This window comes from Crocodylus siamensis, chromosome 2, assembly GCF_052110815.1.
Source record: "Crocodylus siamensis isolate JL-2025a chromosome 2, ASM5211081v1, whole genome shotgun sequence".
Taxonomy (NCBI): Eukaryota; Metazoa; Chordata; order Crocodylia; family Crocodylidae; genus Crocodylus; species Crocodylus siamensis.
In genome coordinates this window covers 107590626-107734804 of record NC_143396.1, presented here as the reverse complement: position 1 = coordinate 107734804, position 144179 = coordinate 107590626, and the positions used below count along the sequence as shown (strand labels likewise).

General features: G+C 41.8%; 1 long non-coding RNA gene across 2 annotated transcripts; it reads left to right on the top strand.

Moving 5' to 3' along the window:
- The first annotated feature begins 42744 nt into the window (after positions 1-42744).
- Positions 42745-132549, top strand: LOC149870592 (uncharacterized). 2 transcript variants are annotated; one of them, XR_016440470.1, is made up of 7 exons: positions 42745-42915; positions 43952-44042; positions 44461-44555; positions 63654-63730; positions 71971-72081; positions 123277-123640; positions 130975-132549. It is a non-coding gene; the product is annotated as an uncharacterized LOC149870592 (long non-coding RNA). The 2 variants fall into 2 exon arrangements; XR_016440469.1 differs by lacking the exon at positions 44461-44555.
- The last annotated feature ends 11630 nt before the right edge of the window (positions 132550-144179 follow it).

Sequence of the window (144179 nt, the reverse complement as noted above, 5' to 3'; positions counted from 1 at the left end):
CTTGGTATGGAATTGGAATATTCCTGAAGTGGTTTAGATGCACTGAACAGCATGATTGTAAAAATAAGACCTGTTTTCAAATGACAGAGACAGCATCTGTAGATCTGATTATCTGAATGAACCTAGGCTGTTATGTGGTGGTACTAAGATATGTAAAAGATAGCAGATGTACTTGACTTATTAAGGTTGATTGTGGTCAAGTACAGCCCAGGGCTAAGGCTGACATATGGCAGGAGGGAGGGCTAGGGAGAAGGCTCAGGTCTGGGAAAGCCAGGGCCAGATTTATGAATCTGTGTAAGACTGGAGGGATTTTCTTGGGCTCAATGTCAGATGTCTGTGTACACTGTGAGGTGTTTCATGACAGGGTACAGGGCTACAGTTTAGGGACACAAGTCTCAGGTCCCAGGGCATGTGCAGAGAATGCAGAAGCCTCTGCCGCACCCGCCCGCCCCCCATCCCCTCTGCCCCATCCTGCCTGGATGTGGCTGACAAATGGCAGGAGGCAGGGCTGGGAAAAGGGGCTGTGCTGGCTCAGGTCTGGGAGACCTGCAGGGCAGGACCCCCTGGATGCTCAGCTGAAGCAGCCAAGTGCTAGCATACCTCCCTGTGAGGGGGGACATTAGGGACCTGCAAAGGCACCTGGGATGCCAGTGGACAACAACAAAACTCAAATCGATAGGGGAATTGGTACTGAAGTTGGATACGCTGGTTTAATCTAAAATGATTAAGTTTGAGTGCACAGTCATCCAGTTCTATCTTAGACTGGGTTCTGCCATTTTTAGACCAGACTTCTGTTCTGTTATGGGTTTAGGCCAGTTTCTGGTTACTTAGAAGGGCACTTACATATGTGGTAATTGGCACACATCAGAACAGACTCAATAGAATGTGATAATTAGCATGCTCCAGCAACCTTGGCATCGTATGTGTTCAGTGTCCCTATTCTTCAAAATGGTGGTGGGGGTGCTTTAAGTAAAACTTGTCAAATGAGCTTTAGTTAATGTGTCCCTGTTGCCATTTTGAAGCATGGTACATTGAATATATGAGACACTTCAGGCGCTTTAATTGGATTGGTTCCCCAGAGCAGCTCTTATTGAAGTGCCTCTCCCACCCCCATCCCGGAACATGTACAAAGATACCCTTAGACTGGTAAAACTGTAATGTCTGTACCTGGCCTATATGTTACATGCATGTATTTAAATAATATTTTTACATTTTTGTTAAGTATTACAATACAAAAAACTCCATGATCTAGACATCTCAATTCCTCACTCCACGTACCAATCTCTTGTTTGGTTTGAATACGACCATATTTGGAACCTGTTCTGTGGGAAACACACTGGGCTACTGTGTTGCACATTCTCCCCAGAACAAAATTGTCGGTGCGATTCACCATGTGATGTACATGGATTTTGTTGTATATTAGATTTACTCCTGTGGTGTTTAGTCTCTGTTTGGTTAGAGTGAAACTGAGTTCAGTTTTTGTATTTTAATATTTATATGTCTTACAGTATTTGATATAAATGTAATTTTGACATAACTTTGTCATAACTTTGTATTATAGACAGGGCAGTTCTGTGAGGTGTTGATTAACTTAAGTGGCTGTCACCTATTCACTCTCAGAAGAGGTAATTGCTGAGAATTACTATTTGGCTTGAGTTATTTACCTACTTCCTTGGATTTTATATTAAAAAAAATAGTTTGACACCTGCCTAGTCAAACTACTGAGGAGAGAGACAATATGTTGGATTAGTGAATCCCCATGTGTGAAAGGATGCACATATCTGTGTCTTATTAAGATCAGTAAAATCTTGTAGACTGGTAAATATGTATCTTTGGGGGCCAGGAAGTTATGAGTATAGTACGAGTCTCCACCCTAGAATTGAAGTACAGTAGCTATATAGGCAACTGTACTTAAGGCTGCATTAAGAGCATGGCTTTGTTTTCAGTCTTCCCAAGTACAAGGAGAACTGTGGTCCCTCAGCCAAAACGGGCTGGGAAAAGCAAGCTGATCGGTAAACTTGCGGTAGGTCCTGACAGAAAGATCAGAGGCTGAGTCTGCTTTTTAACCTGCATCCCTAGATTTAAGGTGAAAGATAAAACCAGATTATTGTTCTGATACTTTTTGTTTTTTTATGCTTATTTCTGTCTATAGCTCAACATATGGCTGTTGGTTTTTTATTCTGTTTCTTGTTTTTTATAATAAATCCTTTTTGTTATATTTTTACAAACCGCCTGTTGTCAATGATATTTGAGATTCTAGAGTATCTGATGGTACAGGCTTGCCTATTTCACAGAAAGGGGGATCTATCTTTTGAGTGCATGACCAGATGAAGTTATGATCCTTCTAGCTGGCAAAATCCCTTGGCAAGATGTGAGCAAGACAGGTAGGGCTGAGGCACCACAGGCCAAGGAGCTGACTTCTGCACATCTCAGCTGCATGGTTGAACTACCTCCCACAGGGCAACACCCTTCTGCCCCAAACCACCTTCTCTGAGAGATGAACCACCTTCTCTGAGAAGACCCATCTCACTTCTGCACATCTCAGCTGCTTCTGTTTGGGGCAGAAGGGTGTTGCTCTGTGAGGTCAGGCCAACCCTCAGGATCTCAATATTGCACTGTTAGACAGGAGGGCATAGTGTACAATTGCACATGCACACAATTAAAATCAATTAGGTGCATACGCACACACTCAAAGTGCGTGCACCTCCACCAGGCATGACAAAAATTACTAGCCTAGGCAAATACATGCCTATCATCAATTCAAGTACCTACACACACTATACAGACCAAAAGAAATTAGACCAGAATTAATTACCAATACCTGCACACCCAATACACATACGCAATCCCTAATTCAGGCCAACTGCACCTTGTCATTCATCCACAGATGCATCTCAAGCAGGTCCAAGGAGGTGATCCTCCCTCTCTATGCGGCACTGGTTAGGCTGCAGCTGAAGTTCTGTGTCTAGTTCTGGGTGCCACACTTCAAGAGGGATGTGGACAACATGGAGAGGGTCTAGAGGAGGGCCACTCGCATGATCAGGGGGCAGCAGGGCAGGGCCTATGAGGACAGGCTACAGGACCTGAATTTGTTCAGTCTCCACAAGAGAAGGCTGAGGGGGGATCTAGTGGCCTGTTACAAACTAGTCAGAGGGGACCAGCAGGCATTGGGGGAGTCCCTGTTCCCCCGAGCACTGCCAGGAGTGACTAGAAACAATGGTCACAAGCTGGCAGAGGGTAGATTCAGACTAAACATCAAGAGGTACTACTTCACTGTCAGGGCGGCTAGGATCTGGAACCAACTTCCAAGAGAAGTGGTGCAGGCTCCTACCCTCGGGGTCTTTAAGAAGAGGCTAGCTGTACACCTTGCTGGGGTTGTTTGATCCCAGTACTCTTTCCTGCCATGGTAGGGGGTCGGACTCGATGATCAGCTCAGGTCCCTTCCAACCCTACAAACTATGAAACTATAATTCATATATCATACACACCATGACATACATGTATAGCAGTTCACACACCACTCACTTACACAGGCGAGTTCCTAATTTGTGGTGTATATGTATGTGCTTAGTGTACTTGGGACACCTGGGGGAAGGTTAAGGTAAGAGAGAGAGAGAGAGTGAAAGTGTAGGGGGTGAAAGTTGCTGGTACCGAGATTAGAATCAGTAGACTTAAAGATAGCTGGGGAGCTGAGGCTTGGGGTTACTTCAGGTTACTGCTGGTGGAGACTGACATGAAAGTTGCCAGTGCTGGGATTAGAACTGATAGACTGGAGGGAAGTTGGGGTAACTTTAGGTTAATTCATGTTAATTGAAAGCAGAAAGCTGGTAGAGCAAAGGAGTGCTGCTGGGGAGAAGCCCAGAGGCTGGAGCCAGAGCAAGGAGACTACAGGAGATCTGAGAGGTATGTGGGGAGAGGAAAACTGGGAGTAGGACTGAGAGCTTGCAGACAAGGGGCAAAGAGGAGGCAAAAAGTGGCAGAGGAGGCAAAAAGTGTTGGGAGCGGGGCTGAGAGTTTGCAGAAAGTGACAGGGCTTTGCAGAAAGTGGTGGGAGTGGGGCTGAGAGCTTGCAGAAAGAGGACAAAACGTATCTGAGAGGTGGCAGAATTGAGAGATCAGGAAAATGACAGGGGTGGGGGGGAAACTGGAGCTCAGAGAGAGACGGAGACCGGAATTTAAGATAGAGAAGGGACCGGGGCTCAGTAAAATGCAACCCAACTCAGGATTACAAGTGATAGAGGTTTTATTGAACAGGGGAGATGGTGACACGGTATTTTATTGGTTCCTTTGCACACATACACACACAGAGGCTTGGTGCAGGGGCTGAAGTCTGGGAGGAGAGAGAAAGAGAGTCCAAATTGGAGGAGGAAATATGCAGGTGATATCTACTGATCCAAGGCTGAAAGTGGGTCCTCGATGGCCAGCTAGGGTCTTCTTCAACTCGGTGTTGTCCAGAGGGGGTCACCAGCAGGGCCTCTGGGGTGGATAGGATGTGTAACATGGAGCTGGTCTGGTCCAGATGGAAATGGCGTTCCCAAGGAGTCAGTCTTCACTACCCCTTTTTATGGGGCAGACTACCTCTGATCTCCTATGGGGAGGGCCTGTTCAGGCAATGCCAGTCACGTTCCAGAGGGCTCCAGGTGTTCTTAGTGAGCATGTGCAGCCTGGCACAATGGTGGGTTGCCTCATCTTTTGTTTCTTGAATACTGAAGGTGGTTCCAAGGGCTGGATCATTGGTTCAGGTATTGGTGTTTGATGGTTTGGTCATTCAGAGGAAGCTATTTTTAGACATACTGCCAATGTCTCTCAAGCATCCTCATTCATCCCCATTCATTTAGGAACTGGGGGGTTATATTACAAGGGTGCCCTAAGGTGTGGAAGAACCCTGAAAGTCCATCTCAAAGTGCATCTCAAAAACACACCTAGGATGCATCTAGAGCATGTCACAGCCACAAATTGGACTTCAGTTCTGTTTGCCAGGCCAGTTTTGCCGGTGGCTCGCATACACACCAAAAATCTTCTCACACATCAGTTTTTATGTTTCTATAACTCCGTTGACTTTGCTTTGAATATTCCTGATATACATTGTGTAAATGAAAGGAGAATCAATCTCTTCAACTTCAAATTAGATGCAACAAGGCAGTAATCTTAATTGCTGGTACAGTTTGGCCCTTCAAATAGAATTTAGACAAAAGGTCTGCTGATGATGCATAAGTTGGAAAAAGTCCAATTTTCTTCTCCCCTGGTTTCCATGAGTCATAGCGGAATATTAGATGTGTTACTAAAGCAAGCAGATCGTGTATAACGTAGAAAGTGTTTGCTTTATGCGTTCATTAATCACTTTTCCAAGAGGAATATTTTAAAGCTAAGAAAACTTCAGGAGGTCAAAGAGAAACATAAAAGAAATACAGTAGGGAATATGGAAAAAAGGCTATTTTAAAAATATAAGCCATATATAGGTAATGGGCTGCAAATGATTGGTATACATTTTAAAATGTATATTGGCTAACAAACAATAACTATGAAATTTAATATTGTAAATGGAACTTTACCTTTTCTAAAACAACTTCTTACAACCTGGGGTTCTTGGAACAGGTAGTTTAAATGCCAGAGGTGCCCTGAGTTATTTATTTTCTTGGCTATCAAGATGTCAACATGATGATTTAATTGCCCTGTAAGAGTAGTTATTGCTTCCAATAAAATGAAGTCATTTCATTTAATAATGCAGACATATACAAGAACTAACACAACAAGCCCCCAAAGCTTTTTGTTGTTGCAGGGGGATGGGTTTGGTTACACTGTATTAATGTGGAAACAGGCATCACTTTTTTGTCACTATATAATGTTTTTACACTGGCACAAAGGTCAAGCAAGCAGATATGCATATCCTGTCACACTACAAATGTCCAAAATTTGTGGCCATGGCAAAGGTGGTAATAGTTTCTGCTGCTTTATTGTGTCAGATTTGCTTCATGGCTTGAGAGCATCAGCAGCTGCAACAGGGAGCCAGGGGCTGCTGTTACTTTAAGAGAGAAGTACAAGAGGAAAAGACTGGTGTTTGGGACAGGCAGCTGAGCAAAGGACAGCTGTTAGGAAGTAAGTGGTTTAGAGACCAAAGAGATAGTAGCTACCAAATTAAGAGGGACTACCCTGGAGATATCTGCATTGCAACAGGTAGCAAGGGGCAGAAATCCGGGCACCCAGGGGAGTAAAGGCTGCAGATCAACTGGGAGTAAAGGCTGCAACCATTTGCATCTGGGGAAGAACAACCATTTGCAGCAGAAAGAGGGCAGTCTAATCACTGAACAGAGTAGAAAACCCTGGGCCCATTGTCAAAGACTGTTGTCAGGTGACCCAGAAGGGGGGCGTGGCTTAGGTGACTATAAACTCAGTCTCTAAGCAGGGGCAGGCAGTCTAGACCTTCAAGCTGCAGTGACTGGAGCTATGCATAGAGTGGCTGCCACAAAATAAGGAAGGTATCTTGGAGCTTGGGGAACAAGCCAGCTGCTTGGTTCATCTGAGTTGCTTATTCCTACCAGAGCTTTGGGTTGAGGTGGATTGGAGGCCAGGGCTAAGGGAGAAGGGAAAGGGACAGAGAGGCAGCAACCCAGGTTGGGAATGGACTGGGGCAGTGTGGGGAAGGGGGCAGGAGGGTGGTGGGCTCAGGGAAGCGCAGGTCTGGTGGGCTTCTAGTGCCCCATGTACCATCCCCGCCACTTTCTCTGGCTGCCAGCATACGCATCCACCCTCCTTCCACCTCCCCACACTGCCCCGAGAGCAAGCCAGCCTGTTCCTGTGCAGCCCCGGGCAGTGGGAAAGCATCAGGGGAAGCGCACAGGGCACTGGAAGCCTAGGCAGGCTTGGGGAACATTTCAATCCATCTGGGTGCTGCTTCTAATCTGGGGCAGCAACCAGCCTGCTAGCAGCCTGCCCAGGTGGCCCCAGGGGATGCTGCCACCATGGAGGGAAGGACTGGGGTCCTTTACAACTTAGGGATCACTTGGACTGCCAGCAGCTTGTCCCCTAGCCACAGGAGAAATGGGCAATCTCCAGGGGGGAGATGGAGGGGAAGAGGATCAGGCCTTTCGCTGCTTTTACCTTCAGTAGGTGCCTACAGCCTCTCCCATGGCCAGGGGGCAAGCTGCTGGTATGCTGAGAACCCCTGAGCTGTTGCAGGGCCCTAGTCCTTCCCTCTGCGGTGATGGCACTCCCTGCAGCCAGCCAGGTGGGCTGCTAGTGGGTCGGCGCTTTCCCAGCTCAGAGGCAGCACTTAGCATAGTCCAAGTCTACCCCAAACCTACCCAGGGAGCAGTGCCTGGTGGGCATCCAGCGGGTGGGCTCAGGGAACAGTTGGATCAGGTCAGGTGCTGCCTTGGAGCTGGGGCAGCACCCATTCCATTAGCAGCCTGCCCCAGTGGCCCCAGGAAGCACTGCAGCCATGGAGGAAAGTACTGGGGCACCCTGAAGCTTAGGGTGTCGGCCCACTGGCAACTTGCCCCCCAGCCATGGGCAGGCCCTGGCTCAAAAAAAAATGGATTGGGTTCCTTGCCATACTGTGATGGGCCAGAGAAATGTCTTTGAGTAGGGACTTAGGACACAGCTGGTTGTTAGAGCTTTTATTGAACCAACAATGCAAGGGAGCTCATTGATTTAAAAAAAAAAAGAAAAAAAAAGGTTCTGACAAAAGGAGTGGGGGGGAGGGAAGGAGTGGGAAGGGGGGAGGGAGCATTAGGATTCTGGCTGCATACCAGAGTGGCTAGTTTCATCAAGGACTGGGGAGGTAAGAGAAGCAATGGGGGACCAACCAGACCAATGTCAGGGGTCACTTAGGAACAGAGCACACATTCATCTTTTGGTAGACGGGGGGCAAATTTTAGCCTGGGTTCCACTAGTTTTAAGCCTGTGCGTGCCAAACTTCTGTTCTTTTACAAGTATAGACTAATTTCTGATCACGTATACCAGTAAAAATATAATGTCTGTACCAGTCCTTAGCGTCCACATGGGACACTTAACTGATTTACAGTGAACTAATTAAAATAGTATTTGATTTTCCAGGAATACCTTTGAGCTGTTCCAGGCAGCTCTAAACTGGCTTAACATGTTTATATGTCTGTCTGCTTCAGGTTTAAACAGCATTTAAACCATTCTAAATATTATGCATTTCCGTATCCTCTGAGTACAGTACATTAATTTTGTATGTAAAATGTTCCTACGCCATTTGGGCCCCTAAAGCAAGCTAGTTTGCAGTCACTGAGATTGGTTTTATGGCAACTATACATTCCCCTCTGCAGAATTTCCAAGTAATCATTTGGAGCAGATTTCAGATGCATGGCCCAGTAGTAACAGCAATATTAATAATATAATCAATAACTATGAGGACCAATCATTTTTAGTTCTGTTCTATTATGTTTTTAATATGGCCTGTATTATTCAGTCACTATCTCTTCTCTTTTTTTAACCTACATTTTAAATAACTTTTGGTAAATCCAGCATGATTTGGATAGGCAAACTGGTCAGAGTTGTATTCATACCATATCAATTATATTTTAGAACCTGTCCACTTTTTTTTAATCTAGTCAAACTTGGTCCACTGTGTTCAGGTGCTTTTTGAGGCTAAGTAACACACTAAGACTTTGTTTCTAATATACATAAAATAGTGTCTCTTGCCTATTATTAGGGGTGTGTGAAGTGGGCCCTATTTGATTTGGATTTGGATTTGGCCCAAATCAGGGACAGTGATTCAACTACTTGATTCTGATAATTGTCCCTGGTTCAATTCATCCAAATCTGAATCTGAAGATTCGATGCTGATTCAGAGAATCAGTGATTCAGACATAGAAACAACTTTAAAAGTTTTTTCTACATACCTTGGTGTAGCAGGTATGGCTCATGAACAATGCGATGCTGGGGTGCATGGAGCATCCCACAGGAGTGCGGGCAGGGGAGGCCCTCCACATGCTTGGCAGTGAACCCAGAAGTGGACAGAAAGTACTTCTGTTCCACTTCAGAGTCTGCTGGGGAGTGCACTGGGCTCCCCCCAGCTTGGCAATTGGCCACGGGGGGACCCCGGGTGCCCCCCGCCCCAAGACCCAGGAGGCACCAGTCACTGAGTTGTGGGGGTACAGAGGGGAACTGTCTGGTGGACCCAGAAGAGGACCAGAAGTGCTTCTGGTCCACTTCCAGGTCTGGTGCCGAGTGCCCTGGCGAGCCTCCCATGCTTCTGTGAGACGCACTCCATGTACCCCAGCATCACAGCACTCATGAGCCCCTGCTACCTAGAGGTATGTAGAAAAAACATTTAAAGCTGTGCCTGAATCTCCGAATCGATTTGGAAGGTTCTTATTTGATTCGGAGAGATTATAGGGTCCTCTGATTTGATTTGGATTCGGAGATTTCGCCACCCACTTGGGCTGAATTTACACTGAATTGAATCGGGGACCGAAGCTTTGCACAGCCCTACCCAAAATATATATGGGAACTGCACTTGTTACTGTCGTATAGTAAAAGGAGGAAAAAGGATATGAAAAATATAGGAGGAAAGCGCCATGACTGAAGCTAGTGATGAGACATACCTTTCCTTTTCTTTGCTGTTTTCTTAATTCTCTTTTAAATAAACCCATTGCTACGTTCATCTTTTTGATCAGTGTGCTTTTAAATTACAAACTGTTTTAAACAATCCCTTCTTTTAGCTGTTTGTTTCATGTTTTTTTCCCACCAAGGTGTGTATCTTTTTAGGCCAAGTGTCAGTGGGGTTTCTTTAGTAATTGCTTTTTTTGTCATTGAATAATAGCTTAATTAACATAGCAAATCCCCATCCTAACCACACTGTAAACAAATTAGACCTCTCCCTGGACAGATTTTTTTCCAAGTTCTGTCCCTTTTGTCCTGATTCCTCCAGTTTTGAATAATATCATTTTGTGCTATGAACAGGTCAACCCCCTTTTAATTTGACGTTACCCGTTTTTGTGCTGCCTTATTTCTCCAGTGCATAATGAAGTGTTTGTCACTTCTGCACAGGGGAGAGGGCTTTAATGAATTGCACAGGGTATGCTCTAATTGACAGTAATGCATTCTGTACATTTTTTAATTAAGTCTGTAGAACTCCCTCATCTAAGGTGGATAATTGTTTCCTGACTTATGCCCTTCTATTTTTATCAGTTTGCCTAATCTTAAAATTTACATTCATTGTCACTTGTGTGGCAGTGGGTGCATTTACTTTAATCAGAATATAAACTTTACTACTTCAGAAATCACTTGACTGCAAAGAAACATATTTCTGTTTTTATGTTCTTTCAGTATAAATCTAGGAAACATTTTAGAACTCAATAGATTGAGATGATAAATGTAACTGCCAATTGTTGGTTGCTATTTTATTTTTATTTTGTTTGAAGATACATTAGTCTTTTATCTTTTCCCTTGTCTTGTTTAATTTATTCAGTGGAAAGGAAATTCATCCCTGAGCAAGAGGGTCAGTACAAGACCTAAGGGTAAATTAAATCCTACTTAAGCCCTTTGGGCCTGATTCAAAACTCTTTGAAGTCAATGGGATATTTTCATGTGCATTTTGTAAAATAATAATAATCTTGCTCAAAGCAGTTCCAAAATTAAAGAAATAATGGACCAGGGTATAAATGTAGCGTAGTTTGGGCTGGTGATAAGAGGGTTCTTCAAAATGATATCTACCCATCATATAAAGTCAATTCTCACTCATTATGGTGGAGGGGGAGTGGGGAGTACAGCTCTTCAGAGTACAGGGGTCTGAGAAAGTGCACACTGCTATGACATCAAAGGATCTTTAGTCTTATGCCTTACCTGAAAACTGAGCTGTCAGCTCTGGTTTGAGCTGGAAAAGGCTGCTGTCGCATGTAAAACCCACATAAGCATCTAGGGCCAGTGCAAATTTCTAGGATACATCTTCCTTGTGTATATTTCTTATTACTATGTTAATTTGCTCTTTTAAAAAATAGGTATAACAGGAAGAAGGTTGGGGGAAATCCCTTTTGTTGGAGTCAATTATAGAATAAAGCTGAATGAAGCGGGATCAAAAATCAATGGCCAAATTCAGTGTGGTTTTTCATAATTCTGAAAGAAAAGAGGATGACATTTAATACTGTCATGGAACTCCTTTTATAAAATGTCCTTATTGTGAATAAATGCAACATTTTTATATCTATTTGAGCTCTATAAAGAGAAATGCAGTACATTTTTTTTACTTTCAATTTATATAATCTATCACAGCAGTGTCAAATTCTCCTGCACCCTAAGGTTGGATCTAGATGTGCAGGTCAGATCTGGACCACAAAGGGTTTTGCAGGCTGGATCCAGCCCAGCAGGAATGAGTGGAGTGGGCAGCAAAGGGAGGCTGGGGGAGGGGAGGCGGGGGGAGAGCAAGAAGTAGCATAGGGGTTAGCACAAGCATTGCATACTCTTTCACTGCCTGCATGAATGCCCACCAGTGCTTCATAGCAGCAAACTCAATAGCATACCTTGCCTGCCCCTGAATTCTCAGATATAGCAAATAAAAACTTGCATATAGCCTGACATTTGATTACTTTGACTCGAGTCATATGTACAAAAGATTCCTAAGACTTTAGGACTATTTCTGCAATTGTGTATCAAGACAATTATATCAAATGTTATCAATCTTTAGCTAAGCCTGCATTGATCACAAATTTGAAAGTGGGCAAGAATTCTGATTTTATAGGCAATCTGGACATGCAGGGTAGAAACTTGAAATCTTGAAATTTGAACTTCTCTCACTTTTTAGACTAGTTCAGTAACATGGATAACACAGTTGTACAGTTTCGATAGGGTTTAGCAGGCTTATCTCACTGAAATAATTACTTTTATTAATAGAAGTACTCTTGATGATAACACTTTAGAGTGTATGGTCTGATTTGTCTAACCAAAACCTGATCTCCAGCAATGCACTTCAAACAGTTCTACCAGCTGGTTTTTATGCTACGCTGGTGGATTTCTCTAAGCTTCTTCTCATACAACTGTTTCCATAGTAACTAATGCACTTCAAAGGGGAAGTAGCAGATTAAACCAAAATAAAAGAACAAAATAGGTGACATGAACAAAATATGTGATGGTGTACTGATGTGAGTTTGGGAAAACATGCCATTTGTGAGTAATGCAGTGATGCCAAACACAGCACCATGAAATACATAAATATAACAGTGACCAGCTTGGAAAGAAATAGAAACAAAATCTAAACAAGTATAAATATATATCATTCAAAATAGAATTTGAAAAAAAGTTTGTTTTTGTTTGTTTGTTTGTTTGTTTTTTAAATGAAAAAATGCCATTTCTTCAAAACTGTACTGTTTAATAGAAACCTCAGTTTTGACAGATTTCTTAGGGCAGGCTTCTCAGGTTTAGCATGGCTTTTCTGCTGAGAGAGAGGGAGATAAAAGCCTGGCAGATATAAGCACTTGCATGCTATCTAGGATACCTGTGTGACCTGGATTCCAGTGATTTAATTTGGAAAAGTTCTTTGAAATAGTAGCCGCTAGGTTGATCTCTCTCTGATATTTTCACACCAAAAATTGGAAGGTCTCTTTTTCTGTCCTGTATGGAACCAAAACAAATTTTAACAAATTCAGCAGTTTGGGTGTGTGTAGACAAAACGGAGGCCCTAAATTGAAGCGGTGGGTTTTAACAAACATTGCTTCAGTTTAGGGCTGTTAAACCCACGTGTTGTGCACACACCCTACACTTACCTGCCTCTCTGGCAGGGAGGGGAAGGCAAGCTGCCAGAGGGCAGAGCAGTCGCTGGGATGCAGGTGAGGGGCTGGTGCTTCCTTGTGTGGCAGTGGCAGACCCACCCCAGGTGGCACCTGCCCACAGGCACCCAGCTCGTGTAGTCTCGGGGGGGGGGGGGGGGGGTTGCCACAACCGTGGAGGGAAGCACCGGGTCCCTTCCCAGCTCAAGAAGGCTCTGGGAAGGGATGTGGATCAGGCTCTCCACTTTTCTTGGCTGGAGCCTGCTTTTTCAGGCTGCTGCCAGGCTGCTTGCAGAGATTCCTACAGAGCTTGGTGCTTTGCTCTGTGGCTGTAGGGACAGCAAACTAAAACTCCTCACATGAGTTTTAGTTAGTTTAGTTAGTTTGCTGTGCCCCAAGTCACTTAAGGTGCATTACACCTCTGAATTTCCTACAGTGGCTGGAATTAATACACAATATGCCGCCGAGGCTTGCCAACATTGACACTATTAAAGTGGTGCAAAAGCATTTAGCCCACTTTAAAGAGGCATGTGTGCATGACACTTGTTTTGTCTACACATAGGCAAAGGCCAGCCTAACTATTTCCTGGCTAGCCCAATCCAAAACCACAAAGAGAATAATTATTGCATGATCAAAAGGAAGATTTGTTCATCTAAAGGAATTTTTGTTATATTGCTTATTTTACAATGACAATGAAATGTGAGTTTACTCAAAAGATTGATACTTTGTCATACATCGTTGTGCCACATGGGAAGATTTAGTAGTTGACTCTTCCCCACTATGGTTTCAGTGCTAATGGTGTTTGTTTGGGTCAGAAGTCTGGTATTCATTTTTTCATCCTTCAAACTGCTATGGCGGATTTTCCAAAGACATTTCTGATGTCCAGAGTTTTCAAGTGGTTCCACTGTGTCATCCAAGTTTCACACCCAGACAACAGGGGTGGGATGACAACAGCGTGATAGATAAGCACCTTGGTTTCAATGATGTCCAAAGGCAGCTCTGACAGATTTTTATCTGGCGTTGGATATAACTTTCTCTCTTTACTTTTTGGGAAAGGTGGCTACTTAGGTAGGGAAAATGCTTAACTTTCTCCAAGGACTGTCCTCTAGTTGTAATATGTGGAGGAGCAGCTGCTTGGTTTGGAGAGGTTTGTTAAAACTTGGCTTTTGTGAACTGTGAATCCAAGTGCTTCATAAGCTTTACAGAAGCAATCAAGTAATGAAACTCACTTCACTATGGAGGCAGGTAGATGAGCGAGACAAAGGAGACAAAGAGCTGTGATTTGACCTCACTAGAATTTACTCCTTCCTCTCAAACTATTTGCCACATCTGCAGCAGTCATTTGTGGAATCACTGATAACTTCCCTGTTTCCTAGAAGACTGTCATCCTCATATTGAGAGACTACCAGTATTACTATGGAGAATGCTGTGGTATGTGTATATATATATGTATAAAATTTGGGGTTTATGCATGTGTGTGCTAAAGTCTTTATGAACATTTGGGATGGTCCTTTGAAATGTAAAGGAAAAAATCTAATTAATTTCAATGGGATAAGGATTTTGTCTATAGACTTCAGCACTTGAAAAGAGATTTCCAAAAGTATCTGCACCACAGGATATTATGAGGAGTTAAGCAGCTCCTGTACTGGAGATTTTTAGGGTGGCAGCTACAATGTTGCCAACTTTTTTGATGGAGTCCAAGCTGATTGTCTTGAGTGCGTGTGTGCATGTGTGTGTGAAATATAGGATATAGTCCAGTTTAGAGAGCAATGGCACAGACTAATGTTGCTGATATGTCATGCTTCACATGAGTTAATCTAGTCTAATGAATTAATTAAATTAATATGGTTGTAAGGTTCATCTTAATTTCAAGCTGAAATTCAGAAGAATGTGTTCATATTAAACACTTTCAGACTATATTAACTCAACTGCTTTAAATATTTACCATCTCATCAAAATTAAAGTTATTCGATTTCTACTGAAATCTAGTAACATATAAATGTTTTCCTTATAGATTTTGAATTATAGGGTTGTGCTTCTGACTTTAAAAGGCCAGCTTCAACAAAAGGAACAAGTGAATAATATAGTTAATCCTAGATGAACCATTTCTTATTAATGAGTGGTAAGCAGATAAAATCCACTGTGTTTTACTCCTAAACAGCACAATTTTGGATTTTCATTGTAGAGGTTTCTCTTTAAAGTAAACACATAAATTAATATGAATACAGCTTTTGTTTTAGGCAGAGGAAATTCTGTGCAACTCAGAGCAGATGACATGTTCTTCTACCATTAGTCTTACCATGGGTGCCTGTAGGACAATACAAGCCTAGAGCTGACGTTCCTCAATCAAGTGACTTTTTTGTAAGCTAATGTCTGCCTTTAATACAAAACACTTAGGCTGTAAAATATAACATCCCACAGACAACCTCAGGATCCACTTCTCCCCTCAGTTGAGGAGGAATATTTCTTTATCAAAGTTCTCTGCCTTTGCACTAAGATAATAGATCTGGACCTTCAAATCTTAATACATTTTGAAAGAAATAGTATACATTTTAAAGGAAAAGTCTTTCCTTTCATAAATTTAAAGAAAGTCTTGGCAAAAGCAAAAGACTCTTGGATTATATTAAACTAACACATGCAAATCAAACATTCACATTCTAGTTTCACATCAAGTTGATAAAAGTTGGTAACTGATTAATTAGATTGCGTTTTAAGGAGAGGCAGACCTAGGACTCCTCCCTATTTGATTTATGTCCCTTTCTTGCACAAAAAATGATGAAAGTTTATTCTGTACTCAGTGACTACATGGGACTTAAGATATTCAGACTTGTTTCTAAAAAAGAGGTAATCGAAATCTTCATTTCTTGTGTAGCTTTTAATCCAGGGCTGTATTGTATTGAATGTGACAATTTAGAAGGACCAGAAGAAAGTGCCTACATAATATCATACGAGGCAATACAGACTTTTGGATCCTGTTTATACAGGAAAGAGAGTGGGACACTATCATTACTGAAATTTTAGCCCTCCCAGAAGGGAGGGGAAAGGCAGTTTTGATGTACTAAGTGGAATAATATTGGAGTAAGAGATTCATATGGTCAGGAGACTAGTTTTAGGGCTAGTTTTAGACTGGGCAAACATCATGGACCATCAGACACTCGGCCAATCTCTGCACAAATGCAAAGAGAGCTGCTTGAATAAAACATATAGTATCATATACATATTGAAAGACATAGTGAAACCTACCAAAATCATTTATAGTGTACAAAAGATAAGAGAATGAATTATACATAGTAGATATTGGTCACATCTTTTCACACACTAATGCCATACTGGATACTGTAGAGCTGGGGTACATGATACTCCTGGGGGTACTTGGCACCAGGGGGTACATGGCAGCAGCACAGAGAAGGGGCACTTCCGGCTTTGCTGGCAGCACTTCTGGTTTTGCCTCTGACACTTCTGGTTTTGCTGCTATGCCCAGAGGGCCCCCCCTCACCCCACTGCTTGTCATCTAGCCGGGGGACTGCCTGCTTCTTGACCGGCCACTGGGGGTCCACCAACCAAACAAGGTTGAAAACCCCTGGTGTAGAGTCAACCTTATTGAAAAATACTGAATGAAATATTTTCATGCTAGTACTCAGAAATTACAGTTATGAAACGAGTATTAAACATTTCTAGAAGCGTATAAAACCCTACGTAGCCAGTTTTCTGATACTGAAAGAAGTGTTGTGAGTTGTGACTCTCTGATTTGACAAAATATTAATATTCCAGTATGATTATTATTAGGTTGGGTAGGCTAGCCTGCCAAACTCCCCTGTTTCAGTAAAACTAGGGAAAATGAATGCAATTACATAGACATTAATCGTAGTAGTAGCTGCATGTTTACAATTTACCACCTTTCAAGCCATCTAGTGTAAATTTAGAGCCTTTGTTGTTGAAAGGTGCTTTTATATCCTAATGTTTTTAACTATGGTCACTAAATCAAGTCCCTATAAAATCAGTTGTGTGATTTATTTGTTGCACTTTTCTATCCAGAAAGGTATGTTTGGAAGTTCCACGCTGGCATGGGCTCTTTGTAAGAGGATGTATCCTCATCAGGGATCCTCTACAGGACCATTGCCTTCTACCCCACTTCACACAGACTACTGAAAAGATACTCAGGACTACAGGGAAATTGAACAGAAATTGGAATATTAATTGAATCCATGATCTGAATTTTCTGCGGGGCAAAATCAGATAATGAATTTAGCCAATTTTTTATCACGTAAATGATAAATGCTGGAAAAAAGTTATGGTGTGAAACACAGTAAAACAGAAGTTGCCTTGCTCACTGGAATAAGAATATTTCCCTCTATTGCAGTCTAACAGAATTGAAGAGTTAAAAAAACAAAAAACAAATTGTAGCTCATCATATCTGAGCTCAGGGTTAGCTGGATGTTCTGAGACCAATACTTCAGTAGAATATACCGAAACACAAATCACCACGGGGAAAGCACATTGTAGCATCTTGCCTTAATTTATGCAGGTGGTGTTTATTTGAAAGCTGGAATATGGGTATGCTGAACACCTCAATGGTACCTTTCAGGAATATTAAAGAGTATATCTCCAAAGAAAAATTTATTTTTTATAAAATGATGAAATATGATTTGAAGAGGATACTCACTATTGTAACTAACTTGCAGGGTTTCTTCCTGTTGTGCATTCCAGACAGGATGCTTGTGAAAGATCCTTAAAACTCTGTGACCTCTACTCTCTGGAAAATATAAATGGAAAAAATGTCTACCACTTATCAGTAAGGTCAAACATTAAGCCACCTGGACAGCTTTGTTTTCTTTAAATCCCCATAGAACACAACATAATTGCTGTTTAGAAGCTCGGATCACTCTACCTCTTTTGAAAAAATTAAAACAGTCTTTATTTTTTTACATGGTCTGCTGAATTCCCCAAGCCCCTTAGTTATTCATTGAGGCAATCTGCTCATATAGCAGAGGGCCCTATGGAAAGAAGCAAACTGAACAGACTGTCAGTAATTCAAATGCCATTTCTTGCAGCCATATATCTTTATCAGATTGTATTGTTAAGAGATAGTAAGAAGAATTTATATGCCACAACAAAGCTGGAACTGGAGGGAAAGATTGTTTAAACTTCTCAACAAAGATTGAAATAAAGGTTAAAATCAAGGTTAAAATTACCTTTATCTTTTCCTGAATGATCATTAAGTTGAGCGAGTGAAATAATTTATCAATAACGAAGCCAAAAAGCCAGAGCATTTTTAGAAGTAAAAAGTATGTTTATTCTGCTTGCTTAATTTATTTTTAAAGATCCAAGAATTAAACTAATATTTTTCTTTCATGTCAGAATACATTTTTAGGCCATTTCTATTGGCTGAAGAGCATTAAATAACACTCCTGTCAAAAAACTTAATTGCAAATAATTTAATGTTGCATCAGTCATTTTTTACTTAATATCACGTTTGAGGCTGAGGTAAAATTATCTTGCTGTGCATTATTGTGGGTTGCTGACATAAGAGATGAATCAAGAAAATGAAGTTATAGATGTTCTACTTGATTCAACAAAATGCTTTACATCACTTTAGGCTTCTGCCTTTTTTTTTATCATATACCTCATTGAATATTGTTACACATTTGAAAAATCCACAGTCACAGAGGATCTTGTTACACCTTACACTGCAAGACACAGATGCTAAGCAGCTTAGTGGAGCAGTCACACCTTAAGATGAAAACCTGTCTCTGACTATTCTTGACCTGCACACCAAGTACTCCACGACACTGGTGCTTGCTTGGCCCAACAAGTCTGGGGAGGTGGGGGGCAGGGAATGTGCCAAGGCCAGCCCCACATGCCCTGACATTCCCACTCGCTCTGACTTACAGGGCAGGTGGGTGTGGAAGGGGCCACTGCATCCTGGGATACTGAAATACTTCAATTTGGGCAGAGCAGCTGTGGGGAATGGCCACACCTTATTAGAACAGGAGCTCAATAGTGCAAATTAAAAATAATCCAGTCCTGCAGTGGTGTAATTTTAAATTGAATAGCAAGCACATGGGGACACCGTTAAGTGTCTTAAAGCACTTGCTATTCAATTTAAAGTTGTACCACTTGTCACAGAGCACTTGGGTGCCCTGCTCCTTAGAGTAGAATACTGCTAGACAGAGCCCCAGCTGCAGGTTGCCAAGGCAACCCGAGGGAGATAAGGATCCATACCTGCCTGGGCAGCTGAACGGAAGGGGCAGGGCCTGGCTACTATATAAACCCCAGGCTGAGGCAGGCAGGCGGTTCCCTGCTGGCAGCCATGGGGGAAAGATCTCTGCGGGAGTGAGTAATGTGTCAAGGCCAAACTGTAGGCACAGCCTGGGATTGGAGACAGATGGAGTGACTCTGGTGTAGCGAGATGAAGGTTGGAGCCCAATAGCTTAGAGGTATGTTATAGAGTAGGGGCTTGAGTTTTCTGGTTACTGTTAACAACCGGTGGTTTGGGTGAGGCTATTAGGGGTTGGAGGAGGCCTCGTAGGGGATCCATGGTAGCATGGGACCCTGGCCCCAGAGAGGGCGCAGCAGTTTGGGGTGCATTGATTCCAACCCCAGAGAAGGGGGGGTGTGGAGAGTTGGAAGCCAGGTAAAGCCGAGGCTGCCTGAGCCCTGTGGGGGGTTTGAGACCCCGAGGAGGAGAGTTGGGGCCAGGCACAATTACGGTCACCTGAGCCCCAAGGCTGTGGAAATCCTGAGCCCCAGGCAAAGGGGGATAGTGTGAGAAGCCCTGGGTCAGGCTGCAGAAGGCTCTGGCCAAAGGGGGCAGTGATTGATGAGCACCAGAGGGCGCAAAGAGAGACAAGGGTGTGGAAAAGCCAGAGGGCACAGAGAAAGACAAGTGCAGTGGCAAAGACTGAACAACATCTGGTACATCACTGAGGCTTGGGGCATGGTAAAGGGGCGGTTGGAGCCACGCATAGCCCATAAGGCTGGGGCGCGTTGAGACACCCAGTACAGAACAGGGCCAGGGTACAACAGAAAACCGTATCAAAGACGCTGAAAGGCAGCCTCCCTTTAATATTTATAAGACCAAGATGTGGCGGGCAAGATCTGAGGGTACTTTGAGGTGAACCTGGCATGTTAAGTGGGGTGCCAGGGGAGATCATGGCCACCCCTAGGACCCCATGCCATGATCATCACTGAAGGACTGGATTATTTTTAACCTGTACTATTCAGTTCCTGTTCTAATAAGGTGTGGCCGTTCCCCATGCAGTTAACTGCTGGATTGGCTGCATGTTACGAGCTCCAGAAGCTGCCTAAAATTACTGTGTAATGAGACCCATATTTGAGACTTAGAAATCAGGGGGCTTGTATCGTCTGTTGACTGCTTGTAATTTTTAATCAGCTAATCTGTCCATTTTGCCTACTTCCTATAGATTGCTTCCTTTCAATTCCTGTGAGTTTTATTTGACTTTATCCTAGTTAGCTGGTTGAACAAAGGTGTCCAGAATTAATTAATTAGTATTAAATCATTTGGTGTCACCATATAATAAACAAACTATATTTACTGTCTTCCTTTGTGTTTCTTTTTGTTGTGATTATTTAATTTTTACAATACTCAGCATTTAAAAGAACTATTTTTGATTGCTATTTGATATTTTGTATGCTTTGGTTATTGTCTAGCAATTGATAAAGGCCATTCCTTTGGAAAGGTATGGATATCAGTAATAGTAGCTGCATGCACACCATGTTGAGTAGAATGCTTTGGTGCCATTGTTTTAATCAAAGAGAGTAAGCTATAATCTATATATGATCTAATATTTTGTAACATAAATATTCATTGTTTAGGCATGTATGTATGAAGGTTTCTCAGCCTTATAGTAACACTGCTTTTGATTTTACTAAATGTATGAAAACTGGAAGGGATTGACTTTTGGAATGCTTTAAAATACTATGGTATTGGTAAACAGGCAAAACAATGCCTAAGGTAAAGTGAATGAAAATATAGCAATAATTGTATGTTTTCACTCCCTTTGCTTTTAACACTGTGTGGTGAATTCACATAGGCCTAGTTTATTTCTAGTGTTAAAGGAGAACTCACATACCAGATGCTCTTGTTTGGAAGATGGGAGAGTGGGGAGAGTTGCTTACTGCTTCTTCAATATCTGGGGCTGTAGGAAGGCCACCTGGCTCCTGATGCTACCTAGAGCATGTTTAAGATTAGTCCAAGTTGGGGGACAGCCACATGCCACATGTGGCAGAGGCAGCAGCTGAGTGTGGTACCAGGACATCTGGGAGGAAGTCCAAACCACAATGGAGATAGGGCAGGAAGCAGAGCAGGCAGGCAGCACAGATGAGGAAACAGCACATGCAGGAAGCACAAGGAAGAAATGGGAAGTCACATTGTAGGGGATACAAGGCTTAATTTGAACCACATCAGAAAGCTTGGAGCCTAGTAGTCTAACATGTGATGGCCTGGGAACCATTATATTATTGATGTAATACTAGAGGGCAGCATGCTCCCACTTTTATTTCCCCATTTTGCTTTTGCCATATACTTTAGATTAAAGAGCTGCCTGTCATTGTTCACATTGCAAGAAGAATAGTCAAATACAAACACAGATTTTTCCAACATCAAAGATGATATGTACAAATATTTATGGTGCTAGTTCTGCATTAGAATCTGATAGTTTTGGAAATCATTTGGATACTGCCTGTCATAGTCATAGAAAATTAGGGTAGGAAGGTACTTCAGGAAGTCATTTAGTCCAATCCCTGTGCAAAACAGGACCATCCCCAATTAGATCACCCAAGCCAAGGCTTTGTTGATCTGGTCTTAAAGACCTCCAAGGATAGAGATTCTACCACCTCTCTAGGTAACTTGTTGCCGGGCTTCACCATCCTCCTAGTGAGAGTTTTTTCTAATATCTAGCTTAAACTTCCCTTGATGCAAATTGAGACCATTGCTCCTTGTTCTCAGAACCTCAAAAGTATATAGTCATATTATTCCATCCAGTGATTATGCAGTCTGTTGTGATAGAGCAAGAATTTGGGTCCATTGCAAGGCTTGGTGTCTTGGTGAGGATGGGAGTTAGGTACCCTGTTACTTGACAGAATCCATTCTGCCACTGGGGAGCTGCCTGCCATGGCTACCTTGAGATGGTCATCCTTTTCCAGGAGGGGTTGGAGGTCATTAATCCTGTGTATAAAGTGTTCAAGCCGAGGGACAGGTCAGTGACCAAAGGGATTTTGTTTTCTGTGTTCTAGGGTTGATATTGTAGCAGGTGGTGTGAGGCCTGAGTCTGGCTTTGTTTATCAGAGTGCCAAGTTTGAGGAATTGTTGCTCCAAATTCTTAAGATGTGTATCCTCTTAGCTGGATCAGAGCAGATATAATTGTGATCTAGAGCTTGGCTGTAGATGATGGATCCTAGTGGTGTGTTTCAGATGAAAGCTGGCGATGTGAAGGCATGTGTGATGGTCAGTGGGTTCCCGATGTGATGTGAGGATGACGATGTGGACATCATAAATGTTTACAGTCAGGGGTGATGCATAGGGGGTGCACACTGGTGCACATGCACCTCTTACAAGACGGTGCTGCTGACACTGTTGGAGGTGCCTGCAGGCAGTTGCTGCTCACCCCCACAACCCCTGCTGCCAGCTGTGGGAGCACCGTGCTCCGCCACTTTTGCCATGCCCCCCCAACCACCGGGGGCACACAACGTTCATGTTTACAGTAGTGTCTAGGAACTGACTTTTCTGGGTGGATTATTCCAGAGTTAGTTTGATGGAAGGGTAGAAGTTGTTAAAACCCTTGTGAAATTTTTCTAGTGAGTCTTAATATATCAGATGGGTAAAAGGGCAGGTGCAGTGGAAACATACTTCAAAGTCTGTTATGCATATATAATCCTTGCCAGCATGCAAGGCTGGGTGATATGCTGGATTCTGGATCCTCAGGGTGCCTGTAGCCCTGGGAACCCCCTCCGACAAGTTTGCTGACTGAGGTGTCCCTTGGAGAGGTGTGTCCCTCAACCTCGCTGCCCAAGAATTTACTTTAAGTCCAGTAAACAAATGGGTTTCTTTATTATACACAACTATATCCAGAAAAGAAATAATTAATCAAGAGAAGAAATATATATAGATATATAATATCAGTAGTTAATAATAAAACCAACAATTGGAATAGAATTTACAATTGCAACAATAAATGATTAATTCCACCACACTGGATAATAATTGCACCATTCCACTCTTGTATCAAACAACCTCAGTGATTTATATTCACCTGGTTATAAGATTTTAAAACAGTTTTCCCTGCCATAACCCAGGTTGATTTCCCTCAGGTCACACTCCCCTTCCCATAACAGTTAAAGCTGTGTTGTCATTTATTAAGATCCACCACTAGGTGGCAGAGGTGAGGTTGTTGCTGCTTCAGGGAAGATGGATTCTCTGCTCTTTCTTGGTAATGCAACAACCTACCCCCCAACAAGTCTCCAATCAGCCACTGCAGGCAATAGGCTTCTTTTCTTTAGTTTCCTTCTGAAAAATGCACCTTCTGCAAACACTAGAGGTTAAGTGTCCCCTCATACCAATAAAGGTTTGGGATTCTCACCACCCACTCCCTCTGCAGCCAAGTAAGACTTTGCAGCTGTTGCACACATGTTGGCATATTAGGGGGGTCATGTGTATGATCATGGCAGTGCCTTTCATTTGTAGGTATAAGCAGCTTCCAAACCCAAAATAGCTATATGTGAGATGAAAGCAGGAGAATGCAATGAAAACAGAGATGTGACACCCATGGTGGCTAATATGGTAGCTAATACCTGAATTGGAAACTTTATGAAAGCATTCGGTAGGTCAAGCAAAACTAGTGAACTGCATTAGTGACCCTGTCCAGCATTAAAAAGCTATAAATTAGGGTCAGATCTTGTATACACTAGACATTTGCTTAATTTAAATGAATTATTCAGAAGAATAAATCTTGGCACCTGTCCAAGCCTTTGCAGACACCGACTCTGATATGACATTAATGAGGCTACTGGTATTAGTTGTGATCTGCAAGTGGACTGTGCAATCCACTCATGTGGATCAGGATCTATGATTTGGTCCCTTAACAGCAACTTACATTTTGATGAATGTATTGCAATATGAGGTAACAAGATAAACATGCGTAAATTCTTAGGTCTATGTTGGCAGTGCAAGTGGGAGCTATACAAATTTCAGGATGTTTTGCAAATCTTTATACAAGTGCTTTCATAGATTCAGAGATTCATAGATGCTAGGGTCGGAAGGGACCTCAATAGATCATCGAGTCCGACCCCCTGCATAAGCAGGAAAGAGTGCTGGGCCTACATTACCCCAGCTAGATACACATCTAGCCTTCGCTTGAAGACCCCCAGGGTAGGGGAGAGCACCACCTCCCTTGGGAGCCCGTTCCAGACCTTGGCCACTCGAACTGTGAAGAAGTTCCTCCTAATATCCAATCTAAATCTGCTCTCTTCTAGCTTGTGGCCATTATTTCTTGTAACCCCCGGGGGCGCCTTGGTGAATAAATACTCACCAATTCCCTTCTGTGCCCCACTGATGAACTTATAGGCACCCACCAGGTTGCCTCTCAACCTTCTCTTGCAGAGGCTGAAAAGGTCCAGTTTCTCTAGTCTCTCTTCGTAGGGCTTGGCCTGCAGGCCCTTAACCATACGAGTGGCCCTTCTCTGGACCTTCTCCAGATTATCCGCATCCTTCGTGAAGTGCGGCGCCCAGAATTGCACACAGTACTCCAGCTGCGGTCTGACCAGCGCCCGATAGAGGGGAAGTATCACCTCCTTGGACCTATTTGTCATGCATCTGCTGATGCACGATAAAGTGCCATTGGCTTTTCTGATGGTTTCGTCACACTGCCGACTCATGTTCATCTTGGAGTCCACTAGGACTCCAAGATCCCTTTCCACTTTCCTGCCACCCAGCAGGTCATTTCCTAGGCTGTAGGTGTGCTGGACATTTTTCCTCCCTAGATGCAGCACTTTGCATTTCTCCTTGTTGAACTGCATTCTGTTGTTTTCTGCCCACTTGTCTAACCTGTCCAGGTCTGCTTGCAGCTGCTCCCTGCCCTCCGGCATGTCCACTTCGCCCCATAGCTTAGTGTCATCTGCAAACTTGGACAGAGTACATTTCACTCCCTCATCCAAGTTGCTGATGAAGACATTAAAGAGTATCGGTCCAAGCACCGAGCCCTGTGGGACCCCACTGCCCACACCCCTCCAGGTCGAAACCGACCCATCCACCACGACTCTCTGGGTGCGACCCTCCAGCCAATTCTCCGCCCACCGGACTGTGCAGTCATCCAAGTCACAGCCCCTTAACTTGTTCACCAGTATGGGGTGGGATACCGTATCAAAGGCCTTCCTGAAGTCCAAGTATACGACATCCACCCCTCCTCCTGCGTCGAGGCGTTTTGTAACCTGGTCATAAAAAGAGACTAGATTGGTCAGGCACGATCTGCCTGCCACGAACCCATGCTGGTTTCCCCTCAGCATAACTTGCCCTGCCGGGCTCTCACAAATGTGAGCCTTGATAATTTTTTCAAAGACTTTGCCAAGGATGGAGGTGAGACTAACTGGCCTATAGTTGCCCGGGTCCTCCTTCCTCCCCTTCTTGAAAATGGGAACCACATTGGCCCTTTTCCAGTCCTCCGGGACTTGACCCGTGCGCCACGAGCGTTCAAATATTCCCGCCAGTGGCTCTGCAATGATGTCGGCCAGTGCCTTCAGTACCCTCGGATGGAGCTCATCTGGGCCTGCCGACTTAAAGGCATCCAGTTCTTCCAAGTGACCCTGCACCACCTCAGGGTCCACGCATGGAAGTCTGGTGCCTTGCTGCTGCCTCCCTACACTCCCAGTGAGAGACTTGTCATGCCTCTCGCTTAGGAACACTGAGGCGAAGAACTTGTTGAGGAGTTCAGCCTTGTCCCCTCTGTCCGTCACCAATTGTTTCTGCCCATTTAGCAGAGGTCCTATTCCTTCCTGGGCCTTCCTTTTACTCCCTATATATCTAAAAAACAATTTCTTATTGTCTTTTACTTGGGTTGCCATCCTCAGCTCCATGGTAGCTTTGGCCTGTCTAACTGCCTCCCTACAAGCACGAGCAGAAGAGGTATATTCCTCTTTGGTGATCTCTGCCTGTTTCCACTTTTTATGTGCTCCCCTTTTGGCCCTTAGTCTGCCCTGGATTTCTCTGGTCAGCCAGGGAAGCCTCCTGGCCCCTTTCCCTCTTTTACCTCTCACGGGGATCGTCTCACTTTGTGCTCGAAGGATAGTTTCCTTAAGGCACAGCCACCCTTCTTGGGCTCCCATCATTTCAAAACTACTACTCTGTAGTGCGTCCTTCACTAATCGCCTGTGTTCACTGAAATCAGCTTTCCTAAAGTCCATCACGTTCACCCTACTAGTTACCTTACCCACTCGACCCCTTATGTTGAATTGTATTTTTAGGTGATCACTGTCCCCCAGATGGCTACCGATCTGTAGGTCCCCTACTATGTCATCCCTCGTTGCCAATACCAGATCCAGTAAGGCATTCCCCCTAGTGGGACCATGTACCTCCTGCGTCAGGTGGAGGTCCTGTACACAGGTTAGAAACCTGCGTGAGCGGTGGGACTTTGCTGTCTGTGTCTCCCAACAGATGTCCGGGTAGTTTAGGTCCCCCATGACCACCGCCTCTTTAGCTTTTATGGTCTCTGAGAGTTGCCTCAGGAGCCCTAAATCTATTTCTTCCCCTTGATGTGGGGGTCTGTAGCAGACCCCTACCACCAAATCCTTTTCTCCTTGCCCCGCATTTAGCCTAACCCACAGTCCTTCTACTTCCTCATCCTTTGATTCTGTCTTGATGAGGGTTGATGTATATTGCTCCTTAACATAGAGCGCAACCCCTCCCCCCTTTTTCCCCACCCTGTCCTTTCTGTACAATCTATAGCCCTTGATATGTACCGCCCAGTCATGGGATGAATCCCACCAGGTTTCCGTCAGCCCCACCAAGTCATAGGCGTTTAGTGCAACCAGGAGCGCTAGTTCATCCTGCTTGTTCCCCATGCTCCTAGCATTAGTATATAGGCACTTGAGCCCTGCGACTGGTGCCTTTGCTGCCCCCCCACTCCAAGTCCCAAAGGGCTCTTTGTCTCTTACCTTCTCGTTCCTTACCTGTGCCGTATTGCTGTCCACCCCCTGTCTTTCATGTTCCCAAAGCTCTCTTTCTTCAGGCTGGGCTGTCCTTGTTGGTGCCACCTGGTTTGGTGGTCCACAGCTTCCCCCGCCCTCATCTTCCCCTCCCCCCGACGAGCCTAGTTTAAAGCCCGCCGGAGGAGATCCGCCAACCTGTAAGAAAACACACGCTTACCTTTGGGGGACAGGTGAAGCCCATCCCAGCTGAGCATGTCCCTCGTTGTAATGTGTGGGTCATTGTCCAGGAAGCCGAAGCCGCCAGTTGGTCTCTCGGATGCAGTTCTCATGCCATCTGCCGCGTCCGTTCACTGGTAGGATGGAAGAGAATACCACCTGTGCACCGAATTCCCTCAGCACGCCGCCCAGAGCCTGGTAGTCCGCCATCAGGTGATCGGGGGTTCTCCTGGCCGCATCATTAGTACCCACGTGGACAAGGACCATGGGGTAGTAATCGGTGGGCTTGATCCTGGCCTGGATTACCTCCGTCACATCCCGAATCTTAGCTCCAGGCAGGCAGTAGACCTCTCGTGCTGAAGGGTCCTGGTGACAAATGGGCCCTTCCGCACCTCTCAGGATGGAATCGCCTATGACGAGCACGCGTCTCCTCCTCTTCTGGGTCCTCTCGGATCTCTTGATCTGTTTGGAGTGTGAAGAATGTGGCGTTTCTTCCTGCCCAAGGGTTTCCTCCTCCCTTTCCATCTCCTGCAGAGTCGCCAAGGCCTCGTACCTGTTCTCCAGTCAGACTGGAGAAGCTGGTACCTGCTCGCTGCGAACTGCTCCGGTCCTGGCTGTGACCATCTGGCACTCTGCTGTGGAGGTCCTTCCCTGGGCTGCTTCTTCCTTGGGTGCCTGGTCCTGCAGGGAAAGGAAATAACTGTCAATTTCCTCTTCCGCCTCCCTGATCCCCCTCAGCCTACTAACCTCCTCCCGGAGCTCCCTCACCTGTGCCTCCAGAGCCCTAAGCTGGGCACCTGCCGGACAGGTGTGGGGGCTCCCAATCTCTGCCCCCCCCGGCCCTGCTGGGGATCCCCTGCAGGCCAGGAGGTAGGGGGACATCAGCTCCCCCATGGGCTCAGTCTGGGTGGAGGCCTCAGACCAGCCCCGGTTAGCCTTGTCCCCCCGGGCAGAGGCCCTAGCAGCACTCCTCGTAGACACCATTCTAAGCTGCTGTTTGTAGACCTGTGTGGTGTCTACGTCCTACCCGTACAGGAGTCCCACTCCTGGCCCTCCCAGCCCGCCCGCCGGCGCGAACGCCTGCGCAAATGCCGGTGCGCTCTGTTCGCGCTGCGTGGCTCGGGAGCGCGGCTCCCTACCGGCTCAGCTATATGGGACCCGGGGGGCTTCCCCTCCGGATCCGGCTCAGCTGTGCCGAGGCCCTCCGCCCCACTTACCTTTGGGGGATCAGCTGCTGCTGCCCCCGCTGCCGATTCCTCTCCTGCTGCTGCTGCTGCCACCACCGCTGCCTCCGGCCAGAAGTTAGTTATGGGGCACACGTGCGTGCGGGACACACGTGTGCCTGATTCCTCTCCTATGTCATCATCACGTATGTACTTTAGGAACTTTTTTGTTTTTGAAAATTCCTCAAAACTCACACTTTGAAGTAAGTATGTTTATTTAACAAAAAGATTTCCTGTATACTTTTTTGTAGGCATGAAAAATGGTCATTCAACTAGTTTTACTTTCAAGTCAAAAATAAGATTTTTTAAAATACTTTTTCTCTATATTCAAAAGGCAGTTAAAGTCTTCCACTTTTAAATCTTCCACAGTTTTCTTTAGAACTTTTCATACACCTCTACATAAACTAACTCCATGTTATGGAAGAAGAACTCAAGAAACATAAGACATTCATTGTCTGAGAGAAAAGATATTTGACATAATTAATTCTAAAGTTTAACAAAGAAATATTTACAGACATACAAATGGGTGTATATATATTGATACATATATTAATTTGTGTATGTGCATTAATTCACACATACAATCAGTGAAAGGAAAAGAAATTTGCAGAGGAATGATAACTAACAATTAGATTAACTAAGTAGAAAAGTTTAACCCTTTCTAAAAGATGCCTATAGATTTAGCTAGCCTAGAAACATTTAGGATTAGAGCTGCAAGATGTTAAGTACGACAGGTTTTTTTTTAATTTGAAAAATCAGTTTAATTGCAATCACAAAGTTTTGTGAAAAGTGTTAATTTAATTTTAAAAAATGGATAACAGCATCCAAATGCTTTGCTTTCCCTCTTTTTGGTTGTTTCAATGATTTTGAAAGTTGTGTTTTATTTTCTTTTACATTTCTATAATGGGTTTTTACATATTTTCTTCAATTATATATATATCTGTGTTGTTATATTGTGTATCAATATTATTTAAATATGTAGATATATCTCAATTAGTATCTTTTCAGAATTTTTCTTCTATGAAAAATTTCACACTTTTGGCTTCAGTTTGAAAAGAAAACAAATTTCAACTCAATGATTACATCATGCTACTGGTGCCTAGGGGTGATTCTCTCTCAGAATCCAACATGTTCTGTTACAGTTGTCATATTTTGTATAAGCAGAAGGTAGTGTGGGGCAAGACCCTAGTCATCTCTAAAGGGACATATAAGCATTATATTTTGATTACCCTAATCAAGATTAGGTTGATTTTAGTAGCACGGTGTGCAAGCATTCACAGGGATTAAGTAATCCTAAAAATGGTCCACCCAATCTAAAGTTAGTTCATCTCTGTCTTTAGATAGATAACGAGTTAATATTCATTTGGCCAGAGAAAGAGCCTGGTGACTTGGGAGATCTAGCCACTTGCCCATGTTTATAAAGAGAGAGAGAGAGAGATTGATTTTGCAAAGTGGAATGACTCCAATAGTAGATTGAGAGACCTACCTCTGAGTGCCTAATACTCTGCTTTTGACTAAAGCACTACCTTTAAATGTGGAAGAATTGCAGCACTACTGAACATCCCAGATGAGTACTGCTGGGATGTGGGGTAGTCTAAGATTTCTCTTTTTGGCTTTTATGGAAATTTCAAGCTTGTTGAGTTAGTCTTGATTTGCAACATTTTTGAAATCCTGACAGTGGAATAGGAAAGCCTGTTTTTTCTGCCCAGCTCTGATTTTAAAATACATTTAATTGCTTAGAAATTAGGAAGATTCTAATTAGGATTAGTAGTTGAATGTTTCTCCTTGACCTCTGCTGTTGATTTTGTGTAGCCTGTGACAGACTGTTTCCCTCCCCATGTCCCACAAGCCCCCCAGTGTGGTATGGAAAAGGGGCATTAGTTGTGATTTTTTTTTCAGCACTCAACAACATTCTGATTTCTTCTATTGGATCACAGTGGACTTATTTGTATACTCACCAGGCATCGTGTACCACTCATCTTTTAAATTACATGACTTGTGTTCCTAGTTAGCATGCATCTCTCTCTGAAGAAGTTGTTTTTATTCCATTCTCTTTTACTTTTTTATTTCTTATATTACAGTGGAGGGAGTCAGCTGATTCATTTGATGTAATACATGACCTCCTACCCTCTGGGAAGGCAGTGAATTCTTAGTTGCTGATGCTTTTTCAAGAGAGATATCCAGGGCTCATTTTAAATCTAAATTCAGCTCGGTAGTCATCTCTGTATGACAGTTTCATTTACTTCACATGCTAATCTGTCACATAACATGGCATCTTTTACTGCCCCCATATTCACAGCATTCATTTATTAGCTTTACTTTTGCAACAAACGTGAAAATAGATTCACCTTAACACTGAACCCTGCCATTACATTTGAATCTCGTACAACTGCTGATGGTTTGGGGTGATAGTGCTCTTTTACGAGGTCTATAATCTCTGGAAGTAATTATAATTTAGTGACTCGGGAACAATTTGGCTGAACATTTCACTGTCTCAAATGCTTAAAAGGTTTCTTTTTCTTTTTCCTTCCCCCGCTCCACCTCCGCTTGGTCATATTTATAATGGAACATGCAGAAATTATATCATCCAAGTATCTTTGTAAGCTGCTCCTCAGTGCCGACACTTCATTTCACATTTCATCCACATTGTGCCATTGAAATCCATATACACTGAATTTGCAGAATGCACAATAACACCTGTTTAACCACCTTACAACACTTTTAACCTTAGGCACACTTCTATATTCATATCTAGACGTTTCTGCATTGTACTTTTAATATAATTTTGTTTTAAATATTTGTTTTTTTTAAATAGATGTATATGTTGCCCTTCACAACAAACATTAAGGATGACTTATAGTAAGAGAATAGAATCATTTATAAAACAGGAGAGTGACAAGAGTATGAAGCCAACTTTAAAAGGGAAGTAGAATGCAAATAAATATTTTCCCCATTCTATGAAAAGAGAAAATCACAGAAAAATAAGATGACCCTCTTGTATGCAAAATATAAGAAATGGGAATTAAAAATATAGTTCCTAAATTCTTGTCCAGAGCTCTATCCACCATGCTATGCTTTTGCTCATTCAGGCAAGGGATGGACGTTACACGTAAACCAGTTTAAGTCATCAAGAACTAGTTTAAACCTGTAACAGAACAGAAGCTTAGTGCACATAAACCAGTTTCAAAATGGCTGAAACTGGTTGGAGATGAACCTGGTTGAATGTAGTATCATACTTAACTGATTTGGCTCAAACTGGTTTATAACACTTCTGTCCTGGACCCCTGTGTAAGAAAGTTCAATGTAGTCACTTGGGGAGGGGAAAAATTACTTGCCTCCCTGCCACTGTTTCCCTGCTACTGCCCTTGCCATTCTTTTCCCCACTGCTGCAGTAAGGGTGTTATTTTAAATTTAAGGCCACCTTGGATCGGGTAAATACAGTAAAATTAACGGGGGGGGGAGCCCTTCTCCATCCCTCAGGCTAACCAGTAGGCTATACACACCTTTGGGAAATAATACAAAAACAATTACCAGAAGAACACAGACAGCTGAGATGTTATTGAAGTGTTTGTTAGTAATGGGGATTCTGGACATCTTTAAAAAATTAGTATTGTTAAAATTATTTTTTTGTGCATTCAGTTCGTTCTTGTTTGATACGTGCTGACCTCATTTAGTCCTCAAGCAAACACAGGTAAATTTGGTCTCTCTAACGCTTGCTTTTACAGATTAGTAAATGCCATTGTCGCTAAAAGTCAATGAGATGCAACTGTCTCTTGCTCCTGTTTTCACAGTACTAGACCTGGTTCCTCTTGCCTTATTATTATTTTTTAGTTTGATACTTCAAGGAGATTTGATATTGATAGTGATGTTGGTAGAAAGAGAGAAACACATTAAGGACCTAGTCAAAATGCTGACTTTCACCATGGACATCCACTGCTCTTACCTGGCTGAGTAGGACAGGAGAAAAGGCAGAAGTTGTAAAAGGTGTGGTTTCCCTTTTCACTCATCAACACTGGTTGTGCCTGACTCCACGTAATGTAGTCCATTTAGACCTGTGCAAAGAAAACAGAAAACATTACTGCTCTGTTTCCAAGTGCTACTTTCTCATTTACTTTGCATCATGTGAGGTGCAAGGCAGTAAAGAATCAGGTCCTTAGTGATCATAATTTAAAAAGGGATACGTTTTTTTTTCACACCTGGATTGCCTGGAGTGTTTTTCTTTCTCTTGGATATAGAATTATTGTGTCACTTTCAAGATGGACAGTACTTATTCACTTTACCTGAAGCTAAATATATGGGGAAATGTGAATGCATTAACTTGTACATGATGAAGCAGACTGCACTGGAAATGCTTTTTTTTTTTTTGTAACTTATTCCTTCCCTTTCAAGGTCTCTAAAAATGACAGTACAGCAGGTACATTTGCCACTGTGCTGAGAACATTGGAAGCACCTACTTTCTGTGCTATTTGCTGCATACTCGATAGAGGGAGGGGGTGAGGCAGGGAGAGAGCCATCAGTCGCCAGCTGTTAAGCAGAGTAGCAAAGTTTTCTGTAGGTAAAAAAAAAAAAAAAAAAAAAGCACCAGATTCTACAGTGCTGAGAATATACTGCAGGGTTCCTAATAGCATGGGGTCTTATGTGACTTAATAGGCTGCAGAGGCCTAAGGCCAACTCTGTCTGGTGTGTGCTAATAAAGATCACAATTTTTCAAAATAATCACCCTTCCCCTCCCCCCAGATACAGTATCTAATACATTTAGTAGCTAATAAATATACATAGATCCATACCTTGTGAACCATTGGTTCAGCTCACAGACAGATGGGCTCAATGGTACCAAGTCCACCTGTCACTACTGGTGAAAGGATACTAGAAGACTATCAACTAAACAAATATAAATGCACTAAAATATTTTTTTAATTCTTTAGTGGTAAAACTCACAGCATGTGAAAACACACAGGCCTTGTATGGCTTAAAAGTTATATTGAAAAAAAAAATTGTGATTGCTCTTCTATAACTCACCTGTGGCTTCAGCATTTGTAAGTAATGCAATTTTTTTCAGAATCATGACAAAGTCATGTTAGCAAAGCTATGCTGCTGACTTTTAATGGTGTTTATCTACTGCTAAACCTGTTTTGGTAGAGAAAAGCAGTTCTTTGTACTTTACAGAAGAGTTTATAAACAGCTGTTAATTTTCCTGTGCAAATCCTACACCCAGTGGTGAAATGTAGGGTGCGCCCTCTGAGACCACTGGTACACCCCTCGACAGCAGTGTTCCCAACTTAGGTGATGGGCAGGGGGGGCAGGTGACAGCTCCCCCTTCCCCCCCCACTGAGAGCACAACCCAGGGAGTGACGGTGCCAGGAGATGTAATCCCTGTGTTCTCCCCGTGATGGAACATGCTGATGGCGGGGGGCGGGGAGGGACCCCTGTGACTGATTGTGCTGGCCCAGAAGTGCCAGTGGTGTGCCCATGTCTAAACCACTGGTTTTCAACTTGTGGTATATGTATCACTGGGGGACCTCAGACTGTCTAAGGCAGAGGTTGGCAATATTTTTGGGCAGAGTGCCAAAAACATCCACAACATCAATTTGTAAGATACTTGCGTGCCGAGGCAGACAGCAGGGGTGATGTGAGAGACCCAATACTAGCTGTTGCAGCACAGACCTAACTCCTTCCCTGTTGCCTGCCTCAAGGCATGTATGTGCCTACTGCCAGCAATGCACTGGGCCAAGGATCTGTGGACCCCAGTGTAGCTACTTGCAGCCTCCCAGCTGCCTGCCAGAGCTGATCTAGGCTCTTCACAGGCCCCTGCTGCCTGCCACTGAGCCCTGGCTGCTCACAGTAGGTGGTGGAGAGGCTGCAAGCAGCGGGTGCACACGCTCCTTGAGTTGGCCAATGGGGAAAGGGCTGGGGATATACTGCCACAACAAGGATTGCTGTTCCCCTACCGTCTGCCCCAAGGCACGTGTGCCAAGCAAAATACTTTTTGCATGCCATGCTCCTGTACTCATGCCAGGAGTTGTCTACCCCTGGTATAAGGGGTCCACAAAAGATGACTATGATCAATGAAAAGTATGTGAATACTCACACTTACAATTCAAAGGAGTCTGCATCTCCATTCAAAATTAACAAAATGTCTGCATCTCCATTCAAATAAGTTTAGAGGTCCACAAGTGAAAAAATAGTGAAAACCACTGTTCTAGGTGCATGAAATATTTATCTTCTAGTTCCATGAGTTTGAGAATTGAGCCAAAATTAGTCTGAGAGAATAACACCTGGCATAATTCATTGTTTAAATTCCTAAATGAATTTCCTGTCATTGAAAACCTGCTTCTTTGGCAAAAATTCTATTTGGTTTATGGTAAATGAACAAAAAGTATACCACAAGCTATTATGTGAATTCTTATAATGCCAAATTGAATCAGGGTCCTTTTTCTAGGGACTATGCAAATGCATAGTACCAGCATTACACATTTAGTTCTGGTTGGAGAAAACTTAGAGTCCAAATAGACAAAACAGACAAAGAAAGAAAGAAGAAAAGAAGTCAGTGGCAATACCACAAATAGAACTAAGCTGTGACTATAGACATGTAGCAAGACTGCTCTAATGTGCTGTAATTACTGTGTGCTATGCTCCAGCAGACTCCAGCATCAGTGTCCCTGTGCTGAAAATGCTGGGTGGGGCTCTTTAACTAAAGCTTGTTCAGTATGGGGATGCTGATGCATGTGACAGTGTTGCCCTGAGGGGTCAGGCCAAAGCTCAGGATCTCAATATTGCGCTGTTAGACATGAGGATGTGGTGTACACTTGCACATATACAAACACACAAATCAATTAGGTACACACACAACCAGCTCAGGGACATGCATACCTATCACCAATTCAAGCACATACACTATACACCCCAAAAGTTAGACACAAATCACTAATTCATATATCATGCACACAATGCCTTATATATATGGATTATATATACACACACTAGCAACTCAGATACACACACACATACACACCCACACACACACCCATTCAAAATAATCAGTCTAGGTTCATGCACACCTATCACCAATTTAAGCCCATACATGCTACACACACCAAATTTATACAGAATCAGTTACCAACACCTGCACATCCAATACACATATGTGGATTACTAATTCATATACCACACACACACAATTATATCTATATATGTTTATTCACTAATTCACACACATACCATCCACCTACAAATACACACAGGTGAGTTCCTAAATTGGGTGTTGTGATGTGTGTGTATGTATGTATGTGCTTGGTGTACTTGGGATACCTGGTGAAAGGTTAAGGTAAGAGAGTAGAAGTGCAGGGAATGAAAGTTGCTGGGAGTGAAAGTAGCTGAGACTGGGATTAGAACTGGTAGACTATAGGGGCCTGGGCTGAAGAACTGAAACTCCAGGGTAACTTCAGGTTAATTGATCTTAATTGATTAAAAGACAAGGCCCTAAGCCTGCAGAACAGGGGATGCCAGCACAGGCTGGGATAGGAGCCAGAGCTACAGGGGAGCTGAAAAGGTAAGTGAGAAGAGGGAAAATGGGACTAAGGGAAAGTGTGGGTGTTAAAGAGGGGTTCTGGGTGTGAGGAGCCAGAGAATGGCTCCAGCGGAGCTAGAGAAGCTGCAGGGAGCGACAGTAGGTGCTGGGAGTTGGAGGGAAGGAGGGATGACTACAGAAGGTGCAGAGGAAGCCTGAAAACAGAGAGATGGACAGCAGAAAATCACAGGAAAAGCAGCAGGAGAGACTGGAAGGTGGCAGGGCAGCGGCAAAGCAGAGAAAGGGAGCAGAGAGTCACGGGGAAAAAGCAGTAGTAGCGCGGGGGGCTGAAAGGCAGCAGGGACAGCATGAAAGCAAGAAGAGGCTGAGACGTGGCAGAAAAGGGGAGATGGAGTTGGGAGGAGATCTGGAAACTACTGTGGGGGGCTGAAGCTGAGAGAGTGAGAACGAAACTGGAATCTAAGATAGGGAAGGGACTGGGATTCAATAAAACATGACCCAACTCAGGGTTGCAAATGACAGTGGTTTTATTGAACAGGGGAGATGGTGACACAATGCCAAATTGGTTCCCTTGCACCCCACCCATACACACATGCATGCGTACACCATGGTAGCAGGGGTTAGAGAGGCTTGGTGCAGGGGCTGGAGTCCAGGAGGAGAGAGACAGACACAGAGAGTCCAAATTGTAGGAGGAGGTGTGCAGGTAATATCTACCTGTCCCAGGCTGGAAAGGGGTCCTTGTCCAGTAGGTGTTGTCCAGAGGGGGGATCGCCGGCAGGGACTCTGTGTGGATAGGTGGTGTGGCATGGTGCTGGTCCAGATGGAGAGGGCATCCCACTGGGTCTGTCTTCACTGCCTCTTTTTATAGGGGCAGACCTTGTGTGACCCTAGTGACAGAAGGCATGCCCAGAAAAGGGTCAGCCCCTGGAGTACTGAGCACGTGTGCTCCATGCAGGGATGTGCAGTTTCGGGTGTCTGTAATGGTGAGAGTTGCTGGTTCTGCAGGGTCATTTGTCTTTCAAATGCTGGTCTTGTCTGTGTTCCTGGGTGAGGTCCGTGGTTCTTGGATGAATCAATGCAAGGTGATGGCCCGGTCAGTAGAGGCCTGCTACCATTGCATTTCAACCATTTCCAATCATTCTCGTTCGTTCGGGAACCAATTTACTTGGGAGGGGTATGTGACTCATACACTTGCGACATGGGATGCCCAGGCAGAGGACACAAGATGGAGGCATGACATATAAAATGGAAACTTGACATGACTTTGGTTTGCTTACAAACACAGGCCTAAACCATACAATATGCATATGAAACGATAAAAATCACTACAAACCTAATAATAATACAATATAAAACAGTGGATATCCAAAACCAAAAGCTTGCTACCAAAAATAAAAATGTTATAGCTTATCCTACATCTTAGCTTACTTATACTTACCTAGGGAATAGAGAGGAAGAGTAAAAGTCAGAAATGGTTGGGGAAGGGAAGCGAAAGCATTTTAAAAATGAATTTAAAACAAAAAACCTGGGCGTTTTGCTACAACACTTCAGGCTCTGAGAGTTGCTCTAATTAAAGTGCCCCCTCCCACCCCCAAATCCCAGAGCACTTCTTTAAATGCCCAAGGCTTCCAAGTTCCCATCCCAGTGCCTGAATACTTGAATCATATTACCCCTTAAGCAATTTTGTTTTGAATGAAAAAAAAATGTAAATTATATTTGGTCTGTTTGCAAAGCTTTCTGAACAGCTTTAGATGCAAATCATTATAACTATATCATTTTTTATTTTAACAGATAAAACAATAAATAGTATTTATTAAATTTACATTTTAATATACTAAATAATTCTACAGATTACTCAGTTGTTTCACTTTCTATTGGAAGTAGTAGTTTCTTTAGTTTTACCAGAAATGAAGCTCACATCTAAATTCTATTGGTATTATGTTTTCATGGCATTTAAGGGTGGTAATGTGGATATCCTCCTTGTTCTAGCCATTATTGCAAGAGGAAATGCTACTATAATCTGAAAATGTTCCTCTATCAGCAAAATTTCTAATCCAGTATTATTATCATTTATTATGATTAGTGTGATAAAAACCTAATTTGGTATCATAAGGGAGCTGTAATTTAAAATTATCATTCCTGTATTTCTTTAGGCTAACATGGAATACAATAGTATAAAATGAAGGTTGAAAATAATATTGTATGTCACCTTATGAGTTTTGATTATGTTTGTTTGATTTGGTAAGTAGAAAACAGACCTGATTCTGGCCTTTCATCTGTTTCACCTTCATGTAAATATAAGAGTCCTTCTCAGCTTATATGCTATAAATAAGGTCAGAATCCACTGTGCATACTTTGGCTGGTCTAACATAAATGTTTGCCATATTTTTATTTTTATCATGTGCTAGCTGTACCTGTTAACTGGTCACCATAAATCCTTAATGAGATATATCATCATCAATATTTTGGGTTTGTAGAAACTGAAAGTTTATGTAATATGTCTAAAGCTACCTAAAAATTAAGTGTGCAAAACTAGGATTAAAACTCAGTGGTTCCTTTCTTTCATCCCAAACTATATTCACTGATATATGACATCTCTAATAAAACCTAAGAGACTTAGCATGCATCACTTAACAATAGCAGTGATAAAAGTAATGAAACATGGTGAACTTAGTCACTATCCCAAGCCAGCTACCCCGTTCCAGGTATCCTAACGAACTGGATTGCTTATTGCTGTATTATTCTTCCAACTGAGCGCATGTAAATTACTTTGAAACTTAAAATGACAAACTATGTAAATACTAAAAATTGGTTTTCAGTATCTTCCTTTCTCCTGTTAGCCAGTGCACAGTAATCCAATCAATGTCATAAAATGCTTCAATTGCTTACTGCTCCTGGGATTCTGATTGTGGTTTTGAGTCTTGAATTTCCTGTTGAGGTAGCTGTGTATTGCCGTTATACCACTGACTGCTTTTGTCTTTATTGTGTTTCCTAGCTAATGCATTTTATCAAAAAGGACTGAGGGAAAGGATTCACCACATGTACTTGTTTGATATTTTAAAGATAAATTTGATATAGTAATTTGTACTTAAATTTTGCACCGTTGTAATACTTTGTTTCTCCTAGACTGGCCGTGCCATTGATGTATTTTTGGTAATTCATACTTTCATACTCAAATCAAATATCAGAATTGTTCTTATATTTTAGAAAACATAATAGATTATGACATCCATTGCTTTCAAAATTATTTTGAAAACAATGAAAAAATTGAGAATTTTCAATAAATTGAGAATGTTCAATAAAGAATGTTAGGCATTGTGTAGTGTCATTTAAAGTTCCTTTCATTCTCTTCTTATAAATAGAGAAGAAAATATCTTTCTTGGTGACCTTTTCATTGATAGCAAGTTCTCAGTCTCATTAAGGGCCTGAAATACCTCTAATTAATACAGTAAAAGTTGTGTTAACTGGCATTTTAGTAACTGGCAAACTCTACTAACTGGAATTTCTGGCTGGCTGGTGGGGGGCAGAGCTTGGCTGCCACTGCCACCCACCAACCTGTGCTGCTGCCACTCTGCATACAGGCCCTCCACTGAACACCTGCTCTGCATGCGGCCAAAAACTCCTGCCTCGGGTAATGGGCATTTTTAGATTATGGGGCCACGCATCTCCATTCTGCAACCCCTCCGCCCCCCCCCCCCACACATGCCTAGCTTACTTAGACTAGGCTCCCAGAACCAGAAACATCTGTATAATTGGCACCCAACCCATATTTATGGGACTTCATGTAAATGGCATGATTTTAGATTGGATCCTGAATGTCTGTATGTAGCCCTAGGAAATGGCTCATGAATTGTCAGCTTTAAACTGTCTTTAGTCCATCGTACCTTGCTGTTATACCACATATTGTAATTGCAGTGGTTTTCTTTTTCATCTTGGTAACTACTAGGGCTGTGCAAAATTTTACCAGCCATTTCGTTTCAACACTGTTTCAACCTATTTTGAGGTTGAAACAGCAAAATCGGAATGAAACAAAGGCCATAGAAATAGCATCAAAACAAAATGAAGCTAGTCGAAACACTTTGACCATAGGCTGGGGTTGGGAAGTCAGTCCAGCTGGATTGACTCCCCATCCCTGGTGCTAGATTGTGCCAGGGGCAGTGAGGCAGCCCTGCTGGGCTGCTTTCCCATCTCCCATGCTAGATTGCACCAAGGGTAGGAGGCAGCTCAGATGGGCTGCTTCTCAGTCCCCGGCTCTTGGTTGCACCAGAGGTGGCAAGGCAGCCCAGCTGGGCTGCCTCCTGCCCTTGACACGATTTAGCCTGTATGGGCTGACTCCCCAGCAAAACATCGAAACAGCCTTATGTTTCGATGGAGCGGAACAGTTGTTTCAACTCTAAATTAATTCAAAATGGAACACTGTTCCATCAAACCGTCGAAACTCAAGACTAAATGGAACTGCACTGTTTCTCACAGCCCTAGTAACTACATCTAAAATCATGCCTGTGATATAAAAAGGCATCCTTTGTTTTTGTTTTTTTTAAAAAAGAAGTCTAACTTACGTTCTTTTTGCATGACAGAAACAATATAGGTTAATTGCTATGAACAACTTCATAGTTTTCAGGAGACAGAGGTGATGGACTAGCTTGCCAATGAAGTGAATGCAATTGCCCTTATGGCCTTATTAATGCTGTGCAAGGTTAGACCAGACTGGCTGTTGGGTATAATTTAGGAATAGCTGAATTAATAGTGCTATGATGTGGAGTTCAAGAAAGTTTCTCGTTACCCATGCCAGCATATTCTTTGCTGACCCAAGTTATTTTAATATTCATGGCTTTTGAAGTTTTACAGAGATGCAACAGAAGAGAGGACCATGTTTTTACCTGAACAGTTGTGCTCATGCAAAAGAACAAAGCATGCAGAAGAACAGCTACTTGTCTGCGTAGGCTACCCTTTTGATTTGATCTTTAGTGTGCAACTTTGCAGGCCCTCTTTAGGCATAGGGGAAGGAAAAGGAAGATAAAGGAGATGGATGGAGCCTTAGACCTTTTGCCTCTCTCATTTGTAAATTGATATTTCCAGAGAGCAAGAGGATGTAGCAGACAGTTTATCTTCTGGATCACAATTCCCTTGATGCTACGCTCCTGAGGAGTTACAGGAAATGTTTCCCCTTAGTATGAACTATGCCCCGCAAAGACAATGTATCCCTTGAAAATAAACCATTGATTATGCTCATTTAAGTTCAGTCTCTTACTTCAGACTTCAAATTGCTTCTATTGATGTATTTAGTTCCATATCTGCTAACCAAATCTTAAACTACAGAATTTTAAAGTGCATTGGAAAACCTTGCCAATGTATTTGAGAGACAGATGTTGACGAAGAGGAAGGACTGGAAACATTTATAATGTTTCATTTTTTTAATTATTTCCGGAAAACCTTGTTTTCGTTTAATGTACTCTTCTCAAGTATGAGTACCTTCTTCATCCTGGTGATTGCTACACCTAAAATATTACAGCTCTTTTAGGGAGACGAAGGGCAGTAATGGCTGAACAGTTAATACTAAGTGTAAGCAAAAATGTCTTATTTAAATAAGTGCACAGTTTATTTGAAAAAAAAAAGGCTTTGGAATTCAATGACAAGATAATTTATACTCTAGACTTGAAAAGAAATACAGGCTCTGAGTGACTGTATTGCCTAAATTTAGTAGTACAGAGATTTTAATAACAGCTTAAGAATGGGAAAAGATAGCCAGTGCTCTTTGGGACCTGATAACTACCTACAGTTGACCAGATCCTTCATTCCACAAGGTTTTGGTGCGTAAGGACCAGTATCTCCATCCAGACACCTGGGTTCCAGCATCCATAAATGGTGACTTCTGACACCTTTTTTTTTTTTTTTTACAAATATTGACTACGTCCCTTCAACTGACTCTGCAGCTCTTCTGCTGTACCTCTGAAAGGTTCGATTAATGCCAGCACGGAATGTAAAAGGTGAAATAGGTGGAGAGGGAGGAACAGAGTTATTTTGAGAGATGTCTAAAATTTCAAAGATACCATAACCTGTAGGATTCATCCCAACAAGATTCTTTGAAATTGCTAGTCAAAATACCTGAAGGGCCATTTGTGTTCCCTTTTTTTCCCCTCCAGTACTAACAAAACAGGACTTTTTTTGAAGTTCTGGTTATATAATATTATTGGTGATTATAGGTAGAACTGTGGGTGCTATAAGCACCTGTCAAACTCCTTTAAAATATTGCCTCTGTATGAGATCCTGTTGTTGCTCAGGACTACAGAATAACAAGTTGATTATTCAGAGGTGAGCGAGTATGACATAAAGGGAATTTTTAATGTTTTCCTATTAAAAATTGAATCAAAGCCCTGACATTGTGAATCACAGCAGGCCTGAACAGCTCAGAGGATGGGTGTTGGGCTGTTTGGCAAATAGATATTTTATTTATCTAACTCATTGATTTTCAGTTGTGAAATTTGTAAATGGGAATTAGTTATGGATGAACAGCTAGGAGCAGATGTGGTAAAGAACTGCTGCTAGAGATTTTTGGCAAACACTTTTTAATTTCATTTTTATAATCCATTTATGAGATATGAATGTTAATAATGAGCACTGGGGTGAGAGATCTGAAAGGTACTTTATCAATATAGACTCTAAATACTTAAAATTGTCAGCATATTTTTCTTTTTTATACTACACAGACATGATTCTGAGGACTGTTAAATCCAGGGCCAAGGAAGTTACCTTTTTTCCATTGTCTGATTTTTTTTGTCTGCAATTGATTGGGGATGGAACAAGATGGTACATAAATAAGGTCTTAATTTACTTTCCTCACGTAAGTCATGATATACTTTCTCTACCATTCTGATTCCAGGAGCTGCAGAATACACTGCTCAGGAGGTTCAATTGCACAGGCAAGGTCAAGTAGGCCATTGCGGAGAAACCTGCATTAACTTCTCATACAGGGTACATGGGATTCTCTGACTTCTCCCTTTGGCAGGTTGCAGCAGAAATTTCCTAGTCAGCTCAAAGCAGCTAGCAGACCTTACCAAATATGGTGAGTATCATCCACCACAAACTGTAATTAGATTGCTGCTCTTGGTACCATTTATTTCTAAAAACTGACAAAATCAAGTTGTGGATGAGCAAAATAATTGATTGTAGCATGACTCTAGTTTGCCCACAGTAAAGAAGAGTGGAGATATTAAAGTTTATTTTCTGCCTCCAAGGACACTTAAAATAGAGCTCCCAGAGATTCCCTTGCTTAGTTATATTCATTGACTTGGAGGCTTACTACAGAGAATTTTGCTAGAGGCTTAAGGAAGTCTTGCCAACATTCACACAGCTTTAAAAATACGTCTCCAGTGGATGTGACTAAACTTTGAAAGCAAAGTTTGTATTCCGATTCTGAAATTTCTCTTTTGGTAAATTAATTTTTAAAGACATTTTTTTCTGAGTCCTGTATGAAGCATAGTTGTTTTCCTAACTATCGTGCATCATAATATTTTACAATTGTGCCAGCAGAGATGTAGAATCATTTGTACGCTTTGCTGTTGCATAATGCATTTTTGTATATTTTGTTGATGTCTAATTGTTTCTAGAGAAAATTAAATGCAACATGTTGTTCTTAATCTTTCTAATTGTCACAGGTATGGGATAACAATAAAAATATTGCATCTTACATAATTGTACACTCTGCTAGGGCTCTACTGAGATTTAATCTACATGCAACATTTCGGCAGCATGCAAAGGCTTTAATAAGAGAAAGTCAATGAGCCTCGTGTACCTTTTATAAAACATGACATAAGGCAATATAATTAAAACTAAACTTATTTCCTGTGGTGAAATTAACTTACAGAAATGAAGGTGTTTATTTATTAAGTAGGATCTCTGGAGCTCTTGCCTTTTTCTTTCCCCTCCTGGGAAGGTTTTGATTGTTTGCTTCCTTTCTCTTGCCTGCTTGCTGTGTAATTTAAAACTGATACCTTCCTTTGGGAAACAAAATTTGATCGCAGAACAGCCTGCATCACCACCTAAACAAATTATCAACGTTTTACTTACTTTTCTTCTATTCTTTTTTTTTAACCATCAAGGAAAAAAAATGTGTACAGAGACTTACAAGCGTGGTACTACAGCCAGATTGAATTTGCAGTAAGGAGTTCACAATCATCCCTTCCATCCTAGGTAAATATTTGCTGATTGTAAAATAAGAAGGGAGAAAGGTATTGTTTTCTTGGTGTGGTTGAGTCTTATTTTGATTTTGTGTTTCCTTGGTGAACTTACTTGACTTTACCTGGTTTAAATTAGGTAGTATCACTCTGAAAAGGGATGATAGGATGTTTTCTGCAGCATAACCTATTGAATTTATTTTCATGTGATGCTACCGAGATAGGTTTAAGAATTACAAAAGGATCAGACAGTGAAATAAATCTGGTGCCACTAGTTAGAAAGATTAAAATGTCCAACAGTTATCATGCTTCATGATCATTTGATTTCTTTAGGGTATTATGTAATCATTAGTTTTCTTTTGAGGAGGAATTTCTCTCCCAAGATGTAGAAGTATACAAGTAAATTATTTAGTGGAGTTTATTTTTTTTTCCAGTTTCCCAAGCATCTGCAAGTGGCCACTGAAATTTGAAGTAAATGAATTGTTGCCCTGGACATCTGTTTCTGAAGACCTTTTCAATTTAGCAAATGGTATTTATGCAGTGGTTAATATTTCATTTTTAGAAGACATTGGCCTAACAAGAATACCAAAGCAAAAGCTCCTTTAATTTGGAGACAGTATAATAATAGTTGGCAGTTTTCATTTCAGTACATTCCATGGGGTTGGCAACATTTGGAGCTGCTGTCCCAAATCCAAAGCATTCCTGAACTTTGAATAAGTGTGAATTTGGATGCACACCTGGAGCTGATCAACATGTTTTAGGCTCATTACTAGTAATAAAGAACATTCTTATCCTTTTCTATAACTCTGAAGAAGCAGGAAGGTAAAGCATGTTATTGATCTAGCAGTACTTACAGAGGGACGATAAACTGTATGAAAAATATATACGTTTGTTTGTTTATACAGTACTCCCAGAAACACGTCTTATAATTAAAGATTATCTATCTTGTTTGCAAATGTAATATAGATTTCTATGTTAGCTTTCAAATTTGAGAGCTGATTTGAAAGTCTTGCTATAGAGATTTTTTATAAACTCAGAAATTAGTTTTTAGAAGTTCTAAGACAAATAATTTTTCACTACTACTTCTGAGAGGAACTCCTCCCCCACCCTCTTTTTAAACAAAATTCTCAGAGTATAGAACAGCAAATAACATTTTACCATTCAAAGAAGAGAAGGTATTTTATAACGTGAAGGTTTACAGCTGCCTTGATATCAGGCTATTCTTTGCAGACTGTAAAGATAGTCTGTTTTAACTGCAGTAATTTCCTGAGATTGGCATCAAGTATTGCTACATTCCTGTCTGCCACAAGATTGCTCACTTTAGGTTTAGGGACAGTTCTAGCTGTGAAATGGTTATTTAAGGGATTATATCTGTTTCAAGGGAGATTTAAGAAAAATGAGGAAACTGATCCTTGAAGATTACTTCTGGCTTCTCCAAACCTTGACAAGCATTTGGAGTTGGGGTTTAACTGTCTCTTGAGGTTTGTGCTAAGTTGTAGTAGATATTTTCTGATTTCACAGGAAGGGAGACTGTCCATTTCTAAGAAGGTCATAGTTTGATGGACAAGTTAGAGTTGTGGAACTGGGCATAACAATAGGAAGCTTTTTATATAGCACATCCCACTTATACTACACACAGCAAAAATCCAAAGATGTATCTTTAGGCACCTTATGCCCTGCTTAACAGCAGAACATGGAAAAGTCATCTCTGCTGCAGTTCACTGGGCTCTTAATACCACAAAGGTGCTATATCAATAGAAAAATGACCCCCTGGAAAATCTGTAGTTGGAGAAATTAGCTAGCAGGAATCACTCTATAGGTGGCAGACTGAGCAGTGAAAACCTGTAAGAAAGACATCTTGGCCCAATGAATGATACTCCAAGAGTGTGCAAAAAATTTCACTTGCCTTCTCTTTCCTATATGGAAGATAAAGGATCTTTATCTTTCTGGCGAGAACTTCTTGTTCCTCTTTTGCTCCAAGAGCTTACAAAATGGGATAAGCAGCCCAGGTCTTTGGTTGCCAGGCACGATAAAATGGTATAGTTTGGTACGTGTCTTCCTTGGCTGTGCCTAGTTTACCATCTGGGTAACTTTATTGCTTGACACCTGCAAGCTTCAAATCTGGGTTAGGCATATATTCCTAAACATATTAAGCGTGAAAGATGTTGCTATGGTGTTTAAAAAAAAATTTTAAAAGTGATTCCCAGTGTTCTAACCCTGTGGTTTGGATGATGGAAAGATAATAAGAAACAAAGAATACAGGAGAAAATCATTTATCTTTTAAGAGAGTAAGTATTTTAGCTGAAGAAAAAAATGCATCTTATTGCTTAAATGATTTGAGCTCATTAGTTTAGACCTCTATTAAACTAAAACTAAAAATCAAAATGGGTCATCCCCAACATAGTATTCTTATTTACTATGAAGGAGGAACACAGTACTCTTTATTGTTGTCAACAATTAGCAAATTGTAACTTTTCAAACTTTTCCACCTCAGTAGTAAACAGAATACAGATGCTGTTGTCACTTCAAAGGGAGCTGGATTAGATTTTATGTACTAATCTCAGAGAAGCACTGGTATGTGTTAACCAATGAAAAGGATATTTGTTAACTTCATATTTTTTTAGATGAACCACTAGATGAAGAAGTCCAGCTAACTTCTTTCCAGATGACTAGACCTTTTTATAACAAAGTGATTCAGATTTGTCATGGTTGTGACTTGATCAAGAAGTACTTTGCCTTGACCTTTATATGAAGTATCAAGGGGAACTAAAATGACACTAAAAGCTGCCCCAGTGGAAGTTAAAAAGAGTCTTAACCTTTTAAAAAGCATACAAAATACTGGACTTGTTTTCATGGCCCCAGCAGTATTTTCTTTTACTGCTTTTAACTTCATTTTTACTTTACTGTGTAGAACAGCAGGGGAAATTGGCATTAGAAAAGGATTCTTAAACTAAACCAACATCTTCTAGAAAAAAAATGTGCATGAGGGGGCCTAAGGATAAACATATTTTTATATGACAAGTATTCTCTTTGAGTCCAATATAACTGCTAAAACTTCTTCATATGTTATAACTCCTAATACTTGAATGTTTTATGCTAGGCTTAAAAAATGTCTTCTTGAATTTTGTGCTTGTTTGTTGTTTAATTATTTTTCAACTTTGGTAGGTATTTAATTGCTAAATAAGTTAATTTTTTTTTTCAGTGGAGCAGCCTCTTAGTTTCACAGAGGTATTTTCCCTTCTTTTTAAAACATTTACTTATAAGAAATGTAATTGAGTGAAATTAAATGCATCAGGAGGGAAAACATCAGGGAGGAAGAAGAACTGTTTAAACTGAAGGGCAGTGTTAGTACAAAAGCTAATGGGTATAAAATGCCCATGAATAAATTTAGGCTGGAAATTAGAACAAGGCTTCTAACCATTAGAGCAGTAAGGTAATGGAAAATCCTCCCAGTTGGAGTACTGGAAGTAAAAAATAGCCTAAGTACTTTTAAGATGAGAGAGAGAGTTAGCTGAGTTAGTACAAAGTCAGGAAGATGTATATAGTCAGGCAGGATAAAGAGGCACCATATAGACTAACTCAATGGCAACACATCGGGGTGGGGGGAGGCATGTGGGAGCATGCCCTCCCCGCCCCCACCTCCTGATTTTTGCACCAACACTGGAGCATGGGGCTGCAGCTTGGCCAGAGCCCAGCAGCAGTGGAGGTGGTGGTGGCAGTGTGATTTTTGTGCCAAAGGTGGGGCTTGGGTTTGCAGTTTGGCCAGATCCAATGGTTGGCAGCCGTGGGGCTGTGGCAGTGGTGGTTGGGGAGTTGTGCACCCTGTTCCCCCCTCTGTAGTGCTGGTGCGGAACTGTGCCCCACCACTGGCAGTACTTGTTGCCTGTGGACTAACTAAATCTGAGATGAATAAGCTTTTGTGAGCCAGAGGTCACTTAATCTGATGTGGTCAAAATCATGCTCAGAGCAGTCTATCTTTATCTCGAGTGAGGTTTTAATAAAAAGCATGTGTGTGTATGGAGGAAAGGGGCACTGCTATAGAGGCAAACAAGTACTAAGCTATTAAAATGACTTGTCCTGTTTCCAGTGGTGGTCATACTAAAGCTGATTGCATTGACTTGAGGCCTTGTTGCACTTTATGCTGTGAACTGCATGGACTCTGGTTAGTGTTAGTGCTAGCTTGGTGTTTGGACTGGTCACACCCTTAGTTTAGAAACCTTCTCTGACTATCCTCCACTTTCACAGCTGTGACTTGCTGCTAGAGATCTGTCAAACAGGCAGGACTAGGAGTTAGCTATGAGTTGCTACTAGAAGGCTGGTTAGCTAGGACAGGCTTCTATCTCTGTTTTATGGGTGGGGGTGTGAGAAATCCTGGGATACAAGAGGACATCAACATGGATGACACATCTGTGGGAAGTGGACCGACTTAATGGAACAGAAGCAATGTAGTACATATCAATGATTATTCTGCCTGGCGTGTTATAATTCTGAGCTGCATAAAGAGTGGTTAAAGCCACTTTATGGCGTTAATTTGCAGAAAAGAGGGAGGGAAGAGCACGAAGAGCTTGCCCAAAATTACCATGTAACAAAGCCCTTGATGTCCACAGATACTTGTAAACTATTACAGAAATTATACCTCCATTTTGTTTGTTCTTTCAACACCATAAATTATTGCCAGTTTCTCAGCTTGTGTTCCTAGTGTAACTAGCTATTTTTAGTGGTATTTTTCCTCTTTGAATATGACCCTAGGACTTGTTTTCATGTCTGTTTTGCCAGCCAGGGGCACTAAAATGTCATACTGTTATGGATTATCACCAAAAACACCACATCGCTAGCTTTTTGACATTTTTAACTGCACTTCTTTTGTTTTTCTCTATCACTCTTGTTCATATATGTTCACCCTATGCTTAAAGTTGCATAGATTGATGCTATCTTGTCTGAAAATCATACTGTCAACACCAAATCTAATTAATATTTCTTGTTCATCAAAGACTAAGTTCATCTTTCCATGACTATTTGTCAAAAATCATCTATCTGCCCACTACTACTTACAATGGAATGGGTCAATCTATTTTAGTGATGTGAATGCATTTTGAACATACTCAAGTATGTTGAGAATATCTCTGTGCTGATCAAAAGAATTGCTAGCTATAGTAGATATACTGTAGCCATATAAATGGGCTGAATCTTCCTAACTTTGGGTCTTGTTACACAGTGACTTCTGGACAGCTCCTGAGCTCTTAACATCTGGATTGTTCCACAGTGACACCTGAAACTTGTTTCAAGTGCTCTTTTGGCAGCTCAAAGTTATGCCTTCCCAGGGCAGGAGCATCTCTGATCCATGTTACCTAGCTTGTGTCACACTAAGGTTGCAGCCACTCTAGTGTAAACACCCCACTGCCCCTTCCCCTGCATTCCCCCACTGGTCTGGATCGGGACCATTTCCTCCTCCCCACTCACCTCAAGACCCCAGATCCCTGTTCACTGGTGCCTTCCCCTGCCCCTCCATTTACTTGTGCTGTCTGTCCCAGGGGAGCAGGTAAGGAAGAGCTAACCTGCCTTCCTGGCCCCTGCTGCTATTCCCTAGGTGGGCTCAGTTGGGAGAAGAGCAGCAGCACAGTAGTGATGCTGGCAGCTGGGTGGGCAGGCTAACCCATTCCTGCCTGCTCCCCTGCCAGGCCCAAGTAGGTGGGAGGGTGCAGGGGAAGAGACCTGGAGAAGGGCAGGGGCAGGGGCAGGGAGGGGGAGCCCTAAGGGACAGGGGCTTAGGGACGAATCCAGGAATGAGAGGGGAAGAATTCTTCCCTTTCATTCCTCAGGACCCTGCTGCTCCAAATTGGAGCTAACATTAACACCAATTAACATTTGCAGCTCACAGTGTAAGGTGTAACAAAGCCCTTCAACTCTAGGTAAGGTAGCCATCAAATCATGCACATGTAATTAGCTGCAGTTAATATCTGCATCTTTTGATAGTGATACACTTGGTCATCAGTCTATACTCTTAGAGTTTTTGATATTATAATTGTATAATGTTATTATGGTATGATGTTACTATGGTATGATAAAATAGAATTTTAGTAAAAAAAATAAAAGCACTTCTGGTCATTTTTTAGCCCATATAGTGAAGCTGTATCTATGCACTAAATACTAGCTTAGTTAACCCTTCCCCTTCTGTGCAGGATGGGAACATAGAGTGAAGCATCAAAAAGCTTTTCAAGATGAAGTTGAAAGAACCCCTCATGAAGTATATAAAAGGCTGGTCTTATGCTATCCGACAATTGCTTTGATTCTAAGAGGGTGGTTTTTATAATACTAGTTTCATACAGTAATTTATAAAAACATCTATGAGGGCCAAGCATATGAGCATGGTAATAGTCTTTGATGTCCATGTTGTCAATAATTATTTTAGTGGTTCAGCTCGGAGGTAATTTTGTTTACCAACAACAGTGTCTTAATTAAATCATTTTGACTAAATAACATAGTCTGAAGAAGAATGCCTTACCTCCCTTCTGGAAAAATTAAATTTACGAATAGCTTCCATATTCATGTTTTATTTACAATTGTAAATGCACATTTTTCATCAATATTTTCTGACAGGTTTGTATTGGATTCAGGCCCAGAAGGTTTTCTGCAAATGCAAGGTTTCCAAAAGCTATTGTTTTAGTGATTTTTCACAGTGTATTATAAATGGCTTGTTTTCTTTACTGATTTCTCTTCATTTCACTCTATCTGAAGACATGCTCAGCAGATTAATGTATTCCTACTGGGTCCAGCCAGGGTTAGCTTAGCCCTTCGTGAACTGTTCTTGTTTTTGATGTGGTTGGGGACTGTGGCTTTGAGTACTTCATGTTTGGAACTAAAGATTTATAATCTGTATAGCCTTCACCATTCTGGCATAAACACACAGCATGCTTCCTTCTCTCCTGGTGATAGATAACCTTTAGGATAGAACACATCATTTTCAAGCATGTCTTAGTAGTTTACAGTTCTTTAATAGCTGCACTTGAATGTGGGTTTCCTAACTTTTGACTGATGATTATCTTGGGTATCATTTATAAACAAGATGAAAGATAATGATCCGTAAACCTCATGTAACATGCTATGATGATTTTTGTGAGAGATACTGTAACTTAGAACACGGAAAAGATGGAGAAACTTTTGTTGTGTTAAGTGACCTTTTAGCGTTGACTTTTTATTAACATAAGTGAAATGTCCAAATATGTTGGATTCTGTGACCTAAATCTTAGAGAAAATTTGAGAAAATTTGAGGTGATACTTGGACCAGGGAGATTTTCAAAAATCCTTAGAGTTGACCTAACTATATTTCTACTGAAATGAATGATAAAGCTCCTTTGTAGCCAAGCAGAATGTTACCAAGGAGTTGGGTCAGTGCCAAGTATAGTTGCATATTCCACTCTACAGATGCTAGTTGAGTTTAGACTGCTTTATTTAATAACTTTGGGACAAGTCAATTAAAGAAAGAAAGACAAAGAAGTGCTGTGATTAAAGCAATAGACTGAGATTGAGCAGATCTTAGTTCTATGCTCTGCTCTTCATCAACTCCCTGTCCAAACTTTCATGTAAGCTCTGTGTGCTTCATTTCCTATCTTAAAAGGCATGTAGTCATAATTCTTTTTCTTCTGTTATCTCTCAGCTTTTTTATTTATAATGTGAGCAATTTGGGGCATGGCCTGTGTCTCATTTACAGTGCTTGGCATAATAGTTCCATGATCTTAATTGTGGCTCAAAGGCACTAATATCAAATAAATGGGAAGTGGAAACAAGACATTTTAATTAGCCATAATTGTCCCTGTGCTGCAACTCCTGTGGATGGTTAAAACCTGGTTCTTGCTTCCATTTACAATACATGATCCACAATGATGCATTAATTGTCTTTCAACTACTTGTTGAAAAGTGACAGAATTCCTGAGATGCTAATTTAAGACTGCTGGGATTTCTGTTTAGATACTGAAGTGCTTGCACTGTCTCTTGTCTCACCAGAGTTACAGTTGCAACAAAACAAATGGGAAGAACAAGAAGCATCCCTAATTGACAGTAGAGAGAGAATCTGTTCCTTCAGTGCATTGGAGGAGAGAACTTATTTCCTTACATAACTATTTCCCCTAAAATTCTGCCAGGTCAATGTTAGCTTCAGTTATTGGTTATGTAAGAGCAAGTCATGTATGTCAAAGCTGCCGAAGGTACTATAAGAAAAAACTTGTGAATCGGATCTTTTCCCCCAAAGTTTCTCACTCCCCACACACAATTAATTGCTCGCTCTAATGTTTTGCAGACAGGCCACAATGTATTGAATTTCCCACTTGGTCAAGAAGCAGCTCTTTTCTGTGCATCTTTCATAAATCCATAGGTAATAATTAAAGTGTGATTCTTCTAACTGATTTTAATGACATCGGTAACAAAAATTTTAAAAAAAAGGTTTCCCTTATGAACACAAGAAGTTTCAGGGAAGCCTGGAAGAAAATATGGATAAATTATTTTTCTTAGTATTTAAAGGTTTTCCTACATTCTTTCCCTATTCAATTTTTTTTAGAAATGTTGTTAACATTTCTAAGAATAAAAAACTTCAAACATAAAATGGTATTTGTAGTCTGTGCAATTCTGGTCCAATCAAATATGTTCAAGGATTTGTTTCTAGATATATAGATGGGTAATATGAGAACAAATGATATTTCTACTTTTAAAGAGCTTGAGAGGTTAAAGGATGAAACTTCCATTTCCTAATAACTCATTTATGATTTTTCCTTATTCCACTTTGGTATGAAACCAGATGATTTTAAACTGTTTGCAAACTGAAATTGGGTTAAAATAGTTTTTATACTGAAAAGCTCAAGTTTTCATTTTCTTCTCTCTTACTTTCTTAGTGATGAGTGTGACCTACACATCAGAAAATGTCCTTAACCCTGATATGTCTGTGTGACACTTCTGATTTTCATCATAGTTTGATGACTAAGCACTTCAACAAAAAATGTCACCAGCTTTGCTTTGCCGTCTTATATTGTAAACATTATTAACAGTGCTGATCAGATTAGTAGGTGCCTCAAGCTATCTTGCTCAGTTTTTAGTGTTCGTCCATATTCCAACCTTGGTTCACTGAACTGTTAATTCATGTCAAGCACTGCAGCAATGGGGAAACAAAGTTCCCTTTTCCAGAAATTAAAAGCTCCTTAATTTCTTTCCTAAGGGAAGAACGGAATGTACTACAGTACTAAAAGTTTCAAGCACTTCCAGGGCATGTATATACAAGACATTTACTACAGAGTAGACAATTTGCTCCTTGGTAAATGTCTGTAATTTATACGTACGACCCTATTAGGCCACTGGTAACTGATTACCTCTGCTGCAGAGATTTTACTGAAGTGCAGGGGCTGCCTGCTGGCTAGATCAACCTTGTGCCCCAGCCAGCCCCTCTGGAGCATGTTGAGCTGGGTTCGAGCAGCCCTAGACTGACAGGCTGAACCCTGGCCGCCTACCAGCCAGGGTGCTCTGACTGGCTCAACATGTTGTGATCCCAGGTGCATGTGTAGATATGTCACTTCAGGAGCAATAAGCTCTGGTGTGGTGTGCACTGGAGTTTATTGCTGCTTATTAATGTAGTTGTGGCCCCACAGTACTAGAAATGAAAACCAATCCCATTAAGTCCTGAAGGCCTCAGTTGTTGCTTCCCAGCAGTCATAGTATAGGTAATACAGTACCATTTTGTGGTCTCTGCCACATAATTTAGGGCTAAGATGAAGGGTATAACAAGATTTTGACTGTGCTTTTCTTTGAATCTGAGGCTGCAGCCATTTAAAGTGAAAATAGAGTACTACTTAACTCCAAATAAAATAAGGAGTTCTGATGGAGGAGATGAAGATTTTTTTTCTAGGAAACTAGCCACTAGTGTAGCTTCAGCAGCCTGTCTTCCTAACTGTTCATAACAGCATGAGATCTAATTTCACCATGTAGAAGCAGACTTTATCACAGCAGGGATGAGACGACATGCATGTGTAGCCGCAAAAAAAGCTAAACAGAGTCTCAATTCACTCCAGTCTCTACAGGGTCCACCTTTCATGCTTCACTTATTTTTTTATCAGTTAAGATAACTGCATTGAAATAATGAAGGCTTTATATAGTGAAACAGAATCAGAGTTCTACATTTAAGAGCAAATAATAAGAAAATGTGGAGAAAAGGCTGCAGTGGAAAGTTGTGAGTAAATTCCCAAGTCTTCAAATCACATGATGTCCAGTAAACATAGTGGAAACTTGCACTGAACAGATACTGAAATTTGTACAGTAGTACAGTCATTTCAACAATGGAGATTTATCTATGTTAAGGTGGGTACTCTGTAAAAGCAAGGTCCTAATATTAAAAAAAAAAAAAATCAGAGTTTCAAACTCTGCTTGGGTTATGGCTGGGGACGTGCCAAGTGGCAAATTTGATCATTTGTGTTCAACTGTTGCATGTTGGCAATTTGGGCCTCAAAATATTATGAGGCTTAAATGACTTTTTTTAAAAATACATGTGTCCCAGCCACCTGTGGAGGGTTTGGGATTGAGAGTGTAGTCGGGGGTAGAAAGGTAAGAAAGGATTATTGACTTAACAAAAGCATGGCTATATGTAGTTACAAGACAAACAATGACAGACAATAATAATTTGCATCGGCAACTTATTGGCAGTTCCCTCTGCCTGATGTATGACAAGTTCTTCTTCCACAAAGCTCAGCAAAGTCAGGCGTCCCCGATCAGCGCTGTCTGAGGGGTACTGGGAAGGACCCTGGTATTCAGTTCTCAGGCTCCTCAAGATCCACGGGCCTACCGAATCCATGCCAGCAGCTAATCTTAAATTAGTAACCATTTTTTACGGAGCTGCATCTTCCTTCTAAATAGTTTCTGGATGTGCCAGCCAATTTATAACTTCTGAGATATGCTGATAACTTACAGCCATCCAGATTCTTTTATTATAATTATTCTTAGGACTGACCAATAACAGTACAAGCCTTGCGTTCTTCTGATAAGGTTAATTTTAACTACGCCACAGGGCCTACTTCTATTTCTACAAGGCTTTGTTAAATTTACTAGGCCTTATTATACACTAGGCCTCACTACTACATGTTTGACTTTAATTAGGCTCTTAACAAAACGTACAACAACATATAGCTTAATGACAAATGACAGAAAAACACTTGAACAGCCTTCAGCAAGCACTTTTATCACACGGATAATTTTCAGCTGTCACATACATGTTCATTTTTTTTATCTTTGCCATCTGGTTATGGAAACTTTAGTGTTCTCAGGCCACATTTTCTAGCTGTTCTCTCTCCAAAAATTCTGGTAGAAATGTCCTTTAAGAAGAGAAGAAATCTGAGGATCTTAAATATTCACTTAACTTTAGGAGTTGAAGTTTAAGAGACATATCAAATATCATGAGACCTATGACAAAATCATGAGTTGGCAATAGTGGATACTATTTTCTTGACTCTAAGATGATGATTTTTTTCCCCCCATTTAACATGGATGGAAGACCCTCAACTTGGGTTCAAGTACAAGCAGTAGGGGGAGGGGGCAGACTGGAGCTGAAGTTAGAACCACAGTACCAATTTGGGTTTGGGGTTTGAGGCAGATCTGTAGTCAATGCCCCTCCCACCCCACTACCATCTGCCTCTGTACCATTGCTTGCTCTGCTACAACAGCGGGGGAGGGGTAGGCAATGTGGAAAGGGGGGAAATGGGACAAATTGAAGATGACTTTCCAATAATTACCTTATATACATGGAAAATTATAACAAATTTATAACTTACACATAAAAGATAAATTTTATAAAATATAAATTTATAAAATAAGGGTGTGGATTTTCCATGTATAGAATCTAATTATTGGTGGGTCATTTTAAATTCAAAGTCACCTTGGCTTTGGGTAAATATGGTATGTAGAAATAAATTATGTACAGCTGCTTTGTACTCCCCCCCCTCCTTTTTTTGTACAATTAAACTATTTGCTACACTAAAAAAACAAACAAACCCACAACTTTATGATTTTTTTTTTTAATGAAAACATTAACCAAAATCAACCTGAGCTTATTTAAATGAAACCTGTATTGAGGTTTCATTAACAGTGGCTTATTGCTTTCTCAGAGAGGATTTTATGAAGTTGTGCACTAGGCAAATATTTGCAAAGAAAAAAAAATAAGATTATCAGCAGGGATCCGGGTTTTCTTTTCTCCATGGTAAAATTCAGTAAAACAGATTTTTGCATTTTAAGGATAAATATGTGAGAAAAGAGTGTAGAACTGTGCTAGCCTGCAAGGAGGTGGGGGGAGTGGGAGAAGGGCGATCAGGCAGTAGGGCTGTGTGAAGCTTCGGTTCCTGATTCATTTAGGCAGAGATTTGGCCTGATTCAGTGGCTGAATGGACTTGATGATCTCCCGAGGTCCCTTCCAGCCCTAATGTCTATGAAATCTATGAAATCTGAATAGAATCAAGAGACCCTTTAATTTATCCAAATCAAATCCGAACCCTCCAAATCAGTTTGGAAAGATTTAGTGATTCGGACATAGACACAGCTTTAAATGTTTTTCTACATACCTCAGGGTACCAGACAGCTAATGAATGCAGCAGTGATAGGGATGATGGAGTGTCCCACAGGAGTGCAGGGGAGTCCCCAACGCACTCAGCAGCAGACCCGGAAGTGGACCGGAAGCACTTGTGGACCACTTACAGGTCCACTGGGGAGTGCACAGGGTACCTCAATGTATGTAGAAGAAACGTTGATTTTTCTAAATCAGCATTGAATCTTCAGATTTGGATTTGACTGAATCAAATCGGGGGCAGTGATCAAAATCAAATAGTCAAATCAGTCTGAGATTCAGGCTGGATCCAAACCAAATAGGGATGTTTCACAAATCCCTATTAGTCAGAATATCTGGATCGTAAATCTAGAGCCAGCAACTCATCCAGCAGTAGTGGGGGTGGCAGTATAGAGTTGTGCCTCTCACTGCTGTCAGGTGGGTAAGGGGCACCTCACAATGGAAGCATGGGGCTTTTGGAAACAGCACTGAGCCTTCCCACCCCTCTCTCTGCCCTGCTGCTGGGTTGTGGAGTCCACAAGCTTAATTTTTGACATGGAACTATATTGTTCACAAGTAAATCATTCATTGAATATCATGTTAAGGTTTTGACTGTTTCAGGAAGGTGGCTAAAGGGGATATTTGCCTGGTTTTACTTAATCTGGAGACTTTTTTTGTGTTGATCTACAGGGCATGTGACCATTTTATTCGGGTAAGTAAATTCATTTTTCCATCATTCACCTATGTTGAACTGATAAAATACTAGCATCATGTTATACTTTTGAATGCAATTCTCTTGAGTGTTCCAAGTTGAACAAAGCTTCAGACAGTTGTTTGTAGATTCAAATCGTAATAACATCCAAAATGGTAATATAAGTTCTTTCTCTCTGGTCCTGATTTGAAAGAGGCACTTCAATCAAACACATGAAATGTCACCATATACAGTTATCTAGTGGTATCAGAATAGATTTCATTTGTCTAAAACTTATTTTTAAAGAAAAATTCACGGAGGAGAAGGCAACTTTGCATATGCAGTCAGAAATGCACTTTATTTTTCTCTTAGAAAAATGTATCTAAATAAGCTACCACTTGAAATAAATAATACTTCTTAAGATTTGTAGCAAGCATTTGGATAAAGAAAGTGGATTTCTAATGAAGGGGAATGATTTTTTTTTCTTGGTTCGGTACATTTTAAAGAAAACAAAGTTCTTATGCAGTATGGTCTGTGTTAAAACAAATTTTTACCTACAGGAAGTCTAGTAATTCTTAGTCCTCAGAAGGAAAAAAATGACTAGTGTTGTGTCTCAGATAGCATTGTTATTGTAACTACAAGTAAATTTATTAGGGGTGTGACAATGGGCCATATCCGATTCAGATTTGGCCCAGATTGGGGAAAGTGATTCGATTAGTTGATTTGGATCACTGTCTGTGATTCAATTCTGCTGAATCCAAGATTTGATGCTGATCCAATGAATCAGCAATTTGGTCATAGACACAGCTTTAAGTGTTTTTTCTACATACCTCAAAGTACCAGGCATGGTTCATGAATGCTGTGATGCTGAAGCAGATGTAGTGCCCCACAGGAGCGCAGGGGGGTCCTCCCCACTTGCTTGGTGGTGAATCCGGAAGTGGACCGGAAGTACTTCTGGTCCACTTTTGAGTTTGCTGACAAGTGTGCTGGGGGCATTCCTGGGCCCCCCTAGCTTGGAAATTGGGCATGAGGAAACCAGACCCAGAAGGAACTAGTCACCCAGCCCAGGGGGGCATGGGGCCCCCTTGCAGCGCACTTACTGGTGGACAATATTATGTCAATGAGCCAAGTCATAGATTTTAATTGACTTAGTGCACCTCAAAGACGGCCACCCAGATGGAGCCCATAGTTCTGGGCTCCACACAGACAAAGCCCCTGGCTCTCGGCTGCGGGGGCTGTCTGTCCCCTTTTCAGGCTCTGGGGCCCGGGTGCATGGCTATCTCCCCTGGTGGGGCCTGCTCCCTTTTGGGGTCTCTGGTGTGCCAGCGGGAGGAGCTCCAGGCCACAGTCCAGAGACCGTGTGACATCAGAAACTGTGAGCAGGAGATTGACTCCTACTGCCAGGCCCTTCTACCCCAGAAGCCGGAGGGTAGACCCCGGTATCCCTCCAGGACAAGGGAGGACTCTGGGACCTCCCATTCTGTCCAGTCAAGGGGATGGACCAAGGTGGTCAAAGGCCATAAGGCCCACGGCACCAAGGCCTCTGCCCTGCTGCAGCTTAGCAACAAGTACAAACCTCTTGTAGCCTCAGCAGAGACTGCTGAATTGCCAGCTCCCACAGGCAACATAGGCTCAACTGCAGCTGGTGCCCCCACTCTCCCCAAGACAAAATGGAAAGTGTTTATTGTGGGAGACTCCGCTGGGGGAGTAATCTGCCACCCTTAGCCCGGGAAGTCTGTTGCTTTCCAGAGGCCTGCATCTGACACATTGTGGAGAAAGATCCCTAAGCTCCTCCAGCCCACAGACCACTATCTCATGCTCCTTATTCATGTGGGCACCAATGACATGGCTCAGAGTGCTCCCAGATGGGTCATGAGGTGCTACAGGGATTTGGGAGTGGGGCTAAAGGGTCTGGGGGAACAGGTGGTGTTCTCTTAAATCCTCCTAGTCTCAGGGTATGGGCTGAGGAGGGAGAGGAGGATCCAGGTAGTTAACCACAAACTGTGGCACTGGTGTCATCAGAAAAGCTTTGGCTTCCATGACCACAGCCCGCTCTTTGGCAAGAGAGGCAGCAAGCTGCTGGGAAGAGATGGCTTCCACCTCTCTTTGCTGGGGAGGAGGCTCTTCTCAGCCAGACTGGCTGACCTATTCCACTGGGCTTTAAACTAAGCCCGCTGGGAGATGCCTCACTGCTGGCCCTCTGAGGAACCCTTGCAAAGCCAGCAGGCCAAAGCACTTAAGCGAACCCACCCCTGCCAGCCCTGGTACAATCTCTGGGCAGGGCAAGAGCCCCCCCCAGGGAACACTTGCCTGCTTGTACACAAATGCCAGGAGCTTGGGGAATAAGCAGGAAGAACTCATCCTCCTGCTTAACACAAATAATTACAATGCTATAGGGATAATGGAGACCTGGTGGGACTCTAACCATGACTGGACCATGGGTACAGATCGTTATACTCTGTACAGGAGAGACCAAGTACATAAAAGGGGTGGGGGTGTAGCTCTCTATGTTAAGGAAAGCTACATGTCCCTCCTAGCTGATGTTGGTGACTGGGATGGATGACTGGAGACCCTCTGGGTTAAAATCCATGGGATTTTATGGCACAGGGGACACAACGGTGGGAGTCTACTGCAGACCTCCTACCCAAAGTCAAGAGCTTGACCAGGAGATCACCCAGGAACTGGTTGAGGCCGCATGCTCCAGAACCATGGTTGTCATGGGTGACTTCAACTACCCAGACATCTCGTGGGAGGATCGCTCAGCAAAATTCAAGTGTTCGCAAAGCTTCCTATTGTGCATGGATGACCTCTATCTGACTCAAGAAGTCTATGGGCCAACAAGAGGTAAAGCATTGCTTGACCTGGTACTGGCTATTGAGGATGACCTAATCAGTGACCTAGTGATAAAGGGAGCAATCCTCAATGCACAAGCTAATTCTATTCCACCTCGGAGGAAAGGCAGCAAGAGGGCACAGCAGCCCCCCTGGCTGTCCAGGGATCTAAAAAACCTCCTGAGGCTAAAAAGAAAGGCCTACCAAGGATGGAGGATGGGATTCACCTCCAAGGAGGAATTTTCTGCACTGGTTCAGTCCTGCAGAGAGCAAACCAGGAAAGCAAGCCTGCAACTGAACTCCAGCTAGCTTCCAATATTGAGGACAATAAAAAGTCCTTTTCCAGATATGTGGGGATCCAGAGAAGTCAGCTGGCCCTGACAATCTACATCCCAGGGTACTCGAGGAGCTGGTGAGTATCATAGCCCAGCCTCTGGAATGGATCTTTGAAAACTCCTGGTGCTCTGGTGTCGTGCCCGAAGATTGGAAGAAGGTCAATGTGGTGCCTATCTTCAAGAAAGGGAGGAAAGTGGATCCAGCCAACTACAGGCCCATCAGCATGACCTCTATCCCGGGGAAGGTCTTAGAAAAGTTTATTAAAGATGCCATCCTTAATGGACTGGCCGATGGCAACATCCTAAGGGATAGGGTTTGTTGCAGGTAGGTCTTGCTTGACCAATCTCATTTTCTTGTATGACCAGGTGACCTATCACCTGGACAAGGGAGAAGAGATTGACATTATATATCTTGACTTCAAAAAAGCCTTCTGTCTGGTATCCCATGATCACCTCTTGGCAAAACTGGCCAATTGTGGCCTTGGGTCCACCACAGTCCGCTGGCTGGGAAATTGGCTCTGTAGTCGGACCCAGAGGGTGGTAATTGATGGAAGTCAATCATCATGGTGCCCTGTGACCAGTGGGGTCCCCCAAAGCTCTGTCTTTGGACCCAGATGTCTTATTAATGATGTGGACATGGGAGTCAGAAGCAGACTGGCCAAGTTCGCTGATGACACCAAACTTTGGGGCAAAGCATCCACACCAGAAGACAGGAGAGCAATCCAGGCTGACCAGCTCAGCAAATGGGCAGATGAGAACCTGATGGTGTTTAAGACTGAAAAATGCAAGGTTCTCCACTTTGGGAAGAAAAACCTGCAGCATCCTTATTGGTTTGGCAGTGCTACATTGGCTAGTGCTATGGAAGAAAGAGACTTGGGGGTCATCATTGACCACAAGATGAACATGAGCCTGCAATGCGATGCTGTGGCTAGTAAAGTGACCAAAACGCTGGCTTGCATCCGTAGATGCTTCTCAAGCAAATCCCAGGACATCATTCTCCCCTTGTACTCGGCCTTGGTGAGGCTACTGCTGGAGTACTATGTCCAGTTTTGGGCCCCACAATTCAAAAAGGGTGTGTGGAAGCTTGGAAAGTCCAGAGAAGAGCCACGAGCATGATCAGAGGTCAGGAAAACAGAACTTACGATGACAGGCTGAGAGCCATGGGACTCTTTATCCTGGAAAAGCTTAGGCTCAGGGGTGATCTGATGGCCACCTATATGTTTATCAGGGGTGACCACCAGGATCTGGGGGAACATTTGTTCACCAGAGCGCCCCAAGGGATGACAAGGTCGCATGTTTATAAACTACTACAAGATCATTTCAGGCTGGACATAAGGAAGAATTTCTTTACTGTCCAAGCCCCCAAGGTCTGGAACAGCCTGCCATCGGGGTGGTTCAAGGAGCTACATTGAAAACCTTCAAGAGCAAATTGGATGCTTATCTTTCTGGGATTCTATGACTCCAGCTGACTTTCCTGCCCTTCGGGGAGGGGCCTGGACTCAACGATCTTCTGAGGTCCCTTCCAGCCCTAATGTCTATGAAATCTATGAAAGTATACATTAGTGTTAGGTTAGCGGCAGAACATGTCTATTATGTATTGCCGAGAGTAAATAATGGTGAGGATCAACCCATTTTAGTTGAGATGCCTGTCGTATAGAGAGATCAGGCTCACTATTAAAAAGAAAAAAAAAGTGGGGGGGGATATGATGCTTCCTTTTTTGAAGGAAGAAGGAAAATAGCAATTCTTTGATTCTGGAGATGCCGGGGCCATAGTTGTTACAGAAATGCTTTCACAAGCTCATGGAAATTCTCTTTGCTCATAGTCCATACAAACAGATTCCAGATATGTATAATGGGTGACCATCATCTGTTCCAAGAGCGAATTCTGCAATGCGGGAAGGGTCTCAGCTAAGGAACTGTGAATGTCTTTTATTACATGTTTGTATAGAACCTAGTACCATGGAGTCTTTCTGGTTGTGCCCTTTAAAAGCTAGCACAAAGCAAATGTTAAACAGTAATGATGTACATAATATGGATGAGAAAAAAAATGAAGAGAAATTAGGAAAGGTCAGGAGTGGTGGAAAAGTGCAGCTGACCTGAAAATGATAATATGGAAAACAGCTGCTTATTAAAATTAGAGAGACAACCAATTCGGGGGCTAAAATTTTGACCTTTGAGATCATTGCTCATAAAGGTCTTGCTTTCAAAGGTCATTTTGGTACCCTTCTTAACTCTGAGTCTGTGAAAATTTCTCTCTCCAGTCTTGCTCTCATGAAGCTCTTTTGTAGAAGGTCAGCCAAAAAAGCTACTGCTGCACTGTTTTTCTGTAGGTGTGATAGAAACACAGAATGTGATAGTCTGATTACTAAAACATAATGTCTGTGCATGTATTGCTACTCAGAACTGAATGGATCATGAATTTTCATGTCACCAAAGACATGGAATACAGATTTTTGTTGTCTATTAGAGGGCAGGAAGTTTGTTTTGCCTATTTAATAATCTAGTTCTTCCTTTTTAATCTTTTACTTGTTTAGCCTTTACTTGTATTTACTTCGAAGGTTATTAATTTACTGAAAGCAATGAAGTGGAATAGGAAATCATGTATCACCTTTCAGTCCTTATACTCACACCCCAGTATAGAATCTTATAATCATTTTCACATGTGAAAAGCTGAATCTGGCTTTTTAGCCTGCATACTATTTCATTGTCCGATAACTCCTGACTTTTGGTGCAGAGTATTTGACAAGATTAATGATCTAACTAACCTCTTTGTGCTACTCTCATTACCAATACTTATCTTAAAATCCACATGTGAACAGATAAGGTGGACTCTTGAATGAGAAAACTACTGAATATCCTTTTAGCTACTGAACTGAGAGCAATACTGCCATATGGAAAGAGTGCAGCCTTAATTAAGTACACTTCACTGGGTAAATCTAATAAATATCACGCACATTTAAGAGGACTTGAACTTGGAAAAATTACTATGTAAACAGTATCTGAGGAACAGGTATTTGTATGCTTTAGTTAATAATTTTCTCTGACTTACCACTTTTAATACCTGTTCCTTTCTCAATAAACAGAACATTCTCCAAAGATGTCACATGATTTATATGCTGGAAGCTATCATCAACATGATAAATATTTATACCACTGTTGGTATTTTAAGTCTTTGTTTTCTAACTTTATTTTATTGTCTCTATTTCAGATCCACCTTAAACTGTTATTGCAACAAAAGTAGAAGACGAATGTGGGATAGAGCTTTTATGACAAAATGCAAATCTTGTAAGTGACCAAATAAGTCTAAACCTAGGGTCCAGGTATGTTGACATTGAGTGTGAAAAAGACAGAGTTAAGATTTGTCTTTACTGTGTTTGATATCCCTTGGAGTCTTGCCTTTCAGGCATTATCCATATAATAGGAGTTGGGATGTCACTTAATCACAGTGATTAGCTACAAACTTTCTTCTTAAATATATAGACTTAAATTCAAGAAGAAAAACCAAACCAACCACAAAGTGAAAGCAGTAAACACTTTCTCACAGCATGCTCCCTTGTTTTTATTTTTTTTTAAAGGCAACCTTCTACTCTTGTGGAAATAACGTTTTTATATAATTTTTTAAATATCATTATTTTAGTGCCATCCATGGGTGCAATGGAGATTGACATCCCATTGTGCTAAGTACACAGAAGGTAAAACGCCTTGGTCTGAAAAGCTTCTATGCTGAAAAGAGAAAATACCCACGGGGTGGGTGAACATGAATAATATTGTCTATACTGAAGCACAGGGCAAATAAGCAACTGTTCCTGCCACCCTTTGGGACAGGGTGTAACAGGACTAGATATTGAACTCCGATTTCAGAAGTTCCAGCCCGAAGTCCTATCCGCAGATCATAGTTCTTTGCTGTAGTTCATGAAATAGGGTTCTCTTCTACAAGATCCATGTCCATATCTGCTCTTAGGCAAAATAGCTTACGACTATCAACCTTATGTTGATAGAGGGTACCTTAATATAGTGAGAAAAGAGAGTATAAACACTTGGGGATACATCCTTAAGAACCTAAAGTGGTACATAGGAATTTAAGTCCAAAATTTCAAACTTTCAAGTCTCTGCTCGGATGCTGCCTAATCCTGGAGGTGGCTAAGCTCTCTAGGCACCACTCTTTTCAGTGTCATTGTTTTCACATGCCTTAAATTGATCTACAACATGGATGGGCAAAATGCAGCCTGCGGGCTGAATGCAGCCCACCAAGCCATTTTATCTGGCCTGCAAGGGCCCTAAAAAGTTTAGAAAATGTATATTTGTCTGCCCCTGTCATGCAGCCCTTGATGGCTTGCCAAAACTCAGTAAGTTGCCTTCCGCCCAAAATAATTGCCCGCCCTGATCTACAAGGAGCTTTATGATGATCTACAAGGTCTGTTCCAGGCCCTAACAATTTATGAATCTAAGTTCTTCTTCTGTATAGGAGGGCCTTCACTTTTACTGTGCTGCAGTCCCTGATCCAAGTGATTGTCTGGTTTTTTTTCAATGACTATATCATATGTGTATATGGGGACAGGGAGGTGTATGTGTGTGTATTATATGCTGCATTCCCACCATGACTAGAATCATGATCTCTCTGGCTCTATGAATCTTTTTTTTTAATGCAAAATTTTAACTGTTTCAGTAGGAGGGATTAAGAGAGCTCCTTCCCCCCCCCCCCTTGAAATTTCTCGTGTACTCTACTGGTTAGATTTTTGACTCTTAAAATTTTTTTTAAGTTTTCCCTCAGGTGCATTAAGCTTTTGTAGATGGTCATTTACCCAGCTGTTGAGATGCACAAGTTATATTTTTAGGTTTTACAGTTCTTTGTAGAAAAACAAGTATGAAAATGAATTAAGAAAACAGATTTTTTTTTTTCATGCAATTCTGGACCAGGCATTAACCCTGAGCTAAGGAGAGGTATTTTTTACATAAGAACATGTTTGTGCAGACACATGAATAAAATCAATCAATAATCTGATGGTATCTTTTTTCAATAAATACACAAAAGACTAGAAATTGACTAAAATGTGATTGTGAAGCATTTTGAGTTAAAATAAACAAAATCCATTAATCTTAAAAATTTAATTTTGTGAGGCTAGTAGCCAAGGATCAGCATAATGTGATTACTTTTTAAAATGCATTGCACAAAAGAATATTTGGCATACTGAAGTTTGAAGAAACTGTAAAAATATGTTGTAGTAAAAAGCAGTGTATTAAAACACAGGGGAAAGTATATTGAATGAACAAAGTACATATTGGTCACAGTCAGTAAACACAATTAAAATTAAACTACAGGGGAAAGCTAATGGAGTATTTTATCAACAAATCAACATATGCAATAATGTTTAATAAATACAATAAAGTTGAAAAATTAGAAATGGAGCAAAGTTAAACTAATAGGGATTTTTCTGTGCACTTACCTATTCCTGTTCATACCTTTCATGTGTATGTAATTTAACAAGTAGAAAGAAATCTAATATGCACAATAATAAAAGCTAAAATACAACAACTTCCATCTGATTGGAATTGTCATTGTCCTCCTAAATTGAATGAATTCCAGTTCATGTTCAAACTAAACAATGTAAAGACAGGAGAAACATTTCACTTAATGTTATTGCAGTTAGGTCAGTCAAACATTCATTTCAACCAGTCATGATCCATTTATGAATATGCAGATGGCATACTGTCATACGATAACTGAAGTATTTCTTCAGGAAACAGTTATCTTCATAATATAATATGGCTAAAATTTTACCATTGCATCCAAATCTCTTGGATGTATATAACTTTTTTTTTTTTACAACTTGGGTGAAAGGAATTAATTATTTGACTACATAGGCAATGTTCCTCAAAATTTGGTTATGGTCTGGTCTCATTGGCCTTAAAAAGATTGACTGAACTCTGAAAGAATGACGCAGATGATAGGAAAAGCATAAATAAATCTAAAATATCCTTTTTTGTTTCAAATAAATTTTAACATGGGAGTTCAGAACCTGATTGTAAACTGGTGTCTTTATTGAAAGTTGTCGGGGGTGGGGGCAAAGCATAAGATTTAAAGTACAACTTAAAACAGCTATTTTTGAGTAAACAGTGCATACAGCCTGACAGCATATGGCAGATAGGTTTCGGGTGTTATATACCTGCAATAGCTCCTAATCTTGCAATCATTAGGGGGGCACATTTCCTTTATGTGAGGTCTCCTTTTCCTATATAAACCAATTAATTTAACTTCTCATGGTCAACGTGTACATTTTTATATGAGGGCCAATACAAACACCACTGAAATCAATAGAAGACTCTTATCGTCTTCTTGTGGATCATATTTTTAGATTGTAATTTCATTATGGAAGGATCTGTCTCTCATATATGGTGTACATAGCTCTAAGTACTGCCGTAAAAGTCAATACATAATATAAGAACACATGAAATGGTAACATTAGGTCATTTCAGACATGGACTAAATCTTTTAGGTAATATAGAAGTGAAGACTATATATCTTTTTACCCAAACTGCTTTTTTAAAAGTGTGTTGAATTCTGATTACCACAAGCCTGAGAAATTCTGAGAAATTTCAAATGGTAAGAGCCAGCATAATAGATCAAATAAAGAGTTAAGATCCTATGTAATATTAAGGAGTAAATAAAAATTGTTCTATTTACTGGCTATTGTACAGTTATTCAAAATGCACTTTTTAACGTTGAAAATAAATTGTTGTCAAACTTGATGTGAATAACAGTTTTCTCTAGAGTCCTCCATACCAATATCACTATCCATCTAACAGGTAGATGGGTAGTGATATTGCTTTATGTTAAAGTTAAATACTGCTTTATGTTAAAGTTTTAGATACAAGTTAATAAACTTCTTCAGAAATTACTAGAGGCAAGTGCACTCATCCAATAAGAATAAAGATAAATCCTTATTACATGAGCTAAATATATGTATATGCATTGGAGTTGCATTTTAATACGGATATATTGCTGCACAAGGGCTGATCATTTAAAATATTAATGACGAATGGTAGCCAAATGCAGGCAAATTGAACTTAGTATTAACTGTAATGTCTATGTAAAATACTGGATTTTAATTACAAATCAAAGGAATATTGCATAGAGTAAAGGCAAAAGTATATTCAGTGCATTGCATGTAAATCATATTCATCACACCAAGTACTCCTGTGATTTGTTCATGTTGCTTTTGAAACAAGGCAAATTTATCTTTCCTATGGACTCAATCAAGGCATGTTCCAGAAACAGTTTTATATGGCTAAAAAATGAAAATACCACAAAGAAGGACTCTGTACATTTTTCTATCTTATTCTTTCTCACATCTTGTAAGTAGCTTGGTTAGCTTGTGGGTTTCTGTAGGTAGGTTTTGCTTCTTGAGGAGCTCCTTAGCTGGTCCTCCCAAATAATTCAGACTTCTAAGCGGCAGACACATGAACAAATATACAAACAAAACGTGAACGCTTCTTCTTTATTCTAGGCACTAGAAAGGGAGCCCTTTGGCTCTGACTCCAGCACAGCAGCCTAGCCCCTCCTTGGTAACAAGCTTGTTCTACTTGCAGCTTGCCTCTTGCTTGAAAACTGCTCCCTTGTAGTCAGCAGCCTGTCTTCTTTCTCCTCTGGGATTTTAAACTCCTCATTATCTAAATACCCTGCATCTGGGTTTTGTCAACAAGTCTGACTCTTCCCTCTAAAAGGACAGAACACCCTGTTACCAGAAAAAGAAAGGTTTTATTTTTTTATTCTATTGAATTTATGCTTAGGGCTTCATTGCACATTACAATAAGTATGTGTTAAATACACTTAAAACAAGCAGCCACACATTCAAGCAGTAAAATATGTGTTAAATGTGCTTGTCCCAAGGCAAAGTTGCAACATTTTATGCGAGAAGTATCTCCAGATTGTATTAGGTAACATTTATTCAGGTATGGTCAGAATGCTCCACAGAGGTGACCAGGGATCCAGGTTTTCCATCCACCATGGAAAAAAGTGGTAAAACATGGATTTTCTCATTTTAAGGAGAAAAGCATGGAAAACAGTGGCTTTCTCATTGAAGGCTGGTGGAGTTTCAGCCTGCTAGGGGGAGTGGGAGAAGGTCCATCAGGCAGGGGGGCTTCTGCAGCTCTCCCCAAGGTGAGGGAAACCGGGGCCATTTTGTACATGCCATGGGGGTTTCTTCAGTTTAAATCTCCCTAAATTGAAGCAGTGGGTTTTTAAAAACACTGCTTAAATTTAAGGTGAAGTAAACCCCTGTGGTGTCTACACAGGGGTCAGGCCCAATCCTTACCTGCCTCTCCAGTGGTGGGGAGGAGAGGACAAGCTGCCAGTGGGCTGAGTGGTCCCTGATCTGTGGGGAGGGAGGAGCGGAGATCTTGTGCTTCCCACTGCGGCAGCAGCAGTGCCCCCCTGGTAGCACCCGCCCGCAGACACCCAGCCCAGGCAGCCCTGTGGGGGTTGCAGCCATGAAAGCAGGCACCGGTCGGGGCTGCAGCCATGAAGGGAAGCACTGGGCCCCACACAGCTCAGGCAGTCAGGCTCTGGAAAGGGAGCGTGGGGGTGGAAAAAAAAGATCAGGCTCGCCGTTTCTTTTTTTTCCCTTCAGTGGAGCCCATTTGCACAGGCTGCCACCAGGCTGCCTGCACAGCCCCTGAACTGTGTGGGGTTCGGTGCTTCCCTCCATGACTGTAAAGTAGCAAACTAAAATACCTTGGACATGTTTTATTTTGCTGCATCCCAAAGTCATTTCACATACATTACACCGCCAACATGCAAACAGCTGCACCATTAAAGCAGTGGAAAAACCATTAAGCCATTTTAAAGGCAAATTTTAAAGCATGTACAAATAACCCTGTACTCCAAATGCCCAGGCTGGCCATAGCCTTGCAGGCTCCAGTGTGGCTACAGGCCAAGCAGGAAGTGAGAGTCTGAATAGCAGGTCTGCTGAATGTCATGGTAGGGGTGGCCCTTCTCTCCCCAGCAGATATGAGTAACGCTGCTATGCTCCCAGGTGTCTGCACCCCAACAGCTGGGGGGGCAGCATCACCAAAAATACCTCAACTTTAATGAGAAGATGCGAGGATGGCTTGTGGTACTGTGTGCTCCCAGCCAGCTCCCCAGCATGATGGAGTTGGACCTACCCTTGGAGATGTGGCTGTCTAGCTCCTTGGAGCCATCTAGATCAGACTGGAGAGACATCCTCCCATAGCACAGCACTTCTAGGGATATTTCCATGCAGCCGGTAGACAAGGGACTTGGGTGGATCCAAAACCACCCCATAACAGACTTAGAGCAACTTAACTTTTAACACCATATTAAATGTGAAGTTTTAACTGTATTCAGTTCTTTCAAATGCTTATCTTGGGTTTAAAGAAATAAAGTTTGCACAGTTATGAAATTTGTTTTGTGTATGCTTCCAGTCCAATTTTCAACCTGGGCCATTCACGATCCTGATCCACCTAGTGGCTCATGCCTCATCTTCCCACTCCCAGACAGCCTTTTTGAAGTCCTTTGGATTCAGTGCCCCAGTCCTGCAGTACCTCATGCCTCAGTCTCCCAACCGCTCCCCACCCCCCACAATTTCACACAGCTGGGAGTATCAAGCCCAATGGATAGAGTTAAATAATTAATAAGATGTTCTGGAGAAGAGGATAACAGAATGTTAAAGGTACAGTGCAGCAAATGAAAGGTTCACAGTCCTCCAGAGGTCCTCTGCACCATTTCCTTCCAACAAAATCTTAACTCATAAAGTAGTTAGTCAAGGCTTCCCTGATCAGAATGGCTGGCTCATGGTTCTGTTGGGATGTATGCCTGGGAATGATATTTCAGTCTAGGCATCATCTAAAGTGCCAAGGACTTTCCCCAGCATGGAAACATCTGGAGCTAACACTGTTTCCTGGAAAGCTCCCCCGCACCTTGCTTCACATATATTGTGGAGAATGTGGGTGGCGGCCGCAAAGCTGGGAGTGTACCTCATCATGAATTGAAGGCAAACCCCAGGGGGTATCCAGTGTACGTTTAGTTTCCTTAAGGTACATTCCACCACCATTCATGAGCTGTTCAGCTAGTAATGGAAGAATTCCTTCTTGGGGTCCAGCTAGCATGAACCAAGAGACAGCAGGTAGTTTGGGTTCTTGATGATTAAGAGGAAAACAGTTGGCTCACACACATCCATGGTGGAAGCACCAGGGGCAAATTCCCTCCCTTAGGGCCGTATAAATAATGACTGTCTGCTTGGCTGATCAACTGCTTCCAACAGATCTGGAGGGAACTTAACAATGAAAAACATGAGATCTAATACTATGACCGACTATATAGTGGGCTGTCAAGAGAAAGAGAACCCAGGCTGCTATCTGGCCTTTGACTGCTGCAAAATTGAGATGATATTTCACTTAGAACCAAAATAATTTAACTGCCTTCTAAAGTTCTTCAGTTCTTTAATTATGTAGTTATATGCTAGCCCTTAAATTGAGCTCACCTAGGCTTTTTAGTCATCTGTTAAAAACAAAACTAACAAAAAGCAGCAAGAGCTTGATTCCGTTTTTGTGAAAGTTAATGAAATTTATTCTACTGACTTCAGTGGGAATGTACACAGCATCTTGTGAAAACCCTGAGGTGTCAGCAAGACATCTGGCCAGTGAGATTGAAGGAACTAGTGAACGATAAATTAGAAATCACTAGCAAAGAAAAGAACATGAAGGGCTATTTGCATTTGATTTTGAACAAAAATGCCAAGTAAAATGATTATGAGGTCCTGATGATAACACTGATTCTGTTACGATAACACTACCAGCCCAGCCTCTGGCTTCTTTACTTTTCATTCCATCCAGGAAGACCACACACCAACTGCTGAAACTTTCTTATTCTGGTAAAGGGTTTTTAAACCCAAAAGCTTGCTTAAAAATTGTTTTCCAACTATTTAAGTTGGTCTAATAAAAGATATCAGATTTACCTAAAGAACCTAGTCAGTTGAATATGGTGATTCTTCTCTATTCAAATGCCAACAGAGGCTGAAAATCCTTAAACATTTGGTCCAGAAATGTGGACCAGAATGTCTGATGCAATTAAAAGAACACCCAGGGCCCTCACTGCACAGTTCTTTAAAACAACATATTACATTTATGACTGAATTTCAAAGCATGTTAATCTGATATTGGATCATGGATTGAATATATAAGCCTGATGCAGGTCTGATTGATTTGGTTATTTGCTCTTCATGATTTAATCTATATCATTTTGCAGTGTTGGTATGTGAAGGTTTGATTAGACATAGGATTATTCCATAACTATCCAAAATGCCTGGAAGGGATTAACATAACATACAAAATAAAAGAAGGAACCCAATATTTAGATGGAGTCATATATATACATGGATAGATATAATTGGGCTTTAGTGATTTAAATGGCCCAGTATTATGTCCATAAGTGCTAAACTAATGTTACTTTTCATAGTGGTTGGAGATCTGAAAATAAGTTAACCTTGTTTACTCTTCTGTTTCTCTAGACATGGAAAATTGCACCAGGCTGGTAGCCTGAAGTCAATTTCAGAATAGTTGAGGACGCTACCAGCTGGTATGCTTGCAGGGTACACAAACTTCACTACAGAACATACCAGGTAAGACAAACAACTGTGAAGGCAACTTTGTGGGAAGAAGGGCATACAAATGACTGTTCCCCCCCCCCGCCCCCCAAACATTGTTTAAAGAGGTCCAAAATGTGCCTTTATGGACACTGAGAGAAAATCAACCTGACTGGTACCTAAAAATGTTGCAATACCGAGGCAGGAATGTACCATCAATTTATTTATATCTTTATAGCTGTCATCATTGCTGTTTAAGACTATGACATTTGGCTATTAATTAATATAAGTTGTTTTTAGAGAATTGCATTTCTTAATTGGGATCTAGATAAGAATTTTATGTTTCTGTAAAAACAAAATGAACAACCTCCAATTGTGATCACATCATAAAATTAGGGGACAATACCTAGGGAATGGATGGCTGAAATGCTCAGAAGAGTGGAGTCTCCAATTTTGTTTTTTCTCCAGGGCTACTGCATAAGCAAAATCATTCTATACTGGTAGTCTTAGTAAACTGATGGCATTACATTAAATAATCCATTAAAATAGGTGTAATATTTTAGAGAATTATTAGCTAAATGTTAGTGAAAATAGTAACTATTTTTTCGAGTAGACTCTGGTCATAGAAAACATACTATCTTCTTGCAATTCTTTTATCTTATCATCACAGTAGCTAATAGCTGTCACCTTTATACTGCTCTAATCAGTGACAGAGCCTCCTAAAATTAATGAACTCTGGTAGAAAGAAAGGAATACAGAATCTAAAAAAGCAGAAGTAGCATTATTCTTATACTTATATTAATCTGAACAGGTCTCTAAAATTGAGTGGACCTGTATATTTTTTTAGATCTGAGATATTTATATTAGTTATTAAAGATTTAGGTGGGGGATAAATTGGAAAAGGGGTCTGTGTACCCAGAGATTTTTTTTTGATTAAGAAATTATTAATGTGCTACAAGAAACTTAAGTCCATAAGCATGCTTAAGTAACTGATATTAAAAAGTGTCCATCAATCTGAGGTACAAACAACTGAAAATATGATTATTTGAGGTATGTGTGATGTTTTCTTTTCAGGCTGTGCTATTTAATGCGCTCGCCTTCCTTGCCACTCTTTCCAAAATATCTGTACCATGGTTGGAGCTGAAATGGTTTGAGTCCAAAGAGAAAACTTTGCCTTTCCTGTCCATGATAATTTTATCAAAAAATATTTCATTCTAAAAAAAATTGGTGAAAAATTGGGTCATACATTGAAAGCATGATAGCATTGGTATCTAGGAGCTCACTGAACAATCTGAGGTCTTTAGCTGCATGTTGGCTGACATCAACTTAAAAAAGCTTTTTAAGTCTATTTTTTAAAAATAGAAAGGCCATCTTTCTATTTAAGCAAGAGCACATGAACAGCAGAGAATTACTGTCATCAGAAAAGAGCTGGTTATATTGATATTGTTTAAAAGTGTATTAAAAAGAGTAATTTTCAACCAGGGAGGTAACTTGCTTATTACTAACTTACTATTGATTTAGGGATAGAGATTTAAAAATGTTTTTTTATCTTTCTATTGGGAAAAACCTTTATTTACTGTAATTCAGATTCCAGTGATGTCATTAACAGTATTAGGCAAAATAGCAAGATACTGTAATTGACAGTAAGTGAATCCAGGGACCTGTTTCCAGTGACTTTTTCTCATGCATGTAATGCCTATTTGGGATCTTGTTGTATTCAACAATTTCTGACTTACAAAATGTATGGGGTAATACTTATTTCTGTTTGTGATGATCCACTCTTTTCCATAAAGACAAGTTGAAAAGGTTAGATTTTGAAGATCAATGTTTGCATACATTTATTCTTAAACGTCTTGATAAAGTTTAGACATTATCAATTTTCCATTCAAGAAATTATTGACATTTGGAAAGTGCTCTTCTGCTGTTTTCTCAAGATAAAATGTATTTATAATAAGAACCTCAGTGTGAAGCTCGCATACTGGTCAGATGTACTTTCCCTCTGATGACAGCTTTAGGACTCGTAGATATAGAATTGTTTGTTTTCTTATCTGCTATCATTGTGTATCAATAACATTTGCTTATTGAATGGAGAGGCCATGGTCGGTCTGAGGGTTTGGGTCCACCCAGAACAAGGTATTTGGATCATAAATCCAGAGCAAACAACTTAGTTATGCTTATTTTGGTTTGCGAAATAATGCATGTAGAAAAATGAAAGTTTGTTTATATATGGCCCGCATCTCTCTTACTCCACTTGAAGCTGTGCCACTTCACAAAGAAACAGCCCAGAGACAGACATTTTGAAAGTGAGAACTTCACTGTAGCACAGTGAAGAGGGCATATATCTTGAGGGAAAACCTGCCTTCTGATCTCTGTTCTCTGGGATGTTTGTGTATTTTCTGATAAACACAATTGAATCTAGACTATAGTTGTTTTTGCCTCAGTTCTCTATATTCATAACTGAACAATAGGGCTCTGTGAAAAGGCACCGTTCTGTTTCGACTTCCATTTTGATGGAATAACATTTTGTTTCAAATTTTGTTTAGATTCAAAACCACTGTTCTTTTTTCTTTTGTCAAAACAGCTTCACCGTTTCAATGCTGTTTCAATGTTTCGCCCATAGGCTATAATGGGGAAGGTTGAAACAGCCTATAACTTTGTAATTCCTAGCCTGATTTGGATGAAACATACAGGAATAGTAGCCCCTTTGGAGGGCATGAAGCCTACTAAGTTTCAAGGAGAAAGGTGGAGGGGATTTGGGGAAACTCTACCTCAAAGTCTTGAAAGTAAAACTCATGTCACATGTATGTGTTAAGCTACAGCAGGGTCAAACCTGTAGGCCTGCTAGCCCCTGCTGAGGCCACAAAGCCTGACATGTTTCAAGGAGATAGGTGTGGGGGTTTTGGGGAAACTGCACCTCAAGCTGCGGACAAGCAAAATGCGTGACATGGGTGACACTGTGTGTGTTAAGGCCCAGCAGGTGAAAGCTGCAGGGATAGTAGCCCCTGCTGAGGCCATGAAGCCTGTCAGCTGTCAAGGAGCTAAGTGCAGGAAGAGTCTGGGTTCTGGGGTCCTGCACCTCTAGCTGCTGATAGGCAAAACTTGTCATGGGTGTTTGTGGGACTGTGTGTGTGTTAAGGTGTACCCTCAGTGGTGCTGGGGCATCTACACAATATGGTAGTGTACCCCAATGAGGCCTCCTCTTCCCTTACAGCCTCAGTCTGGTCCACCACTGTAAATGGCAACAGGTATAAAATAACTTAGTGAGTGAGCAGCACTAGCACAGTTGCACTAGCAGCATCTCTGGTAGCCTAGCCAAAGTGTCACAGAGCCTTTCTTTTTATAAAGGAATTGCAAGCAAGAAGTAAAGATGTTGTATTAGATATATGTTACTCATGGTGTGCAATAGCTTATCTTGTGTTTTTACATTTACATGTTTATTATGGAAAAAAATGGAATGGCTACAGAAATATATCTTAGGAAGCTTTCAGGTTGAAAAACCTGTTGTTAGGCTCAGGAAGCACTGGCAGTTTGTATGTCTTCTGGTCCTGGATGGAAGGAATAGTAAAGAAGCCAGAGGCTGGCCAGGCATATAATGCAGGCAAGAAAGCCAGTCAGTGAAAATGGAAATGGAGGCATCAGGGAGTGAGGGACAGGCCGGGGTGGAGGGTGGGGAGAAGGAGGATGTTGCAGTACAGGTAGAAGTGCATAGGTGCCTGGGAAGTCAGGTGCCTGGGAGGTTGCAGTGTGTCAGAATTCCACTGTGTATGTTGAGTCCAGGAGTTTCTGTACCTACTACCTAAGAGGCTGAAGAAGTGAAGTTCGTAGGCCCGGCTCTGAAAAGTAGTTTGTAAATTCAAACAAGCACCTAAGCTCAAAAGTGTGGGTGCTTTGTCCCTGTATAAATTCTAGAATGTACGCTGCAAAGCTCTAAATGTATAGAAATAAAACATAAATGTATTTGTCTTCTGAGATAAATTAAATTCTATAGTACTCCTATCCAATATAATTATAGAATTCAAAAGAATAAATCAATGAATATAATAATAAAATAAAAGAACCTTAAAGAAAAAGGTATTCGAAATCTGAAATCCCTCTTGCTAATAAGTAGGGAATCCCTTAGAAGATCAGCGCTGCTAGCTGTAGTTGTCTGATGCTAAGTTGCTGGAACACGCAGTTCACTCAACTGACACTAAGGAAGAAAGCAGGGCAGTTCAAACAATGCTGCCTTTTATGCAGTTTTTCCATCCCTCCCCAAGAGCACTGAGATTGGAAGGGACCTCAGGGAAGGGTGACAGTCACTGGTCAGCTACAAAGTCAATAATGACAGCACTCCTTCCTGCCTTCCCTGCTTTTCCCCCTCCCTCTCCTTAGTTTCTGTTTCCCTGCAGGTAAGCTCTGCTTGAGCTTCAAAACTAATTTTGAAACATTTTGACTTGCCTCATTTTGTTTCAAGGCTGTTTCAAAGCTTTGTGTTTCTTTTAGATTTTGCTGTTTCAAGCTTGAAAGGAGGCAAAATAGTATTGAAAAGAAACTGTTGGTAAAATTTCACACAGCCCTACTGAAAAAGTAGTACTTTCTTCCTCTGGGGTATTATGAGGATAAACTTGTTAGAAGGGAGGCATTCAATTACTACAGTAAATGATACTATTAGGCAGCAGAAGTAAAAGACTGCCAGTATAAGATGTTCTTGTTTTGGAATAGTTTTATCCACACTCATTTAAAAACAAAAACATACCGTGCAAAAAATATGTGCATATATATATATATAAAAACTGAAATATTTTTTAAAATTCATTTAACTATGTTTCTTGATAATTTTGCAGCTTTCTGAAAATAAATCATGCCATTTTTTTCTGAAGAAAAACCTCATTTACCCATTCAGATTGCGTTTTTTTTGTTTTTCAATACTAACAAACCTTGAATTCACCAAAATGCAATTTACAAATGACTGAATAAATCCATTTGTTCAGACTATATTAATGTAATGTACTGTGGACAAATACACAGATATAATTAAAATGATCAAAAGGTTGGTATTGTATGCAATCTACAGTGTTATTTTGCATAAAAAGGGCAAGTAGGAAAAAATTTCCATACATTAGGCATTTAATTGGCAGTTTCTGGTTATTTGAATAGAGGGTTATTTTCATTCCTAATGTACTTAATGTGAATTTAGTATTTTGGAAAGGTTGATAGGTGAAAGATTAGGTGAAAGGTTAACTTGTGAAAGGTTTAGAGCTGCTGGATTGACAGCTCTGAGAAACTGATGTTCTTTATCCACAGACCTACACATGGCACAGACAGTGCTGATGCAAGCTCCTTTACATAGTTTCACTAATATGTGTTGTCTCTAATTTGGAAACGCTGTCCTGTAGCGACGAGTGTTTTGTTGCCAATCAGTCCTGATTTCTTTGAGTCTGTGGACATGGTGATGAAATCTATAATAGTTTCTGTGGCTGTACTGGCAACATCTGTCTACCAAAAACTGTTGGCTTTATCTGTTCACATAGACTACAGTGCGGCCATTTATTGAGAACTGCTCTGTATCAGTCTGAGCCAACTTCACAGTGATGGCAGTGAAACTTGCTAGCCCTACCACAATTTGTTGGGTTGGTAGCATCATCCCTTTATGATGTCATAAAAGTCTCATACAAAGATAAACATTCTGGTTTCCAGCCTCAATTAACATCCTTTAAAAAATGTCCGTGAACAGGGTTTGATTCCCACTGAGATTTTTTTTTTTTTACCTTTCTCTCTTTTTCTGTGCCACTATCCTGTAAGAGTTGCTTAAGAATCACAGAAAACGAGGATTGGAAAGGACCTCAGAAGGTCATGTAGCTTGGTGCCATCTACAAACTTCCTGAGGGTGCACTCCATCCATTCCTCCAGGTCATGGATGAAGGTATTGAACAAAACTGACCCCAGGACTGACCTCTGGGGCACTCCACTTGATACCAGCTTCCAGCTAGACCTCGAGCCATTGATTGCTACCCTCTGAGTCCAACAATCCAGCCAGTTTTTTACAGTCCATTACCCAACCCATACTTCCGTAGCTTGATTGCAAGAATGCTGTGGGAGACTGTATCAAAAGCCTTGCTAAAGTCAAGGCATATCACATCCACTGCTCTCCCTCCATTCACAGAGCCAGCCTTCTTGTCATAGAAGGCAGTCAGGTTGGTCAGGCATGACTTGCCCTTGGTGAATCTATGCTTACTGTTCCTAATCACCACCTTCTCCTCTAAGTGCTTAGAAATGTATTCCTTGAGGACCTGTTCCATGATTTTTCTGGGGAGTGAGGTGAGACTGACTAGTCTACAGTTCCCTAGTACCTCCTTCTTCTCTTTCTTAAAGATGGGTACCATTTTGCCCTTTTCCAATCATCTGGGACCTCTCCCAGTTTCCATGAATTTTCAAAGGTAATGGCCAGTGACTCTGCAGTCACTTTGGCCAGCTCCCTCAGCACCCTCGGGTGCATTGTTAGGCCCCATGGACTTGTACACATCCAGCTTTTCTAAATAACCTGGGACCCCTCTTTCCTTTAGGGGGCTCTTCCCAGCTGTTTGCCACTGAGTAGGAGGGCCCTCCTCCCCTGTCAGAATCCCTTTCCCTGGCAACTCACAACTCTCCAGGATCTGATGAAGCTCCATTTGTTTCCCCTGGCAAGACATCTCCTCCCTCAGCAGGGGGTTCCTCAGCTGCTCAAGGCTGTTCCACCCTTTGGCTCTTTTTGGCCCCGTGCACCATCCCATGCACTGGTAGCCCCTGCCTTGTGCAAGGGGGAAAGGAGTTGGAGACCTGCATTGCTTAGCACAGCACCTGGGTTCTAGATCCACTCATGGATCCTCTGTGCATCCTGCCTCATGCAGGGGTTGGGGGCCCCCAGCTGCCACATGCAGATCTGGGGTCTTGGTCCGCTCCCAGACCCTCCACGTACTGACCTGTACACCACATGTCCAGCCTCATGCTGGGGTTGGAGACCCGAATTGCTGTGTGCAGCTCTGGGGTTTCAGTCCACTCCCAGACCCTCTGTACACTGATCCATGCACTGTCGCCGTGCTCCCTCACAGTGGGGCTGGGGATGCAACCTATTGTCATTCCCCATCTGGTGAGGCATCTTCTGGGCTCTTGTGGGGCAACCACTCTGCCCCGCTGGCCATCTCTGCCACCTTTTCTTAGCTCTCTTCTATGTTCCTCCTCACAGTCACTGGTGTGCCAGGCACACTGCCTTTTTAACCTCTTTGGAGGCTCCAGTCCTGCATTGGGAACAGACCAAAGAGAGAGAGGGGCTGTTAGTCTCCCACGTAAGGGTGGGGCAAGTATCCCCCTGCCATCACCTGATTGGTGGGGAAGGGGAAACTGCCCCACCAATCACCTTGAGCCTCCTTGAAGGTGGCATGCTGGGCTGCTGCCAGCAAGCCCACCACATATATTTATAAATATGTTTCACTTTATGGAGAAAAAGATCGTTATAAAACATCAGAGAATGTATTTATGATAATTTTGCTCTTAATAAAATGACCTTTAATAATGTTTCCTGGGGCTTATGTCTTCATGCCATCTGAAAGTATAATATAGTAGTTAAAGCCTAATGGCATTTATTTCTCATGAGACCAAGATCTCCTGCTATATGAAGAAAGCCTCTCCTCTGCCATTGTAGAATAGCAAATGCATTTAAATTCTAATGTTTTCTTAAGTTAGAATAAAAGATTCCAAAATTATAAACATTTATGCAAAAGTTTAATGTATGTATTAGAATTTTATTATCTACAATTTTTACTCTTGACATTCAGATTTTATCATTTGTCTTTATTTAATTATGACAAAAAGATTTGATTGTTAATATATTTTAAAATTTAGATAGTTTTAACCAGGGGCATTTTTGATGAGGTGTTCATGAAATACCTTACCTTTTAAAGCAGGATCACTGATTGAGTACTAGTGGGAGGTATTCTAGCTCAGTTTTCATTTGAGGACCCTATTCTAGTACCCCACCTCATAGGGGTCTTATGGATTAAACTTAATTTTTATCATTTATTTCACTGGGAACCAGGGATCCTGTGTTACATCCTTGCTGCTACTAAACTTGGTCTCTCTAGAAATTAAGACATTGTTCACTTTAGGCTAAAGACCACTTTGTTCAATTTACTTTTAAAATGTATGTTCTTTTTTTAAATAACTTGATATACTTGATATTTTAATTTTAATATTATGATCACTAAACATTATTATATGATTGTGATTTAAAGGCACTGTAACACAAGGCACTCATCCTGAAATGCTAGCAACTTCTTGGAAGCAATATAGCTAATATTGATGGGACATTTAAGGCATTTTTACACATGCTTTGAGGGTGGGGAGGAGAGCACTTAAATTAAAACAAGTCCGAGAGTCACTCTAATTAAAGTGTCCACAGAATCTTGTGTATCCACATCCCTGTGCTTCAGAGTGGCACCAGGAGCTCTTTAATGCTTTTCAAACAATCTTTAGCTAAAGTGCCCCCACTGCCACTTTGAAACATGCGGATGCTGATACATGATGCGGAGACTGCTGGAGCGCGCTAATTGGCACGCTCCAGCAGACTGTATTAATCAAGTCTGCTCCTACGTGCCATAGTTAGCATCACACATTTACAGGCACCCTTAATGCCTAGTAAGTCTTACACCAATTTTTTGTTGGGCTTTTTTTGGCTTAAGATTTTCCCTTCAGGGGCACATCCACACATGCAAGCATGTGTGCTTGCAGCAGCTCCATTAGAAGCGGTGCAAATTTGAGCCAGGGCTTTTTGCCTTAGCACACATGGTTGGACATGTACTTTGTTGTGGAGCAAATTGTCCCCAGCCTGTCTCTCCCCCGCAAAGCCTCCACTTCCATTTTCACTGGCAGGCTTTCTTGCCCACATTGTGTGCCAGGCCAGCTTCTAGCTTCTTTGCTATTCCTTCCATCCAGAATCACCTGCAGGTACTTCCTCAACCTGACAAAGGGGTTTTTTCAACCCTAAAGCTGACATCCTGGACACCTAAGCTGAGCTCACCAGGAGCCTTACAACTGCAATGCAACCAGCAAGTGTCAGGCCTGTCAAAGACCTGACGGGTCTGGGCATTCCCCAGCCAGGGTTGTGTGCGTGCATGCATTAGCTGGAGGTTATGGTGCCTCCTACTTGCCTTTCACCAAGGTATCATTGGTTCTGGGCTGCCATGCTGCCAGCAGTCCCACCAGGCCTCCCTTCCCTGGTGGGATGCAGTTTTAGTGGTCATGCCCAGGACCTGCAGCTGCCTCCTTCCCCATTGCCCCAATCCCATACCTCCAAGTTCATCCTAGCAGGGGAATGAGCTCAGCAGGTACATGTTCTTCCCCTACTGGCTGGTGATGCAGTTACTGCCCCCTCCAGCTGAGAGTGGGGCATTATTTGGCTTTTCAAAACCTCCAAAAAGGAAATTGGTATAGATGGAGAGAGGAGGGTGGCGTTCAGTCCATCTGGAGGTGGAGCTTGGTGAACCCCAGCAGCGGGAGGTTAATGTTTAAGAACACCAGCTGCTCCACCAAAGCAGGATCCCCAACATCCCCAGCAATGCTGAACACCCTCTCACTTGGAACACTGGTTGGTGGACAGGACAGGTGTAGCTGGGCAACCATGGCCAGGTCCTGCCACATTTGCCTTCAGCTTGCCCAGTAGGCTAAGGGATTACAGTCCAGTGGCTTCACATCCTCAATGAGACAGGTAGCCACTGAAGTCTCAGCACTACACAGCCAAGGCGGGATCTGGTGCGTTTGGACCTCATCATTGAAGCTATGCTCATGGCCCACATTGGCAGTGGCTGGCGTGGAGGAGACTGACTGGTGCTGGAAGTGCTGGCATGGGAAAGTGGATCCCCTTCTTCCACATGCCCTCACCTCTGCACTTCAGCCTCCCTGACTTTGTTGACCAGCACCTGCATCCAGTGATCAAGCGTTTTGGTGCTGCCAGTGCACATGCTCTCCTTCACCCTTGGGTCACACATGCCCACTGTCATGTGGGCTGTACTGGACCGCAAGGGATCCAGCCATCCCCTGATACCCTCCTTCAGCCGTCACCAGTGCTTGCATGTCTGGTGACAGCAGCTGCCCCAGCCAGGAACATTGATCCCCTGGAACTTCTCCATTTGGTTCGCACATTTCCTCACAATGGGGATCACCTGGCTGAGTAGGGTATCACCAGTGCTAAGGGTCTTGGTGGCCTTGAGGAAGAGCTTGAGGACTACCAAGATCTGGGATGGTACCCCATTCAGCTCTGTTCAGGGAGCTGCTGATCCTGATCTCCCCAAGCAAGGCTATCTCATGGATGGCTTTTTGTTGTTCCACCAACCTTTTGAGCATCAGGTAAATGGAGTTCCACTGAGTCTCCACATCCTGTATGATTCTGTGCCATGGGATGCTCAGCTCTGCATGTTTCTCCCACATCATCTTGCCCCCCTTGATGCTGCGGTGGAAGTCGCCTACCAGCTTCCTGCATTTCAAAATCACTTGGCTTGTAACAGTAGTAGTGGTGGCGGCACCATCACCAGCAGCCCTGTCCCTCTCCAAGGCATCCCTCAGTATGAGGTGCAGCCTGTGTGCCACATAACAGATGCCAATGAACAGCCTTCACCATATTGTCCCCATTGTTGGTGACCATGAACCCATGGGTGAACTCGGCCTACTCAACAAGCTACCCCTGCACCATGTGGTTCATGGCCCCCATGATCTCCCTTGCTGTGTGGGACTCATCCAGTACCTTGGCTTGCAGAACAGCCCACTGATGGCCTGACTGAGTGCAAGGTGACCTGCAGCCCTGCCTTAAGCAGCTCCTTCTCAAATACTCCCTGTATGCCTCATACAGGTAGGGCACCACCACCTGCTAAAGGTGATGTGTGCGGGCACTTTGTAAGATAGGGCCAGAAGTGCTATGAGCCATCTGAACCCTGGCCACTCAACTAGGGAGAAGGGCTGGCTCTCCAGAGCAAGCATCTCTCAGTGGTCTGGATGATCTCACTCACCTTTGCAACTCACCCACCTTTCCCTCACTGGTCCAGTAGCTCTCCCCCTACCTCCTCTCCCTCCCCTATCAGAAGACCTGGCACCTGCCTTTCCAGCACGCTTCATATTAATCTTTTCTATGCTGTAGAAGGTGTGTGTGTTTCTGTGCGATGTGTCACTCCTTTTGTGTTGTATGTTTTTTATTCCCTCTGGGTTGTGTGCATGCACTGGACTCTTCTTTGATTGTTTGATTCAGTAATAATAAGTGTTAAGAGCTATGTAAAAAATGTGTGCTGTCTGTCTTCTCTGCTGTGATGTGTTTATTTAGTATGAGTTATGAATGTGAAGTGTAACTATTGTCTGTTTTATTCCGTCTGTGTTATTTCCTCTGTGTTGCATGCATGCACTGGACTCGTCTTTGATTATTAATAACTATATATGGTGTCACCTTCTTTGATGTTCTATTAATGTAAATGTGTGACTACTACTATACTTTTTCTTCTTCTTCTGTGTTATAATGTCTACCTAAAATGATGCATCTCCTTCTTTGAGGACCCTGAGTTCTGTAGTCTCAATCTGAATCTGACTTCTCTGTTGTCTTCAGTCTCTATGTAAATTAGCTATAATAACTATCATATATAACATGACTCTCTTCTATGAATATCTGATTTTTCTTCTTCTATGTGTGTATGTATATTATGTGTGTGTGTCTGTGTGTGCATGCATGCAATCTGTGTGCCTTTCTGCACAGTTCTGGATCACACTGGCAGGTAAAACACAGCTTTCTCTTTTCAAAGTTTGCAAAGACAAAAAGAAAAAAAAAAGACAGCAAATATCTATTGAAATAAATGAATTGAATAGTAGTAAGAGATGCTAAGCTAAGATAAATCCTACCCAATCCTTTATAACAAGAAAAAGGAGCAGGAAAGTTCAACTGCTGACTAAAGAAAGCCAGACAGTGCTGCCACACACTACCTTTCTCGTGCTGTTCCCCAGACAGAACCAGCTTACAAAAGGCACAGCCCACCTGAAAACAGAGGCTTTTATGCTGTTTCCATGTCCCTCCCCACAGACACTGTAATTGGAAAGGCAGCCAGAGAGAAATCCTGCTTGCTGGCCACCTAGACATGTCGGTCTTTCCCCACTTGCTTTCCCTCCCCCCCCCACCACTCCCTCTTCTAAGTTTCTGTTTCCCCATACAGGGGAAATCACCCTGTATCACCAATCCCTCTGAATCACCAATTCTTTTCCAAATCTTTTCCAAATCGATTCCCAAAGCCTAAAGCATCCAGCCCTTCTATTTGGACATGCTGATTTGGCATCTGAATTGTCTGAATCTTTTCCAAATACAAAGCATGGTCCAAAGCTTTGCTCAGCTCTAGCATCTGCCCCTCTGGCCCAGCTGCCAGTAGACTGTGGCTGCAGAGTTGGCCTTTGTGCAGCACTACTGCCATGTGTACCCCCTGCCCAGCCATCTGGGCAGCTATTGCCTGGAAGATGCTCTGGGTGTGGTGGCCTTTTTTGAACTGTCAAAACATGTCCTCCTGGCTCCATTTGGCCAGGAGGTCAGCCACAGCCAGCTGGGTCCAAGATCAGCTCTGAGCAGGCAGGGTTCTGCCACTGGCCTCCCTAGCAGGAATTCTGGTGTCCCCTATTAGAAAATTGAAAAATCCCTGATAAAAAAATCCTAAGTCACTCTGTAAATACCTCCAAATCCATGTTCCTCCACAATTAAAAATAAAGACCACAATAGCGAGAGAGAGAGAGAGGACCACAATAGAGAGTGAGACAGAGACAGTGATCAGCTGGGCAATGTTTTATTGATATATCTACAGGGTTAAAACAATGTGGAAGCCTACCAGTGTTTCTATCATAATAATAAAATGAACACTAAATACATGTTTTGTGGATTCATGAATATATATTTTGCTTCCCTTCAACAGGGGCTACAGCCCCCCATGTGGGGTACAGCAGCTGACACAGAGGCTTTGCCCCCCCCAACGGGCTACAGACCTACAACAGGGGCCAAATGACTCCTACAGGGTCTACCACCCCACATGCAAGGTCCACATCCCCCACCCCAGCCCCCCGATGGCTGACCCATCCCCAACTTTAAACTAAGCCCACTGGGGGATAGGGAGATTACCCCACTGCTGGCTCACTGAGCAACACTTGCAAATCCAGCAGGCTAAGGCACTTAAGGGAGCCCACCCCAGCCCTGGTACAATTTGTGGGCAACACAAGAGTCCCCAAGGGGACATTTGCCTGCCTGTATACAAATGCCAGGAGCTTGGGGAATAACCAGGAGGAGCTCATCCTCCTGTTTAATGCAAGTAATTATGACAGTATAGGGATAATGGAGACCTGATGGGACTTCACCCATGACTGGAGCATGGGTATAGATGGCTATACTCTGTACAGGAGGGATCATATAGATAAAAGGGGCGGGCGTGTAGCTCTCTATGTTAAGCAAAGCTATGCATCCCTGCAAGCTGATGTTGGCGACCAGGGTGGATAACTGGAGACCCTCTGGGTTAAAATCTGTGGGGAACACAGCACAGGCGATGCAATGGTGGGAGTCTACTACAGACCTCCCGCCCATAGTCAAGAGCTTGATCAGGAGTTCACCCAAGAACTGGCTGAGGCCACATGCTCCAGGACTATAGTTGTCATGGGTGACTTCAATTACCTGAACATCTCCTGGGAGCATCACTCAGCAAAATCCGAGCAGTCGCAAAGCTTCCTATTGTGCGTGGATGACCTCTACTTGACTGAAAGCTTGACCTGGTACTGGCTACGGGGATGACCTAATCAGCAACCTAGTGATCGATGGGACGCTGGGTGACAGCGACCACGAGCTGATCACCTTCACCATCTGCCGTAAAGCTGGCAAGTCAGTCTGCAACACGTAAGTCCTTGACTTCAGGAAAGCCAACTTTGACAAGCTCAAGAGGCTTGCCAGTGAGGCCCTAAGGAACCATGACCGCAGAGAGAGGGGAGTTCAAGAAGAGTGGTTGCTCCTCAAGGGTGTAATCCTCAATGCACAAGCTAATTCTATTCCATCTCGGAGGGAAGGCAGCAAGAGAGCACAGCAGCCCCCCTATCTAGCGGACCTCCTGAGGCTAAAAAGAAAGGCCTACAAAGGATGGAGGATGGGATTCACTTCCAAGGAGGATTATTCTGCACTGGTCCAGTCCTGTAGGGAGCAAACCAGGAAAGCCAAGACTGCAACTAAACTCCAACTAGCTTTGAGCATCAAGGACAATAAAAAGTCCTTTTTCAGATATGCAGCAAACCAGAGGAGAAGCAAAGGCAACATTGGACCCTTGCTGAATCAGATGGGACAACTGACGCCCAGGAAAAAGCCAACCTATTAAATGGGTACTTTGCATCGGTCTTTCATCAGTCCCATGGGACGCCGATGCCCACCAAGGGACAGGGCGGTCTGGGTGTGGGAGATCCCCTGCCCTCCATTAATGCTGACCTCGTAAAGGAACACCTTGAGAGGCTGGATACCTTCAAGTCAGCCAGCCCTGACAATCTACACCCCAGGGTATTCAAGGAGCTGGTTAGCATCATAGCCCAGCCTCTGGCACAGATCTTTGAAAACTCCTAGTGCTCTGGTGTAGTGCCTGAAGACTGGAAGAAGGCCAATGTGGTGCCTATCTTCAAGAAGGGAGGAAAATAGATCCAGTTAACTATAGTCCCATCAGCCTGACTTCTATCCCGGGGAAGATCTTAGAAATGTTTATTAAGGAGACCATCCTTAATGGACTGGCCGACACCAACATCCTAAGGGATAGCCAGCACAGGTTTGATGCAGGTAGGTCTTGCTTAACCAATCTCATTTCCTTCTATGACCAGGTAACCTATCATCTGGACAAGGTGTCAGACCCAAATCAGGCCTAACCTGAAAAGGCCTCTGGGAGGAGGCTGACCTGATGCCCCAGAGTGGGGTCAGTGTCGCGGAACCTGGAAGCTGTGACCTAATGCATCTTTTGCAATTGTCGCCACAGAAAAGAGGAACTGCCCTATGCCGACCCTCTAGCCTGGAAAGTCTGGGACTTGGCAGGATGCTAAGATTGCAAAAATTAAGATTGAAAAATAACTGCTTGCAAAATGAAATAACAGGTTGGCTCTAATCCCAGAAAAGGCAGTAAGGCTAAAATTGAGGGGAAACAAGGGGGAGGAAAGGTACTTAAGTTGAAGGAAGTTGGGTCCCAGTTGTAACTGCTTCAGGAAGGACAAGGTTGAGGACCCGATAAAGGAGGCAGTCTCGCTACCCTGGACGCAAGGCAGGGTTCCTGAGACCTATCAGGTAACAACTTGGGGATAGGGTGTGGAGTGCCTTTCCTCCAGCCTGATGCACTTGTAGCTCAGAAGCTTTTTATGATGATTTTTATGTATGTTATTGATTTTCCCTGGTAATAAAGAACGGCACATGAGTTTTACTTGGTGTGTGACTGGTGGGTTACTCACCTATCCCTGTTGGGAAGGGAGGGAGCCCCTAACACAAGGGAAAAGAGATTGATATCATATATCTTGACTTCCAAAAAGCCTTTGATCTGGTATCCCATGCTCACCTTTTGGCAAAACTGGCCAATTGTGGCCTTGGGTCCACCACGATCTGCTGGCTGGGAAATGGGTTCCATGGTCAGACCCAGAGGGTAGTAATTTTATGGAAGTCAATAATCATGATGTCCTGTGACCAGTGGCATCCTCCAAGGCTCTGTCCTTGGACCCATATTGTTCAACATCTTCATTAATAATGTGGACATGAGAGTCAGAAGCAGACAGGCCAAGTTCACTGATGACACCAAACTTTGGGGCAAAGCATCCACACCAGAAGACAGGTGGGTGATCCAGGCTGACCTGGACAGGCTCAGCAAATGGGCGGATGAGACCCTGATGGTGTTTAACACTGATGTCCCGGGGGGATGAACCAAGCCCCAGTGTCATGATGGGCCGGGGTGGCAATTGAACACGAAAACAGGCCGGGTTTTTTGGCGAGGAGAACTGAGGCACAGAAGCATAGCAGTTTCTTGAACAAGGTGAAATTTATTTAACTTACGCTTAGATGCATAGGAAACGATGTCTTCAGTTACAGTAACACCAAATACAACAAAGGGGTCTGTTGGCCCACGAAGTTCACAGTGAGCCCTTGCTTTCTACCCCACAAGGGATAGGTGCAGCTGCCCACTGCTAGTCCCAGGGCTGGTCAACAGCTTATGAATTGGGAAACAAACGAACGAAGCTGTAACATGTAGAACGATGTGACGTGATGCCAGTCCAAGATGATGGACAATCGGGTAGTCGAAGAATAATTCCAAGGTCAGGATGCTGAGATGATGAGGTAAGTCGTAGTGGGATGATCCAAATCGTAGTCGGTAGTCGGTGAAAATCAGTCGGAGACCAGGAAATCAAAACCGCAATCCAATCAAGTAGCACGAAGTGCCAATCGAGGGAGGAGATCAATAGGACCTAAAGTCTGACTGAGAGACAGTCCCTGGAACACCAGCCTCTGTCTCCCACTAGCGCGATCTCCCCCCGAAGGAGGGGCTCATTAGCCTTAAATATGAATTTAATAGCCTATCAAATCATTCTCCAAACAGAAAGTTCTTGCCAGATTACCTCATGCTACAGAAGGACCGAGCGTGTGTCAGATCAAGGTTTGGTTATTACTGCGCATGAGCAACACAGAAAACTGGGTCATGGTTGATTGACAAGCTCAAAGGTCATAGAAAGGGCAGTTCTAATTCTGTATGGAGTTTTCCACTCACAGTCAAACTGAGTTCCAGCATTGGCAGCATCCATATTCAAAGTTTTGTTTCAACAACTGAAAAATGCAAGGTTCTCCATTTTGGGAAGAAAAACCTGCAGCATCCTTATAGGCTCGGCAGTGCTGCACTGGCTAGCACTATCAAAGAGACTTGGGGGTTATCATTGACCACAAGTTGAACATGAGCCTTCAATGCGATGCTGTGGCTAGTAAAGCGACCAAAATGCTGGCCTGTATCCGTAGATGCTTCTCAAGAAACTCCTGGGATGTCATTCTCCCCTTGTACTCGGTCTTAGTGAGGCCGCAGCTGGAGTACTGTGTCCAGTTTTGGGCTTCACAATTCAAGAAGGATGTGGAGAAGCTTGAAAGAGTCCAGAGAAGAGCCACATGCATGATCAGAGGTCAGGAAAACAGACTTTACGATGACAGGCTGAGAGCTGTGGAGCTCTTTAGCCTGGAAAAGCGCAGGCTTAGGGATGATCTGATGGCCACCTGTAAGTTTATCAGGGGTGACCACCAGGGTCTGGGGGAATGTTTGTTCACCAGAGCCCCCCAAGGGATGATGAGGTCAAAAGGTCATAAACTGCTGCAAGACCGTTTCAGGCTGGACCTAAGGAAGAATTTCTTCCAGCCCCCAAGGTCTGGAACAGTCTGCCATCGGAGGCAGTTCAAGCACCTACATTGAACACCTTCAGGAGTAAATTGGATGCTTATCTTGCTGGGATCCTATGGCCCCAGCTGACTTCCTGCCAGGTAGGGGGCTGGTCTCAATCTTCCGAGGTCCCTTCCAGCCCTAATGTCTATGAAATCTATGAAACTTGCATCCCCAGACCCCCATGGCTGTCCCGTCCCCCCATCCTCTGGCACTGGTACTTAGAAAAAAACATGAGAAAAAATCCTCCCAAAAAGCCTCTACTTAGGGAGGATCTGGGGAAACAGGGTCTGTGGGAGCTCTGGGGCCTCCTGGCAGAGCCCCCTCAGCAGTATAGGACAGTGGGAGGCAGGAAGGCCCAGGCTGAGGCTGATGCAGCTCTTCCTCTGTCCCATGCTGTGTGGACAGGACCCCGGGAACACAGACAGCAGGTGGACTGTGGGTAAGTGCCAAGAGTTTTTTTGTTTGTTTTTTATTTTAATGTGGGGAGGCTGGGGGTGGGGCAGAGCTGGGCAGGAAAGGGATCGGGGGCCTCAGGGGTATGGTGGGGATAGGCCCGGGCAGGGTGTAGAGTGGGGTAACCTGGGGGGGCAGGCAGGGGATGGGGCTGGGCAAGGAAAGGGATTGGGGGCCTTTGGGAGGCAGGCTGGGGGTGGAACCAGGCAGGAAAGGGATCGCGGACTTTGGAGCAGGTGGGGAATGGGGCCGGGTAGGGCACGAATGGGGGGGCCAGCAGGGGTCCCCCCATAGTTCCCTCCCTACTCCTCCAGCCCCCCAACCCCTTACTTACTGGCACTGGAGCCCTGGTACTTCAGCACCAGGGCGAAGGCCAACCACAGAAACTTTCTGGCAGCCACAGCATCTGTGTAGAAGACCCAGCCTCCAGTTGCCTGCCCTGATTTTTAACTCTGTTTTTTTTTAGACCTCTGGATAGGGGTCTAGTTGTGCCCCTGTGCTGCAAACTTGCAGTGTGGGGAACATTTTTTTATTCCCATACATGCCTCTTGACCCATCTCACAGGGGTCTGAGACGGGGCAAGAGGCACATGAGGACTTGTCTGGACACGCTCCAGGGAAAAAATAATTAGACTCCTTAAGTGCTGATATTTTATTTTCATTGTGAATCTCATTATTATTTTAAACATCTAGTCTGATGCACATTCGGTTAGGCTTATCACACCATCAAGTAATTAAAGCCAAATCAAAAGCAGTATAGTCATGTGGAAAAGTGGATCCGTTATAAATAGTGTGATGAATGATTGTGGGTCACAAAGAAAGAAGTCTCTCCATTTTAAGACAGACAGACAGAAACTATTTATACCCTTTTAAATGGCAAAAGCCCACAGTGATGTGAACCAAGTTAAGATTTGATCATCTGCAGAGCCTTGCTTTAGCGTGGTCTGGGAGTAATTTAGCTGCATTCCAGGTCTGGCTGACATAGCTATAGTGTTAACTGTGTTCAGTTTTATTTTAAATGAACTATGGATTGTTGTACTGTTGGCATTAAGTTTGATCTTTGCCCTATATGGAAATAAAACATTACATTAAAAGAGGTTGTTCCAAAAAAACAGAAAAAGCAGAGATCAGATTGGAGTCTTATTCCAAATCAAGCTTCCTATTAATTAAACTATGTTGATAACTGAGTAATATTGAGTAAATCCTAAGTGGTTGCTTCAAATAGGAAGTTTACTTGAGCAATGGAATTGGTCTGGTATTCCCTTAAAATATAATTAAGTTGCTTTAAGGTAATAAATCAATTGGCTCCTCACATTCACATTTTTCTCATCAACTCATTAGAAGTGGATCCAAGTTCTGGTTTTACTTTGCACATTTTGAATGTCACCACACTATGTTTTGGAAGCAGTTCAGAGTGCAAGGATCTGTAATGCAGTCTCAACAAGGAAGGGAAGGTTGAGGTTAAAAGTACAAATCTGAAATCCAGCAAGCCTGATCCAACAGATAGCTTCTGTTGTACTTTATCTCTATTTCCCTGTTAAAAGTTCAGTGTTTGTAACCTTCATCAGACAAGTGGCACCTGTTCTATAAAGGTAATGCTGTTAATATTAGATACCAGCAATTAGTGCTATTCCAGCCACATCTGGAATACCATTTGGCATGTGTGCCCGTTGAAAGTCATTGAGTATTGGCTGCCTATCTTCTTTATGACTTCTTGAGAATCCTATCCTAAGAAGCAAACAATGTACAACATCTGAACTAACATTGTGCTATATACCTTGCAGTGAACAACTGGAAGGACAGGGCAGGGGAAGGATGTGCTGGGGACTCTGTATTAGAAGTCAGGGCAGCAGGCAGACTTACAAGTTGCCAGATAGCTCTAATTGCCTGGTTGGGACTGGCTTTTAGCTGCCTTAGTGCCTCCAGGTGGTGCTCGTTCAAATTTAGGGATACAATTGCAGGCATATAAGCAGCAACCGGCACAGTACGTTGTGGGTGCTCAACAAGTTTGGTTTCCTATTTGACTAGTTTCCAGGCTCCTGATACTTGCTCCTGGTTTTCTGGTCCAGGTTCCTGACTAGCATCCTACTTAAACTCTTGCCTAGTTTCTAGTGTCTGGACTTCCTGACTTTGGCTATTGGACTCCGGGCTTGTGCCCTTTTTAGCAATGAACCCTACCAGATCCTGGTCATGTTTCTAACAGTAAAGAGTTATATACAAAGTTCAGATGAAGAATGACAGCCTAACGGTTATTTTGGATATACAATAAAGTTCTTATTGATAAGCATTTGACAATAGGATATACTGTCAAGTACAGGAGACGGATGATACAGTGATAGCTCTGCTTATATAATGCTGTATCTTTCCCTATAAAGGAAATAATTTGAAGCACCACCCCTGCAATGATTAAAGAGATTGTGTAGGATGCAAACAGAAATGATACAGTGATACCTCTGTTAATACTGAAGGTTTAGTAGAGTAACCTATGTGGGGTCTCTTTTGGTCCTGTTATCTACCGTATTCTGGATTTGGCTGGTTTGTTTGGTAATCCTCGAATGTTATTCAGGTAATGTGCATTCACAAGATATTGACTGTTGTTGAGGCAGTCATCAATATTTATTGAATGGAGAAACAGTTATTGACAAATTTAAAGCCAAAGTCAATTTTTATCTTAAATAACTGTAAACCTTAATGTGCACCAAAACACCAACTCAATATACAGTGTTTACCGTTCAGATCTTGACAGTATTGTCTCAGCAGGTAGGTAACATCACTCTGGTATTCTTAAAGCAAGTAGTAAAAACTATATACAAACATTTATGTAACCTTAAATATATATCTATGTGCTTGTTTAAAGAGGTTAGATGATGGCTACAGGATATATCGTTAGAAAAATGAGATTTTTTTTTCTTCATCTTTACATTATGGTCATGCCTTACTTAATAGTAGTAGGCTTTGGAGCCTTAACCCACATGCCAAATAGATTATGAAATTAAGTTAGAGCCTTTTTCTTTTTGAGAGTTTTCTTTAACAGTGTTTGAGATGTGGCTGAAGAGAGAATAGCGATATACTGATCTAGGTACTGTGATGCTAAAATTCTACCTATGTTAGAAGATTTTTAGGAGTCAAAAGATCCTCTTCTTTTTCTTTGTTTGCCAACTCTTCCCTGCCATGGGATAGCTTTTTTTGTGTTAGAGTCAATATTTGCCATCTTCATACAGTTTTGTCTTTTTTTCCCTTCCTTTGTGTTTTCTGGATAAGTGCTCTCTAAAAGAAAAATAATTTCTCGGAAGAAAACCTCCTGCTCACTCTTTCCTCTTCCTCTCTCCCCTCTTCTTCTTCCTGAATTGGCATCTGATACTTGTTTAGTCAGATATCCCATTGATTAAATGAAATGAGATTTGGCTATTTACTAGGGCTGTGTGAAATGTCAGCATTCCATTTCAACCAGTGTTTTGACAGAACAGCATTTCATTTTGTTTAAGTTAGAAACAGCTGTTCTGTTTGGTTTCACTGAAACAGGGTCACAATGGCGAAACTGTTTCCACAATTTGCCCATAGAATGTAATGGGAAAGGACAAAACAGGCTTTTACTTTGTCATGTATGGCTTGATTTGCATTAAACTTTCAGAAATGGGAGCTCCTTCTGAGGACATGAAGTCTACCAAGTTTCAAGGAGACGGGTGCAGGGGGTTTGGGGGAAACTGTACCTCAAGCTGTGGACAAGCTAAACTCATGACATGGATGACACTGTGTGTGTTAAGTTGCAGCAGGGTGAAAGATGCAGGCCTGCTAGCCCCTGCTGAGGCTACAAAGCCTGCCAGCTGTCAAGAAGATAGGTGCAGGGGTTCTGGGCTCTGGGGCCCTGCTCCTCTAGCTGCTGACAGGCAAAACTTGTGTCATGGGTACTTGTGCAATTGACTGCCTCTGACTTGATGCAGAAGCAGTTCCCCACTCTGTATTGATTCTATCCTCTCTTTAGTCTGTGATTGTGTAGATGTTAATGCTTCCTCATTAATTCTTTATCCTAGCTAGCTACTGTATTATGCAATCAATCATGATTCAGTCAGGGACCAGCTCAATACACAGTAGTTAATGAGCAAGGATTAACACCTACAAAACCACAGGCTAAGGAGAGGAAAGAATCAATACCATTCCTGCCAGTTTCATCCAGATCAGGCAAAACATTTTGACTTGCCTCATTTTGTTTCAAAGATGTTTCAGTTGCATCTGTTCCATTTTGATTTTGCTGTTTCGACCTCAAAATGGGTCGAAAGAGTGTTGAAACAATACTGGTGGCAAAATTTTGCACAGCCCTACTATTTACTAAAGAATTTTGATTTTCACTAGGGATGATTCACGCATAGAAAGATCTATGTGCAAATCTCCCACTTTTGTCAGAGTGCCAGCAATCAGGTGGCTCCACCTCTTCACTCCACCCGAATCCTAATATGGAAGAACCTTTGTACATCTTTTCTTGCATATGATCTTTTCCTATAAATAACCCGTGTACCACCCATTAAGAGTCTGGGCTCTTCACATTCAGTTGCACTCTACACACCAATCAAAACAATCAACTCTTCTAAATTGTAGCGATGTCCTCATGCAATGACAGAATTTCAAAATTTGAAATAGGATACTATTACTTATTTCTGAATTCCAGTTTCAAGGCTATTGGGAAAGAAACATAATGCCTGTTTTATACAGAAATGTGCTTCAGAGAAATGGTGCTACTTCCATATAACATTGTCACAGGATAATGGTCTCCTGTTGCTAGACAAATGCAGAAGCAAGATGTCTTGTATTTTGAAAGCAGGAGGTGCTGTCTTTGAAATAATCCTGTAGATATCCTATGATGGAATACTAAATAGAAGACTGATTCAAGATCTTTTGACAATGTTTTATTATAATGACTTTATTCCTATTATATCAAATGATTGATGTAGATGTAATCATTCTGTCTGATGGATGTTAGTGTAGCAGAGTGACATTTGCTTTCTGTTCTGTTTGAATTCTGATTAGCTTGAAGAATAGATTTATTCAAAGTAGCTTAAAAAAAAGTTTACTGTACTTGAGTGAATAAACTGGTGTCTGTCTGACATTTATTTATTTTTATCACTATAGAAGGGCCTGCAATCCTCATTCTTTCAAACCTTAAAGTGCTTATGAAAAATACCAGATTGACAGGAGAAGAGACTGAAGTCCAATCTTTATGTGCACAATAGGCATAGCATAGACAGGATGACTTTTCTAGTTACAGGTACGGATTCTTCATTATATATACACAGTGTAGTGACACCCAAAGCGTATAGTAAGGATCTAGGCATTATTGTTTTACATACTCTATGATCTCATAGGACATGTTATTGTCTTACCTATGTGGTGATGCATGAATATAAAGGTCAGTAAGACCATACCAAAACCTCCCTGATTTTTTGCTGTGCAGAGAAGAAGCATGGGCAACAACCCAGTTGCAATCCTGAAAGCAAGTAGGTGCATGCTTGATGGAAAGAATTGGAGAATGGATAGCCCTTTGGCTACACTCTTCCAGTGTAGCAGCTCTTTCTCAGCTAAACTAGCACAGGGCAGTGGCATTAATTTGTTACAAGTAAGTAGAAGAAGCAGATTTTCTGCGCAGTCCATAACCATTTCCTGTACTGTTTCCTATACAAATAGTGAAGTATTTGTATAAGTATCTAGATATATGCACACTACTACTTTTTATATAATAATATAAAACAATATTTATATCTAGATACAGGGATGGATCCAGGGACTTGCACTCCCCCACCCGCTTTTGATGTATGGTCCACCCAAAATTTAAAATCAACTGCTTGGCAATGGCAATAGCATTTCTAATCAGGTAGTGATGAGAGAGTCAATTGACTTCATGGCTCATTTATAATCCAACGGATTCCTTCTGAGCTCTTCATTCCATAGATATTAATCGCCCTCTCTTCTTTTTAGTGGTCTTGATGTTCCACAAATCAAGCTATCCTTTGTTCCGCAATTCTGCTGTCTGTTATTGGCTCCTGGTGATGAAGCTCTTGTTTTAAAGCCCTGTAGATTGTTTCTAACTCATTCTAGTGAAGTTATAGTTGTCTTTGCTTCAGTCTTAAACCAACATGCAGGCTTTGGCCCCTAGCATGTTAATAAACCTTCTAGTTTGTTTTTAACTGGAGAAAATTTTTTTTATATGTGATGATGCATCTCACTATCTGTACCCCTCTCTATTCAAAAGTCTAGATTCACTCATCTCTGTATATATCTATATGTATTATTTATATATTATAATTCCAGTGTTTTGTGTGCAAGTGATGGTGGCAGCATGGGTCCATTAAAGGTTATTTTTGTGAGCAGATGGTCATTTAAAATGTACTCTCAAACAGCTATGTGGGAGATAGATTGGCCTTAAACACATGTTCAAAAGCTTGCATGCATTCAAATCTTTATACAAGTTACAAGAGTATAATATTTTGATATGGAGTGAGTGGTTATATGCAAAATAGTAGGGGTGTGCGAAGCAGGCCCTATTTGATTCAGATTCAGCCTGAATCGGGGACAGTGATTTGGTTCATTGATCCAAATTTTGTTCATTGATCCAAACTGTCACGGTTTCAATTCAGCTGAATCCGGATCTTGAAGATTCGATGCTGCTTGGAGTATCAACGCTTTTGCCATAGACACAGCTTTAAATGTTTTTTCTGTATACTTAAGGTATCAGCATGGCTTGTGAACACTTCAGTGCTGGGGTGGATGGAGTGTCCCACAGGAGTGCTGGGGGACCCCCGATGTGCTCAGTAGAGAACCTGGAAATGAACCGGAAGTACTTTCGGTCCACTTCTGGGTCTGCCAGGGAGCACATGGGGGGGGAGGGAGGAGCCCACGCCCTGGCTCATTGATTGGCCATGGGGGGGCGGGGGACCCTGGGTGCCCACCCAGATCCAGGAGGCACCAATCACTGAGCTGGGGGGGGCACATGGGGGCCCACCCGTGCACTCCCTGGTGGACCCAGAAGTGGACCGGAAGTGTTTCTGGTCTACTTTCAGGTCTGCTGCCAAGTGCACTGGGGAGTCTCCTGCACTTCTGTGGGACACTCCATGTGCCCCAGCATTGCAGTATTCACGAGCTGCCTGCTACCTAGAGGTATGCAGAGAAAACATTTAAAGCTGTGTCTATGTTCGAATGTCTGAATCTTTCTGAATCTATTTGGAGGGTTCCGATTTGATTTGGAGAGATTAAAGGGTCCTCTGATTCAATTTGGATTCAGAGATTCATCTACCAAATAGGGCTGAAACTCCACCAAATCAAGTCGGGGACTGAAGCTTTGCACAGCCCTACAAAATAGGTGTGTGAAAAAGGGTGTTGTTGCACAAATTATCTGGATCTGGGGCATAGTCTCAAAAGATGTATGTGGTATATATGTTTATATTGTTCAACAGCACTGTTCAAGTAGGTTTCATTTGGGAGGTACAAATGAAGATAAACTGGTCATTTTTCCAAACCCTAATATCAGATGGCTGCCACCATCACTAATATCACCCATGCACGTTTGGGGAAAAAAACCAAAAGGCAATTCAATTCAGTCATTCCTTGCTCATGACAACTTACTCAATGAAATACCCAAATGGGAAATAAATCAATGTCACAAGACATTAGTAATTGGCTGCTGAGGTTTTTTAAAAAATGCATTTTACTCTTTGACCACAGTTTCAAATCTGTATGAAGCTAAAAGATGTATGAAAGTCCCATTTTAAAATAACTTGGAGTTGACACAGAGGGGGAAAAACCTCAGGAGATGTGTATGAAAGTGATTTGACAAGAAATACCCTTTAGCTGCATTAATGAGAAAGTGATTATTAATGTCCATTTGAAAACATATCTGTTCCTTTTTATCTCTAAAATAACAAGATGATTATTAATCAAGAGTTCTTAACCTCAAGATGATGCTTAATATTCAAGAGACTGGCAGTGTTACCCTGTTAGTTAATGTGTAATCCCGTTGAAGCTTCTTAAAATTTTTGGAAAGAGAGATGAGTAAGAGTGGCTGAACTTTGGTGCCACCAAATCAGTTGAGTACAAAGAAAACTAACATTGCAACATAAAGCCCACTTTCAGTGATTCATTTGAGATGAAATTTTCAAGCACTGTTAATAACAACTAAATAAGTATCAGTGTCCACAGAGTTGTTAGGCCTAGTGATTAGATGCAGGGGGTGGCATTACCAGCATCTGTTGTTAAGGGGTAAGCTGAAATGAAACTGGGGTTCACGCACTGAGCCAGCAGAGTTACCAGAATTGGATTTCAGGAAGCAAGCTGGGGTCAAAACTGGGGTTCTGAGGTTCAGGGACTGGGTACATAGGCAGAGATACTGGAGCAGGTGCCAGGAAAGTTATATGGGTAAGAATTACTCACAGACTCAAGCCATATTGTTGTGCAGTAGAGGCCAAATGCTGCATGAGCTCCTTGAAAGCAGCCATAGAACCAACCTTTGGGATGTGCCTCAGCTGGCCCTGACCCAGGGGGTTGAATGTTGCTGACCTATTTACCTGGCTGCCATGCAAGAGGCCTTACAATGAACTTAGTTTGATGGAAATCTGAAATCTTTCTTAAGGTCCACTGATTAAGAAACTCTAGTGGGGGGAGGGGTTGGAGGTGGTGGGGGGTTGTAATTTTTAAAATCTATTCTATAGAAAACAAAAGCACTGAATCTATTATATTCTCTCTTTTTACACTCATGCTTACTTTGCAATTCAAAATGTATATATATATGTGCAATCTGCATGTTGTATTCTTAATACAAGCTCTTTTCTGGTTCACTAGGGACAGTAAACCTTGTATTGTTTCTTTCTTATCACTTTAAATGGCTTCATTTTTTTTCTGTCTGCTCAGAGAGATTTGTTGACAATTTTGAGGATCTTTTAGGATGAAAAAAAGTTTGATTTCATAGATTTCATATACATTCAGGTTGGAAGGGACCGCAAAGGATCAAGTCCAGCTCCCTGCCCCAAAGACAGGAAGTCAGCAGGGATCGTAGGATCCCAGCAAGATAAACATCCAAATGTCCTGAAGGCATTCAAAATGGGTGCTTGAACCACCTCCAGCGGCAATCTGTTCCAAACCTTGGGGGCTTGGACGGTAAAAAAGTTCTTCCTTATGTCCAGTCTGAATCAGTCGTGGCAGAGTTTGTGACCGTTTGATCTTGTCATCCCTTGGGGCGCTATGGTGACAGATGTTCCCTCAGATCCTGGTGATCTTTAAACTGTTAGGAAAGTCGAGACCATTTGATCAGATAGAATAGGGGTATCAAACTGACCTGGGAGCCTAGGTTAGATAAAGACCACAGGGTTTCTTATGGGCTGGATTCAGCCAGGGGCATGAGGACTGGCGCAGGGGCCACCATGGCAATGTTAAGGGGTCCAGCAGAGTCAGTGGTGAGTCCAGGGGCAATGCTGGAGAACAAAGCTCACTGCTGGTGATCACACCCAGGAGGGCCAAAGGGATTCAGATTCTGTGGTAGGACATGTCCCCCAATTTCCAGTGTCTACTGGTAGCCTGGGAGGCTGGATTAAGAGGCTCTGTGGGTCAGGTCCAGCCCATGAGCCATGAGATTGACACCCCTGATTATAGTTTTATCTTATAGATAGCAAAAGTCATAGAATTTCATCTAATTAGCCTTACATGACATAAATAACTTGTCTGAGTAAAGGATAACTTCTAGAAAAGGCATTATTAACTTGAAGACATCAAGAAATGGAGAGTGATTTTATTGTTTGCAATGTTTAATCATCGATACTGTTACATATTTAAACTTTATTTCTAACTTGAAACAGTCTGGCCTTAATGTCCAGGCATTAGTTAATGTTATATGTTTCTTTGCTACATTTAAAGAGCAATTTAGTACTATGACTTTTTTTCCTGTGAAGGTTCTTATATGCTGTAATCAAATCACCTTTCAATCTCTTTGATAAGCACAGATTGATCTTTTTCTGTTTCTCATAGTAAGGTATTTTCTTTAGCATTTGAATAAGATTTCTGGCCTTTTTTCCCCCCTGTTTCCTGTTCAAGTTTTCAACATCTTTTTAAATATGTGGGACCACAAGTAGACATACTTTTTTAGTATCACTTTTAGTACAGTGATGTACGTGGAGGTAAAATTAACTAATACAATCCAAGGATTGTATTAGCACTCCTGCCACAACAGGAGCAGGTCCAGTTTGATCTGCTAAAGGATCACTGTTTCCCTGTGGCCTGAATTCTTTGTTCCCAGATGCGTAGTTTTGTATTTGCCTGAATTACAGTGCATTTTGTTTAAATGGGACCAGTTTACCACATATTGAATGGAATTGGATATGGGCACATGCACTGGGTTCCTTACCCTCCTTTTATGTCAGTGCCATTGTTACACAATATTATTTGTACATATTTATTCATGTAAAAATAACCTTAAAAGGTGATTTGAGGTGACTTATTTGAGCTAGACTGTTCTCAATGGTGACAGATGACAGAACAATAGTCTCAAGTTGCAGCAAAGGGAAGTTTAGGTTGGATATTGGGAAGAAACTTTCTCACTAGGAGGGTGGTGAGGGAACGGAACAAGTTACCTAGAGCAGCAATTCTCAACCTTTTCCATGTTATGTTCCACCAACCATTTTATCAAAAATCTCTGGTCCCACCATGATTAAAAAAAACAAAAATCCCCAGTGTTAGAGATATCTGTTGATTCATCTATTTGAAGTGCAAGCAACTTTGATGTTTTCAGTCAGACAATGAGTTGAAGTCCCACCTATGTGACCTTTGAGTCCCACTGCTTGAGAAACACTGACCTAGAGAGGTTGTGGACTCTCCATTCTTGGAGGGTTTTAAGACCAGGCTAGATAAAGCTCTGGCTGGAATAATTTAATTGGGGATGGTCCTACTTTGAGCAGGGGGTTGGACTAGATGGCCTCCTGAGGTCCCTTCCAACCTAATTTCCTATGATTCTAATTCCTCAGAAATTCTTTTAAATACTTGGCACAATTCCATGTAAATTGTAGGATATTTCAAATGAACAATTTTTTTGGTGCCAAATTCTCATGCATGATTCATGGGTCTTTTTCTAATGAAATAAAAGAAAGGGGAAAGATGGAAGAAATATCTGGGGAAGATGTATATGTTCAACCTTTTGGAGGTGAGGGCAAAGATGACCAGTAGGATAGCAACTCCACCCCCTTTTTGGGGAAAGGAGACAAATCAGCTTTGGAATCCAAGCTGGAAAAGCACTCCATCCATTTACAGGAAAGAGATGAAATACTAAATCTTCCTCAGTCAGAAATCAGTTCCTTCAGTCCCTCTGTTTTATATTACTTGCTTGGTTCAACCTCATTTCATCAACCAGAGGAAGAGAGTTCTTTAGGAGATTAAGGCTTTCCCAAGCCATGAGAAGAAGATCACTTAGTAAAGGACAGGAATTTGTACCACTTCAGAGGTCTCTCTTTTTTTTTAACCTCTGCCTAGATGTAAGTGTTAAAAGAAAGTGATGATATTCATTATATTTGTTGAACACTGAAACTTTTTAATGCTTCTTGAGTTAGGTTCAGCAGTGCTGACCTTTCACTTCTATACTCAGAAGTGTGTGTGTTTTTAATTTAAAGCACACCTTAATTTACATAAAACATAATAAAAATGCCTAGCACTTGCATAGCATGAGGCTCTGCAACTGATATCCATGGGGATGCATGGCACATTAAATCTATTGCATGAGTGCTGCTATGTATAGGAAATTGCATCAGATGAAAAGGTGACAGTCCAGGCCAGTAATTCTTGACATATGACATTTTCCTATGACTGAAGTACTGAAGTAACTGAATGGAAAAACCCCAGCAGTCACAGAAGATTGGTAATTAGAGACAAAGACTTTTCACCCTGGGTCAGTGTTTTAAACCCAGTCCAAGTTTTTAGCAGCCAAACCTCATTATCATTTACAGACTGTGTTATAGTCTTACTGGAAGTGAACTGGTGATATTAGTGCAGTTGAATTGAGCAGATGTCCCTATTATGTTTACTGCTGAAGGGATTATTCTTAGATTATAAATTTCCTAAGAATGAGGTCTGTGTTTTACCTTGGGTTCTGGTCAGCGGCAGAGTTTAACATGTACCTGATGAAAAGGCTTCGGTTAATAGTACAGTAAAGCTGTGTTAACTGGCATTTTAACTGGAATACTCTATTAACCAGAATTTCCAACATCCCCCAATACAAATCCTCACTTTAGCGGCCAGAATCTTTGCCAAGTCTATTCAGCATGCACATTATGGGAGTGTATCTGCTATCCACCTCCTCCTTCCTCAAAGATTTGCCTGCCATAATTAAGAAGATGGAAATAAACCTGATGTTAAACCTTAAGGTGAGTGTAAAGGACACCAAACCACCCAGTGGGAAGCTTTATAGGTGCTGGTTTTATATAACAATGTTGCAAACTATTTGTTCACGCTAATTAACTCATTAGCGTGAAGCGGCTGGATCCCTGCTCAGAGAGATTGCAGCCTCCCAGCTGCTCAGCTGTTTGACGTGGGGTTTCCCACTGCTCCAGTTGTGCCAGTCACCTCTGGCTAGTGCTAGTCCTGGGTGGAGTTCCTTTGCCGCTCTTTTCCCCCTCCGACCACGGCAGTTCTACACTGCTTCTATTGCCCAGTGCCGTCCCAGGAGTTGGAGTGACCAGAAATCACACTTCCCACCTCCCCGAGGTCTTTCTGGCCGATCTCCAGTGGCTTATCCCTGAGGTAGGGGCTTCCTTCACATTTTACAAACCGGGGCTGTCTTTTCGCATATCTGTTGGCGGTCTCCTTCTAATTCCAGGTAACCTTGCCGAGAACCGTGTCTTCTTTCTCTTCTTCCTTCCAGTTCCCCAAGGGCAATGCCTGGTGCCTCACCCTTCTTTTTATGTCTAGCTGTGTTCATTATCCCCTTATCTATCCCTGGTGTATGTGTCTTCCTTCCCCTGTTCCCCTGTGTTCTGATTTCACCCTTAGTTTCACCCATAGTAACAGGAGCTCAGCTTAAGCCCCCTGTTACACGCATCAAGTATTTCTGGTGCTTACGTTAGTTAGCGATGCTGCCAGTACAGGAGCTGCTGGGAGTCTGTGGGGAAGGGGATCCGCATGGGGCAGGGCAGGGTGCTGCTGAGGGCTGGGGCCCATATAACTTGCAGATAACCAGAATTTTTAGATAACTGGCACCCCCCACTTACCCCACTCATGCTGGATAGCAAAGATTTTACTGTAGTAGTAGTAGTGATAGTAATAATAGTATAGTAGTGTAGTAGATAGAAAAATAAATGTCTGAAGAAGAAATGTCAGCACAGAGGTAATGGTGTGAGCAGACCGGGTGAGCAAACTGTGCAGACCAATAAAAGATGGTCCTGCTACCTTGGGTAAAGTGATGCAGCAAACATCATTGTCATCTTTGTTGAAAAAAATAAGCTGCGTCTGCTATGTGGGCAAAAATTAGGTTACCATCTCTGACCGTGTCACCTTCTGTACACTTCCTCAAAAAAATATGGACCACAATGTTATTCATTTTAAGGGTTTGTTTATAGTAATGTTTTGAGCAAAATACACAAAGGAAATTAGCCTACTTCAGACAGAAATATATTGGACTAATGCATTTCTACTGTAGAAAGTGCTATAGAAATAATAATAAAAAATTCTAGGTTTACCTCAGAAAATGAAACTGTTAAACCATGATAAAAGTATCTTTTGCTAGGAACTCCTACATTTTAAGGTAATAATATTATTGTTGAACCTTCAGACTAAAAAATAAATGAATACCATAATGGTTTTCTGATATTTTAGGCAATTTTATAATGAAGTAGACTGTGCAAAAAAGAAAAAAAGAAAATGAAAGCAAAAACAAAGAAGGAATTCCTAACAAATATTCAATCAAGGAACATGACATAAGAAAGGAGGGATGAATAGTCATAATATTGGAAGGGATCTTAAGGGCCATTTAACTGAATTCCCTACATGGTTGCAAGCTTTTCTGTTCCTAACAATCCCAGTTAAATGCCTATTCTGTCTCTTGAAAGCCTCCAATGAAATAGATTTCACAATTTTCCTAGCTACTTTGTTCTACTGTGCTACTGTTCTTACTATTAAGTTTTTCTTGAGATTTGATCTAAGCCTGCTTCACTGTAGTTTAAACCTATAGTCTCCTTTTCTGACCTCTGTGGTGAGAGAGGTTTTTGTGTCCTCCTTCCCCCCGCCCCATTCTTTATGATAGCAGTCTTCAAATATTGAAAAGTTATCATGTCCCATTTGATCTTCTGCAAAATTGAAAATACTTGGTCCCTTCAATCTTTCCTCACATGGCTTGTATTCCAAACCTTTTGTCTTTATTATTGACTTCTGGATCCTTTCCATTTTTTGTTTGCATCCTATTTAAAATGCTTTGCCCAGACCAGATATAGCACTCCACAGAGGCCTAACCAGTGCTGAGGAGAATGCTATTATTACCTCCCATGTTTGGCATACAAACATTTTTAATACAACCTAAAATTGCATTTGCTGTTCTTGCAACAGTATCACATTACTGTGTCAACATGATAAACCATGTTCTTGGCAATACTTCTGCTACATCTGCTCTCCCTTATTCTGTCTTTGAATTTGGTTTGTCTTTTAAGTGTAGCATGCTACATTTGTCCTTGTTGAATTTTCTTCATAGCCCAGTTTTCAACTGACCAAAATCCCTTTGAATTTGAATTTTATCTTCCAAAGTGTTTGTAATTCCTTCCAGTCTTGTATCAAATTTGCATCTGACTCATTAGTAAAATGATAAACCAAGCATGGACCAGAACAGATCCAGGTAGTACCCCTCTTGAGACCTTCAGTACTCTTGCTTATGGTTATTCAATCAATTAGGTATCCATACCTAACCTAAGCTTCTTTAAGTTACTTTTGAGAATGACTTGTGGAACTGCGTGAAAAGCCTTAATAAAGTCCATGTATGTTTACTCTGCTGCATTCCTCTCAACCAATAAACCAATTACTCTCTTGAAGAATGGAATCAAATTGGTTTGGGATGATTTATTAAAAATTCCATGTTGGCTTCTAGAGACCACCTCTTCTCCCTCTAAGTATTTAAAATTTGACTTTCATAATTTGGTTTAATAAATCCCCAGGTATTGAAAACTGGTCTGTAATTCCTTGGGTTCTCCTTTAAAGATAGCTGCTATTAATATGCAGTCTTCTTCATTCCTTTGGGACCACACTTGGCATTCAGAGTTTGCAAAGATTTTGTCCCTGTGTGTTTCTGTTCCTCTCTTGTATATTTCCTCGGTGACATGCCATTCCTTCTATTGTCTGTATATATAATCTATCTCTCTTGATTTTTTCAGAAAGCTATAAAGTCTTGTAGTAGTCTTGCAGTTCTTATCCCTCCTGGGTGCACCTACAGGTGCAATTACGCCAATTCAAAAAAAATCTGGAGCAGTTTGTGCTGAAGTCAGCTGCTGCCAGGCACAGAGTTTACATGTGTGCCCAGGATTACAGCAATCTGAGCTGGGATGGAGCAGCTCCAAGGTTGGGGGTCAGCCCTGGATTCTGGGCAGTGGTGTCAAGTGGTGGAGGGGTTAGTTGGAGCATGAGGGTGCTACAGTATGGGGCTAGCCAACAGGCAGCCCAGCACTGTAGCATCCTCCAGCCCCAGCCAACTCTGGTCACCATCTACATATCCATTGTGGCAGTGTAAATTACTGTCCCGGGCTATCGTATGATGAAGTTAATTAATTTACTGTGTCCTAATACAGGTACATGCATAGATGGTGACACTTTACTGTGGAGCTAATTAGTCAATAGGAGGTGCATGTAGGTGTACCCCCCGTGTTTCAGAATAAAACTACTTAAACTTAGGAATAGCTACTGATGGAGAATGGAAGCTGAATAGTCCACCATAGCCATTTTTTTTTGTTTTTGTTTTTTTTAAGTATTTCTTAGTTTTCCCTAAAATAATATTTAGCTTTGGAAATTTATCCCAAACTTTTGCATAGGCTAAAGAGCACAAAACTGCAGTTTTATGGAGAAGTTGGTGATCTCTAAATGTTTTTTGTTAAATACCCTTTCAACATTACCACCACATGCTCTAGTCTTGGGGGCTGGAGTACATGACCTTGAGGTCCCTTCCAGGTCTACTTTCCTATGGTCCAATTCTGCAGTTGGATCTACACAGAAAGAAACTTTCCACTCGATGGTAACACATTGCTTCCAATGGGATTCTGTGCAGGGATGAGACTCACCCAGGTGTTTGAATTCTCTTTTCATTTACAAAAAATGTTGAAAAAATAAAGCTGATTGTTGTAAGAAACATGCTTTCAGGGTAACATTATTTTAATAATATATTTTATGAAACAAGTATTCTTTGTTTGAACAGAGTAGCTCCAAATAAGAATAAACAAAGTAGTCTAGCTGGGGAAACTAATCAATGGAAGTGAACGGAGACACAAGGTAACTGAACAAAAATCCCAAAGACGCACCATGGAATGTATTTTGCTAAAAACTGTCAGTTTATGGCTAGAATATTTAGTTTTTCTTATACAAAAATCATACCTCTCCATAAATGGTGCTTTTTACCCTTCCTTCTCCTCTCCCCCACCCCCTCCTCACAACCCCCCCCCTAAACTTCTATCTTCCATTGAAAATAATTTCAAAGGTGGGGGGAGGGGAGGATCTTACTGGTCTAATTCATAGTTCCGTAGAAGTTGGGTTAGAAGGGACCTATTAGATCATCAAGCCCGACCCCCAGCCCTGGGCAGGAATGAGTGCTGGGGTCAGATGACTCCAGCCAGGTGTCTGTCCAATCTCCTTTTAAATACCTCCGAGGAAGGGGACAACACCACCTCCCTTGGAACCTTACTCCACATTTTGGCAACTCTCACTGTAAAGAATTTTTTCCTTATGTCCAACCTGAATTTGCTCTCTTCCAGTTTGTGGCTGTTATTTCTAGTTACCCTGGTAAACATTGTGTCCCCTATTTTGTGTTTTCCCCCTGCCCCCGATGAGTTTGTAGGCAGCATAATTCTTGCATAATTGCATTGTATTTAATTAAATTCTCCTCTGGTGACTTTATTGACTTTCTAAATGTGGTAATTAACATGAAAATATTAAGGAATAGGCAAAAATTCTGAAAAAAATGTGCTACTTTAATGAATATTCTTTACTAGGTTTATGGGGAGAAATTAAAGACCTAAATCTGATAAGGCAGCCAAGTTAGCATGAAGTTGTCTGCAGTTAAAGACTTACAGGGCTTGCTAAAAGAGTTGCTAAAACATGATCCTAATGTATTATTTTTATTCTAGTGGAGTATTATACCACAGTCAATTATTATAATCCTTTTTGAAGGACTGCACCAGCTATTTGTAATACAACAACAAGCTGGAGCCACCACACAGGACCTATACAAGTCACTAAAGCTGAACTTGTTTTGAAATACTTGACCTTTTCAGAGGGATTTTCTTTTGCCTTCAACTGCTGGACCTAGTTTTTTTAAACGTTAATCTAGAGGAGAGGGTTTTTTGTGTTTTTTTAACACAGTCAATTCAGGAAGTGCAGTATGGCTGTCCATAGGTAGTTTAAAGGAAGAGCTGAGAGAGGCAATGGAAAAAAGAGCAACTAACTCCAAACTGGTGATAGGGTGCAGAGAAGGACAGAAAGAGACTACAAATTTAAAAAAAAAAGCGGGGGGGATGCAGCACTGGGAAGAAGAAAGACATTAAACCAGGCAAGGAAAAAAATAAAATCTAGTTCATCAGAAATAGAATTGGTTAGGGAGAAGTACCTTTTCAAAGCTCGGTGGCTGGCTTAATCCCCATACATAGCTTTGAGAATATACCTGTTTGATCTATTATCTTGAAAGTTTTTGGAATAAAATGCCACTTGCTCTCCCTTTAAAGATACACGCTGGTAACATTTGCAATGACCAGCATTTTATCTTCCATAGATGGACCTGAAGCCTTGGCCTTTTAGTCTCTGCCAGTTTATTTGCTGAGTTCAGGATTGCTTTTCCCACCTCTAGCATTTGCCTCTGCTTTTTTTTAAATGTTGTTTATTAATTAATATAACTTATAAAATAACAGATCCAAAAATTCAAAGACCCATTTAATCTCTAAAAATCTATGCAGAGACAGATGCCAATCTCCTGTGAACAGAGCTATCACAATCCATATCAACATCCACAGAAACCTTGTACTCCTTTCTTCTCCCCAGTCCCAGAAAGCTTTCTAGCGCCTCCATCAATGTTAATCTTTTGTGTTTCTTCATCTTTATATAATTCACTCCCTCCTCCTGCCCACAGTTCCACACACTATAAATCCTACTATACTGGGCTCATCTCTACCCCCAAACCTCAGCCTCAAAGTAATTCCAAATGCATTCCCAGGTGTTAACTCGTAGAACTTGCACTTCAATATTCAAGAATAGTATCTTAAATTTCTGGTTTGGAGGCAGGAAACATTGGGGGGGGGGATTTTTTTTTAAAGAAAATTCCAAAAATGTCCTCTGGTTTTCCAAGTAAGCACTGTATTGCCTTAACTGGCTTGATGGGACTTTTTAATGAATAAAATTTCACAACCTTTTTCTAAAACCAGGCAGTGATTCTGGGGGTGTTACTTTTCTTCCAGGCCTTTACACCTGCAATTTTTGCAGCCACCAGAAGGTGAGTAGTCAATTCCCTATGATACTTAAGCCCCCTGTACACATTATTATTTAAGTGTGATTTACCAGGTAATCATACCTTAAGTTATGCCCCAGATGCATGTTCAGCCAATTAATGGTTTGATAACATGAGCAATAAGCTATAAAGTCATTCCACAACAAATAACTTTTTACATTTCTCTTATCATGCCTGTGATTGGATGTGTGACCAAGTGCTCCCTTGTGTCTGAGGGGCCAACTGAGGTGGTTCCAGCTATGGGGGTGCATCACCTGCTGCCACCCCGGTAGGTGATAAGGCTTGCAGCAGTGCCAGCAGGGAGGATTCTTCCCCCCCTGCAAGCTCCATAGCTAATGATGCTCACAGTGGAGGTAGTGTCCCTGGTGCTGAAGACCTCATATTGGGGCAGCTCAGGGAACATTGCCCTTGCTGCAAGCCCTGCCAAGCCCCACCAGCTGTAGGCGGCCCCTGCACCATCAGTCATGATCCCAGATTGTCCCTATATCACCAGTCATGATCCCAGGCTTTCCTTGAACCACCAATTAAGGCACAGTGGCAACGAATGCATAATCCCACAGTTGCCCCTATTGCTATGCACATGTGGTATGGCAGACCATTGTGTGGATCATGCATTAGATCCCACTGCACTTTTACCTGTATGTGTAGAGGGGCCCTCAAATTGCAATTATCAGGAAGTTCACCAAGAACACTAAAGGCACATCCAGACAAGCCCGCACATGCCTTTTGTCACGTCTCAAAGCAGTTTGAGATGTGGCAAGAGGCATGCTGGGAACAAAAAAATGTTCCCCATGCTGCATATTTGCAGTGAGGGGATCAAAATTTGATACCTGGATATCCAGGGATCAAAATATAACATGAAGGGGGCAGGGTAGGGGGATGCAGGGCAGGGCACAGTACAGGACCATGCCCTGAGGCAACTGAAGGCTCAGGTCCTCCAAAGAGATGTTCTGGTAGCCATCCAGAGTGTTTGTATGGCTGCCCCTTGCCCCATTGCTGAAGCACGCTGCCTCCACGTGTGGGGCAGCCTGGAGTGATGCAGCCTGCATGGACCTCAGCTCTATCCCAGGTAAGTGGGGTTTGGCGGGGACTGAAGCAGGGAAGCGGTGGGGGGGCTGTGAGGGTATGGGGGCCTTCCCCCCTACAGCAGCAGCCCATCGGGGTGCTCAGGGCCCTCCTGGTGAAGCACCTCTGTGGCACATGGCAGTGTGGCTCAGCCCCAGTCATCTGGCTCCCAGCAGTGCTTGTAGCAAATCATGTGGGCCTGACCCAGCTCAGCATGACACCATGTGCCTTCAGGCAGCTCTGGGCCACTCAGGCTGCCACCCAGGACCCTGTGCCACTTGCAGAAATTGCCTTTTGCACTGGGCCAGGTCCTGCATACATGTGCCCCACACACCACCGGGCCAGGCTGGTTCCATGCATACAGGACCTGGCCTGGCACGACAGCAGCGCAGGGCCCCAGGTGATGGCCTAAGTGGCCCAGGGCTGCCCAAAGGCACTTGGCACAAGGCTAGGCAGAGCCTACGTGATGTGGAGGCAGTGCCAGGGCCAAGCCCTACTGCCCCACACTGCATGGAGGGGCTGTGCCAGGTGGCCCCTTTCACCCTGATGGTCACTGCTGTTGTGGGTGAGCTGTGGGCCCTGCAGTAGGCTCTGGTGGGGGGGGGGCGAGCTGTAGCCCCTGTGGGAAGGGCAGTCAGTGATATGTGTAGGGGGGCTGCACCCTGTGGGGATCAGGGGACCCACCCCTTCTAAGTAGTCCCCCCCATACAGCAGACCCGCAGTCCTACTACAATCTACCCACAAACACCACACCCCAAGCCACACCCACAAACCACTTGCCCACATACCTGGCCCCGTGGGTCAGGAGTGAGGGGCAGGGGCAGGGCACTGACATATCAGTGCTGCTCAGCACTACACATCCTGGTGAGCAAAGGGAGTAGGGTCAGATCTTATTTTTCTAAGACAAAAAACCCAAAAGTCAACACCAAACTGTATATATATTTAGAATTCATTTTATTATGGTAAAGACACTGGTAGGCTTCCAAATTGCTTTAAACTTGTAAAAATATCAATAAAACATTGCCCAACTGATCTCTGTATATATAGTGGCATTTCATTTTAATAGTGAAAGAACACTATTTTGGGTATTTTAATGAGAGATTTTGGTGTTCTTAGAAATACTGCAATTTGTAAACAAGGAACATCAGGATCACTGTTGGCAAGACCCAGCCAGCAATGGGGACCCAGCTGGAGGGCACATGAGTTGGCTGACCTATTGGCCATTTGGGGACAAGAGGACACGTTTGGACAGTTCAAAGCAGGCCACTGCAAGGAGCACATCTTCTGGATTATGGCTGCCCAGATGGCAAAGCGGGTTCTGGTAGGCATGCAGTCATGGGGCTGCAGGTCCAAGGGGGTGGATGCTGTTGCAGGTCACAGCCAGGCAACAGCCCCCACTGCCAGACTGCTGCAGTGGGTAGAGGGTGCAGGGGCCACCCTAGGTCAGGGCTGCTTCAGCAGTCCAGCTGCCGCAAGGTATAGTGTCACCAGATACCAACTGGCTGGGTTTCAGAAGCTCCTGAGGGAAAGTAGCCCTGAGCTGCTCACCAGGGTGCTGGCCCCAGGCTCTAACTTCCCCTGGCTTCAGATCTGGGAGGAGCCAGGCAGGGTTATTTTGCCCCAAGTGCCACAACTTGCCCCATACCAAAGTGCACGTCCAGTCATGTGCCCCGAGGCAAAAATCCCTGACTCAAATTTGTGCCGCTCCTATTTAAGCTCCTGCAAGTGCATGTGCCAGTGTGAGACCTAAGAGGCTATCTAGTAGTTAATTATCCTATTATTTCCCTTGATGTGTTGTCAGACTTCTTCCAGAACAATTTAATGCATGCAAGTATACTATGTAGTATAATTCTCTCAAATGACAGCACTTCTTCCATCATTTCCCTGTTCCTGTATCATAAATATATTTGATTTTAAATGGGCTGAGATACCATTGGTATGTAATTATTTTAAAGTAATTTTCCTTTATTATCAGGAAGATAGATGTGTGAGGACCATTGTTCTAGATGATTTCCCATTCTTCAGCACTAATTTCTGATTTGCTGCCACTAGTCCACTTTGTTGTAAATAATGTTTTTTCTTCTATATGGCTATTTAAAATTGCTTTATATAACACAAAGAATAAGTCTGTACATTTCTTAGGTATAACACATTTTCTCAATATCTGTGAGATTTCAACTGAGGTTTACCTTTCTTTAGGTGTTGTTGAAAAGTGTCTCTGTGTCTCAACTGTAGGTTTGGGAAAAAACAGATTTTAATGTCAGTTGGGGTACATTATATTTCTTCAAAAGATATATACATATTTTCTCTGAATAATTATCCAAAATGTATGATAGCAGTATGTTCCCATATTTTTGTTTTGCCTCACTTTTTTTGAAGGATAACCAATTATCTATGTATGCATGTCTAATTAATAAAAGACTGATGATCCTTGCTTATTTTAGCCTGTACATATTTCTACATATTGCTAGCCAGTGTGCTTCAATTGTGACCTGAAGAATTTTTTTACTACAGTCCTGATTCTATTTAAAGAAGAAAAAAAAAAGATCTCTTAGAGAAATCATGCCATGTCATGCCAGATGTTACTGTGATATCAGTAAGTATCCCTTAGGGGAAAGGCTGAGTTCAGCAAGTTCATTTCAGTTGAAAACTGAACTGAATTAAAAAGTCTGCATGAAAATCAACAGCCTGATCTATTGGTTTTAATTCAAGCAAAACTCCCATAGAAGTCATTAACAAATGATGTTAATATTTCAAAAACTTGCCTAAAGCCATTGAGATCATGACAAGAATTTTCCTTCATGGCAAATGGTAGAGATGGGAGATGATCTTCTGATACCACGTGTAGTAATCTCTAGGCATTCTTGTCAGTGGGAGAGTTCTGAGAAAGGACTGCTGGTTTGGTTCTCGTGGTAGATTGAGAAGAGTATTATTTCTAACATTAGATACAGCTAAGGGTAACAGACAATAACATGGCTGATTACTAAAGGAGAAGATATAAATTGTTTCACATTTCTATGCATTAAAAAGGCTTAGAATTCCTGAATTTTAATATAAAATACAATGAAGTGTATCAAATAAGATCCCCATGTCTTGCTTTGTAATAAAAATTGCAATATGCACATTCAAAGGGCAAAAAATGGCTTTTTAAAGAGCCTTTCCTTCACAAGGTTGAGAAAATATCTTATTTTACCAAAATCTCATTTAATAGTGACGTGGATTTTTTTTCATTTCCTCCTTATTTTTCTAATTATTGTCATCTGGACTGTGAGTTCACTAGAATCTGTTGGACATAAGGAAGCTGATAGGATTACACCAATGATCATTTTGTGCATGGATTATCAGCTATAATGAGGAAGAAAATATGCTAGTAGACTGGGAGGTTATATGGGGACTTATGCATTCATCACTATTTGATTTGAGTGTGTATCAGACTTTCTCCTTCCCATCTCTAGCATTTGCTTCTGCTTTTTATCAAAAAATAGCAGTTATCTATTTAAGATATTGAAATTTGGAATAAAATACTTCAAATGCTTGTTAGAATAAGTGCAACATAGACCGACAACATGTACCACATCCTATTCTGCCTAAATGTGATGCTATTTCATCCTGTTCAAGGCCTTGAAAAATGCTAGCACAAAAAGTCTGTGGGTCCTCCATTTCTCTGATGCTTTTTGTGACTGCATCCTAAGATAAAGGTATATCACATCAGGTTTTCCAAGAATTTGAGCAGAGTGAAATAAAATAGCTCTTGGATTGCTAACAGATAGAACAGACTTTGGTCTTTGTGTATTTCTGCATGCTGCTTTTATGAATGGACTTGAGTTCTGACCCACAGCAACATTTTACTCTAGGTTTTTGAGTCAGTGTATTTTGTAGAGATAATTTTTTGATAGTGTGATATATTGTTAGTTAACCATTATGGGTACAGAAAAAAAGTGACAATTTTCATCTGATCTAGCCACAGAAAGCAGTCTATAACCATGAGGAAACACAAGCTCACAGTTGCAAACAGCTTTAAAAAATGGCTGGTCAGGTGAAAATCTAAACCCTCATTGCATGAGGGGTCAGATGAAGACGTTTCACAACTGAGCATCTTCTGTAACTTGTGTCTTCGCTGCCTGCCAGCCTCACGCTGTTTTCAGAATGGGAGAGGGAAAGGGAGCAGGAAATGTTCATTCTGGGTTTTTTCACTCCCCCACTGGAGGGTGGGGTGGGTATATTGGAGTCCACCCCCCTCCTCTGAGGTAAGGGGGGCTACAGTTCACCCAACTCACCCTCCAACACTGGTGGTAGAACCCCTAGAATGAGCTCCCTCTGCTTCCTTTCTCCCCTCCCATTATGCAAACTTTGCAGCCTGGCAGGAGCAGGGGCACTTGCCAGAGGAAACAGGTTTCAGGCTGCAGCCAGCAGCTAAATCCCCCTCCCCCCTGGAACCAACAGTGAACTTCTGTTTGTTCCAGGGGATCCATGCAACTCAGAATGCTTCCTGCAAAGCGTTCCCGGGGAACTGCACTTCTCTCTGCACCCTATATGTGGTACTGTTTCTTAAAATATTGTAACTACTGTAAATTTCCTCAGGGACCATGTTTGCTTTCAGTTTGGGTCCCTGTTCAGAATCAAAGCCATCAGTCATGTTGCTTTGTCCTGTTCTCTCTTCCCTATGCTGTTCTTACCCCTACCTCTGTGGAGTCACAAAGATATAACAGGTATTATTTTCCACTTCCATCCATTCTGTTGAATATGCCACATCAGATTTTCAAAATCATTCAGTGCCCTCAAGTGGAATGAGATTTTCATGAAATGAAGTGACCAGCTTTTGAAAAAAGGCTTAGTGTCAGGAACTACCATTCAGATTAGGAACTCTTGAAACTCCAGGTCCAAGCTCTTTATATATACCTAAAATATTTCCAAGTAATCTACTTATAAAATGTCAATATAAACTCAATGTCAACCCAGAATCCTTTTCCAATTCAAATTAAAGATCAAACAAAAATCACCATATTTTTAGCCACAATTTGAGATTCAGATTATTGTACTGGCCCTTCTCTAATGTACTGTGATATGCAGTATGAATAATATTTTACCAAACAAACTGTTTGTAATGAAAATAATACTTTTTGGATTTTTTTAGAATTATTTAGCAAATAAGAACAAATGCCTTTTATTTTAAATAATGCTTTAACTTTTATTTCTTTTTCCCAAATCAGATTTTAAAAACTTGTCAGTGTTATGGGGAATGAAGGTATTTTTAGCATATATCCTCCACTATTTGCAAGTGTTCTGGGTGCTCTTTTGCCATATGCTGTTCCTATTCCTATAGACAAAAATGGGACAGGGACCTTTAAAGTTATCAATTTTTTTACAAAATGTTCATTCTCTCTCTCTCTCTCTCCTTCTGTCTTTGCCATAATTAATTTAACACATCCCAGTCCACTTTGTTCAGCTTACAATAGAGGAAACTGCAGCCAGTATCAGGCACTAACCATAGTTCATGGAATTTGTGTATCATGAATAATATTCAATTGTGCCATTTTCTGTGCAGTTTTGCATGAAGATTAATTAATTTAAAAGTACAACTTTGTATTGTTTCCCTGATCATTCAATAACTACCTAGTAAAAACCTTAGCCACAGGCATGTAAATTAACTATGCCAACTACCTGGATGCTTCCTTTTTATTTTCATGCATGCCTTCACTTCATACGTTTATCTGTCTATTTCTTGGGGTCTTACATCAAGTTTCTAGAACTGTACAGATTGTAGAAAATAGAATCTAGTGCCTACTATTTATTAAACACCATATAAATAGTGAAGCAAGTTTGTGCTGGCATAACCTGCTCTAAAAATACAACCAATCAAATCCATAACAAATGATTTGGGTTAATCTTTTATATTTATTTAAAAGATATGTGAACAATGTATACATACATGGTGACTACTAGAACTAGATATAACAAAATTCATTTATTATGATATATTTTCCATGTGATTGCCTCCAATTTGCTGGGTCTTCTCAGGTGTTTATGAGCAGTTGAAGAAGCAATGTAGATTTTATCTTGTATCTTGTACACAAAATAGAATGCTCTTTCCATAGGAAATTTAGCTTTCCTAAACACTTGACATTTAAAATATATTTGCATCACCAATAGATGGCAGCATAGCTCTGCAGGAGAGTACCCTGAGCTTTTAACTACTTAGCATTATTATAAACTGTCTTGATTTAGAGTTATTATCTGGATAAATGTTATTCTGTTACGTTTTCCCAAGTTCTCTAGTTATGTGCTTCTCTATTTTTCAAATATGCTAAAGAGGAAAGTGGGGATGGGTAGGGAATATAGGATGCACAATATGATTAGGAATACATATAATGATGAAAATAATTTTAAAGGAAATGTGTCTGTAGTTCTGGTCTATACAGGTCTATATGGTCCAATCACAGTATATCAATGTATGATCTATACGTTTTAAACTTGTAATTCTTCACTTGGTAGCAACTATATCATATTAATAAATATTCAAGAAAGTATACAAAGGATAACATTTTTCATGTGTGAATAACAAAAACTGATTAAATCAAGGGATTATGAAGTTGAACAAGTACTGTATTTTAAATTCCCCTTGTATAAAGCCTAGATAACAATGCATGTATGACATACTACGTGAAACTCAGTGATCGGAGCAAGACTTACTTGTTTATGGTTACAGCTCTCAAAGCAGAGATCAGGTATAATAAAATCCTGTAACAATTTTTAGTTTACATAACAATAAGTGAAAATGTATTTTTTTTTAATTTTTGGAATTCAATTTGGAAAATGATTAATGCATTTTGAAAAAAAAGTTTATATAGTAACTTCTGTGATTCTGAGGTTTTCTGAAAGGCCTCTCAGAGCGTGAGAGAGCATGCAGAGAATACTTGAAAAAAGCATTCATGAAGGGCACTTGAGGTTGGCTGTAGCTGGGAGCTCTCTACTGAGATGCAGACTGTGTTAGACAAGACAGCAATCGGATCAGGAGAAAGCACAGCTAGTAGCAAGCAAACAAGTTCTTCCATTCTTCATTTCCATTGCTTTCAGGCATAAGGTAGCATGGTCTTAACTAGAATAATACATGCTTCTGCCCCCCTTCCCCTCAAAACTGAGATTTCATTTATGTTCTTGTTAATAGATAATCAAAATTTTCCCCTTGTTGCAGGATAAATTTATGTTAATATTTTATTTCAAAAGAGATGATATCAAATCTCCTGGCTCTGGTGTGAGACATACAGGTGAAAGCCTTTTGCACCCCTGTGAGCCCAGGGACCCCCCCCCCCAAGAGACCCCAGGACTCCCAATGAGCCCCAGCCTGCCCGCAGGAAGCAGGGGCCTGTGCTGGGAGGGATGAAGCCCAGCAGGGAGATAGCTTAGTGGAGCCAAGAGCACAGAACCACGGGGTCCATCTGGGTGGAGGCCTCTGAGGTGCTAGAGGGGGAGGCTGCAGACTCCAAGGGGACCCTTGGCGTGCAACGTGTGCCCATACACATCGTGCTGCTGCTGGCCCGGCTACTGATTGAACTACCTTCCCACTACCTTCTCACTACCTGATTCAGCTACCTTCACAGTCTATCAATTTGTGATCTATAAGTCTTAAGATTGCCATTCCTCACTTGGTAGAACCTAATAAAGAGTCAAGAAAGTCTATAAAGGATAATATTTTTCTTGTGAGCATAACAAAAGCTGATTAATTCAAGGGATTGTGAAGAGAAAGCTGAGCAAGTACTGTATTTTAAATTCCCCTTGTATAAAGCCTAGGTATTAGGGTTATTTTTAATAAAGGTCCGATTGAGTGCACTGAATTCAACAGAAGTAGAATTGATCAGACTTTTTTTGCACTGAAAAATACTATTTATAAAATCTAAAATTGTGGAGTCATGTAGGTTTCAGCAAAACAGTGGCATACTTTGCGTTGGTCTTTCATCAGTACAACGGGACTGTCCTGCCTAGTATGACGTGGGACAGCCAGGGTGAGGATCTATTTATACCCAGCATCGGTGTTGATCTAGTAAAAGATCACACTGAGAGGCTGGACAACTTCAAGTCAGTTGGTCCTGACAGATTACACCCTAGAGTACTCAAGGAGCTGGCAGGTTTCATAGCCCAACCATTGGCAAAAATATTCAAAAACTTGTGGTGCTCAAGTGAAGTACTTGAAGACTGAAAGAAGGCCAATGTGGTACCCATCTTCAAGAAAGCGTGGAAAGTAGATCCCGGGACTTACAGGCCAATCAGCTTGACCTCAATCCTTGGTAAGATTCTGGAGAAAATTATCCGAGAGACTCTTCTTCATAAGCTGGCTGATGGCAACATCCTGAGGGATAGCCAGCATGGGTTTGTCATGGGTAGGTCTTGCCTGACCAATCTCATCTCCTTCTATGACCAGTTAATGTATCACCTGGACAAGGGAGAAGAGATTGACATCATATATCTGGACTTTAAAAAACCCTATGATCTGGTGTCCCATGACCTTCTCATGGAAAAATTTTGCCAACTGAGGCCTTGGCTACTCCACAGTCTGATGGCTGGGAAATTGGCTCCAAGGCCGGATGCAGAATGTAGTGGTCAATGGCAGTGAATCATTATGGTGCTCTATGACCAGTGGCGTATCCCAAGGCTCTGTTCTTGGACTGGTTCTCTTTAACATCTTTATCAGTGATGTGGATGTTGGTATCAGAAGTGCACTGGCTAAGTCCACTGATGACACTAAATTTTGGAGCATAGCATCCACAGAGGATGAGGATGGGCTAGTGATCCAGGCTGACTTTGATAACCCTAGGAAGTAGGTGGACACAAACCTGATGACATTCAATACTGATAAATATAAGGTACTTCACCTCAGGTATGTGTGTGTGTGACGGGGGGACCCACAACATACTTATAGGCTCAGCAGTGCTACGCTTGCTAGCACCACTGCTAAAAGAGATTTGGGGGTCATGACTGACCACAAGATGAACATGAGCCACCAATGCGAAGTCACATTTGGTAAAGCAAACAAAACCTTGGCCTGCATCTATAGATGCTTCTCAAGTAAATCTCAGTATGTCATCCTCCGGCTGTACTTAGCCTTGGTAATGCTGCAGCTGGAGTACTGCATCCAATTCTGGGGTCCGCAATTCAAAAAGGATGTTGAGAAGCTTGAGAGAGTTTGGAGGAGAGCCATGCACATGATCAGAGGGCAGGAGAATAGGCCTTATGAAGAGAGGCTGAGAGCCATGGGACTCTTCAGTCTGGAAAAGAGCAGGCTCAGGGTAGACCTGGCAACTGCTTATAAGTACATCTAAATCTGATCCAGTGCCCACTAAAATCAAGATAAAAGATTGTATCACATTTCCTGACAACTGTTTTGTTGACACCCACGTGACTCCACAATTTTAGATTTTATAAATAGTATTTTTCAATGCAAAAAAGTCTGATCAATTCTACTTCTGTTGAATTTAGTGCATTCAATCAGACCCTTATTAAAAATAACTCTAATATTTAAGCTTTATACAAGGGGAATTTGAAATACAGTACTTGCTCAGCTTCCTCTTCACAATCCTTGAATTAATTGGCTTTTGTTATTCTCACAAGAAAAATGTAATCCTTTATAGACTTTCTTGACTCTTTATTACGTTCTACCAAGTGAGGAATGGCAATCTTAAAACTTATAGATCATAACTTGATATACTATGATTGCATAATATATTCTTGTATAAACCAGAATTATAGACACATTTCCTTTAAAATGTTTTTCATCATCTAATTTATGCCTAATCATATAGTGTATCCTATGTTCCCTACCCATCCCCACATCTCTCCTTATTAACTATTAAGTGGAAAATCCTTTGGTCAAAGAAATGTGATCCTGTTTTTTTTAAATATCTGATTTTAAATACCATGCATTAACTGTATTAAGGTGGAGAACCAACAATTGCTACTGCTCTGATATCACCTTCTCTTGCTGTTTTTTTATATGCATTAATCCAGGTACAGACTGATATTGTGTAAAAGTGCAAAGTAATCAAACTGAAACAGTGAAACAAAAAGGAAACAAAATCAAGAGTAGCAAAGAAGAGAAGGCTTAAGACCTACAGAGAAAATGTTCCAAAGAGTATGTAAATTTAGGAGGGAGAATCAGCAAAAATTAGTTAAATCACACTGGGATATATAATAATGAAATAATGAAAGCAAGAACTGTGGCTTTCTGGTCTTACTCTTAAAAGTATATGTATTTATAGTGTTTTTCTTCAGTAGATTGGGTGAAAAATGGCTGGCTTGATCTACCTAAGGAGGTGTAATTTACTGAATGTCTGCACATATTTGGAGTACAACCCCGGGGCTGGAAAAGCCCAGCCATTTGTCTCAACCCCAGGGCTGTGTTTTTTCCTACTTCTCTCCCATCTAAGGATGTGCAATCCTCCCCTCCATGTAACTTTACCTCCCCACCCTCACAAAGGACCCAATAACTCCCCTGATCTTGCCTGCCCCTCCCCTCACCCTGACTTAGACCAAGCTACTGGCACAGCTCCTGGCACCAAAAAATGTGCACAAGCCATGCCCAATCTATGATCACATGGTTTAAAGACATGCGATCATAGACTGGGTACAACCAATGTGCCCATTGTGACAGCTTCTGTGACCGAAACTGCTTCTAACGGATAATAGGCATGAAGATCAAATGCAAGTAACCTTCTCAGTTGTTCTGTATTTTATACTTTAAACTTAAATTTTAACAACTGGAAAGGATTTTAGGATTAAGAAGGAAAAAAATGTGATGACTTAGGCAGCTGTGGTGGGTGGAAGGGATGGACCAACATTTCAAGACTATAATCATTCAGGAAAGATGGTGAAATAAAACATAATTAAACTACACCACAGCATGAATAGGAACATCTCTGTAAGTGTTATGCATCGGGCTGGGATAGCCCCTTAAGGAAAACAGAAAACCAAACACTTGGCTTATTTAAAATATAGTGTGGCAATATACTAATACATGTACTGTGGGGAATAATAATCTTGCACTGGCAGGGTTAGATTAACTAAAAGATATATTTTGTCCCTTATTTATATAAATCTTGTTTCTCTTTGGCACTGTAGATAAACAGGCAGAGAAGAACCTGTGTTTTGAACACAGTGAGTTAGACAAATTATGATCATAAATCATGTGATTTTTAGCTTGGTATTTAACAAAACAGTTTTATTGCTGCATGCAAGAGGTGTTTATGCTTACAAAACTTAAATTTAAATCATAGCAAACAATCTTGCTCAGGATAGGTATTTTCTATTCAGTTATTTAGAAAATACTTCAGATTTTCTAAATCTGAAAGGAAGTGTTATGTGATGTAATGAAAAATGCATTAAAAACAGGCAAGAGTACATTATTTTGAAGATAGATGCCTCTAACTTAATGAATGAATGGACTAGTAAAAGTTTATAGAACACAGTGCATAAAATGTAAACTGCTATTTTCAAAACCAGTGTTGCTCAACCTTTTTGCCTGGTGGGTCAAATTGACAGTTGCTGATCCATCTACCAGCCAGGAAGCTGGCATTCCTGATTTGGTACCCAGATAGGCACAACAGGCACCATCTGGCTGACTAGAGGGTGTGGGGGGCAGGCCAGCCCCAATGCAGCCCCGTAGGACAAAGACCCTGTAGAGATGGAAGGGGGGGGACATAGCCCAGTACTGTGAGGGTAAAGAGGGCATGGCCAGACCCCAACAGGAGGGAAGGAGGCATGGCCAGGGCCCAATCTGCCCCTGTAGAGAGGGAAGAGAGTATGGTGCAGCCCTGATCCAGGAGCACAGGGGTGGATTTATGACCCAGATGCCTTGTTTCAGGCAGACCCAAACCCTCAGACCAACCATGACTTCTCATCTGATAACAGGAAAATTTTATTGATACACAGTGAAAGCAGATAAGAATAATGCAGGCAAGGCAAACAAAATAGCCATCCCTCCCCTACCCCCCATGGCTGTATCTACCAGTCCTAGGGTTCACAGAGGAAAGGTACATCTTCTCAGTATGTGAGCTTCAATCTGTTGTTCTTTCTTGAATGTCAGATGTCAGCAGCGTGGAGGTCAAGCAAGGGCTGAGGCCCATCCCTCCAGTGGGATGGTGGTTTGCCCTCTGCCCATGGTGGCCTCAGGTTCCCCTCTTGGGGATGCTTTACTACTCAGAAATCCCTCCTCTTGTATTCTTTTCCTCCTCTGATGACTCTTCAAACACCTCCAGACATCATTGATTGCTCTCTCTGTGGTTATCATACTATCCCAACACATAACTGAGCAGTGAATATCAACGGTTATAGGCTGTACAGGAGAGATAGGACAGGGAAGAAAGGTGAGGGTGTCGCACTGTACATCAGGGAGAAATACACATCCTCAGTGAGTGGCACTGGGTCAGAGGAGGGGCACACTGAAGTGCTCTGGGTTAGAATACAAGGAGGTTGAGGGGAAAGGGACTTAGCGGTGGGGGTCTACTATAGATCACCCAACCAAGGGGAAGAGCTAGACTGGGAATTCTTAAGTCAGCTCACGGAGGTAGTTAGGTCAAAGGATGTGGTCACCATGGGTGACCTGAACTTTCCAGACATCTGCTGGGAAGAGCAGTCAGCCAGGTCTGACTGCTCACATAGGTTCCTAGCAGAAATACAGGACTCCATCTAACCCAGGAGGTGCACAGCCCCACCAGGGGAGGTGCCTTGTTGGATCTGGTCCCGGCCATGGGTGATGACCTGATGAGGGGTCTGCAGGTGCTCGACCACTTGGGCAACAGTGATCATCACCTGCTGGAATTCACCATCCAGTGCAAGGTGGCAAAGACCTGCAGCAAGGCAGCAGCTCTGGACTTCAGGAGGGCAGATTTCAATGAGGTAAGGAGAATAGGCAGGGAGGCACTGAGGTCCCAGAGAGGAGGGGAGTCAGGTGTCCAGGAAGAGTGGTTGTTCCTTAAGGAGACTATCCTCCAAGCCCAAAGGGAGGTAATCTCAATGCAGATCAAAGGGGGAAGAGGGCACAAAAGCCCCCATTGTAGCAAAACCCCCACTCTTTTTAAAATACATATTTTTATATATATGATTGGTATGCATTCCCTCCCCTTCCCCAACCATTTCTGACTTTTCCTCTCCCTCTGTCTTCCCTATAGATAAGTATAAGTGAGCTCAGACTTAAGATAAGCTTTAACATTTTTATTTTGGTAGCAAGTTTTTGGTTTTGAATAGCCACTGTTTTATATTGTATAATTATTAGGTATGTATTGATTTTTACTGTTGTATATTGTATTATTATAATTTTTGTGTTGATTTTTATTGTTTCATGTGGATATTGTATGATTTAGGCCTGTGTTTGTAAGTGAACCAAAGTCATGTCAAGTTTCCATTTTATATGTCAAGTCTCCTACTTGTGTCCTCTGCCCGGGCATCCCCTGTGTGTCGCAACTGTATGAGTCACGTATCCCTCCCATGTAAACTGGTCCCCAGATGAATGAATGTGATTGGGAATGATTGAAATACAATGGTAGCAGGCCTCTACTGAATGGCCTGTAATGACTGCACCATCACCTTGCATTGATTCATCCAGGAACCATGGACCTCACTCAGGAACAGAAACAAGAACCCAGCATTTGAAAGACAAAAGACCCTGCACAACTAGCAACTCTTACCATTAAAAACACCAGAAACTGCACATTCCTGCATGGAGCACACATGCTCAGTATGCCAGGGGCTGATCCTTGCCTGGGCATGCCTCCTGTCACTAGGGTCACACAAGGTCTGCCCATATAAAAAGGGGCAGTGAAGACAGACCCAGTGGGAATGCCATTTCCATCTGAACCAGACCAGCTTCATGTCACCTATCCCAGAGGCCCTGCTGGTGACCCCCCTCTGGACAACACCAAGCTGAAGGCAACCACAACTGGCCATTGAGGATCAACTTCCAGCCTAGGGTAGGTAGACATTACCTGCACATCTGCTCCTATAATTTGGACTCTCTCTCTGTCTCTTTCTCTCCTCCTGGACTTCAGTGGACTTCAGCCTCTGCACCAAGCCTCTCTAACCCCTGCTGCTGTTGTGGGTGTGGGTGGGGGTGTGTGGGTGCAAGGGAACAAATAAGACATTGTGTCACCATCTCCCCTGTTCAATAAAACCACTGTCATTTGCAACTCTGAGCTGGGTCATGTTTTACTGAATCCCAGTCCCTTCCCTATGTTAAATTCCAGCCTCATTCTCTCTCTCTCTCAGCTCCAGCCCCCCCCCGCTAGTTTCCCAATCTCCTCCTAATTCTGTCTCCCCTTTTCTGCCACCTCTCAGCCTCTCTGCTTTCCTGCTGCCTTTCAGCCTCCCATGCCATCTACTGCCTTTTCCCTGTGACTTTCTGCTGCCTTCTTCTGCTTTCCTACTGCCCTGCCACCTTTCAGTTTCTCCTGCTGCTTTTTGTGTGATTTTCTGCTGTCTGTCTCTCTGTTTTCGGGTTTCCCCCAAACATTCTGTAGTCATCCCCCACCCTCCCCTGCAGCTTCCCAGCTCCTCGTAGCTGTCCTGCAGTTTTCTCCAGCAGCTGGAGCCTTTCTCCAGCTCCCAGCACCTATTGCCACTCCCTGCAACTTCTCTAGCTGCCCTGGAGCCATCCTCTGGCTCCCCACACCCAGAGCTGCTCTTTAACACCCACACTTTTCCTTAGTCCTAATTTCCCTCTCCCCACCTACCTTTTCAGCTCCCCTGTAGCTCTGGCTCCAGTCCCATCCTATGTGCCGGCATTGTTCCCCTTAGACTTAGGGCATTGTCTTTTAATCATTTAAGATCAGTTAACCTAAAGTTACCCCCGAGCCTCAGTTCTTCAGCACAGGCCCCTCTAGTCTACCAGTTCTAATCCTGGTCTCAGTTACTTTCACTCCCTACACTTCTACTTTCTTACCTTAACCTTTCCCCAGGTATCCCAAGTACACCAAGCACATACATGTATACATACATACACATCACAACACCCAGTTTAGGAACTCATTTATGTGTTTGTGTAGGTGGGTGGTATGTGTGTGAATTCGTGCACACACACACACACACACACACACACACAGATAGATATAGCTATCGTTGTGTGTGCATGGTATATGAATTAGTAATCCACGTATGTGTGTTGGATGTGCAGGTGTTGGTAACCGGTAACTGATTCTGTCTAAATTTGATGTGTGTAGCATGTATGGGTTTAAACTGGTGATAGGTGTGCCTGAACCTACACTACATTTTGAACCTGTGTGTATCCGAGTTGCTAGTGTGAGTGTGTATGCCTACGAGGGGTGTATGCACCTAGTGAGTATGTGTGCTTAATTAATTTTTATGTGTGCATGTGCAATTGTGCAGCATGCCCTCCAGTCTAACTGTGCAATATTGAGCTCCTGAGTGTTGGTCTGACCCCTCAGGGCAACACCATGTCTCATCAAAACCATACAGGAACATCTCCTAGCTAAAAAGGAGGCATACACCCAATGGAAGGCAGGGGCCGTCACTGGGGAGGACTATACCTCAGTTGCTCGAGGCTGTAGAAGGGGTGGTCAGGAAGGCCAAGGCAGAGATGGAACTGGGACTAGCTACCCAGATCAAGGACAACAAGTCCTTTTTTAAATACATAGGGGGTAAAAATAAGGTACCGGGTAACATGGGGCCTTTGCAGGACATGCTAGGAAATCTGGTCATTGCACAAGACAGCAAAGCTAACCTATCTAACAATTACTTTGCCTCCATTTTTCTGAGCAGGGACCAGGTCACCCCCCCACCAGGACCCCTGTAGGTCCCAGGGGAGGCACACCCAGGCCTAGGGTCAGTGAAGACCTAGTCAGGGAACTTCTGGAGGGACCAGACATATTTAAATCAGCAGGTCCTGACAATCCCCACCCCAGAATGCTGAGGGAATTAGCAGAGGTCAGTGCAGGATCCCTGGCATGCACTTTACAAGCACTCATGGTGCTCTGGCATGGTGCCAGAGGACTGGAAAAGGGCCAATGTGGTTCCCATTTTCAAAAAAGGGAGGAAGGAGGACTCAGGAAACTAGGCTAGTCAGTCTTACCTCGGTCCTGGGTAAGCTTTTTGAGAGAGTTATGCTGGTGTATGTCTGTGAGGGGCCAGCAGAGGAGATTATGCTTAGGGGTAACCGACACAGGTTCATTAGAGGCAGGTCCTGTCAAACCAACCTGGTGGCCTTCTATGACCAGGTCACAAAATCCTTAGATTCAGGTATAGCAGTGCATGTAGTCTTTCTGGACTTTAGAAAGGCCTTTGATGCAGTCTCTCATCCCATTCTCATTAAAAAACTGGGTGACTGTGGTGTCAACACCTACACAGTCAGATGGGTCACTAGTTGGCTGGAGGGCCGCACCCAGGGAGTGGTGGTGGATGGGTCTTATCCGACCTAGACGGATGTGGGCAGTGGGGTTCCGCAGGGCTCGGTCCTCAGATCCACACTGTTCAACGTCTTCATCAGTGACTTGGACAGGGGAGTAAAAAGCACCCTGTTCAAATTCGCAGATGACACTAAGATGTGGGGAGAAGTGGGCATGCTAGAAGGGAGGAATAGGCCGCAATCGGTCCAAGAGTGTTTACTGGGGTGGGCTTTGAACAGGATGGGTTTCAACACTGACAAGTGCAAGGTATTGCACCTGGGGAGGAAGAGCCAGCACCATACCTACAGGCTGGGGAACTCCCTTCTCATCAGTGCAGAGGCAGAAAAGGATCTTGGAGTCATCATTGATGCCAAGATGAACATGGGCTGACAGCCTGGGGAACTGGTCAGGAAGGCCAACTGTACCTTGTCATGCATCCACAGATGCATCTCAAGCAGGTCCAAAAAGGTGATCCTCCCTCTGTCAGGCCACAGTTGGAGTACTGCTTCCAGTTCTGGGCACCACACTTCAGGAGGGATGTGGACAACATGGAGAGGGTCCAGAGGAGGATCATCCGCATGATAGGGGGCAGCAGGGCAGGCCCTACGAGGAGAGGTTAAGGGACCTGAACCTGGTCAGCCCCCACAAGAGAAGGCTGAGGGGGGATCTAGTGGCCTGTTACAAACTAGTCAGAGGGGACCAGCAGGCATTGGGGGAGTCCCTGTTCCCCCAAGCAGTGACAAGGTATAATGGTCACAAGCTGGCAGAGGGTAGATTTAGGCTAGATATCAGGAGGCGCTACTTCACTGTCAGGGTTGCTGGGATCTGGAACCAACTTCCAAGCAAAGTGGTGCTGGCTCCTACCCATGGAGTCTTTAAGAGGAGGTTGGATGAACACCTTGCTGGGGTTGTTTGACCCCAATACTCTTTCCTGCCATGGCAGGGGGTCGGACTTGATAATCTGCTCAGGTCCCTTTCGACCCTACCAACTATGAAACTATGAATCCCCATTCTGTCCTGTTAACATAGTTCTTTTTTCCAACAAACTCATCACATGCATACATCTTAATTTGGTCATTTAGTGGTGTCTTAATTTGGTCTATCTGTCAAAACCAGAAATCCTAAGGGCTGTGCAACTGGTCACTGTGACCTTGCCAATGCAGCAGTGTCCCATATCTCATATTATAGAACAGTGTGGTACATGTCTTCAGTTTCCCAGCCCCTGTGTCTGCTGGCTTCAGACACAGTGGGTCTTGAAGGAAACTTTGTCACAAACAGGCTTTCAGAAACCAATTAACCCTTGCTGTTGCCCTGGGCCATTCTTACAATGCATATGTACTTACAGCCCTGTTCCCAAAAGCAAACCTCTAAATATCAGTTTCTACCCATCAGGGGTATGGCCCAGCTCTGTGGAGAAAAAGTTTGCAGCCTTACCCAGTCTACCGGATGGAGGCTTTGGGGTTTGGTAATTTGTGAGTAGTGTGGGGTTGGCCATATTACCTCTGCTGCCAAATGCAAAGATGCATGGGAAGCCTTGTAGACAAGATGTGATGGTTCCATGGTTTGCATTTGGCCAGATGTGATGGTGCCATGGGCCACCCCTGCTCAAATCTAATCTTCGCTTCCTATCCTTTTTCTTGGATAGGAGTTTGTTTTCTAGAGAACAATCATATATTGTTTCTATATAATGATATATTATGCTGTTGTCTAAAGAATAATGATATATTATGGTAGGTGCCTAGACTTCCTTTGGTACTTGTGCTCCTGAGACACTTAAGTACTTTTGTAAATTATACTCCTAAGAAGACTAACACTGGGAAACAAAGTTTTAAAAAAATGTGGCTTGATTAACTACTTTAGAAAAAGAACCATAGAAGGTTACTTCAGAAAATAATTAAAGGAAAAAATATCATTATATTTGAGCAATAAATATTAACTGACACTGATATTTTCATTATGTTGAGTCTGTACTCTAAGCTGTTCAAGTCCTATTTAGCCTGTTGCCTAAAGTTATTAATACTTTCTAGCAAAATGGAAAAGAAAGACCACATAAATCTAAAAAACAAACAAAAAAAGTCTCCTTATACAGCCTAGAGACTGTTGAAATTTGGTGAATAAGTACAAGTCACGAATGAAATTGGAAATTAGTATCTAAAAACTAATGTGTTGCATATTTTGTGCAATTTAGGGGGAATAGTGTTATTTAATCAATCATATTGCAATATTAGGGGAGGGAAAATGGGCAAAATTTATAGAGGTTGTAAACTATCCAGAGAAGATGGAACCATACTTTACTATGTTGGAATCAACTGTCTCACTACTCTGATACCATTCTGCACCAAATGGAAGCAATGATATTGTATTGCCACATAACTTCATCAAAACCCTAAACAGTGTCTAGAATGTGGGACTTGAACCTTGTCTCATTTTCCTCTATAGCCATTTGTTTCCTCTACCTTTTTTTCTTTTCTGCCTTTCTCTATATGCCAGGCCTACCAGCCAATACCGTAGCACTACTGAGAGAAGCTATAACTAGAAATAGAGCTAAAGAAAGCCTTAAATGGTCTAGTGGTTCTACCCAGTGTTAGCTCTAAGAAAGGTTGATAAGACTGTGTGTTGTTCCTGTGTTTCTCCAGCAGTGAGACTGCAAGAGTCCGCACTAAATAGATAGGTAAGGGCTATGTGAAATTTCACCAGGTGTTTTGTTTTAACAGTGTTTCGACTCATTTTGAGCTTGAAACAGTGAAATTGAAATGAAATGAAAGACTTCAAAACAGCCTTGAAACAAAATGAGTTTTGAAGCTGTGCGTGCTTGCAGGGAAACAAAGTAAGGAGAGGGAGGGGGAAGAGTGGGGAAGGACTGCTCTCAAATTGACTGTGTATCTGGCTAGTGATGGTTATCCTTCCCTGAAGTCCCTTCCAATGATATATTATGGTAGGTGCCTTCCAATCCCTCCAGTGCTCTGATGGAGGGACAGAAAAACAGCTGAGCCTTAACATGCACACAGTTATACATGTCATGAGTTTTGCTAGTCAGCAGCTTGAGGTGCAGTTTCCCAGAAACCCCTACATCTCTCCTTGAAACCTGACAGGCTTTGTGGCCTCAGCAGGGGCTACACTCCCTTCTGTTTTCATTCAAATCAGGAAAGAAATGACAAAGTTATAGGCAGTTTTGTGATTATAGGCAGCTTTCTTTTCTTTGACCCATTTTCCCAATCCTTTACTGATACGATGGGTGATTTCCCCAGGCTTTTCTGTTCGTCTCCCTTGTCTCCGGCCCTTTCTATCATCGTAACCTCCAGTCCTTACTGGCCCCCACACCTGCTTTCTTTAGTTCCATTTTGGTGCTGTAGAACATTTGAAACAGAAACCCCATAACTAGATTAACTTTCTCCACTGTGAATTCATTATTTTTCTTTAGCTCAGTTCTTTCACTTTCCTAGCTAAGCTCCAATTTAAATTGAATCTGCTCATGCTCATGAGCTTTCTCTCTATCTTTTACTTGCTTCTTAACCCTCCACTACTCCTATATCCTGTTCTATCTACACAAAAGAAGTTGCTAATGTTTTCCAAAAAGAAATTGGCTAAATGCAGTTCTACCTTCCACCTCCTTTAATTGTCTTCTCTTGTACAATTCTTTCATCATTCTCCTATCACAAATGCTAATATTTCTCATCTGTTCTCCTTCTTCAGAACTTATCACAGTAACTATAGTCCTCCTACCCCTTCTCTTAATCTACCTTTTGCTCACTTTCATCCTCTTTAAATCTTATTCTTAATACAGCACAAACATACCTTAATCTCTTACTAAAAAAAGACCTCACCTGCCTCTCCAAATACCATCTATACCATATCCACTTCTCTTTAAGAATATTGAATTTAATGTTTACAGTTGCTGTCTAGAGGTCCTGTTCTTCATTTCCAACCTAAACCCTTTCCAGTCCAGCTTCTGCCCCTTACATTCCCCAGAAACTGCTCTCATCAGTCTCCAATGATCTATTCCTAGCCAAAGACTGGAGCTACTGCTGTATCCTGACACTTGTTGATCTATCAAGCTGGCTTTGAACACCACCAATCATACTATTTTTTTCTGAGCTGTTGTCTTCATTTACTTTCCATAACTTTGTTCCCTTCTGGTTTTCTACTTAAGCTATTACCTATTTACTTCCTCTGCATGTCTTTTAGATATTCTTCCTCTTGCTCTTCTATCTATAGGGGTCCTACTGTTCTCTTTTCTTTTCCTCTCTCATTGCACCTTACATTTGGGAACTTCATTCTCAAAGTCATCTCCTATCCCTGTTTATATGATTGACAGATCTACCTCTAAACAAGACCTTCCTGAATGTTTTCAACCTTTCTGACATTTTGTGATATCAGCTCATGACTAAAACAAACTCTGAACGTTTCCTCCTTCCAACTGTTCCATGCTATGTCCCCAATGCTTCCCCTGCTATCCCGATGGTAATCCCAGGGAAGCAACCCAGACACGCCTCAGCTAGAAGGCAGCTGGGGAAAAACTGAGTGTGGTTCCTGCAGCTAGCTGGGAGGCACCTTCACCTGCTTGGAGCAATTGTCTCAGATTGATGACACTGAGTCTCTCACTCTCACTCCTGCAGTGCCACCATGTGCTCAAAGTGCACCAGTGGGGAACAGCTGTGGGGTTCGGTGCTGAGCAGGCCTGGTAAGGAATACCCTGCAGCCCTGGTACTAGGAAGGACCTGGGGAAAGAGAGGCAAATAGCCTGAAGGGGATGAAAGGTCGGAAACATCAGATCCTCAACCCTGGTGATAAAGATTGAGCAGCTCAGCATGGGGAGGGTGGCAGGTGGAGGGGACTACAGTGCCTTGCTCGCTGCTCAGATTGAACTCCTTTAAGTGAAATTTTTCTTGCATTGGTATTTTTCTCAGAGAATGGCAGAACCATGGGGAGATCCCTATGGCACCTGTGCTCCATCAAGCAGTCATGTCAGAAACAACCTGCACCTATGTCAAGGCACAGCTTGGATCTACAGTAACACTTGAGTAGAAAGGGGTGGAGTTTTGGGGAGGAGGAGCCCCACAGAAGATGCACCAAGGAAAGCATTCCTGAACTTACATAGGAAACACTGAGCAACACTCCCAGTGGCACGAAGAAGAACAAAGTCATGGCAGGTAAGTAGGCTTAGGTATGGTCCTCCTTAGGGGGCAGGGTGAGGGCCTGTCACACCATAGAGCAGAAATGTTCTTTATATAGTGAGATTGTTGAATGCTTTACTACTTGCTTGTTCTACTTGGCAAGTTTCTTTCTAGGATTTCGTAGCAATGCTTGTATTAGAAAGAAATGTATTCTACATGTTTGTTTATGCCAAAAGGATGTAACATATGATTGAACCAAAACAAAACAAAACCCTTTGTGTAACTGTTATGCTAACTTCCAGTCTCTGCTGATATGAGTACCAAAGTCAAACTTCTCACTGTTTTCCCAAATACGTATCTGTGACTTCCCAATGAAGTTTACCAAGGTCATAACATCATCCCTGATTGAATACTGTCTATGGCCTAAAGATGTTCATTATGATCATCTCACCCAGAAATTTCTGTACCTGAACAGCAGAAATATGAAGATGGAAGCCCTGATAGTTCTTTATTCATTAATTTATCCCATAGCTATATCCATGTTTCCCATTAACCACCCTCTATGCATAGAATACTTTCCTAATTGTATCATACCAAAGTCACCAGCCTCTTTTCAATGAAACTGCAATTTTAACAGTTACTGTTCCCTTTATTACAATTTACAAATAGGCATACTATAATAGGGTCCAAGGATAATCTCTCACCAACAGTCACCAACACCAGATGCTTCTGAAGAAGGTACAGAATACTTTCTAGAAGGCACTTGTAGAATAAATTATCAATATAAAAAAGGTTCCCTCACTTTAATTGGTTATAAGTTCAATAGTTCTCTGGAGTTTCCAAAGCAATTTTCTTGTTTATTTTAATGATAATGTTTAAAGTTACTATTGTAATTCTGGATCTTTTCATTATCCATATATGCTTGCATAAATTTTTAAAATCCTTTTAAGCTCTTGGCCTCAATTATACCTTGTGAGGAAGATTTTCACAGGCTAATTATACCTGTGTGAATAAATATTTTCTTTTTATCTTATGCATCTTCTGACTTTCAGTTTCATCAAATGTACCCCTTGTTTTGTATTCTGAGATGTTGAACAGAGACATATCCAGACCTGAAGTATTTTTCCATAGTATTCAGTAGGTTTTCATGTTTTTTCTTGCTTATCTTCTTTCCAACATGAACACTCTGAAGTTTTTTTCCGTTTCTCATTATATAGAAGTTGTCTCATCATTCATTTCTGAATTCTTCATGTTTCTGCTACCTCTGTTCCACATCTGGTTACTCTGTTTGAAATGGAATATTCCGGGGGAGGATTCATCATTGATTCATAGAGTGGAAAAATAGTATGTTTGCTTTCATTTTCTTTGCATTCCTCATGCATCTGAATATGTTGGCTTTCCTGGTGGTTGCAGTTCATTAAGCAGAAGTTTATGTTTAGCTCTTTTCAGTGATGTCTATATGTCTGTCCGGAGCTATTAAAATTAAATTAAAATAAAATAAGATACTAGTAGTTTAAATTAGTATTTCAAATGTGCATGTGTACTCTCTACAAAAAAAAAAGAATAAAATACAAATACATATTAAAAATGAAGTATATAATTGATAATTGTTTATTTTAAATGCTTATGTACCATCTAGCATTTCCAAATACCTCTTAATGGTAGGAACTTTATACTACCTGCCATCTCTGGGCATTTGATTGTAGGAAAAGCAAAGATAATAGATTTTCTTTTTTTGCAATTTAGCCTGCTCTAAGGACCTTGCAAAATGTTCAAATTAAAGCTAAATAGAAACCAGCTGTAAAGTTTTTACACATTTTGAAGCACTAACTTTGTAACTGGTTGACTCTTTCCACAGCTGGATAGACATTTTTCTGGTGTGATCATTACTTTGCATGTGTGGCTGGCCTAAATGTATTGAGTGATTAAACAGTTAATTGTGCAGTATATGTAATGTGACAGGGGCCTGTGAAGAGGATTCCCCTGCCACTTCAGGAAAAAAAAAGAGAAAAAAAATTACCATTCTGACAGGAAGCCAGAGCGACAGAGGGAGAAGTGCAGCCACTGGAATGCCATTACAGGAGTTATTGGTCCTTCTGGTTCAGTGTCTCTGGAATCTGATACCCTTCTTCACAGGGGAAACATGGGAGAGGAGAGACACTAAACAACGAAATGGTCTTGACAGTAGTCTGGGGAGGAACAATGGAGACTCTAGAGGTGGAGAGAAGATAGAGCTTCAGTCTCTGAGCTCAGAGGAGCTCTTGCTGCAGAAAGCATGCTTCAAGGTCCATCTAGGATAAGTGTCAGAGCGTGGAGACATAGAAAAATGCCAAAAAATACTTCAATAGGGGTTTTTTTTCTTTGTTTAGTAATATTTACCATGTAACTTGGAGGAAAAAGACTGACAGATATCAAACTCCCTAGAGGGAGGGAAGATTGGAATGGATAAAGTACGTTGGGCAGTTGTGAGTAAATACACTGCCTACCTGAGGTGTATACATATTTATTTTTTGCTTGCTTTTGTTTTGATGGAAATCATTTATACTCGGCATTTGTTTAATTAAGGAACATTCTCAAGGTCATGGGGAAGGAACTTGTTTCAAAATAAAGGTGAAAAAATATGATGAAGAAAGAAGAAAACAGAAAATGCTTTGGGAGCGTCTGATACATAGGCTGGGTTGTTTGACGTCTGATATGTGCTGCGAGATCAGAACATCTGGTTGGTGTTTGGCTGGGGTGTGAGGAAAGGTTGGGGCCCCAGAGAACACAAGCCTTATGTCCTTGAAGTGAATTCTCAGTAAGGGAACCTATAAGTTACAATAAGTACCTATAAGTTATAACAACATGTGGCAGGTAAGGACTGGGTGATAACTGCTGTTAGATTTTTCTAAGGGGGCAGACCAGCTGCGTGCAAGATCCACAGAGACTTCAGTCCTACTCAGCACCTGCTGACAGGGTGTAAGCCCATTTTAAGGTAATAACTAGGGTTTTGGAGATGCAACAACTTACTGTCCCATAAGTATTGGCTGCTTTGCAGTATATGCTATTACTCTATGGTAAATGGAAGTTAAACTGGTAATTTGTCCCTCTTCCAGTGACTGCTAAATTACTGTGGTTTAGCTTCCTATTAAAACGGGGTAAGAGCACTCATTTGGCAGTTACTGGGCAGAAGCTGTTTAAAAAAACCCATTTCCATGACAACACATTGAAATAGCCAAAATAGCCATGTGTCTTTGGGTAGACATGATATATTTTATTAGACCGAGTAGTTGGAAAAACGTTTTTTGCAAGCTTTCAGGCACAAACACTTGTCTTCAGGCATAGGGAGTCTCTGGTGTTCTGAGATCATCAAGGAATGAAAGAAACTCACAGAAGGATGCCTGTGAGAATGTAAATGGGTGGAAATTAGGAAAACAAAGGGTCGAAAAGGAGGGGAGAGGAGGAAGTGGGGGGAAGAAAAGTGTAAATGGTAAGATTAGGCAGATACCTCATGAATGAGATGTCAGGCAGGTTTTAATGTGTCATAAATCCAATGTTTATATTGAGTCCATGATTTTTTGTATCAAGTAGTTTTATGAAGTGAATTTCATAGGCTCATCTATGGAAGCTGTTTTGTAAATTCCCTTTGAGGATTAGAACTGAGAGATCAGAGAGGGAGTGATTGTCTTGTGAGAAGTGTGCACTCACAGTGTATTTTTGTCTGGTGGATTTTCAGTGTGTGTTCATTCTGATGCACAGTTGTTGTTTAGTTTCTCCTACATATTTTCCATCAGGGCATTTAGTGCACTAGATAAGATGCATAACATTTCTGGAGGTGCAGGTTTAAGATCCAGGCATGGTGATGGTTCTATTGTGGGGCATGTTTATTTTGCAAGTAGTGGAGATGTGTTGGCAGGTTTTGCATTTCTTGTCCTGACATGGTCTGGATCCATTAGGTGTGATTTGGGTCATAGGGAGTTTGCTTCCGGTAATGAAGCTAGCGAGATTCAGTGCTTACTTAAAGGCTAGGATGGGTGGTTCTGGAAAGATGCCTTTAAGAATTGGGTTGTCTTATAGTATGGGTTGCAATTGTTTGAGGATTTTCAGTGTAGTTCCAGGAAAGGATGTATGTGATTTTACTTATACAATTAGCCCCATTAAATTGCAGTTCAATACATGTAATTCTTCCTTTACATTATTGAGTTCTTATACTTCTGACTACCTGGTGTCTGGTCACTTTCCTAGTTTACTAGCATTTGCAGTTTCCCTTTTTTCCATTCCAGCACCAGTCATTTGAGCTTTGCAGGTGAAATTAAAGCTGCCTACTTTGGGAAGGATGCAGTTTGCAACAACAGTTTCTTGTTGAAAAGCTGTAATGAGGTTTGAACAAGGGATTATTTGTGCTATCCATTGTTTCACAGCAAAGAGATGTGATCAGTAAACTGTTTTTAGGTTCATTTTCCCTTGTGTGCCCCTGCCCAAGATAATATAACTAATAGATGATTGTTGTGTCCTATAATTTTATTCTGATCATTTTTAGTATTATTCCATAAATGTTCAGTATATTCAAGTACACAATTAACTAACCAGTCTAATTGGGAAAATTATGTGACATTCTAGGCTTGGAAAACCTCTATTATATATGCAAAAGTCCACCAATTTACATTCCTTTACAATTTTCTTCATGATCATTTTCTACTTTTAGCAGGGTATTATTTTGTCTGAAGACATTTACAATGCACATTATTCACTGGTCATGGCAAACCTTCAATTAAAAGGCTCTGATGCAGTGAGTATTATTATCCCATTATTAAGTCATCCTTTTCTTCATTTGGTTCTTGGATTTATTTGTTTGCTGTGGAGGGACTCCAGTAAGTCCAATGGTACTGCAGGCATACATCACTATCATAAACAGTGGCTTTCTCAGATCTTTATTTGCTTGAAAGAAAGCAGAGTTGTGCCTCATCAGTACTTGAATCAAAAGTCTCAGAGGAAAACCCAAGTGATTGCAGGAGTTAGTTTTGTAATGCTGTAAGTAGTTGATTTTCTGAATTACAGTTGAACAAATGCCTTGGATTTAGGAGTACAGCAGTTGGGGACTTTCAGATAAGAGTTAAAAACAGGTCATGATCATTAAGATCCAATGACATTGCATTAGCATTAATAGTGAAATTTCAGTAAGTTCAGGACTCGGGGACCAAAACAGAATTAGATCCTTAAAAAAACAAAATTCTATTACCAGTTTAGCTAATGCAGATAAGAGAATTTTGGTAAGATTTTTAATATATTATTTAAGGTACAAACCATATTCTACTCTTCTTCTATAGTGTTTTTTTTAAAATACAGCAGCAAAATAATCACAAAAATACACAATTTGTAACAATACTACCTTCATATGACTAGTTTATTATCAGGAACCATATTGTCTTGCATACCATATCCACCTTGTTTTTAGGAAGGCCGAATGAAAAGGAAAACAATTTTCCAGAGTTATTGCCACATGGAGTAAGGCTCTTCAGCTTACTCACTCCACCTTTTCTGCTCTGTCAAAAAAGCTACTATTTTAACCCTTTCACAGTTGAATTGTCAAAAACTCTTGGCTGCTTAGGCAAAAGCTGACACTGTAGTTGCTACTGAAAACTGGACTCCATAGACCAAACTTGGATTTTGGAAACAGCTAAAAACGGTGTGCAAGGCTGTGAAATGAGAGATGAGCAGCAGCTATCAGGCAGCAAAATTGCCAAATAAAGGATAGCTTGTTTAGTGTAACATCAGAATAATTTAAAACCCTTTTTTTCTTAAAACACCAAAAAGGCTTTTCTAAGTAAAGCGGAAAGTTCAGTAAAAGCCAGTAGTGCCATCTCGCTGAAACTAAGCAGTTGTATGTATTGATTTCATTGTGGACTAACAAGTACTTTCTTCTCACTAATTGGTCTCGTTATCCATTAAAACCACTACATAATCAAATATATGAATATTAATATAGCATTAGAATGCATTTTGTAATTAAACCAAAGTCAGGAAATTCAGTTATTTTTTCCCAAAACAACATTAATGCTGTCCCCATGCACACATACATAGAGGGACATACCTGCACACTGGAATGCATGCATAGAAAAGACTATACATGTACAACCGAAGTTATATGAAAAAAGGGAAAACATGTTCTTCTATTATGTAAGCAAGAAAATATATCAATAGTAGTAAAAGACTATTAACTATTAAACACCTGTGCTAACAGGTGTTTTGGTGACAGTAAATGGCTCTGAGCCTTCTTCATATAGAGCAATCACCTTTACCTATCTGTTAAGATAAAGTGATTCCTTCTGCTTGTACTCCAAACAGTATAGTTGCCAATATTTACGGATATTTAAGCGATAGTTCTAGCGAATCTATAAACCAGTAGACTTCAAGCCAGTGGAGGAGAGTTTTTGTATTGCGGTAAATATCAGTATTTACAGTAGCAGCTTATAACTATTACCTGATGAGTCAACATATCATCTCTGTGAGCACACAGCAATTCAGTATTTTTATTACAATATTACGTGAAGAGGAACTGAAGGCTTACATGTGAAGTGATTTGATTAGCACCAAGGAGAAAATCCATGTCCAGATTGAGCTAGGAAAGTGGGAATCAGTTGCTCAGACCCTTGGAACTGGTTTGCATTCATTTCTATTCTCAAGACTGTCATTGCAAAGAAAAAGGTGGCCCTTTTTAAAAGCATAGGCTTTTAAACTTAATATGATAGCTTTCTAAAACTAGGAAAAGTGTCTCTGGCTATGTGCAGGTTATGCAGTACTTGCTAGCCTACATTGCATTTGCTTAAGTTTTAGAGGGAAGATATCAAACTCTTTTATCCTGGAGAATACTAAATAACATTCTCACCAGGCAAAAGACTGTCAGAATTGCTGATTAGCTGGGTAGAGAAAGGAGTTGCCATGTGCTCCATGCCTGGGAGAGACCCTAGCCCCAATTAGATCCCAGCTGCGCCTCACACTAAAAGGTTTGGGGTGGGTGGGGAAGGGGATGGGCAGCAGGGAAGCAGAGTGGGGGGCAGGAGGCTGCTGTGGGTCTGACTGGCATATAAAAAACTACCACATTCCGCCTTCATTGAGGACTTTAAGCTTGTACAGATAATAATGAGGGACAAATTTAGCCCAGACTGCTTTTAAGATGTCCAGACTTTTTTTTTCTTAAGCTCTCTGAACATTTTGGTTAACAGATGAAAAGCAGTAGGCAGCTTTTTATTTTTGCTCTACCACCTCAACCTTTCATTACTTACTTTTTTCTCTCTCACACTCACTCTCACACTTACACTCAAAAACATCTGAATGAGGCCAAGCATCACGAGAAGGTTTAGCCCAAGGGCTTATTTTCTGACAAAGTTATAAACAACTGAAAAACGGGGATGGGAAACACCACCTCAGCCTTAACTAGAATGTTGCTGGAGCTGTGATATTATAATTAACAGTTTTCAAGCTCACATTTTATGCCATGCCTGCTAGAGTAGCTTTAAAAAATAAAACACAGCACGCTCAAAAAACTTTTTCAAGTGAGCCAGGGAGCAATTTTTGCTCTCTGTTTAGCACTAGACTGAGCCAGTTCTTACAGGTCCAATAACATGATACTTAAAGCAGTGGAAAGCAAAATTTGGTTCAAAATCCAAGTATGGAGTTGACCGTTGGAGTTCATTAGCATGTCTTCATTAATTGAGTGTTGTTCAACCTCTGCATGCCCTTCATGAGACAGTTAACTATACTCAAAGCATATTCATGACTAAAAAAAGTAGTGTTTGAAGGTTTTTGTCTGTCAAATGTCTTGATAGATCTTCACTAACATCATAATATCGGCTTTAGATTAGTCTCATTTCATGCATAATATCTTTTTTTAAATAGTCTAGTCTTCTGAGTCCTATTTTAAATATTTCCCTTTAATTATATGTGTATTTTAAAGCTGAGCAAAATTACTGGCTTTCCATTCAGACGTGTGACATGGCAGAAGCAGAACATTTGTATCAGTATAAAATGTTACTCTTGAGGTCAAGCCTTATATACTTGATATGCCCATGCATCTCTAAATTTAGAGAGAGTTAATTTAATGCATGCTTAGGGGCTTAGCCCTTGCCCTCTGGTCTCTAAAGCAATGTGTTTTAATGTGTGCACATAATGTGTGCAATGTGTGCAACAGAAGATGGAAATAGTAGAAAGAGTGTATTTATGGAAGGGAAACTTCTTTAAGGAAGCTATCCTAAATCCAGTAACTCTGAAATAAAGGTTTCAAAAAGCAAGAAGGTTATCTTAATTTATCTTTTTTGTCTGGAATGGAACATAAATTGTCAGACACACAAATGGGAGTCTATGTGTAGTTCCTATGTGAAGTGTTAAACATAAGCAAAAGCACTAGGTCTTGTTGAAAGCATCTCCTAGAGGCATCTACATGTAGTTTTAGTATGACACAATAAACTCTTGAGTTATTGCACTGGAGTTTATTGCTCCCAAGTGCAGCATTTACAAGCACATGTGGGAATGCAGCATGTTGAGCCAGGGTGGTGCAGTCCCAGGTGGCATGGCACCTGGGGGGTCAGCCTGCCAGCCCCAGACTGCCATGCCCCAGTTCAGTGTGCTGAGGAGGGGTGACTGGGGCATGATGCTGCTATAGTGCAGAGCTAGCCAGCAGGCAACCCCTGCACTGCAGCACCTTCATGCCCCAGCCAGCACCATGACTGTCTACATGTGCGTTTAGCTGCACATAACTACACTGTAGGATAGTACTTGTGTTGGGCAGTACTTTCTAAAGCAGAGTTCATTAGTTTGCTGCAGCCTAATAGCACCAATCGTGTAGACAGTGATGCTTTACTGCAGAGCTAATTTGTCAGCTCTACACTAAAGCATCCAGTGCAGAGGCACTCCCTGTGCTTTTTATTCAAGAAATTGCTCTGTCACCAGTAGCCAGCCAGCTTGTTGTTTAGCATTAGCCAAAGAGTTATCTACTAATACTTTGTCCTGCTAATTGTTTTTTGGATTTCTTTTTTAAGGAGTGTTAATTGTTTTGCCTGTCTTGCACTAAATGCATTACTTTTGTATTCAAGGAAACGTACATAAAACTGCACGTGCATTTTCTTCTATGTTCTTTTAGATAGTGTTAATAGTCATCTCAAGTTAATTCTTGAACATTTCATAGAGCTCTAGCAAACACTTTCTGGGATTTTTTTTATTAGTTCAATGATGGGGAGATTTTTTTCCTAATTTTGTGTACTCTAGTTGGGGCTATCTATTCTAAGTTCTGGGAGGCTGCATAAAATATTGAGTTTGATATCGGCTCCTAATAGATTGGAGCACTAAACATTAGATTTCATTCACTGCAAGTATCATATAGTATTTGAGTTTTCATATTGTCCAAAGTCAATTTCCATAAAAGTTAACTTAAAATGAACTAAGGCCAGTTGTTATTAACTGAGTTCCTGTGCAGTATCTGAGTCTGTTTCTTTGCTTGACATTTTTGTATTGGTTCGAGGATATTATATATGGGTGTATATGTGTCTGGAGGCTGGGGGTACTTTTTGGTTTTTGTTTGGTTTGATTTTGTTGTTTTAAAGAAGCTGGACTTTTTTGTTGTTGGTTGTTTTTTTTTAAGCTGAGTTTTGCCTATGCCTTGAATCTGCTGCTGTTCACTACTTTGCAATAGTGTCTTATGACTGCATATAGCTATTATATTCATGAAGTAACATGAAATGTTATATTATGGTCATTACGCAACATAAAAATACAAAAGTGTGCAGGTTCTTGTATACCATTTATAATGCATTTACTACTTTAAATGACACATAGTCATAGAAATGCAAATTGGAAAATAGTTGTCAGGTCATTGGTGCACCCCCTAGCAGTACAAGATTGCTCTTTAGAGTGAATATTTCCCAATATTTTTCCAAGTCCTGTTTCAAATTACTCTTCAATGGATATTATGATCTAGTAGGGGTCACAGAGATCTTGTGGGGCTCTGCACATGATTGGAATGTAGCAGCATGGAGCCATTCCTTAACAACTCAGGACAGCTGGTGACCAACGCTGAGGAGAAAACCTAACTCCTGACTATTTTATTTCAGTATTTCACTGCACTAAGGAGAAATTCATGCTAGACAGGTTACAGAATGGGCATGGTGGAAATGATCACATTCCTCCTGTTGATGTTGAGCTGGTGTGTGATCATTTAGAAAAATTAGATACAAGTCAGCAGGACTGGATGAACTTCATCTGAGAGAAACTCTTCCAAAAGTCGTGGCACTCCGGGGAGGTTCCTGAAGACTGGAAGAGGGCCTATGTTGTGCCCATCTTCAAGAAGGGGAGGAGAGAGTACCTGGGCAACTGTAGGCCAATTAGCCTAACTTCTATCCCAGGGAAAATCCTGGAAAAATTCATCAAGGAGTCTATGTGCAATAGGCTTGCAGAAGGTAGCACTCTGAATGACAGTCAGCATGACTTTTTGTCATGGGCAAGCTTTGTTTTACCAAACTCATCTACTCCTATGACCAGATAACTCGTCTCTTGGATAAGAGGGGGAAGGTCAACATTGTATACCTAGACTTTCAAAAGGCTAACCAGGTATCCCATGATGTTTTTATAGGAAAATTGAAGGATTGCAGGCTTAACTGCTTGACGCTTAGGTGGGTAGGAAGCTGGCTGTGGGGAAGGAACCAGAGAGTTCTAATGAATAGTTCTGTGTTGTCCTGGCCTTCTCATGTCAATTGTTCTTTCTTATTTAACTGAAAATCCAATTACAACAAAGTGGTAGTCAATAAATTGTACTAATAAATGCATTATGTAGTAGGGTTTTAGAAACACTTTCACTGGAAAACCTCCACTATTTCCTTCTATCCCAGTGAATTTCTATTATTAAATCATCATGGGGCCCACAAATAATGACAACTTTGTAAGGACATAGTTGCATATTTTTGGGTTGAGCTGAAAGTTCAGTCCCCTGCAGTCTCAGGCTACAATACAGTGCTGTTACACCATGAAGAGCTTACAGGAACATCCACACACACAAGCTACAAAGAACGTATAACACAATTAAGACAACTAGTAATGTGCCAAAGCAAATGAGTAGGAGTCACCCAAGGTGTTGTCAATGTCTTCAGCTTGTACACTCATAAATGACTTCTGAGGTGAAATATAACCAGATAATTCTGGGACTTTTTGTTAACATACCACTATGGCACATGCTCTAAGATAATGTGCCATACAGTGCTTTGTATGCTTCCACATATTCAGAGATTGAATTTAGTGGAAGATGGGCAGAACTCAACAGACTGCTTGCACAGGCTGTTTCTCATTTGGTAAGATGGTATGCGTTTCTATACACGTTTCTTTGCACCTAAAAAGTTAACTTGAATGACTCAAATCCAAAGAGGGAGGCAAATGAACAAGCAAAACAAAAACAAAAAAAGATCCCAAAACAAATAACAAACTCTGGTTGCATCACACGCTACTGCAATTGTTTGAATGATGATATTGCTGATTTTTCCGCAAGACTATATGCAAAAAATTGCCTGCTCCTGGTGCTGCAGAGATTGGGAGAAGCAGAAAATAGAAGAACCCAGTACAACTTTACTTCATTACCTTCCCTCTTACAGGGCCTGATTCAGGGTTCCATGGGGTCTTCATAAGGTAAAAATCCAAGGGAGAAGATAGGAGTATGGGTTCTTGCTACTGGTATGGTAAGAACTGGATTATAATATTAGTTGGCGGGAACTGTGGTATTATATGGAGGTTGCAGGTAGATGTGTATATTGAAGGACAGATACAGTTGTTTTTTAATCAAACGTATCCTGCACATCAGGTTAGATTTGTTCAGCAAGAAAGGTAATTCAGATTTCCTAAATTATTATACCCATCTTTGGTATTTGTTCAGGCTTAGATTTTCAAAAGTAGCTCCTTATTTTGAAGATCTCTATTTTAAGTTGTCCCATTGAAGAACCTTTGGAAATCTGAGACTTGGATGTAGATATTCAGAACTATCTAAGCATTAAGCTCAAGCTGGAAACCTGAAAACTCCGAACTATAAATCAGTAGATATTCTTGAAAACTTAACAAATGATGGGGAAAAAAAAAAATGTAATTCCTTCCCCCGCAAAGCAAAAGGTTAAATAAAATCTAATTAATGATTTTGGAACACTGACTGAGAGCTCTTAATAATGTACATTCTTTCTGTGGCATTCAGTTAAAACCATTGCTGAGGCTATGCCCAAGTAACAAAAGAAACGGTTATTTTGAAGGTGTTGTTTGGTCATTGTTCTTAGTCTCTTAATTGACTGGTTGATGCATACATTTTGGCATACGTGTGGGAGACAAGTTGTAGATTTCATCACCAAAATGATCCAGCATATTATTTCGGCTAAGTATAAAATGCTATTACAACTACAAGTAAATAAAGAGCGTACACTTAGATTGATCTAACCAGAGTTAGGTGGATCTGAATGTCTAATTATGCAGGCATTTGGAAGGCTCAAATCACACCAAAATGTCACACCCAATCCAAGTTAGTTCACCTGAGGAGGTGCACTAATAAATCAAAATGGGGTTAATCTGATCTCACAAACTTCTGCACACTTTCTCAACACAGCCCTGAGGCTGGGAAAGCCCAATCCCAAAACTGTGCCCACCCCCTGACTGAGCTATTTTTAGCCCTTTGACCCTCCACCTCTGATCCTGCTCTCCTGTCTCTTCCCCTTCCCAAGTTTCTTACACCGGTTTCTCTACATGGCTCCCAGAAGTGGCAAATGGCTGCAAGTGGTAGCAAAACCCCCCATTTTTTCTTTTTTTAAATTTTAAAATGCATTCCTTCCCCTTCCCCAACCATTTCTGGCTTTCTCTCTCCCACTCTATTCCCTATAGATAAGTATAAGTGAGCTAAGACATAAGGTAAGCTTCAGCATTTTATTTTGGTAGCAAGTTGTATTTGTTTTGTTTTTTCTCCTTCTTTATATTGTATAATTATTATGTTTATATTGATCTTTACTGTT